General features: G+C 43.1%; 2 protein-coding genes across 7 annotated transcripts; one reads left to right on the top strand and one right to left on the bottom strand.

Annotated features, from left to right (window-relative positions):
- The first annotated feature begins 9231 nt into the window (after window positions 1-9231).
- On the top strand, window positions 9232-41297 carry LOC143835423 (ferric-chelate reductase 1-like). Of its 5 annotated transcripts, none has more exons than XM_077332994.1 (17): window positions 9232-9336; window positions 16185-16274; window positions 24014-24209; window positions 25458-25594; window positions 27452-27546; window positions 29047-29194; window positions 30530-30709; window positions 31253-31354; window positions 32106-32253; window positions 33341-33457; window positions 35376-35491; window positions 35692-35778; window positions 36817-36914; window positions 37531-37589; window positions 38158-38301; window positions 39361-39422; window positions 39796-41297. In XM_077332994.1, exons 1-17 carry the CDS (start codon window positions 9247-9249, stop codon window positions 39886-39888), a joined length of 1962 nt encoding a protein of 653 aa, XP_077189109.1. In that variant the 5' UTR covers window positions 9232-9246; the 3' UTR covers window positions 39889-41297. The 5 variants fall into 5 exon arrangements, with proteins under 5 accessions (XP_077189109.1, XP_077189110.1, XP_077189114.1 ...); XM_077332995.1 differs by lacking the exon at window positions 9232-9336 and adding an exon at window positions 20813-20968 and having other exon boundaries at window positions 16098-16274; XM_077332997.1 differs by lacking the exons at window positions 9232-9336; window positions 16185-16274 and adding exons at window positions 20825-20968; window positions 21918-22087.
- A 2183-nt stretch (window positions 41298-43480) lies between these two features.
- On the bottom strand, window positions 43481-104702 carry PALMD (palmdelphin). Of its 2 annotated transcripts, none has more exons than XM_077333001.1 (9): window positions 104576-104702; window positions 70215-70260; window positions 60944-61024; window positions 55295-55425; window positions 53226-53340; window positions 51552-51585; window positions 51356-51469; window positions 47934-49010; window positions 43481-44459 (listed from the first exon to the last, which is right to left on the bottom strand). In XM_077333001.1, the coding sequence occupies exons 2-9, from the start codon at window positions 70257-70259 to the stop codon at window positions 44416-44418; spliced, it is 1641 nt and encodes a 546-aa protein (XP_077189116.1). In that variant the 5' UTR covers window position 70260; window positions 104576-104702; the 3' UTR covers window positions 43481-44415. The 2 variants fall into 2 exon arrangements, with proteins under 2 accessions (XP_077189116.1, XP_077189115.1); XM_077333000.1 differs by lacking the exon at window positions 104576-104702 and adding an exon at window positions 88073-88201.
- Window positions 104703-126669: the final 21967 nt, after the last annotated feature.

Genomic DNA, 126669 nt, shown 5'->3' with positions numbered 1-126669 from the left:
TGTTAGAAGGTGGGCTCCAAATCAGATACCTTCACATTAGAAAGACTAGTTGGAACAGCACCTAACAGATTTTTCTTTGTTACCCAGCAAGCCCTTTGATTGTATACATGAGTGCATTTCTCACAATAATGTGACCACTGAGGAAGACCCCTTGGGGTCAAAACACGTTTGGTCCTTTCTATGTTGGTCTATTCTGTGTGCAGTTAGAAATGTGATGTTTTAAAATTATGATGACTATGTTTTAATATGTTGAGTGCGCTTTATGTAATAAATATTTTTAAAAAATTTTTAAATTATTTTTGCAACCCAGCCTTTGGGTTCCTGGTTAGGTAGAGTTTTGGATTCCCTTTTGGGTTTTGCTCGATATTTGCTCCTTACCAATAACCCCCTGTCTGGGAATTTTAGTTGGGGGCATTAGTAATGTTTATGATTTTAGTTACATCATACATAATTCTGTATGTTGCTTTAATGTCATTACTCACCCTGAGCAACATGGAAGGGCAGAATAAGAATTTAAATTTTATGTTGTTGTTATTATTGTTGTTGTTGTTATAAAATCACTTGCAGGAGTCCTGATTTGTTAGTTGGAGCTGGTAAGTTGCACCATAACCTTCTAGGAGAAATAAGGAAAAAATGGCAATCTCCACTTGACATTTTAAAAGCAAGTAGCTGTTCAAATGCCTCTAGTACCAAACAGAACACATGCATCTCTTAAAAGGGAAAGACCTGTCAAGAAAACATGGTAATGAAATAAAACAAAACTTCTCAGAGCGGATTGCGGGGTAGGCTTCTCTGATCCATATTTGGAAACTCCTGGAGATTTGGAGATGAAACCCCCAGAGAACAGGGACTTTGGTGGGGTCTAATGCCATAGAATCCGTCTTCCAAAGCAGCCATTTTGTCCATGGGAACTGATCTCTGTAGCCTGGAGATGAGCTGTAATTCTGAGGAATCCTCAGGTCTTACCTGGAGGCTGGCATCCCTGCTTATGCCTTAATAAATCTGTTACCTTTTAAGGTGCCACAAGATGCTTTTATTTTGTTTCCCTATACCATGCTAATGTACATACTCTTCAGGAGTCTGTGCTCATTCCATTAGAGGAACATTAAGATTTGTTTGTCTAATCCTGAAGTCTTATCAGGCAGCATTTAAAAGCAAGGCCATGGTGAGAGACCCATTTTGAGCAATTGGGCAGCACATTTGTATCATGGATCTTCTGACTGGGATATGATAGCAGCCTAAAGCTTTTGCTGCAATAATTTTTTTGTTGTTGTCTTTGAGAAGCCACAGTACGCAGAGTAATGTATGCCTGTGCTCTCTTTCTCATTAGGAAGAATGTAATCCGAAACACTGCAACACTGCAACCCACTCATGTTCTGTTTGAGTTTTGCATCTCAGGCCTCCCAGTACTGCGGCCCCCACTACCCCATAACCAAGCCCATTGCTTGCAAGTGTCCAATCCTTGAAATAGTATTAACTATCCTCTGTAGAAAAGGTCAGTCCAGCAGTAGTCAAAGGTCAATCTATTTTCAATCCTTGGAACTGTTAAAAAAATCCTCCCTCTCAAATTTCATTCAATGTGGTGAAGCGTTTCTGTCTTTGCATGGCCAGCATGCTAAGGAATACAGAAGAACCATTGGAACTAGAAGATGAAAGATGAAGGCTTATCTTTATCGTCATCCAATGCATCCTTTCCTTATGCAGTTGACTAAAACACACAAAATATAGACTTTGTGTATTGAAAATGTACTGTCAGGTTTGAGGAACATAGTTGATAGAGGGCAAAGGGTTTGGAAGCTCGTGGTTATGTGTCAGGCTTAAGGGCAGGTTTTGTTCCTGTTGAGCTCGTGTAGCATCACAGTGACAGAGAACAAGCTCTGATCTGAGAGGTCCCTGTGCCATGACAATCTGCTACAAATTAAGTCATTTTGCCTTGGACAAACAAGCATCCATGGCAACCAAGGCAGCATTCTACCACTTACGCCAAGCCTGGCAATTGGTTCCCTATTTGTCTTGTTCAGGCCTTGCCACTGTGATTCATAAGACGGTCACCTCCAGATTAGATTGTTGTAATGTGCTCTACCCTTGAAGACTCTTTGGAAATGGCAATTGGTCCAGAGTGCAGCAGTTAGATTTCTGACCAGATTTTCTTTGTTGGTTCAATTTAACTCCAATCTTGCAGCAGCTGCACTGTCATCCAATTAGTTTCCGGTGACAATTTAAGGTGTTGTTTTTGACCAACAAAGCCCTAAACAGTCTGGGATCCACCTTTTGTTGTCTGTTATGCCAATAAAGCTTTTCTGAATCAGTCTGGGACCCTCATAATTTTGAGACTGTCTCCCCTGATATGACTCCCCTTGCTCCCATTGGTCTTCAGCCTGGGGCCTACTGAAAATGCCTGGTTCATTAGTCATCCACTAGGGCAGGTTTTCTTAATGGCCATAATGAACCTGGAGGGGGTGGGAAGGGGAGGGGCCCTGGGTCGGCATATACACAGCTATGCCTTCCAGTCATATTCTACACAGAAAACCTCTGTGGTTTCTTGAAACCTGAATTATGTTTCAGGGATTTCTAATGCTAAAAAAGTTGAGAAAGTCTGCACTAGGGCCTTCTCAGTGGCTGCCCTGACCTTTGGAACTGGCTCCCGGAGAAGATTTTTGCAGGATTTGATAGGGCAAGCAAGGCTGCCTTGTTTTGTACAGCATTTATTTACTAACCTGAAGGCAGGGGGATAGAGAATTAAAATTTCTCACCAGACCACAGAGTTCAGTTTACCTGGAGGAAATGGCCTGGAGTGGATTGTATGTTATCACTGACCTCCTACCACCTCAATTCCACTCACCCCAGGCTCCAACCCCAAATCTCCAGGAATTTCCAAGCCTGGAATTGATACCCATACAAGTAATTCCCCTACGAAAAAGATCTAAGAAAAACTGTTCTCCAGACTCTTTTCTCTAAATTTATGATACTTAAACATCATAAATGTAGAGAAAAGAGTCTGGAGAACAGTGGTAATTGTGGGAGATCTCCAGGCTTCAATATGGGGGGCATGTACTGAGATTTGTAAAACTCTTATAAAATTCTGTATGGGTTGAAGAAAGTGAATCAAGATAACTTTTTCTCCTTTTATATAATTGTAGAACTCTTGAGCACAAAATGAAGTGGATGGAAAGAAGATTCAGGGCAGACAATCATTCGCTCAAACAGAAAATTAAGTTGTAGAATTCACTGCCACAGGGTGAAATGATGGCCACCTGCCTAAAACAAAAAAACCCCCCAAAAAACAAACAAACAAGTGCTTTCAGAATATCCAAAAATAATAGCTTGTAGCTTTAAGGAACATATTGCTTCAGCAGCTGTTGCTAGGCAACCACAGTATTATAAGATGTGCTACAGTAGAGGCCCTGATAAACCACTAAGAGATGCTGGCCTCGCCACTGGAAACTGAGGGAAGATCTGCTCTCCAAAGAGCTCCCCCCCCAATCTAGACTGGTCGGGGGTGACCTGCAATATAAAATGCTTTATTGTGTATATTATACATGATTTAATATTATATTTAATTGATGTTTATCCCATGTTGTTCTCCACCCTGCATGCTCAGGAAGGGTGGGTTATAAAAATAAAGGTTTAGTAATTTAAGTATGTGAAGAAAAAGGCCCGGGGAGGGGGCAGGATAATTCCCAGGCCTACTTTGGTTTTTGAGAGAGGACTCATCAAGGCTAGGCCAGGCTAGGGTTACCAGCTCCAGACTATGTGAAATGCCTGATTTTGTGGTGGAGGTTGAGGAGAGCAGGGTTTGGGGAGGCCTTCTGCTCCTGCTCATTGCCACCTGGAGGGACCTGGCAACCTTACCTCAATCCCAGTGCAGAAAAGCAACAGCAAGGGAAATACTCTGGCCTTGGTGCTGTACTTGTAGGCTTTCTGAGGGTATCTGGCTACTGCACTAAACAGATGCTTGCCTTGATAGCCAATCTAATAGAGATGCTGTTAAAGCCTTCAGCTGAGTATATCTCTGGTAGAGTTGCCAGCCTACAGTGATCTCCCAGAATTACAACGATGCTCCAGACTACAAAGATCAGTTCCCCTGGACAAAATGGCAGCTATGGAGGGAGGACTCTATGGCATTATACTGTGCAGAGTTCCCTGACCTCTACAGGCTCCACCCCCCAAATCTCCAGGTTGGCAGGCCTGCGTCTGATAATAGAGGAAACATTTCACGTAGCTGATATAGTTGGGCCAAACTGCAAAATGTGTTAGGCCTCTGGTTGCTAACTGCCCATAGGAAAAATCTTGTCCCTTTAACAGAGACTTAAAGGTAAAGGTAAAGGTATCCCCTGTGCAAGCACCGAGTCATGTCTGACCCTTGGGGTGACGCCCTCTAGCGTTTTCATGGCAGACTCAATACGGGGTGGTTTGCCAGTGCCTTCCCCAGTCATTACCGTTTACCCCCCAGCAAGCTGGGTACTCATTTTACCGACCTCGGAAGGATGGAAGGCTGAGTCAACCTTGAGCCGGCTGCTGGGATTGAACTCCCAACCTCATGGGCAAAGCTTTCAGGCGGCTGCCTTACCACTCTGCGCCACAAGAGGCTCTAACAGAGACTTACCAGAATGTTATTTACCATAACATTGAAAACTGAAAATTGTCAGCTGCCTATTTTCACACATGGGACAGGCCATTTCCCTTCAGGCCTGTTGGCATCCCGAGTTGGCAGGGAAATTCCTGGAGATTTTGTGAGAGGAGTCTAGGTATGGTGGGGTTTGGGAAGGAGAGGGACTTCACGTCTACCTTCCCAAGCAGCCACCTGGAGAGCGGTTGAAATCCCAGGAGATCTTCAGCCAACATCTGGAGGCTGGCAACTCTGCTTGTTGGGCTTGGTTCTCACATATAGGAAAGAGAAGTGGGAATGAATAGTAGAGTACTGAGGTGGGGGAGTGCATGGCGTCACTTCAGATTGCATGGGCAGCATTCTAGTGTCGAATTCACCTTCATACAAAAAAAAAACCCCTCACGCAGCTAGAAATGTAATGTTGCAAGGAGAGAGATTTTGTTTATCAATTTTGTGAGTGGTGCTAGTTTACTGTTAACTGGGGAATTTTAAATAGGGAGCATTTCAAAATAGTTCTACCTTACATTTTAAATTCAGATGGATAGCTGTGTTTGAGTCCAGTGGTACTTTTAAGACCAGGAAAGCTTTATTCAATGAATGCACTTCTGTTTGCATGTATACTTTTTCAGATATAGTGAAACAAGATGTCCTCAGGTAAGTAACATATAATGGTTGAGGATGTCTTGATTCACTGTATCTGGAGAAGTGTGGCTGCATATGAAAGCTTATACCTGGAGTATCACAGTCTAAAGCCTGCCTTACGTGCTCTATATGGTTTTATTACCCAGCACGAGTTGACCAGGCTTAATCCTTTACAGTTAAAATTCCTTTGCTGTTCTGCATTGCAGAACTGTTGCAAGGACATATGAGGGAAAGAGATCATATAACCACTCCAGGCTCCTTGGAAGGAGGGTAGAATATAAAAGTGATCAATAAATCATTCTTCTCTGATGCACTTTTTGCTTTACTGGTAAGGCGCAAAAGTAGTTTATCATTTTGGCTTGTGGCGCCATCTTGTGGTTCCCTGTGAAAACAACAAAAGGAATCATGGCTTGTAAAGGCAAATTCTTGGGGGTGTGCAGGTGCGGTGGAGAACTAGTTCTTCCTAGCCCTTGGTTCTGGAGGCAGTGCTTTTAACCTTCCTGTGCCTGTTGCTTGTAAGTTGAAATTATCCCAGGTGATTTTTTATCCAGCTTTGCCACAGGAAAGAAGCATGGGGTGGCTGGTCTAGAGGTACTTTTCTAGGGGAGAATCAGTGGACCAGAGAATGACTCAGCATCCTCCTCTTCCTATCTGTAATTCTCTCTTACCCATGGCCTCCACATTTGTTCCAATTAAGAAAATGAGAATTTCAGAAGTTGCATGGACTAAGATAAGGTGTAATTCTGCTTGTTAAGGGAGAACTAGCGGATTGTACCCATATTACATCGCTGAACGGTCAGTGGCTCATAAAGGTCAGAGTAGGGTTTGCACCCATTATCTCCTCCCTATGCATGTGTAACCCACATGTGGAAGTTATTATGTACATGAAAAATATTCACATGGCAGACTCTGTCAATACTACTGAGGATCATGTGCAGACTGTACATGCAATGGTTCTTTTGTGAGGTCTGCTGAATGTAATGTTATACAGTGTTGGCATGAAAGGGGTGTCACCCAAAACAGGAGATGTGTTTCATCATCATCATCATCATCATCATCATCATCATCATCATCATCATCATCATCATCATCATCATCATCATCATCATCATTATTATTATTATCATTATTCCCTGCCACTCCCAAGGCCAGCTTGTGGCAGGTTACAAACACCCAATAAAAATACCATTAACCCCCCCCCCCATTAAAATGGATACAAAACCACACAGAACAGACAACGTGGCAAAATACCACCCCCCACCCATCCCTACCTCTGGAGGGGAAGGAAGGAGGGTCAAGGTAACCCAGGTTGCTGCTTAACACCTGTTTTCCCCTTACCACTCCACAATCCTGTAAAATAACGTTTTTGTTTATTATTTCCATATGTTGAGGTATCTGGTTCTGCAAACAAGAAATGCAATGGTTTGAGATTCAGACATGGTTTTCTTTCTTGGTGGGATTTCACCCCAATTGTGTTTGCGCAAGGAATGCAGGCTAGATTATACATTTCCCATTGAAACCAAACAGAATTTACTTATATCATTTTATACCCCACCTTTCTTCCAAATGGGGGTCCAAAGCAGTTTACATCATTCTCCATTTTATCTTCACAACAGCCCTGTGAGACAGATCAGGTTGGGAGTATGTAGCTGTCCCAATATCACTCAGCAAGTTGCCCCTGGCAGAGTGAGAGAATTCAATCCAGGCTCTCCCAGAGCTCTAACACTGTAACCCCTACACCACACTGGCGCTCCAGAGTGAATCAAATCAAGCAGCTTTAATGATTAATTTAACAAATCTGAACCTACAGAATTGACCATTTCAGTCTTCAGCATTGGAACTATTTACCACAAAGCTCACTATCACTGGAATACTTACCAGTGCATAAGTAAAGGCTGAAGTCCAAAGAGATCTAGGACTATCTCCAGCAGGGCTTTGGACTTCTGAAAAATCAACCCTTCTCCTAAGGGGAGTTTCAAAAGCTGCTTGTGGTCTCATTTAGGGAAGAGGTGGAGTTTGCTGCAATCCTACCGCAACTCTTAAAGTCACTCTTTGGCCTGAAGAATGCAGGCACACAAGGCTTAAATGTTCTCTGAATTACATGGCACAGTAATCCCAAACTATTTACCCTGAAGTAAATATAATTATTTTAGTTGAAGTGGATTTTTCTCCATCTCCCAAAATACTCGGCCTTGAGGGCATCCAATGAAACTGATGAGCAGGATATACTATTTTACACAGAGAGTGATTAAAATGTGGAATTTGATGGAGGGTGACCTCCACATTCAGAGGTAGTAAGCCAGCTTGGTGTAGTGGTTAGGAGTGCGGACTTCTAATCCGGCAGGCCAGTTTTGATTCCCCACTGCCCCACATGCAGCCAGCTGGGTGACCTTGGGCTCGCCACAGCCCTGATAAAGCTGTTCTGACCAAGCAGTGATATCAGGGCTCTCTCAGCCTCACCCACCCCACAGGGTGTCTGTTGTGGGGAGAGGAAAGGGAAGGCGACTGTAAGCTGCCTTGACCCGTTATGCATGGCGGCAGCTACGGCAAAAGCCCTACTGTTCCCTGTGTATGCACCGGGGTGGAGCTCTGCCAGCTGTGCTGATCCAACGGCCCTGTGCATGCAATGTGGGGCTGGAAGTGCCCGGAGAGTTTCTAAGTTGTGGCAGTGGCTGCTTGGGGGGGGGGCATGGAGGGACACTGTAGGTCGGGGGAGGAGCAAAAGCCCAGCTCCTCCAATTATGCACAGGGCTAGCCCGACCTACCCCTTGCCTGCACCCTTGGGAGTCCCAGGACTCCAGACGAACCCACGTTTCATTAACATGGGTCTTCCAAGGGCTTGGGTTGCGCTGGGCCCTGGATGGTGGTGATGTCGGGCATAATCGGGGATTTTCTCTGAAGCCGTGTCACTGCCATTTCGGGCATTCCGTTATGCCCTGTTATTAGCCGTCCAAAGGAATTGGTTGGCCGTTGTATAAGACAGGAAGCTAGGCTAGATGATTGAGCAGAACTCTTCATATGTTCTTAAGTAAATGTGTTTAGTAGACATAACGTACCACGCTAAGTAGAATTGCACCCTTCTAAATCCGCTGAAGTCAATGGGCTCAGAAGGGTGTAACTCTGTTTAGTCTGGGACTTATAGTCTTCTTAATACAAGTAGGATTATATGTCCTAGGTTTTTCTTCCCCCCTGTGTGCATCTCTTCTCTTTTTTATAAACTTGCACATGTGGTGAGCTGAGAAGCAGATCTCTTTATGGATTTTTAAAAATGAACACTTTTCAGTAGCAGAAATTGGTGGATTTTCAACCCTCCTTATCTGGGGGTCACCCAGTTTAGCTGAAAAGAGGAAATCTATGTGTTCCACATGCAGTTCTGTTCCCATCCACTCTACATAAAATAGGTCAATTATGATTTTACAAAATGCACAGTGTTTTTTAAGCAATGACTGCTCTGTGACAGAATTTATTAGCCTCAGGAAAACATACAATACTGCTTTGTGTTGTAACAGGGGAAGATGCTATTCAAAACTTCCTTTCTCATTGAGAATTTCCAGTTATGGTTCCTCATTGAGCTGAACCACCCTACAATGTCCAAAATTTGCAGTCGATTTAGCAATAGCATTATTTACTACAAAACAGCAGTTATTAGAACGGTTACAGTTTATTCGCCTGCCTGCCTGCCTGCCTGCTCAGCGCCTGCATATGAGCAGATCTTTATTTAAATGAAGGATTGCAAATGGTCAACCTTTGCTATTAGGATAAAAATTCAATAGTGCACGGCTTGAAAAAATATCAATTGGAAATCTTGTATGTGTGAGATCTATAACACGCATGGCTAGATGCTATTTAAAAAAAAAGCTGGAAACAAGTACATTGTTGCAATAGATTTTTTCTAGTGCTGTCTAGCAGTTCTGTTTTTAAATTTTTTAAAAGTAACCAACACTTCTGGTGCAGGGGAGAAAACCGTGGCTGCAGAGGTCTGACGCAAGGAAAGTATGGGGAAAACGACTGTGTTGGCTCCATTGCAGCAACAAGAGCTACACAGTGAATTGTCTCCATGGGAAAGCAGGCCAGATCTCTTACAGGTACGTGCTCATATTCTTTGGTACATTGCACCAGTCCAAGGATTCTTATTATCACATGTGTTTACTCATACCATAAAACACGGGGAAATGAGTTCAATGGGATCTATGATTGCACTCTAAGGCAGAGTCTGCACTTACTTTCTTTATTCCATTGTCAATCCTGTTGAATTCAGATCACTTTGAACTCGGGTCTTCCTCTCTCCCCCCCCTCCCCTCTTCTGCATGTGGTTAGGGAGGCTCAGAAGGTGGTGGTGGGGAAGCAAAGCCTCTTTCTTTCTTTTCTTGAAGGGGGAGGGGAAGAGGAGCCAGGCAGGGAGCCTCTTTCTTTTCTTGGAGGGGGGGGGGAGAGGATCGAAAAAGGCAGAGGAGGGAGGAAAAATCCAGGACCGACAGAAGTTGAGAGAAATTAGGAGCTTCTCCTTTAAGGCAAGCATGTCACATGACCAGGTGTAGCCTATCAGAGGTTCTCTACCACGGAGCTTTCTTTCCCAAATGAATATTGAGGATTAACAGCAGTCTGAGATATCGCACAATAAAGATAGGGTCACTCCGGATCAATCCTTGCTGCAGAAGGAAAATTTAAATCGCCCCAAATCCAAATGTAAATTGCATTCTGTGTAGATGGCAGGGACTGAATCGATCTGGGGTTGGAATAAAAGCTCCATGCAGTTTACACCTAAGTCTCTGTTTGCATGACTAGAAAAATATAATTCTTTGTACAGTAGCTTTACTGTCATGTTTTTAAATGTAATTTTAAAAACAGGTTTCTGTAAATTGTTTATTCTAGTATTAAAAATGTGTGCTTACTTATCCTTCCCCCCTAATAAAGGCTACTGTCCAAGTTTTTTTTTAAAAAACTACTACTTAGCATGTATTTTCAGAGATCCTAGCACTTCACAATAATTCTTACAACGGCCTTGAAACTATTATCTCAATTACTGTTATCCCCATGTTGCAGACTGGGGTGGACTGGGAGTCTGCAGTTTGCCTATGGATTACCTTTGTCAAATTTTAACAAAGAGAAGGTCCAATATAGTGGCTGAACAGTAAAAGTCTGAATCCCAGTGTCTCCTTTCTTTATTGTGTGTTCACATAACAGAAGCCAAATGCCAGAACAAGGTTCCGGATATTCAACGTTAGTATCTTCTTCAGTGGCATCCCTTAAATAGTGAAATTAACATTGTGAAAATACATATACATTTCGGAAACCTAAATCCTTTATGAGCTACCCCCCCCATTTAATGCATCTCAAAATTTGTCATGTAAATAGGTTTCCATGAACAGAATATACCATCTCAACAAATCCTTTCAAAGAAGTAACAACAATTAATCATCCTTCATAATCTTCACAGTGCAACTCAATAAAATAAGAATACGTCAGTTACCTCATAGTATCAATTTGGCTGCTGGCTCATAATCTATCTGGAGTCCCGTGGTAAAGATGTTTCCGTCAATATAGGATCCCAACTATTACATCCATGCATCCACAATAAAATGCATTTCACTCAGCAAAACTGGTGCACTACAGCTGTGTGTAATTAAACACTTAAAGGGCCAACTGGTAATATATATATAAAAATGGAGATATTATAAAGTTACAGAAAACAGGATAAATCCCAAGAAGAATTAAGGCAATTTAGTGAAACTGTATCCAGAGAATAAATGAAGTAAAATTCCCTCTGTGATTGACATCAGCCCTTTGATGCGGTCCTGCTGAAATTTGTTTAAAGCTGAAGAAGTGACAGTCATCAAGCTAATGTCCAGTTTTATTCCGATGATTCATTAATGGAGCCTCAGAAATTTGATTTTTGATCCTTGATGTGTTCTCCATAATTGAACCTTCAGGGGTCGTAGATATCTGACATATAAAAGTCAACATGGGCATTTGATGGCGTATATAGTATTTTTAAATGCACAATAAATGATATAACATCAGTTTTGAAAACATTAGTGTGAACTTAACTTGAAATCCCCAACAAAAGTTTGCAAACTGCACCGTTTCTGCATTGAAAATTGCCTCGCAGAAGATCTGTTAAAGAAGTATCATCAACCCTTGTCAGTTTCGGTGTGACAAGTTCCCGATATTATGATTATGGTGCTACACCAAAATTAAATTTTAGGCACTGTTTGCAACATTAGTCATTGTATGCATTTTACTGTTTATTGTTGGATTGTTCTCCAGTTATTCAATTTACTCCAGTGCATTCTCTAATTTTGCAACACAATTTTACTTCATTGTTTTATGAGTTATATAGTTGCTATTATACTGTTGTTAAATGTGGAATCTTCCTTGGGTCTCAGCAAGAAAGACAGACTAGAAAAGATGTAAATAAATAAGAGCACATTACTGTAGCCTTTACTTTGCACCAACTGTTCTCACATTGACTGCAGATATACCTTTGCATCTCCAACCAGCAATAATATAAGAAATGTATGGATTTACACAATGCTGTGTTATGTAGATGTTATTTGCTAGATAGGATCTCAGTCTTGATGGAAGTAAACTGAATTCCCTATTGCAAACCTGAAGCAGTTTGTAGGGTGGCTAAAAGTCCTGGGGAAAAATCTCCTGCTCTTGCAATAGTCCTAGTGCATGCAAATAGAGAGCTGAAGTTTCATGGCAGAAAGGTATATAACTGGTAAATAACATCCTATTAAGTCATCTCTGGGCCATTGGTAACCCTAAGTACTTGGTGTTACATTACAGATATCTAATCTAATACCTACATAAAGAAACAGGTTATTACAAAGAATAATTACTGTTCTTTGTGCTGCTTGAGTATTGAGCTTCTGGTTTATTTAATCCCTAGAAAATAAGCCCGCTGTAGTGCCAATACAGCGGGCCCTAGCGAGGCTGGGGAGTTGGGGTTGCGGGTGTGTGGAGCACTGGGCTCCCCGGTCTGCGGCCTTCCTGGAGATGCGCGGTGGGCGGCACCAGCTCCCACGCGGGCGCGGGAGGTTCGGCCTGTATGCGGCCGGGGTGGCTGGTGGCGGCGGGAGGCAGCGCTGGGAGGCAGCGGCGTGAGCGCGGGCCAGCTGCGAGCTGTGAGGTTGGTGTGGGCGGCTGAACGCGGGGGGCGGTTGGAGGCGTCGGCGGCTCGGCGGGCGTAGCTGCGGGGCCCTCCTGGTCATGCGGGCAAGCAGCAAGGAGTGTGGCCGGGGATGGAGTGAGTGGCGGGGAATGAGGGCGGCTGAAGCGACGTGGTCAAACTGAGATGGCTGGCGCGATGCTCCCTCCAAATGGCCAGGGTCCCCGGGGTGGAAAAGGAACAGGGACGCCGAGTCTTTGACGTGGCGCCCCTGCTCCTTGCTGAAGATGGCGGAGTGGCAGGGCCGGAGGACTTACCCCGCTGGCTGCGAGCGCGATCTGCGAGGTGAGTCTGTGGCTGGCCTGGCAAGGCCGGGCCAAGCCGCCAATGGGGAGCCGTGCTTTGCGCGGCTCCCCATTGGCGGCTTGGCCCTGGATGGTCCCTCCGAGTTTTTATCCCGGACAGGGCCCACCCTAACTCCTCCCCGACAGGGCTTACTCTTTTATTTAGTTTAAAGATAATAAACAGGATTGGAAGGAAATCCAATGGTATCCACTCTGCTTTATTAAATAGGCACACTCCAAAGTTTCTGCTGGGCATTTGTGATCCAGCAGCAATGAAGTCATTTTCCAGTGATGGCTGGCTCAACATCATGCCCAAACAGCACCCAAACCCAGAAATGTTTTGAGCTTAGCCTTAATATTTTGATCAGTACAACGTTGCTGCATTCAAGGCAGTAAGAATAAAATGACCGACCAAAGGTTGCCTTTGAGCAGACTGTCACCTGCTTCCTTTAGACTTGCCAGCCTCCAGGTAGTGGCTGGAGATCTGCTATTACAACTTATCTCTAAGTGACAATTTTCAGTTCACCAGGAGAAAATGACTGCTTTGGAAGGTGGACTCCACAGCATATTATCCTATTGAAGACCTCCCCTCCCCAAACCCTGCCCTCTCCAGGGTCCAGCCCCAAAATCTCCAGATTATGCCCAACCCAGAGCACGCTACCCTATTTGAACCCACTGCTGTCAGAAACGCTGTAATCCTTGCACTTTAAACAAATGCAGGGAGAATTGTACACAATTTAAAGGTTTTAAAAATGGCTTAAAAAAACCTGTGCAGCGTAACAAACAGCCAAGGAGAGCAGAACATTACGGTACATTTGTCAATTAAGTGGCCACCAGAATGCTATTTAAAGGCAGTGGCTGAAGGTCTTTGTCACTTTAATAGAGGGTTAACAGGCTGTAATTTGCTAGGTGATGTTATTTATCTCTACCTTGTGATAAGCTTCAGCTGGCTGTTTCCACACATCAAGCCTCTATTAAAGACACAGGAGATTTTTCTTCAGGACTGTTGGCCATCTTTGTTAGATCAGCAGCCGATGTGGGACATCTTGCATGATGGAGTCTTATGGAGCAGTCCCACCCAGAAGCAAGACCCATCTTATTCAGTGTGGCTTACCACCAAATAAGAGCTCTTAAAATTGCGAAATTAATATGTAATACGCTGGCGATTCTTTTCCTGTCATTACCACCCCTCCAACACACATTGGTGGTGGTATAAATCATAGAATAGAATCATAGAATCATAGAGTTGGAAGGGGCCATACAGGCCATCTAGTCCAACCCCCTGCTCAACGCAGGATTAGCCCTAAGCATCCTAAAGCATCCAAGAAAAGTGTGTATCCAACCTTTGCTTGAAGACTTCCAGTGAGGGGGCACTCACCACCTCCTTAGGCAGCCTATTCCACTGCTGAACTACTCTGACTGTGAAATTTTTTTTCCTGATATCTAGCCTGTATCCACATGAATAATTTGTTTAGCACCTTTATGGTCCCAGCAAGCTGGCTGTCAGCGTGGTGCAGTTTAGGCAGGATCCTGAAGGCTAACCAAGTTATTGCAGCATAAGCTTTCCCAATAATTCTCTTATTCACCCCCCCCCCTTTTGCTGTATGATCAACATGGCTGCTCTTCAGGAAGTATGCTGTTCTGGCAGCACAATACAATTTCAGTTGTAGAGCTGCAATGGGACATAAAGCATAAACTGCTCCAGCTCCTTCCTACAGTAGCATTGCACTCTCATAGTATTGTGATGTTCCACCCTACCACAAAGCTTGTGGTCATGGTGTCTCACCTATCTCATAGCACTGCTGTGACGAAAAATAGAGAAAGGAGGCCCATGTATGAAGCCCTGAGCTTCTTGAAAAGTGGGATACAAAAGGCACTAAACATATTTTAACAATGACCTCTGCAATAGTATAGAATCATAGAATCACAGAGTTGGAAGGGGCCATACAGGCCATCTAGTCCAACCCCCTGCTCAACGCAGGATTAGCCCTAAGCATCCTAAAGCAATGCTATATCATGGACCAGTGCTAGCATGCCATCAATCATCTGGCTATCCAGCTCACATCACTTAAGCATGTGGCAAACAGTATACCTATCTGTCCACTAGATCTCACTAGACAAGTCATGGGGCTAGTTTGCATACCATCTTACACTGATAAGAAATATTAAGATACTACTATTCCTAGGCCTTTGTGGATAAGCTTATACCGGGTGGGCGAAAAGTGTCACATTCAGCTTAAAGTGAAGAATCCAGTTGAGCAAGCTGGTGGCCTTAACCCCTGCTTTGTAACCTTTTAACTACATGTAGTGAAGAGCAGTGTGACAAGGTGAGTTTGAAGAAGGGGTTATATAAACATTGGCCATATCATTAAATAGTTTGGATTTTCTTCCTTATATATGGAATTGGATCTTAATTTGAATGTGTATCTCCTCTCCTGTTGGATATATAAATTGGCCCGATGGATGTGCACCTCATGCATCTGATGAAGTGACGTCTGACTTTAGAAAGGTCTCAGCTGGAATGAATCTTGTTAGACTTGGTGCCACCCAGCTCATGTTTTATTCTGCTGCCCTAGGGTAAGAGGACTACCCATGTGGAAAGAGTTTTCTTGAAGAATTTTTTTTGGGTGTGTGTGTGTGTGATGGGGGAAGGGAGACTGAGTATGACATAAACCAGATGGCCTAAGCAAACTTACGTAAGAGTATCCAATTGCTTTTAGAGTGGCTTTGTGGAGGTTTGTGAAGGATTATCACTTTACAGCCCATGAGTAAACAGCTGAACAGATTCTATGAGGCCGGCCATCCAACTGTTTTTGGTAAAAATGTATCATATCTAGAAGTTAGCAAGCACCGCTGCTTGACTGTGTTCATCTTGACTCAGGAACCAATCCCATTGAGTTCAATGGTTTTGCCAATTGAGGAGACAGACCCAACATTCATCCGTGCAGCCAGATTGTAGGCATGCTTACTCGGAAACAAGTGTCAGTGCATTCATCAGGACATGGCATCCGTGCAGGGTTGTAACAGCATTACAGGCCCCTTGGGCAGAGCGGTGCACCTGCACAGCCATAAACATAAATTATTGCTAAAATCAAGCTTATATTTATCAGTACCTTTGACAAAACCAGTGTTTCAGCATGAAAAACACGTTGTATAGCAAAGATGAATCAACACAGCTTGTCCGTTCACATATCACAACCTATACTCCTCCAGCCCAGCGTGCCCTTGCTGCCTTGAGACAGCCTGTGGTCTGAGCCGATGCAGCTCTACTCAGAAGAAAAGCCCCACCAAGTTCAGAAGGCTTAATTCCTGGTCTAAAAGGGAGCTAGCTACCTTTACCGTGTTGCTGGGGAGCAAGCCCCATTCATTGTAGCTGGCATGTTACAGGAGCCAGCCGGCTTTCACGAGCAGTGTCATTCCCTTCACCCTGTTTCCAGGAACAGAGTAACTTTTTCCTGCTTGCTTTCTGGTTCAGCCAGCTCAGCTCCGCCCAGATCTGAGACACGATAGGACCTGTCAGCGAGAAGGAAGTCTTCGCAGAGCCTCGTGTGCATTCAGCTGTGAGGTAAGGGTGCTTCACTGAGCGTTTTCGTTGCTTGACAGAGAGGAGTGCTTTGCAGTCAGGGTGGTGTGGGAGCGGTTATGCCAAGTTAGGTAAAGATCGGTGTCTTTGAAACCAGGTACGCAGGTGGGCTGGGCATATTTTGTATGGCAGCAATTTCCTCTGAAGGCTGTGATGCTTAAGAATAAAGAAGGGAAAAGGGTTTAATGGGGGAAACAAACCACTGCTGGTTTTTCTGCCTCCTAAAACCTGCTAACCTGGTTCTTGAGCTTCCCCTTGTCTTCTCTAGTCTCTTTCCTACTAACTTGTGATGTGGAGAAGGGGATTACACCATCCTAGATTTAGGAGGCATCTCAGGGAGATCGTCCAAGTTGATCATTGTCCTAAGACAGGATAGCCTATGGTTTCTTAAACTATGTCTTGTTTGGAACATTGCTAGTAGAAATGTTCTGAACTTGTTTCAGGGTTTTTTAAAAATAGACTTTGCCATTAGTATTACAGAGATCCAAAATGGTGAGAGGGCGCAACCTCTCCTTTATCTTTGGGGAGGGCTGAGAGTGGAGGATATGGGGGTATTTCCCTTGGTCTCAGACCCTCCCCCCCCAATGTGTGTGGCTTCAATAAACCCGGATGTTGGATTCCACAAAGGTTTGTGGGCTACATTTTGTGCTTTTGCTTAGTTTATCCAGGATATTGGCTGGGTCGGGGTCTTGCTGTAGCTCTGTGTAAGCCAGAAGAGCCAGTTGGCTGTAGTGGTGGCCTGTAACCTAGGCCCATTCTGCACATGTTGGATAATGCACTTTCAATGCACTTTAGAAGTAGATTATCCTGTTCTGCACAGAAAAATCCAGCTGCAAAAGGACTTTGAAAGTGCCTTATCCAATGTGTGCATAATAGGCCCTAGAGAACCTGGTTTGCTTCCCCAGTCCTCCTCCACATGCAGCCAGCTGGATGATCTTGGGCTGGTCACAGTTCTCTCAGCTTCACCTACCTCACAGGGTGTCTGTTATGGGGAGGGAAAGGGAAGGCGATTGTAAGCCGCTTTGAGACTCCTTCGGGTAGTGAAAAGTGGGGTATACAAAACAGCTTTTCTTCTTCAGACTGTACCTCTCCAACACGGAGTTATAATGAACAACTGTGTGGTTTAGGGAAATTTTTTACCTATCATTGTCCTTGAGCAATGACCATTCTGAACATTTTTGCAAGAGTGATTTGAAACGACTCAGTTGCATCAGTTTGTGAAGCATCTCCAGGGATATTTTGAGTTCCTAAGGCTGAAAGTCACTTGCTGCGCAGATAACACTTCGGCTGTTCTGTGTGTTCTGTAATCAGCCCTGCCACACTTTTGCTAATCTTAACGACCATATTTTTCAGTAATGTTGATTCCAAACGTGATGGCAAAAAGTTTTTTTTTCTTAGACAATCTCTCCAAAGTTTGAATCCATTTTTTATTCTGAGTTAGGATGCTGTACAGGGGATGGAATAATGGGCTCAAGTCTTCAGGTGACAAACATATGACAAAAGAGTCTTCTGCTTCTCTTTTACTGTCCCAGTTCCTATTATTACTTCATTTTTCCTTGGCAGCTCTTCTGCTTCTGTCAAGGTTGCTTTCTTGTGTATGTTTTCTGATGCAGTTTATCTCCGGGGGGGGGGGGAGGACGAGAGCATGTGCTGGAGCCATAACTTGTTCTTGAGCTTCCCCTTGTCTTCTCTAGTCTCTTTCCTACTAACTTGTGATGTGGAGAAGGGGATTACACCATCCTAGATTTAGGAGGCATCTCAGGGAGATCGTCCAAGTTGATCATTGTCCTAAGACAGGATAGCCTATAGGAAAAGTTCATCTGAAAATGTGGTCATGCATCTGCTTTGCATGCGGAAGATCCTGGGTTTGATCACCACTACCTCCAGATGATCTAGTAGTGCTGGAGAACTGTTTCTGGTCTGCATATACAATATTGCCCTTAACAGGCAGTTTGATTTGGAAGCTTCATATGTACTTCAGAAAGATTCCTGACAGTGTGATTTCAGATTCAGAACACTGCTTAAGTGTTCTCACAGTTAGGGAAATCCGTTGTTTCATGTTGTTAGAAAGCTAGTCTTCTGTTGGAGCATAGTGGACTGATCCTGTAAGGTGGTCCTTAAAAATCCATCTAACCCAGTGCACCGTTTCCACTAGAATTTGGTTACAAGTCTTGGGCACTGGGCTATAGAAGTAGCTCCCCCCCCCCTTTTTTTTTTGTCTGTAGTAATTGGTGGATTTTTTTTTCCTGAGCAGGGTACTGGTAGTGGCTGGTAATTTGTCAGATTTGTTGTTTTCAAAAAGAATTGCTTTGTCATTTGTGTCAATTTTTATAAAGTACCTATTGATATGTTTATCCTGAACCAGTACTATACAAATGTATTTTATATATATATAAACCTTTATTGGCATAACAATAAGAGGCAAGTACAGCCAAGCAGGGTAAAATTATAATATAGTAAAATAAACTAATATTATAGACTAAAATACAGTAAAATCAACTGATTAAAACATCTTAATTCTAGCTCGATAAACAGCCATTAAAAATTCAGCTACACACAATGTGGTCTCTGCAGAAAGATCATTAAGCAGAAACTGGAGTGAAGCTTCATCATTTACTAGACCTCTGGGACAAAGTAGAGGATCCAGAAGTTTTCTGCGAAGACTCACATGAAGTTCACAATCTAAAATAATATGTGAGGTTGAATCGGGACAAATGTATTTAAGGTCACACCCCATAGTCATGGTGTTGTTGGACTACTGTCAGCAGGCACCTCCATGGTGCTGGGCCCTCCCTTGAAGCCCCTCCCCATGCCCTCCTCAGGCTCCTCCCCCTTGGCTTCCCAGGCCCCTCCCCTGAAGAATCTGATTCACTGGAGTGATCATGACAATTGCATGGGTTACCAAGAACCTCACCTGAAATGTAGGAAGCTTCTTAACCAGAAGAAAATAGAAAAATTAATCATGACACAGTGGTCACTGAAACAACCTGTTTCTTAGGTTAGATTGTAAAACAGGAATAACCTACTCTGACAACTACAGTGAAACTTCCCTGATTGTGCATAGTGTTGTTCTGGTCACATATTTCAGATGCTTTCCCCAAAAGTTCCTTAAAAAGAATGTGTGCTTCACTTCTCCTCCCTTTAAGGACAGAAATGTAAGCATTCACAACTTCAGCAGCTCTCCCTAAATGAATATCTTTGTCTTGCTGTACTGCATTACCTGACTTAAATATGGACAACACATCTTTCTTTAGGAGTGCCAAAAATGCCAAGCACATGTGCCCAAAGCATCCTTTCTATCCAGGGAAACTGAACTCTTTAATATACAGATGAGCTGTAATTGCAGGGGATCCCCAGGTCCCACCTGGAGGCTGGCATCCCTAATTCTGAACCAGGAAGTAGAAAAGCTTCCAGAGGAATATGCAGCACAGGTTGGTCTATAAGCTTAAAAAAAAAATAGAGAGGTGTTGTGGGGCACAGTTATTTTCCTCTCCTCTCTATGCACCTTTACCTAAAGGCAGAAGAGATGGGAGGAATTGCATCATATGGATCCCAGAGAGATAACTGATTTCGAATTACCATTCTTTGGGTATGATCCATGATTAATGATTGACTAGTAAATACTTTAAAACTATTTAATACAAGTCCCCCTATCAAAAAAGAAAAGGAGGGAAAGCACAATTTAGCCGCATTTCTTTCTTCAGGACGGAAAAGCTCCCCCCAATGACTTACTCATGAGAAAACCTTACTGGGCTTCTGGCTGCAAGACATTAGTCTCTCCGTCCAGTTAACTTGCTCAGCCTTTCTAGGAAGCAGCTCAGCCTGCTTAACCCTTTCAGGGCTGCAGGCAAAAGAGAAAACCTTCAGTTCCTGTCCACGTTAGTACCATTAATTACTGACGTGAATAGCTTTATTTCTCCAATGCTTTTGTGAACTACAGCTGATTACCTGTTTTAGCAGAGCATTATCATATGGCATCATATGGCTTAATTTGGATATTATGGCACAGTTTACTAATTTGCCCCAATTTGCTTTTGCCTTATATCTTCACATCTTATATGATGGTTGTTCATTTAGTCTGAGGAAGCATGCACTTAAAAGCTCCCAACTTGAATATATCTTTGTTGGTCTTAAAGGTACTACTGGACTTTATTTTTGTTGTGCTTCTTCAGACCAACACAGCTACCCACATGAATTTATCTGAAGGAGTTTGACACCAGATGACTCACCATTTATCTGAGCTCTACCAGCCAAATCCAGTTTAATCTTCTAGATGTAGCAATAACCTAAGGCAAATAACAGCATTATTATTCCTTAACAAATTGCCTTTGGCTATTTTTCTAGCACTTAAGTAGACGATGTTCTGTATGATCACTTCACTCTTGTTTTCTGTGCCAGAACAAAATGGTTAATTATAAAGGCTTTCTTTCTCTCATGTTTTTGACATTTGTGCAACAATAATCTTACTGCTTTTTAATACCAGATTCTCTTCTCCCCCTCCCCTTTCCTATTCTACAAAGAAATTGAAGTACATGAGTAATTCAATAGAGCAATGCATGTGAAACTGCGTGACAAGTTGATTCGATGCACATTCATGGGAAAGTCCGTCATGCTAAGCTCAACACCAGTTACTTCCTAGGATGCGCATCTCAGATTGCAGCCTTCAAGGTCCTTATGTAGGTGATGCCTGAGTTCCTTTCATAGTCTATAGCAGTCTTTCACAACTGGGAAACTTTTGAAACATTTTTTCAGGCCTTAAGAAACCCCAGAAGAGGTGTGATTGTGCAGAATATGGTTGGGAAGCAAAGCTTTGTACATACCCACCCGGGGACCTTTCCCACCTCCTGTAAACTCATCATTGGCCATCGTGGGAGTGGGGGAGGCAGGTCTATGAACATATATGGTTATATCACCTGAATGTTCAACAATATATATTTTTAAAGATCTAAAAAATGAATTAACTCCCACCCATTTGGGAAACCCTTCCAGGGCTGTCAAGAATTTATAGTTTCATTGCCCTCTTGTCAGTACTCCTTGTCCCAAATAAATGGCACAGAGATTTCAAGATCCTTTCTCCATGTGGTCTAGCAAGTGCTCCTGGTTTGTGGTTGGTGTTTAACAGTGAGTACAGCTTAGTTTAGTGTTGCTGTTAAGCACTGGTACTGATGATTACAGGTCTATTGGTATGGAAAAGATCCTGCTGGTAGCATGGGAGGCAACCTTTAGCAGCGGACTGTGAACTCAGCAGAAAGAGCCTGATCTAATACATTATTTTTTTAAAGCCTGGCAGATAAAGTCTGTTTTTTTCCTGCTCTCCACTTTAAAAACATTGATCTCCTGCCTTGGCTAGGCTAGTCACAGGCCAGAGGCACAGCTAGCCCCATATTTGTACAGAGCATCTAGGACAGCACTTGTAGAAATTTCCCAGGTAGATGTAGGAAGGAGCCTTTTCCTTAAAAACACTACCTGTGATTTTGATGCAAGAATGTTTGTGGCATTACAGCTCCCTTGCCGCTTTTGTTGGGGCGTTAGGTAGTTATGCGTAAGTAACATACTGGTGTGACAATTAAACTTTCTTATCTTTAAGGACCAAAGAACAAGACAATTAAACTTTCTTATCTTCAGGTACCAAAGAACATGCAAGTGAACTGTTGGCAGAGTTTAAATATGCAAAAAGGGGGCACAGCAACAAGCTGCTTAAAGAATAGTTTGCTTATGAGGAGAAACAAACTTTGTCTCTGCACACTACAGATCCAACAAGAAATACTGTGTTCAATCTCATGTTATCACAGCAGGTAACAGATGGTAAAAGGAATGTGTTAAGGCAAATTCTTGCAACTATCAAGACAGTTTAATTACTAAAATGATAGCGATTTTAAGGTTGCTTTCACATATCTTTATACAGCAACATAAAAGACTAAGAGGTATGTGGGTGGAGAGTGGGTGGGGCCTCTCACCAGGACAGACAGCAGATCTAGCCAGTCGGGTGAGGGCCCAATTGGAAGGCGCAAAGCGCCTTCCAATTGGGCCCTCACCAGCACTAGCCAGAGCTCTGGCCAGAAGCCGAACCGACCGCCGTAAGTACGCAGTCAGTCCGGCCACTCGCCTTGCCGCCGGGGAGGGGGCCCAGGATGGCTTCCCCAGGGCCCACCGAGCAGATCCACCGCCAGGTGTGTTTGCCGGCCACGGCAGGGGGTGGCCCTTCAAAGCCTGTTCTTAGGAATGGGCTTTGATTTCTAATACTAAATAATGCACTTCTAACACCCTTTGGTGATTGTTTTCCCATTTCACATAGTACAATGTTTTGAGAATTGCTTTGGTTTGACCAAGTGCTTGTAATTTCCCTTGTGTTTTAATATAGTAAGATCAAGTTTGTCTTTCTACTTCCAAGTCACTATTTTTCTGGTTCTGTAGTGAATCTTCAAACCCTTCTTCAAATCAATTGTTAACAATCTGTTTAAATAGCTTGTTTTCTGGGAAGTCAGTCACTTTTCCCCCCTTAATTTTTTATGACAAATGAGCATGTTATGCACCTCTCTTGCAGTAATGACTCCTAAGCTGAGTTACTCAAAACAAAGGAGTCATTCTGTGTTCATATGGACTCTTTCACAGAAATGTAAATATGGGACTGAGAGCTTGACATTTGGATCTGTATTGAAACAATGTTTAAATAGGACATGGATGCGCTTTCTGGATGTTTCTACACCAGCGTGATTTTCTTTGGTGTTCTGCTTGCTTGTGTGATAATGTGTGAAACCATTCTTTGAACAAAGAGTCTAGAGAGCCATCTTAGTGTAGTGGTTAGGAGTGCAGACTTCTAATCTGGCGAGCTGGGTTTGATTCCCTGCTTCTCCACATGCGGCCAGCTGGGTGACCTTGGGCTTGCCACAGCACTGATAAAACTGTTCTGACCAAGCAGTGATATCAGGGCTCTCTCAGCCTCACCTACCTCATAGGATGTCTGTTGTGGGGAGAGGAAAGGGAAGGCGACTGTAAGCCACTTTGAGACTCCTTTGGGGAGAGAAATGCGGCATATAAGAACCAACTCCTCTTCTTCTTCTAGGTGGCTGAGGGCATTCTGTTTCATACCCAATGTGCACTGAAGCCTCCTCTGCTTCAGAGGGGGTCTCTCATGACTCACAGGATTCTCTACCCATGTACCCTCTTACTCTTTTAAATGATCCCTTCTCCTCCTCCCATCCAAAAGGCAGGCTGATGTATGTGAGGATTCTCTGCTCTCTCGCTCTTTGTTTTAAAAAAAAAAACCTTTATGAACATGCCTAAGCTGCATAGGAATCACAATACCTTTTAAAAGCCTAAACCCAGGAAGACTGGGATTAAAAAAAACAACAACTGTTAATGGTCTGTGCACAAACAGGAGATGGAATCCTGTGGAAACAAGAAGCAAAACTGTACTGTTTGGGTAGCTGAAACGAGAGAAAAATCAACCAAGGGGAAGCGATACATGTTTTTGATTTTTGTTTGTGTGTGGTGGGAAGGAAACTCTTATTTCTACGTATTTAGACTTTTGTTTTGATTATGAGCTAATTCTGATTTAAAATGTAGCTTTTGAAGGCTGCCAGAAGGATTCTTTTAGTCTTGTTCTCTTATGGCAAGTTTGGTGCAATATGCCTGGGGAATAGGATGTTGCTTGGTATCATGAGATAACTATGTATGAAAAGTGCTTTAACTCTGTTGATGCTCACCTTTTGTTTCAATAGATGGAACCTTGTGGAATGGGCCTTATCATTTGGGTGCTTGCCTGCCTTTCTGGCCTGTCAGCTGGTTACCCCAATGGCAAAGTACAACAGGTCTGTGGCAGTATGATCCCCCTCCATGGATATTCTCCACAACCATTTCCAAAGCACATCATTGAAGTGAACGTGACACAATTTAGACCGGGGGATCATGTGAAAGGTACTCTCTTGCTTTTGCTACCACTGAGGAGTAATGTTGCTTCTACTTCACTGTTGCTGATTGCTCATGGTTGGGGGGCGAATCGGTTTGGAAGTCTAGAACAACTCTTGGTTTGTGGATTAATGTTTTTCGTAGAGGTCAGCATGAAATGGTACAATGCTTCTTTCAAGAAAAGTTTTCTGAAATGAGGTGTTGGCTGCCTTTCAATGTAAGAGTGATCACACAAGTCCTTTTTACTAGGGGGAATTGAGTCTGCTAAATTTCTGTGTGCCAGTCTGCTGTTAATGTCATAGGAGCACAGACAGCGTGTTCTTTTGAAGTAATCCTATGGGCAGGCAGATCTGCAAGTCACTTATTGGTTGCTCTTGCCACTTGATCAATGTTCTCCCCCGTCTTTAAATTATACCTGTCAGGTTTGGTTTCAAAGGAGTGGAAGTACGAACCGGCTCTAAGCATTATTACCAGCGGAATGCTATCGTAATTACTGAAAGCAGAGGAAAGGAATAGAATCTAGTGTATTATAGGTCAAGGAAGGACCATTTCAACCTTCCAGGACATTCAATAAGTAGTCTTAGAGGGGATAGAACTTCAGTTTCAAAGGGAACCTTCAGGGAGAAACAGCTGTGCTGGATTTTATACATAAAAATGTGGAGTAGATCCAGGCTGGAGAAAGCTTTCGAGTATTGCTCAGGATAAGGGGTATGAACCACTCAAATACAACCAGACTTAATTTCACAAGTCCCTACTGAGTCCATCTTGCTACAAAAAGTAAATGTTCTCCTTTACAGGCTTTGGTTTGCTATTCAAGTTCATCCGCCTTTGCTAACTCATTAGCAGATGAGAGGGGGTGTGGACTACTGTGCTTTGCAATGTTATGTACCTTGTCCTGGGAAATGAAGCTTCTGATCTCTTTGAAATAATTTGGATATTCCTACGACAAAGTTGGCTCTGGCTTATGGAAGCTTATCTCAACACCACTAATCTTTGAGGTGTCATAAGACTCTTTGGTTTGGCTGCAGAAGACTGGCGCAGATATGTCATTGAATTGCAATTCATATTCTGGTGTCATATTCTGGTGCATTTCCTGAGCTGTCTTCTTCATCAGTGATTTATTTAAAATACCCCCTTGTGGCGTCCCAGTCTGTTGAGGCCTATATGTAAATTAAAAGGTGTCCCTATAACTTGCAGTTTGTTGCCATTATCATTGAAGATATTAATCTCCTCCCCACCCTTTTTTCTGTGTTCTAGTGAGCTTAACAGGGCCTGCATTTGAAGGTTTCTTTCTACAAGCCCGTAATGCCAAGAATTTGAGGGGCCCTGCTATTGGCTCTTTTGTGTTAGCTGACAAAATGAAATCTCAGCTCCTCACCTGTGGACATGTGAAGGTAAAGATTCCTATAATTTCCCACATAGCTTTAGGTGCTGTGTTTATCTGTGGAATAATGTACAAGAAGATGACTAGAGAGCCAGCTTGGTGTAGTGGTTAGGAGTGCGGACTTCTAATCTGGAAAGCTAGATTTTATTTCCTGCTCCTTCTCCACATGCAGCCAGCTGGGTGACCTTGTGCTCGCCACAGCACTGATAAAGCTGTTGTGACGGAGCAGTAATATGAGGGCTCTCTCAGCCTCACCCACCTCACAGGGAGAACTTGCTCTTCCTCTTCTTCTTCTTCCACCACCACCACCATGCTGACTTTCCCCTCCTGTGTGCTCTTCTTGATAAGGGGGATGGGAAGAGTGGTTCAGATGACTGTAAAGATCTGTGTTTCCTGTTTGGATTAAGTTAAATAAAATTTGGGTTGAGGATAAACTAGAAATCAATGCTGATGTGACAGTACCAGTATCTACATTTATTCTTTATAGGCAGTGTTGATGCATTACGTCCCTACCTGCTGTACAGCTATATGGAACTTAAATGAACAAATGCCATTATTATGGCTAACGCTGTAGTCAATATTGGATGTACCTGACATTTCCTTCAGAACAAGGATGCTGGGAGCACCTGTAGGCCTCCAGGCAAAGGCTCTTTACACCAATGGAGGCCAACCAAGACTTCATATGAAAACCAGCTGTCTAGTTCCATGAGCCCTTTTGATAGTCAAGCCCCCACCCCATCTTTGTTTCTGCTACAGCTGTACTATGGAGTAAGGCTTACAAGACTTCAGTGTGCAGTGTGCCCAAAAACATAAAGATACAACAAGGGAAGTAGAATCATCCTATACTGAGACTAGCAATCATGTATAAACCAATGTTCCCTTCCTGGTATACTGGTGTCTGCTCTACCACCTAGTCTTTAGAGAAATGTAGAGATGCATGCACAGTCTATCTCTTTATGTTTAGGCGGGGTAAGTTACTGGCACAAGGTCACCCAGTGTGTGTCACGGCCCAGGTGGGATTTGAACACTGCTCTTTCTGGTCTGAAGGCCTTGTGAAATATCCTCTGGGAGTTCTGTCTTCTTTGTTTGGTTGCCAGCAATTTCAAAACTAATGATTTTTAGAACTCCAATTAGTTTAGCATCACAATGTTCAGGGAAGGTTTCTTTTAATATCATTTCTCCTGTACTGTTTTCCTAGAAGGCCATGATAATACATTTTCGTTTGTAAACCTGCCACCTGAAACATACTTACTTGAGGTAAAAAGGTAAAGGTATTCCCTGTGCAAGCACCGAGTCATGTCTGACCCTTGGGGTGACGCCCTCTAGCGTTTTCATGGCAGACTCAATACGGGGTGGTTTGCCAGTGCCTTCCCCAGTCATGACCGTTTACCCCCCAGCAAGCTGGGTACTCATTTTACCAACCTCGGAAGGATGGAAGGCTGAGTCAACCTTGAGCCGGCTGCTGGGATTGAACTCCCAACCTCATGGGCAAAGCTTTCAGGCGGCTGCCTTACCACTCTGCGCCACAAGAGGCTCATTTACTTGAGGCACACTTCGGTAAAAGCAATAGCCTTCCAAAGGTGGCCGAATGAATGGGGATCTGGGAAAACCAGGTTCAGATTTTGCTCAACTATGATGATTTTTTGATAATATTGGGCAAGCCACTGTCTTTCTGAATCGACATAACACTGGAGGTAATAAGTATTAGGGTAAATCATGGGAACATTTTTGGTGTGTGGTGATGTTAGTAAGCAAATTAGTAAATACACCAAGTACTCTGTGGCTTTTCGTAGACCTTTCTGGGCATGAACTAAAAGACAGGTTCAATTCTGGTGTAGATTACTGAATTGGGACTTCTATGTTGCAGAATTCGGCTGTCAGTCATACAAGTAAATCTAAGAAAACCCACATAGATGCCTACTGGATTGCTCCTAGAGATGCCCCAGAAACAGTACAGTTTCTGTAAGTATGTTCAGCCATCTGAATGACTAATTGGATTCTCTAGAGTTTGTTATTAGTGAGACCTCCAATAGCAAGAGACTTGATTCCCTCCCCCGAACCACAAACTTCCTTCTGTTCTGAATTCAGAGTTTCTTAGCCCCAAGGTCTGATCACTCTTTTCAAGTAAAATAATGGATTTAAAGTATTCAAAAAGGACTGTTGTACTTAAAACTTGTGCTTGACTTCTATAATATCTGTATTTCTCAGTTCTCTCAATTTTCATTATTATTGCTTCAGTTCTTGTTCTATTCCTGTTCTTCTGTGGACATTCAAAATGGGTGGCATGTACCCCCCGCGCTTTATTTCTGCTGTTGGTTTCTGTGTGAGGAGACCAATTAAAGTGCTTAATGCTGTTGACTTGGCCAACTGGATGAACAATGAACATGCCAAACTGAGTGTTGTGTGAGGTGTTACTCTTCATACAAAGGGCATGTTTCAGCCAGAAGTCTCAATCTAATAAATTCTGGATGTTTGAATATGCTTTCCCATCACTGAGGTAAGAAATATCAAAATACGAAGAGTTGGCTTTTACCCTGCTTGAGAAGGAGTCTCAAAGCAGCTTACAATCACCTTCCCTTTCCTTTCCCAACAGGTACCCAGTGAGGTAGGTGGGGCTAAGAGAGCCCTGATATTACTGCTTTGTGAGAACAGCGCTATCAAGGCTGTGATGAGCCCAAGGTCACCCAGCTGGCTGCATGTGGAGGAGCGAGGAATCAAACCTGGCTTGCCAGTGGTTGAGAGCCACCACTCTTAACCACCACACCTAGCTGGCTAAACTCCTTGAATCTTCCATAATTGCATGTGAAAGCCTCCATTCTTTCTAAGTACAGGTCAGGAAGATTATTGCATCTAAATCAGTGGTTCTCAACCTTCCTAATGCCTCAACCCTTTAATACATTTCTTCATGTTGTCGTGACCCCCAATCATAAAATTATGCAGAGACATTGATAAATGGCATGAAGATCCATTGTTCATGATTGTATATAAATTGGTTATAAATTGGCGGGCGCCTTCAGGAAGAGCAGCAACAGTGGCAGCACCCCCCCCAAGCTGCTTGCCCTTCTGCGACCCCTGTGAAACAGTCGTTCGACCCCCAAAGGGGTCCCGACCTCCAGGTTGAGAACCACTGATCTAAATAAAACATGCATGTACATTTCCTCACTCGAAAGCTCAGGCCTTGAATAAATCTTTGTTGGTCTTAAGGTGCTCCTGGACTCTGATTTTATTGTGCTACTTCACACCAACATGGCTACCCTCTTGAATTATATACACTTTTTATAAAATGCTATTGAAACATTTTGAAATTTATGATGTTTGCTGCTTTGGCAACCCAATTTGAGTAGAAAGGCAGCACAGAACTGTTTTAAATAAATAACTTTTGTTCCAGGCTGTGGAGAGTATAAGTACAGTTAGACTAGAGCTTGGGTTAAAATACTAAATATACATTATTCTTGTTTTCAGTGTCACAGTTGTAGAAAAATATAAAACTTTCTGGGTAAAAATTCCTGGTCCTGTAATTTCCCAGCTTAATATACCAGTCTGGATGACAACCACATTTACTTATGAGTCTATTCCAACATCTCAACCAGTTTCCCAGTTAACTACACCAGTAAGTAAAAGTGACAGCCTACTTTTCTTGATTCCAGTGTGGAATTTGTTGTTTTCTCCCATACAGTAAGCCTGCAGAGAAAATGGAGACCCAGTCATATAACTCCAGATAGTATTGGCAAATGATCCATGTAGGTCAGGGGTAGTATATCTGTGGCCCTCCAGAATCTGTAGTGCATTGTAGTCCATGGACATCTGGAGGGCTGCAGTTTGACTACCCCTGATGTAGGTGGATTGAACATGATTTCAAGTCTTTGTGACCCATCTGGTTATGGTGGCAGGCTAAAAGCCAGTTTCTTCCACCAAATGTACATGTTTCTTTCCCTTTCCATTTTATCCTTATAATAACTATCTGAAGTAGGTTAAATGGGAAAAGAGTGCTCATGCAAGGTCATTTTGTGCTTTACGGCAGAATGGAGATTTGAACCCAGGGCCCCCCATATTCCAGCATGCTAACCACTAAAATGGTTACACTGACTTGCCTATCACAAGTTCCCAGAGCTAGAGCTCGGCCCAGATTTTTAAAAAGGTTTTCTGCTATCAGTCATGTATAGGGGGAAGGGAATCATGTAATGAAGATATTCTAGGATTGTAGATTACAGTTTGGGATCTGGGTGACATGACTCATAACTGACTGCTGGATTGGCATTCCAGTCAAAATATAACATTAGCTGTATGGCTATATGTTCTTTTCCCAGTATTTTGGATTCTTTTGGCTAGCAGCTATAGGCATTCTTGACCCTTGTTTGCTTTTGTCCAGAGAGCAATCCCAGTGCAGTTTCTAGCTTCTAGGTGATGCAATTGCCTTCAACATAGGGAGGAAGGATCTCCCCTCCCACATGGTTATTAGTTTTGACCTTGGTATGTTTTGACCTTCTGCAAAAATGAACATCTAATTCGGTCCTCTACCCCTTCTTTAAATCCATAAAGGCCTCCTCTTTAATCATTTAAAGCTTTATTGGGTTTGTGTTATTTTGTAGACTAGTTTGGGATGGTTCAGAGAGCCCTTAATTATACTCTTGTTAACATACCATTTTGAACAATTAGAATAAGTGTCTGACTAGGACAGGATTGGGATTGCAGCATGCACCCAAAATTATAGACCTGTAATGTTATGATGTCAAGAATCTGGTTGTGGATTTGAAGCTTGCAGCTTAATAACCACCAGGAAAATGAACTGTAATTGCTAGGTAGTAGTTCAGAGCTATGGGAAATGTATTTCCATTAACCCCCTTGACTGCACAAGCTGGCGCTCGGAAAAAGCAGTAAGTAAAAGTGATCTCTCAAACAGTGACCTCTTTGGCAACACGTTTAACACAGCTTCCTGTCTTCCTAGTTCAATGCTTCAGATTGTGGCAATACCAAGTTCTGTGTGAGAAACCCTTCAGGCTGTGATCCTAAGGCCAAAGATTGTTTCTTCCTGTCCTTCAAGCAAGACCATAGTATGATGCTGGTTGAAATAAGTGGTCCAAGTGAAGGCTATATTGCATTTGCATTATCTCATGACCAATGGATGGTTAGTAACTTCTTTTTCTGTTGAGGCTTTTATGACTGTTTCATAGCCTTCAAGCCCTGAGACTAGTGAATAAGATTAGTCTCAAGATGCTATGCAGGTAAAGGAACTGGTACACAGCTAGGGTAACACTTCTTGAGTGCTCCCAAGCAATTTATGATTATAGCCACATCATAAATTTATACTAACTTGATGTATGTATGGCAACTCAGGAAGACCACTTATGCACTGGAGGTTTCATGCTGGGCTGCAGGGTGGAGTTTTAGTCATGGCAGGTAGCCCTACCTCTTCCTGCACCCACATGGGGGAGCATTTGGCCCAGTGCACCTCATCCATCCCCCAATTTGTGCTCCTGCATGAGAGCTGGGGCAGTGAAGTTCCCAGTGCATAAACGGTCGAAGTACCGCACAAGAACTGCATTGTGTGTTTATGGTAAATCCATGCGAAAGCTAGGTAAGTTTGCCTTAGTTATGCTGGTCCCTAAAGTAAAGAGAAGACAGAATGTCCTGCAAATGCAGTTTAGCAATCTTGTAACTTTATTTACAGGGTGATGGTGATGATGCGTATCTCTGCATTAGTGATGACCATCATGTTAGCATAAGTACAGCCACTCTGACTGGGCGCCGTTATCCAGCATTTGACTCTCAGGTATTATTATTCCACTTGGTTAATTTTGTTTTAGAAAGTGTATATACCACCTCTCCAGAGACCTGCTTGAGGTTTCTAGACCATGAGGAGTTCCATCCTCTTTTGCTAACCCCTTTCCTAGTGCTCTAAGAAGAACCAGGACTAAAAATGTCACCAAGGGTCTTGATTCTCTCTCCATGGCTTTCTTCCTTTCAGTTGTTTTTGTAGGGCAAAATCTTTGTTGTCACATTTTGTGACATGGCATCTTTACATCATGAGTCTGTCTCATGGGGAAGAATTCTACTTGTGCTCCAATCTTTTGAGAGATCTTAAAAGCCTCTTCTGCATTTAGTCTGTTTCTTTTGTAGCAATTAATATCATCTCAGATATGCCACAGGTTCTCCTTAAAAGACAGCTTAGCAAGCCATACTTGGCTTTGGGATAATCACTTTTTTTCTGGCATCTTGGTTTCCTCCAGATATGATGTTTGGGGAGTGTGCGGGTTTTAGAGGCATTGTTATGACTTTTGTCTAGGCTTGTTTTTGTGCATATGAAGCATACAGAGTCAGACCACAGGTCTACTAAAGTCAGTACAGTTGACTCTTGAGTAGCAGAAGCTCTCCAGATTCTCAAGTGGATGTCTTTCACATCATCTACTGCCTTCTTGTAACTGGAGATGTCAGGGATCTTCAGCATGCAAAAACTCCAACACTGATCCATAGCTTTTTAAACTTGAGAAGTCATATGAAGCTAAATTTTCACTATTTCTCAGAATGTCCTTGAAGAAATGTCATGGAGGCTGGCTGATGGTCTTATTCAGTGTTCTTTCCGAAGGAAAATCCATCTTTCTGCTTTGCAAGGAAAGTTTAATTTGGATGCAGACTACTACATATTTCTGGCAGATGGTGAAGTTGGTGAAGGTACGTTTGGGATTGAGTGAGCGTCTAGCCAAATACTTTATAAAGCATCACTGCACACTGTGGAGTCTCAAGATCTATCTTAAGACATTTAATAATTGAAATATAACATGCAAATCTAGATGCCTGTGAAGGTTACACGTGGCAGGTGACTGTGGACATTGTCTCAAAAAAATGGATTGCAAGGCTAGGGAAACTTTAGTTGTTATTTAGCAAAGGAATGTGTATATTGACCTGGGACTAGCAGGTAATGATTGAAACTCAGAGTTTGCTTGCTATTTGGGTAGGGAAAAAACAATCCCGGCCTCCTTTATAGATCCACATTATTTATGGACTGCAGCTCAGGACATCCATCATTTAGAGAAAATAATATGGGATGGTTTTCTCCTCTCCTCCATCTTCCTCATAGTCAAGGAATACAACCTAAAATGGTCTCTGTGGCCTTCATATGAACAGGGATTATACAAACACGATTCTGTTTCCTTTCTATGACATGCAAAATTACAGATTTGGATGGGTCTGAAGCTGCAGAACAAGGATTTCAGTCCAGAGGCATATTTAAGACGAACAATAGTGTGTGTGTGTGTGTGTGTGTGTGTGTGTGTTTATAATCTTTGGACTTAAAGGTGCCAATGGACTCAAACTTTGATGTGAAATTACAGGTTATTTTAGGAGCCAGTTTTCCTAAGCAGCCTCCCTGCCCCCTCTTGTAGACCCATAGAAGTCAGACTTGTACCCTTTTCTATTGACGTCTTTGTTTCTGAGTGTAGGACACAAGTGAGTGTTGCATGAGCTGCAATAAAAGGGAATGCTTTATATTTTCTATTTTTACAGGAGACTATTAAAACTCGTGGGGGGTTTTTTTGGCATCAACAAAATATGTTTCTGTAGATGTGTATTGTTTAAAAAACATTGCTACTTTTATATAAAGTTAGTGGTCCTAGCTTTTTCTTTGACTTAGGTATTGCCGTAGAGATGCTGGTGGGCAAACACAGAAAAGACATAGTTCCTGTGCCACAGGCACATGGTTCAGGTGAAATAATGCAGTTGCCAATGCTTATACAATCAGCATTGTGTATTTTTTAAACAGATGGTACCATCTATAAACACTACAGACAGCCTCTGATCACCAACAGGAGATACAACGTAACAGGCCCACCAAATGATATTGGGGGATCTCGCTCTCCATTCCTCATCAAGGCACATGGTAAGAAAACAACTCAAATTTTGCATCTGGTAGGTTGGATTTGGTTTCTGATGACTAGTGCCTTACAACCTATCTGGTGATACCATCTGTAATGGTGATACCATCTGGTGATCACCATCTGGTGATACCATTTTACCGCTCTTGGAGCGGTAAAAATAAAAGAGTAAGGGGGAGGAGGGAGGAGAAAGGGGCGGGGCAAGTCTGGGATAAAAACTCGATGGGGCCAATCAGGAGGCAAAGTGTCTCCCGATTGGCCCCTTAGCTGTCAGTCCGGGGCCAAGGGGCCAATTGGGAGCTGCGCAGTGCACGACTCCCGATTGGCCCCTTGGTCCTGGGGGGGCAGGGGGCAGGGGGGAAGCTTTGGCACAGCCTTGGCCCGCTCCGAAGCCGGGGAGTCGGGGGGGGGAGGCCGACGGGGGGAAGGCTTCGGCGCGCGAGCCTGCTCCTTGGGCCACGCTGAAGCCTCCCCTTACCCCCGCCCCCACCCCCCCGAGTCCCCAGCTTCGGTGCAGCCCAAAGAGCAAGTCTGCTGCATCTCTGATGTGGCGGGCCTGCTCCTTGGGCCACGCTGAAGCCGGGGATGGAGAGGCAGAGAGAGAGAAAGAGACAGAAAGGACAGAGAGAGGAAGGAAGGAAGGAGAGAAGGGGAGATAAAGGGATGGGAGAAAGACAGGAAGAAACACAGAAAGTAAAAAAAGTTAGAGGACAAAGGACGACAGAGAGGAGATACATGGATGGATGGATGGATGGATGGATGGATGGAAATATGAAAGAAACACACACAGAGAGACAAGGAGCTGGAGAGATAGAAGCAGAGAGAGAGAAAAAGAGATAGAAATGAGAGAAAGAAAAAGGAAGGGAGGGTGGAAGGGAGATAAAGGAATGGAGGAAGGGAGGAAAAGGAAGGGAGGAAGGGAGATAAAGGAATGGAGGAAATAAAGGAAGGAGGACAGAAAGTAAGACAGTTAGAAGAGAAAGGGATGCATGGGAGAGAGAGAGAGAGAGGAGATCCATTGATGGATGGATGGATGGATGGCTAGAAGGATAGAAGGAAATATGAAAGAAACACAGAGAAAGAGACAGAGAGATGGTGAGATAGAGGCAGCGAGAGAGAAACAGACAGAAAGGAGAGAGAGAAAGAAAGGAAAAAAGCAAGGAAGGAAGAAAGGGAGAGAGGGAGATAAAGGGATGAAATAAATACAGGGAGAAGGACAGAAAGTAAGACAGTTATACGAGAAAGTCATGGATGGGAGAGAACAAGGAGATACAGGCATAGGTGGATGGCTGGGTAGAAGGATCGGAGGAAGGCAGAAAGAAAGACAGAGAGAGAGGAAGAGAGAGAGATAGAGGCAGAGACAGAGAGAAAGAGACAGAAAGGAGATAGAGAAAGACAGGAAGGAAGGAAGGAAGACACACCAGAACCCAAGACACTCTCTTACCCACCCTTTCTAGCACCCCATTGTATTTACATGTACAATGGGCTCTAAATCTAGTATTCCATAATTGGCAAATGGCCACGGAGAACTCATGACATTTTCTTGTTTTGTACATCCATTGTGTGCTCGGTTTTTTCAGGTGACAGGTTTTAATTCCTGAACTGCTAGACAAACTGAAGTGTGGTTGAGGAAAGCTTCCAGCAATCCTCCCTGCTCTCCTTCAAGTACACCAGGAGTCTCTGTCCTGATCTTGTTCTGCTTGCCTTCCTTTTTAGTGGAGAAAGGGAGGCAAGCATGCATCTACCCAAATGTGCTTGTTAGGCTCCCAATTACCTAGACTAGTGAAAGGTTCATCAAGTTGAATGTTCTCTCCCCTACTTCTTTTTTAAAAACAGGCTTTCTACTGAAATATTTATTTTTACTGCAGTAGGTCCAAACCTGTACCATTCAAGCAATTGGATGTATCTTGTTTTCTCTTTCAGGTACCCTGATGTTTGTTGCATGGATGACCACAGTTAACATTGGTGTCATTGTTGCTCGATTCTTCAAGCCAGTTTGGTCTCATTCATTGTGGTTTGGAGAAGAGATCTGGTTTCAGGTAGGGGAGAAAAAACAAAATATAGCCTTAACAAGCGCTGCATTCTAGTGGAAGCCCCCTCCCCCAACTTTATACATCTTTAAAACTGGAACATAAACCCATCCTCTTTAATGAAACATTTTGCCATCTGCTGGTCATACTAGGAGTTTGGCAGAAGGTGCAAAATGACTATAAAACTCATTAAAATATATCTTTAATAGGTTCATCGTATGCTAATGATGACAACCGTATTACTTACAAGTATATCTTTTGTTCTCCCTTTTGTATACCGTGGAGGCTGGAGTCAGGTAAGCAACTTTTGTGAAGTTTGATCTGTGTTTGGGCTGAAACAGGATTGTTGGATGTAAGAAGTTTTATTAATAGTCCAATGCACTGGCATTGGTTCTTCCATTCTTCCTTCCTTTCATCAGCATATTGTATGGCATTTTGAATGGCATTTTGATTTTGGATGCATGATTCCCAAGTTGAGAACTGTGTTCCATCTTGAAGGTCTCTGGGTGCCTGGCCTGTATGTGGGGGTGTGCCACTTACTCTGTTGCAGCTGTGAATGTGGTTTGCTCACCCCAGGCCAATATGATAAGTCAAACAAATTGTTCAGCTGTGTTAATGCTTACATAGCAGCATGTCTTGGAATGAGGGTGATGTTTTTCAAACCTGTACAAGTCAGCTGAAACTTCCTCAGTTGTAAATGTCAGTCTGTTGTTAATAGGCTCAGAATAGCTTCATTGGGTCTAATGTCCACGTAAGGGAGTGTTGCAGTCCAAAGCTAAGTGCTCACTAGTGAATAGTGTCATTGTTGGGAGCTACCTAACTCTGTAGCATGGAAATACATCATAGCTGTTCAGCCAACCCCAGTTGAGCAATAAAAACGCGATCAGGGCTAGACAGGCTCTTGCTCTGTTCAAGGAAGTGAGAATGTTCTGCCTGATAAGGAATTGCTCTTGTTTCCTGAGCAGTTGGTCCTACCAATTCTCAAATACCACTGGGAAGCAGAAATGTGTTCTACCAAGTAGACCAATAAGCTCAAACTGGGTGGGTCTGAAAGGAGTTTTCACTGGCTGAGACAGTACAGTCAGGAAATGGCCTGCATTCGGTGACCTGACCTCCATGTTGCCTAATTTTTTTTACTTAATTACTCCAAAGACAGTTGTAGTGAGCAGGTAACCTAAAGCTGGCTTTTGAGGCACTATCCTTGGGCATTTCTGGTAAGCAATTGAAGTTAGAATACATCAAAACAGCTCTTACTTTGGCCATCTGTGATAGTTGGGATGAAAATTGGTGGTACTGTTAAAAGATTCTGATAATGAAAATGGTATTTTGCACAGCAAGCCAGCTTCCATCCCTACCTTGGTTGTACAGTGATGGCTTTGGCACTCATCCAGCCCCTTATGGCAGCATTCAGACCACCTCCCCAGGCACCAAGGTATGTAGCTTTTGTGTAATAACATGCCCAAATTGTGTTTCTTAACCAGCCTGTGAAGATGTTAACCGGCTTCTTTAGAGAATTTAAAGAATAGCAATCCCACAAGAGTGGGGAAAGGGTATGCTCTCCCCTACTTAGGGGCTTAATAGATGGCTACCAATAGATTTGCTGGAATATTTTCTTACATACATATGTGAGGTCTGTCATAGTGACTAAGAATGTCATTGAAAATGGGAACAGCCAGAATGCCATGCAAGCAGTATGGATTCATGCCTTGGCTTAATCCTGCCCTCATTTTGGCTAAAGTGAAACCCTCAGTTGAAGCCTGGAAATCTCCCAAAATTATAATTAATCTCCAGATTACAGCGATCAGTTCCCTTGTAGAAAATAGCTGCTTTGGAGGGTGGCCTATATATGACACTACATTCTGCTCTTCACAGAGGCTCTACTCTGAAATATTCAGGACTTTCCCAACCCAGAGTTGGCAACCTCAAATGACCTATCCTAATAGATACTTTGGAATATTATGGTTCCCCCAATCCCTTGTTTAAAAAAAAGTCACTATCTAAAATTATACACTGACATATTTCTCTCCCCCTCCCCCTTGTGAAAACAGAAGACAATTTTTTAATTGGCTACACTGGAGCACTGGTACAACGGCTAGAATATTAGCTGGTGAGTAATACTTTCTAGCCATATCCAAATGGCTGAGTTTGTAGTAGTTGACTACTGCCAAAGGCAGTGTTATGAATCTGGAACACAGCAAATGGAAAAGTGATATGCTTAAATAACCTGGAGTTCACACACTTCACTACGGATTTTCTCTCTTGAAATTACACATGTAGAGGGTATAATTTTTCAAATATAATTTAAGTAGGGATGTCTTCTGTGGCTGCCATCCATGATTTTCCCACACAATTGCTGCTCATTGTGTCTGTGATTCAATGGCTATGTTCATTATGGCTTTGTAAGTGTGAGCATTGCTGAATACTTGGGTTGGATGTGGATCATGTCCCTTCTATAGAATTGAGCATGGCTTCCCTTTATACTTTGGCCTTTGGTTCCATTACTCTTTTCCTCAGTAGAAGGAATTAAATACCATGGTGCTGTATCCAACAGCTGAATATCATGGTGCAAGAGCCCAAATGGTATATTGGCTGTGCATCTGTTTATCTGAAAAGAAGATAAAGTGTATACATTTTACCTTTAATGGACTTAAAACTCTGGCCTTGTTCTTAAACAGTGGTAACAATGTTCCTGGGGATGGATTTGCCAGCTCTCAACCTTCCAAATCCCTGGGACATCTATGCCATGATTGGATTTGTGGCTTGGCATGTTGGCCTTGATGTTCTTCTGGAGATACATGGCTACTGTCTCATTCGCAAAGGTACAAACAAAACATAGACTTGGTTTTAGGGAATCAGGGTTTTGAGGGGGATTTTTAAAATGTGAACCGCCTTCTTGGAGGAAGGCAGCCTAGAAATCTACATAATGATAATGATAATGGGTGTGCTTTGACTAATTCTCTGTCAGTGTTTCTGGCTCCATTCATATCTTAAGAGTGTCTTCTTTCCAGTGCATCTCCAAACTTTGTATGTTAAGGATCTGTATAAGCAGGAAAACTGCTGCTGAGACTTAGGAAAGGGTATGGCTTTCAAGACCTTGCAAGAGCTCTGCAGCCAAATCCCTGCCAATATGGCACTCCCCTCTTTCTGCTAATCCACTATTAATGACCAGCATTGGTAAGGAGTGTCTCTGTGACGAGTGAGGAGAGCTGGTGCAAAATGATCCTGATGATTATCAGTTCTGGAGATTGGCTGGCTCTGAGCTGCAGCTCATTCTCTGGGCTAGGTGTTAGACTGCCCGGGTTCATTGGGTGATTGTTTGCATCGTATATAAGAGTGATGGCTGTTGGTTGGTGCCAAGGCAGTGAGTCACTGAGGAGTTATTGTTTTGACCGCCATTGATTTCTATATTTGGGGGTTTTGATGTATGTAATTTTTGATGTTTTATGCTGTTTTATTGGATGTAAACTTCCATGAGCCAGCTTGCTGGGAGTGGTGGTATATAATAATAATAATAATAGTAATAATAGTAATAATAGTAATAGTAATAATAATAGTAATAGTAGTAGTAGTAGTAGTAATAATAATAATAATAATAATTTAGCCAATTATACACCTCATGAATAGTAAATGTTGGGCTGAAAACCAGAACAGACAGCACAGGTGGCAGATATTAGATGTAAAACTCATTTCCATCCATCTTGTATCTGATCCTTAAATACATGCAAGCAGATGTATTAAAACTCATGAATTTAAAGACCCCTTAATAATGTTGGATTGTGACCAGTGGTTCTTTTTTAAAAAAACGTGGAAGTGATACACAGCAGTGATGGTGTATGTCCTTTTGAGTACAGTTCTAATGGTATTTTATTATGTTGCAGTTGAAGTATTAGAAGATGACAGGGTTCAAATTTTGCAGTCTCTTACCTCAGCAGAGGCACAGGTAAGTTTAGTGCGTGAATAAAATTATGTTCAGAAAGAGTGCATGGGATGTACATCCAACAGCAGCATTTCAGTGTGTGTGTGTGAGTGTGTGTATGTGAGAGAGAATTGCCATCTTCTATTTTAAAATGTAGAATGTAAATATATAAGGCATGTGGGTAGCCTGGGACTCTACCCCTTGAAGTACTAGTTGTCCAAGAGTAAAGAGATCTACTTATATTCAAGCATGTTGTTCTCTCCTTCCTGCCTTTTGAAGTGGCACAATCACAACAGGGCTGTTAGCCATTATTTTTTTCTGAGTATTCTGTATCTTCTTGGACCACCTTTCCCCCATAAGCAGGTACATTCAAACCTTTCCTCTTGTTTCTTTCTAGGGCCATACATTTAAACAGATGGTTTTAATCATCTACATTTGTGGCAATATAGCATTTCTCATCACCTTCCTGACACGGATTGGACAAGTATGACAACAAGGCTGATTAGAGTTTGTGGAATTGTTATCCAGTGGAGGACCGCATCACTGAACTTGCTCAGCAAAAAGACTGCACATGAAATGTTCATGTTTTTCTTCAGGATTTAAAAAAATCTCTTATGTGCATATTGTCCTCTTTTCCACACATTGGTCTAAGGGCAAAGCTAGAATTCCTCTACAAATGTGTGGTTTTTCTAGCCCAGATTGTGTTCTGCCTGAATCTCCATGTTGTTTCAACAATCTGTGTTCCCATCGTATGGCCTCATCTGATGACAAAAGGCTCCAGAAAGAAGTTCTTCCCTTATTTCAGGACCATTTACTCTGTGAACTAGACTACCTGCAGTCCACCGCTTGGTCATGCGGAAGTCCACATGCTGTTCATAGTTCCTCTTCCCTTGCAGCCCTCTCTGTGGTACTATAGAAGGACATGGGCTGAATTCTTACTTTGCTCTGTACTGTAGGAGATGAGTTATGGTCTACACATTTCAATCTCCTCCCCCAGTTGGGTGCAGGCACCTATTCTGTTGTGAAGCTGGACTTAAAAAATAAAAGCTTTCATAAGAAGTCCTTTTTCACTGCAGCTCTAAGGGAGAAGAGACAGGTGTTCAAAAGTGACACATGCTATAAATACGCCTTTGATTGCAGAAATCATTACACTTGGAATAAATGGCTATGCGCTTTACAGGAGTGGGAGAGACATAGAATTCTTGCAAGTGTCCAATTAGAAGTCTATTTTATTTTTGCAATTGGAGACCTAATGTTTTGCGCAGAAGCAATTGTGTTGTTCAGATTTCTTAATAATTTGTAGACTGAAAGGACCAAATGATGAAGGACTAAGAATTCTAAGAGTAATGGAAACTGAACATGCATTCATTGTTGAAATGTCTACCTTAACTGTGATGTTTACTTTGGTCTACACCATAAATGTTTTCTCAAAAGATTACTGGTGTTATCATAAAAATTGCTTCTGTAGAACTCTGTATTGACTTACAGTCTGCACCATATCTAGATTATGGATTTCTTTATCTTCTCATCTGAAGAAAAAAACAATATTGTATTTATGTGAACCCCAATCCCTCTAAATTTGCTTGGCTTATTTACTTTCAGTGTTCAGACAATTTTTATAGCCCAAGTACTCAACCATTATTAATACTGGTTTTCTGGTTGTGTTGGATTCCGGTGCTTCAGATCTTTTTAAAAATCATGTCATAGTGTAAGTTGTTTTAAAATTATGTCATAGTGTAAAATATTTGTATACATCATGGACTTTCTGATTAATACAGGAATAGATTGGCTTGGAAAACATGATCGGCCAATAATGTATGGCAGTCTAATGGATTATTGAATTTAGCCATCTCAGTAGGTGGCTGGAAGAACAAATAAACATTGGGAGATCTGTTACTACTATTGGTAGGTAGTCTTGAATCAAGACAAAGTTGATTTTGGCAAAGATGATAACATCTTAAATATTATTGGTATGATACAATGAGGATTCAAGTTGCTATGACTTAATATATATACATAAAACTACAGGAGGAGATTACCCAAAGTTAACCGTTGTCACTGTCTCCTATTCTCAGATCTTGGAGTAACAGTAATATCAGTGAAGATTAATGAAACTAAGTAGATCTGATGGTGAAAGCTAGGAGAGGAGGAGTAGGCTTGGTCCTAGAGGGGATCTCTTCCCTTCCCTACAGTTTAACCATCTCAGGGTGCCACTAGGTCCAGGTCTGGTTCTAGATAATTCGGTGGCAGCCATGAAGCAGGATGGACTAGCCCTCTATTATTTTCCTGGTGGGAATCTTATTTTCCTGGTGGGAATCAGTGAGCCTCTGCCTTTGGAAACAAGCCCCTGGGCCTTCTGCAAGGCTCTCACCCATTATGTTCAGACAAGGTAGCCAGGCAAGAAAGCAACACTTCAGTGGGTCACCTTGACCAAAATACATACCTTCTGAGTGTTGCAAGGATGCCTTTTAGGAGCTATTGAAGGTAATAGCCTTCAGTATGGAGGCCAGATCTCCCAGTGTGAGGGTAGCAGATAGAAACCCATAGATCTAGTGCTATGGTACAGAAGTAGGCACCAGCAGGGGGCGGGGATCATGGCTCATTGGCAGAGTATCTGATTTGCATATAGAAGGTCGCTGGTGCATCTTCAGCTGGAAGTATTAAGTATTTGGTCTCTCCTTGAGAACTGCTGCCAGTTGGAATAAAGCATATAGACTTTAATGACCCAGTGGCCTGGGTCTACCCTTGGTAGACCTGTGACGCTGCAGAAATGCAAGAGCTGCATCTTGAATCTTATCCTGTATATGCTGTGGAGGATTTGGTTCACCAGTTCATACCATTCACAGAAAGGAGTGGTAACACTGTCCTTGCTTTGAATCTGGCTGCAAGTAGATGCTGCATATTTTTCTTTCTCCCGGCATCCTGTTGTCAATGATTCACTTCCAGAGAAGGGTGTAATGAGTATTTTCAGATAAACCTCTTGGGTGTGCAGCTGAGCTCAGGGAATGTCATTTCTACTGTTGAGTCACTGTGTGGTGCTCTTGCTCACACTTAACACTTAAGGCAGACAATTGCCAACTCCATGCACAACAGCCTGTCCTTACAAAACCCAGCGAACAGAAACTGGGACTTTTGCATGCTAAAATGCTTAGACAAATTTAACTCCCCCCTCCCCCCCCGGTTACATTGCATTTTGTATACCTACTTCCTTCGTGAACATACAAGTAGGCCAACAGTTTAGCAACATTTTCTTGTAAGTTTATCCCCCCCCCCCCCACGAAGCTCTCTCCTTCCTTGATAATCTGTCCCACACTGGACTGCCCCTTTACAAAATATACTTGGCAGGGGGTTATGTCCACCAGAGGCCTCCATCTTCATCTGTCCTCTAAAATGTTACTGTGAGAACTGCAACAGTGGCTATGGTTGTGACCTCCAGGTTCGGAGATGCCTGGATATTTGGTGACGGAACCTGTGCAGAGAGCCCAGCAGGGATGTGATGGCACACAGAGTCCACCCTCCAATGTTGGTCAGTCATAATTCTGGAGAACTCCAGGCCTTACTTGGATGTAGGTGACCCTATCAGCTGAGCTTTAAAATTCCCAGTCAGCAGAACTCTGGCTGCAGTGGGCTTGTGTGATATTTGGAAATGATGATGTATCTAGCTTCTAAATAGACATCTAAGACTTAAGAGGAGCTGGGTTTTTTTTGTATTCTGCTTTTTACTCAAAGCAGCTTACAATAGTCTACCCTTCCTCTCCTCACAACAGATACCCTGTGAGGTAGGTGAGGCTGAGAGAGCTCTGAGAAAACCATGACTGGTCCAAGGTCACCCAGCTGACTGCATGTGGAGGGAGTGGGGAATCCAACTCAGTTCTCCAGATCAGAGGCCACTGCTCTTAACACTACACTAAATTGGCTCGTAATTGCCTGATTCCAGAAAATCCCAGCACACGGCCTCTTCTGTAGCCTAATATCTTCCCATCTCTTTTCAATATTTAGTAATGGCTGTGAAGGAGAAAGGTGGTGGTAGGGACACAGGTGTAATTTCATGCGCAGCATATCTATGAACGGGTGATGGCTGGAAAATTTTAAAAGGATGGTGTTTTAATAATGCCATATACAAAGGGGGTGCTTGGCATAGAGCAAGTCCCAGATCCAGTCCTTAGCATCTCAGTTAAAAGAGACAGAGAGAAGGTGAAGTGAAAGGCCCCTACAGCCAGCCTGAGTAAGCAGTACTGATCTTGATGGACCAATGGTCTTATTCAGTGGATAGCAGCTTCATCTCTCCAATGTGTAACTATAGCTCAGCTGAAGGTAATACAGGCTTCACCTGCTTCTAGGAGAATGCTTCTACACCCATTAGAAAAAGACTCTAGGGCATGACATCAATTTGAAAGGAAAGGGAAGTGGTGACTATGTTGGTGCCAGAATCAACTTTCGCCCATGGTGAATTGGTTGTTTACCCTGCTGTACTTGACCAGAGTCCCTGATTCCAGAGTAAGTAACTGGCTTTGGGAGACTTATCACCTCTTGGGCACTGCCACAGATTGGCCTGTTAAGAACATGCAAGTCTTGTTTGCATAGCCTTGGTGTGTTGTGGTTGGTTTTTGAGCAGGGTTCCGTGCTGTCCCTGGCACACCTGTACTTTCATTTAATAACATTCCGCTGTATGGCTGTAGTCCCGTTGAAGACAATGGCCCTTACAAACTGACTTGTCACAGAAGAACACTGAGAGACTTAATTTTTTAAAAGAAAGCTACTAGGATTTCTTAGTGACTAGAAAACTATAAAATATTTAAAGGTTATGTTTCTATGGGTGGACAAAGCCAAGTTACCCAAGGGCAAATGCTGCTGTTTCTCACTGGTGGTCCATTGTCCCTAAAGTGCTGCTACTCCTATGTATATATGGTTGTACAAGCAAAAGCTTTGAGGTCCAAGGAGGGTCGGAAATTCTTCTTGGCTTCTCCTCTGTTCTGTCGATCACATCCAGACATTTAGTGAGAAGCCGCAGTGGAGGTTAAATTACTTTCTTCCCAAGTTTTGCCATTCTCATTCTTAGTGCTGCAGAAAGAAGCAGTAAACAGAGCCATGAATATCCCAAATATAGTTACTCTTCTGTTTCTAAGTCTAATGTTGAAGAGAGAAAAATAAAACTTACCTCTCATGACTGGGACCCAGAGATAAAACATTCTTGTAGTAGCATTAAAAAATGCAAAAAATGATTAGAATTGTTGAAATTGTATCACTCAGAAAACATACAGGTATTGCCTGTATTTTGAATGTTTTTTGTGGCATGGGGATAAAAAAACTGATGCACAGCCCTATTGGTGGAAGTAAGCCCTTTAGATCTCAATGGGGCTTACTCTCAAGTAAGTGTGCATAGGATTGCAGCCAGAATATTAAAGTCCTCACCCTACATTAGATGGCTTCTTATGCTGAAAATGTACAAATGGAGCACTGAGTATACTGCTGAACTGTGTTGTAAATATACGCCTATACTGAGTCTGGCCTGTTCTGCTCCTACACCATGTCACTGGACTGGAAGAACCTCTGGTCCCCTTGATTCCCGCCCACTCCACCCCACTCCACCCTACCCCACTCCACTCTTCAGACTTTCTTCTCTCTAGTGCAACGTTATAAGTAGTATCCAGGAAGGCTTCATACACTTGTTATGTGCTCCATCTTATGGACTCCGATGATTTAAAATGATGAGCTTTTGCAAGGGGTCATTGAAAACAGATCTCACCTCCTTACAAACAGTACTGTGTTAGTGCCGTTACCTTGACTCTGTCAAGTCTTCCTGACTCTATTTCCTTTTTAGAGCTAGCATGATTATTATGGGACTGTTTGGGAAAATTACTCATTTCCTAGCATTCTCTGATTCTTAAGCAGTAAAGCACAGTTAACAATGCATGGGAAAGGCTGTGTGCGTGTGGGTGGTGGTGGAGGATAGGTTACATATTTTCAGCCCAGAATAGTGCCATATGTTAAGGATCAACTCTGACTGGAAATGCCACCCTTTATTCTTGAAGGCCACTTTCTGATTTCTGATTAGCTGTGACTATTTGCAGTTAACAAAGGGAATGCGCCCTATGTTTTCTCAAGCACACTTTCCTTTAGAGTTGCTTTCAGAGTTTCAGAGTTAAACTTTCTCATTATAAAGAGTTGGTAAGGGTGCGCCAAGGCAAAAATTAAATCTCATTCACTGCACTTTATCCTGCCCTTACTCCAATGACCTCAAGGCGGCATGCTTCATCCTCTCTTCTGTTGTCCTGTAGTAGTGAGTGTTGGGCTAGAATTTGGGAGAGCCAGGTTCAAATCCCTCCTCTGCCAAATCCCTCCTTGTTCTTAACTAGTTATTGGAGTAACAACACTTCATGAGTTTCTCCAGGTTGGGTGGATAAAAGCTTTGTCATATTTTTGGAATACTGTGTGAAAAGGGAGACAAGTAGCTCACCTGCAAATGTTGTACACAGATTGCAATATGGTGATGGTGGTGGTGGGACTGCAAAGCTCACTACAGAAATAGCGAGACGATCTGATCTGTACCTACAGCTCAGTAGTGGTAGATCATCAGCTTGGAGGCGCTGTCCTGGACAGCTCAGGCAAGCCCAATCCTATCAGCTCTGGGAAGCTAAGCAGAGCTGACCATGGCTGGTCTTTGGACGGGAGGCCCCTAAGGATTTGGGTGGTAGCTCCTCCAAGGAACATGAGGGGTCATAACGTGGAGGTAAGAAATGGCAAACCATCTCCGGATGTCCCTTGCCTGGCCACACTACATACACCATATGATAAATAATCAATTTGGAGTCCATGCATCATATCGTAAAATGTCTCCAGACTTTAATCAAGACTTTTGTACAGGCACTTGGCATACAGGAAGTGCTCATCCTAGCATAGTCGTCTTTCTTTTTCTGAAACACTAAGTCCCTCCACCTCAAGGAAGTGCTTGCCTGTTTTGCTCTCCTATTTGTTTTTGGAAGCAGAGATCCCAGCTGCCTTCTGTGCACCTGATTTTTTTATACCCTGCTTTTCTCTTCCCTAAGGAGTTTCAGAGTGGCTTACAATTGCCTTTCCTTCCTCGCCTCACAATGGTCAGCTTGTGAGGTAGGTGGAGATAAGAGAGTTCTGGGAGAACTGTGATTGGCCCAAAGTCACACAAGAGGCTTCATGTGGAGTAGTGGAGAATCAAACCAAGTACTCCAGTTTAGTCAGCCACTCCTAAACACTACACTATACTGACTTTCTCTACCGCTCATCTTAACTTTTGCACACATTGAATAAATCACTTCTAATCTACTTTAGCAAACATTTGCAAGTGGATTTTGTGCTTTCACACAGAAAAATCCAGTTGCAATGCATATTGAAAGTGGATTGAGACTATTATTCAGAGAGTGTGAAAGCAAAGGTGATTCAGGTTTTGGTGCTCCATTTCAGTTGAGATGTCATCAATGAACTGGAGTTAGGCTAGAATAGGCATTAACTTTTTGTGGGATGCCTTGGGGCTGAGGTCTTACTCTGGCTTGCAGTGATGTCACAGGATGTGGGCATTTTAAGAAACTAAGAATTGCTTCTTTCTCCGTATCTGGGATTCTTAATCAGTTAAGTCTAGTTAAGAATCCTAATCACTAGGAAAAAGCGATTTATTTGTTGACAGATGTGATGAGAATTAGCTAAAGGCATCATTCTTGACATGTTGTGTGAGTTGAGGGAGGAGGGAGTGACCAAGTCCAGCAGTTAACCATCAATTGTGGTTAGTTCCTATTGGTTTACTGAACCAAGAGATTGTTCCATATTAAGCCATTTGTAATGAAGGTATCTTTCTTCGGAATGTTCTCAAAAGAACTTAAAAGGTATGATATTTGCTATAAGAAGCAGAATGTAAAAATCATGCAAAACAGATCAGAAAATGAAAGACATTTTAATTCAAGAAAATGCATGGAAAGCCTGAGATTAGTAGATAGACAAAAGAATTTGATTTCAGTCATGGTCATATAAAATTTCAAAACACTCAAAGCAGGCTAAAAAATATCAAGCTTGCTTACAGACATTTCAGTTGACACGGACACAACATGAAGTCAAGATCGAGGCACAGCAAACTCATTCAGTCTTTCAAGATTAAGGTGCAAGGTACGTTACAGAATACAAAGTCAGAAGAACAATGAGAGGCACAAACTCCAAAAAAAGGAGGTACGTATAAGAGGCAGTAAAGCTATTATTTACCTCCAAAATGCAACTGGAGTCAATTTTTCTCTTGCCAAAGAAACAAAAACAATATTTTAATCAGTGGCTAAGAGCTAGATTGAGAATTGTGTTCTTACACACTTGAAAACTCTATGGATACTAGTGCATCATTAGAGGTTAAATAAAAGCTTTATTACATAAAAAGCAAGGAAAAAGTTGACTAGAAATTACATATTAGTCTGACAGAAAGAAAGCAACAGAATTGTTAATAGGAAAGAAGAAAGTGTGATATAAGTAATTAAGTCTTTTACATGACAGTACAGCAGCGACGCGACTTTGCTGGTTTTTTACCTGTTAAGGAAGGATCTTCGGTTCCATCTCCTGGTAGCTGGCCATCCAGTTGAGCACTGTTGTTAGAACCGCTCAGACTTTCTTCTTGTTCCTTGAGTGATATGGAATTTTTGTGAGGCAATTTGTTCACATTGTCACCAACAATTTTACTGGCATTCCTCGGTGGAATGGTATCTGTTTGGTTGAGTGGTTGATACACTTGGCTGGAAGGGCCCACTGGGTGGTACAAAGGTTTCTCAGGTTTACAGTTGTCTTCTTCACCATCATCGTCTATGACCACAAATTCTGCATGAATAAGCCCGTCATATCCACAGACAGTTTTATTCAGTTCTTCATCCTCCACATGCTGGTAACCCATGAAAATCATTGTAACAGGCTCACTATCATCCACATAACATGGCATTGCGTGGACCACTGTGTAACTAGAATCTTCATTACTTTGTGTTTCAGGGAAAGACCTTTCATTAATGTTTGTGGAGTTTCTTAATGGTACATCCTGTAGACTCTCTTTTGTTTTCTGAACAGGTTCAAAAGCATCTTGTATAACTTCTCTTTGGACATTAGTCACCACCTTGTTTGGGGGGCTAATTTGTATAAGTCTTTCTGTTTGTTGAGAGACTGGAGAATGAGAGTTCTCTTGGCTGCTCTTTGAAAGGCCGTTGTCTTCCAATTTTTGCCCTTTGGGTTTATTATAGAAGGGCTCATAGTCAAGTCTATGAGTCTTATTTTGACTCATATCTTCAACATTTAGTCCCTGGGTTAACTTCTCCTGTTGGGGACTTGTTGGTCTGCAAAACTGATTTGCATACACAGGTTCATGATATTCGGTGGGAGACTTTGATTGTTGTTCAGTGGCTTGCCTTAAGAGGTCCTCCACTTCAACAGGTGCAAGATCACCCACTTCATTGTTTGTTATGCCTCCGTTGGCACACACGGCATAGACTGACTTCCTGCCATCATCATACACTTTCACTCCTGTACCTTTGAATTCTTCTGATGGAAGAGGAATAGTAGACAGAACTGTGCTTTCCCCTGTCTTCATGTCTTTTTCGACTTTAATTTCCATTGCAAAGAGCTCTGTTGGAAGAAAGAGTCTCTTAAAATGGGTAACAAAAGAGCTAAAGTTATGCATTAGTCTTAAGAACTAGTTAGACGTGCCAGCATGTAACTCTACCTGCAGGCAGAACATAGGTTACCAGTGGTAGACCATAACATTAGTTACATCAAGGAGCAAACTGAGATCAGCAACACCTGAGAGGGCTGCTACTGGCTCTGGAATGCTCAGCTGAGATCCAGTTGGCAGCATTGAAGGAAGAGGTGAGAGGCAAGCCTACACACAGTGCTGCTGGTTGTGTCCAACCTGAGAAGCCCTTTGATGCTGCTGGGTAGCTTCTTGTCCTCCAAGAATTAGAATCATAGAATCATAGAGTTAGAAGGGACCACAAGAGCCAAACCCCTACATAATCCCTTCTGTCCACCCACTTACAATCTGCCTAAGTTCTTAGGCAGTTCTGTGAACTGCCTAAGTTCACAGAATTAGTATTTCTGTTGGATGGCTATCTAGTCTCTGCTTAAAAACTTCCAAAGGAGAGCCTACCACCTCCTGAGGAAGCCTGTTCCAGTGAGGAACTGCTATAACTGTCAGGAACTTCTTTTAGATGTTTAGCTGAAAATTCTTTTGAATTAATTTCAACCCATTGGTTCTGGACTGACCCTCTGGGGCAACAGAAAACAACTCTGCTCCATCCTCTATCTCAGGGGTAGTCAACCTGTGGTCCTCCAGATATTCATGGACTACAATTCCCATGAGCCCCTGCCAGCATTTCCTCATACATCTTGATCTCCAAATCGATGCTAAGCAGAACTACAGGATCTTAGTGATGTTTTCTCCTGCTTCCAGTGGCCCTCCAGCGGATTAGTTCACCAGGAACTTTCTTTGTAAGTTAAGTGCCCAGTCCACCCCTCTCCATATGACTTGGGCACAATCTGCATTCTAGCAGTCTCATTGTAGGAAGTTTTTATTTCCCTTAGGATCCTACATTTGATACAGTGTTCCATCCATCTTTTATGTTGTAAAGCACATTGGGACTCATGAGCCATTAGAGACCTTTAGCTGAGTAAGAATCAGAGAGGAAACAAGGGAGCTGTTCCAGTCCACAGGTCTGTCACCCCCTTGCTCCCCCAGCTGCCTTTCCCCTAGCCCAGAGAGGGATGGCCTAGAGCATGCTGCTCTGCTGGGACAGTCCCTTGCCAATCCGACAGCAGCTGTCTCTCTTGCTTTTTAAAGCCAGGTGCTGGACAAATATATGTATGCTGGCGGATTGGCAAGGGACTGTTTTACTCAGCTTTAAAAGGCCGGGAGAGTCTGTTCAAATATTAGGAAAGTATTGAATGTTGAAAAAGTGTGTTTTGTGTTTGGGGTGGGTGTGGGGGAAGAAACACCATTTTACATAAACATCCTTGCCTCTCATTGCCTGAGTTCATCTTTACCTGGCACAGGCAGGTTGCAATGTGACCGTTTACCAGGCTGAGGTAAGGAGTGCCGGTTAGAATTAGGAGCCCATGATAAATGGGCCACTCCAGAGAATGGAATAACATTGAGGCCAGGGAACCTGATTCATCATGATATAACAAAGGTGACAAATGGCATTAACTGGATCTCAGATTCTTCGAAATTCTTGCAAAGTCTAAGGAAAGCAGGAATGGTTAAAGAAATGCCATTCAGATTGTAGCTTGGCTGTCTCTGGAATTTCTTTGTGGAGTTAAAGTTTCTACATTCAGCTATTTTAAAGTGTTTGTTTATTTCAGTCCTTCCATATCTTTCTTTCTCCATTTTAACCTGACTTGCAAAGACAACAGAATCTAAGTAGACTCAAATCTTGGATGCAAAAAGGGGTGTCTATCATCAGATGACTATTCTACTTATATAGAGTTGGTGAGAGGTGCTTGGGGGTGTAGTTCATGGAATGAATGTACTGGGCAATTCTTTGGATACTAGAGAGTTCCAGCTTGCTGTAGGGGTTAAGAGCACATGCAGCCAGCTGGGTGACCTTGGGCTAGTCACAGTCCTGTCAGAGCGGTTCTCACAGAGCATGCTCTCACAGCCCCACCTACCTCACAGGGTGTCTGGTGTGGGGAGAGGAAGGATGTGTGATGAAAGGAGCTTTGACACTTGAAAGCTTATCTCCTGGAAATCTTGTTTGACTTGCAGGCGCTACTGGCCTTGAGTCCTGCTGATCCAGCTATTGATTTTCTATGCAAATGTGGCCACCTAGGTGGATCAGGGCAGCAGGCGTAGAGGGAAAAGTACTCCTGGGTAGACTGGCTGCAAACTCTTGACTCAGTGGCCACACCTCGGACCTCCCTTATTTATAGTACTTTACAAGTCTATACATCTTTTAAATGCCATTGTAGAACTATACCTTTTCGCCTTTCTTCATCATCCTCTTTTCTTAGATGTCCTGCTCTTTTAAGTGCAGAAGGTCTAAATGATTTTGGGAGGTCGGGTATGTTGGCATAAATATAGTCAGCTGATTCTGTGAAAAGAGATAGCTATTAATCCACACCTTTGTCCTCCAGAGATGGGCATAAATTTAAATTTTTAAATGTCAAACATACCTTCTCTAGCCTCTACTTTTTCCACCTTCACGGACTAGTAAGAAACAGAAAAGAGGAGTTGGTTATAGTTTTAAGAAACTGCTATCATTCCGATGTTGGATACCAAATAATTGATAACATGAAGCTCAATTCTTCAACTTGAAAAGAAATCCCATTGTAGTTGTGGCGTTTACTTCCAAGTAAGTGTGATAAGTTTTAAAGTGCTTGGGACGAACTATATTAAAGCAAGTGCCGTATCTAAGGTATGGAATGCTTCGTGTAGTAGTTAGGAATGCAGGCTTTTAAACTGGCAATCGGGTTTGATTCCCCACTTCTCCTGCACATACAGCCAGCTGGATGACCTTGGGCTCTCCACGGCACTGAGAAAACTGCTCTGACCAAGTAGTAATATCAGGGCTCTCTCAGCCTCACCCACCTCACAGGGTGTCTGTTGTGGGGAGAGGAAAGGGAAGGCGAATGTAAGCCTCTTTGAGACTCCTTCGGGTAGAGAAAAGCGACATATAAGATCCTCCTCCTCTCCAAATAGCCAATGATAAGTCTGGGGTGGGTGGGAAGGGAAGGGGTGGGGCTATACTTCCCAACCATATTCTGCATCACATCATTTCTGGGGTTTTTCAAAGCCTGAACAATGTTTCAGGGGTTTCCCAATTGTAAGAACGATGAGAAAGCTGTATTAAGGGTTGCTACTGTGGCTGCATCTGCTTTGCATGCTGAAGGCCTCAGGTTTGATCCCTGGATCTCCAGTTGAAAAATGCTCAGGTGATACCTGGAAGATCTCCATCTGTGCCCCTGGAAATCCACTGCTTGTCAGAGTAGACAATATGGACCTTGACAGAATAGTGGTGACAAGGTATAAGGCTACTTCAGGAATTCATATATGGTGTTCTACAAGATTTTCAATTCTAGAGTATGAAGACAATGCCTTGTATCCTAAGGAAGGTTCCAGCTGTTAGGAACTGAAGGGTGAGGGAAATTATATGACAATCCCTCATCCCACCTGCACGCTTATGCTGTTTATAATGGTCTGCCTAATCCCCCAATTTTGGGATTTCAGGAACTCAGGCAGGGAAGTCCTGTTCTGTGAGTTTTGCACAGCTTGTTGTTTGTTGGATATGAATCAGAGTTCTTTAGAGGACTCTTTGTCTGTGGTTTTCCCTGCCCTGTCATATCTCCCGTCTGCTTGGAGTTGTCAGTGCAGTGCACTGTCCTCCGCTACCGCAATTGCACAATGTTCCTACAGGTTTGTTTGACTTTCAGTGTGTATATTTGTTCAGGCTTTCACTGAAGGGGGAATAAAAAAACAGTGAATATTTTTCTTGGTTAAGGTAGGCAGGACACAAAATATATATTTTAATACTTTGCCTATGTACACAGATGATGGCTAATGCTGATCACCATATTTTATGCTAAAATAATATTACAATTCACAGCACCAAAGTGCAAAGTATAAATATCACTAGGAGTTATAATATCCTTGATTTCGAGATAGTAGTTATATGGGTCTGAGCAGCTTGCCTATATTGAGGCTTAATCACCTTTAATTTCCACTGCATGTGCCAAGTTGGGGTCTTATCCCAATTCCTAGCCTAATCCCCACCTTCTCTTCAAGGGATCATTTTTACAAAGTGACATAAATGACACGTGAATAGCAGGGTTTGAAAATTAGACGCTGACCTTTATGATATCTTCTGCTGTCCTTTCAACTGATTTAAGCTTCTTTAGGATGGCCTTTTCCTTAGCTGAGATCATCAGTTCTTCTTTCTCAAGGTCCTCTATTTCTTTCTCAAGTCTGCAAATGCACGATATTCAAAGGAAGAAGGTTTATCAATCCTGCCAGAAACAAGCAGAATGCAGAAGAGGTGCCACATTCATCCTCCAGAATGCAAAGGCTGATCTGATTCAAACCCCAGTTATCTTTGACCACCAACTATTTGCGGGCAGCAGAAAACTGTAGCAGCAGGAAAATAAAACACGTCCCATGTCCTTTTTAAGTGTTCGAAGGGATGCTGGGCTGTCTTTCACGAGTTTACAATGTCACCCCCAATTCCTTTGCATATTTCCTGTTCCATTTCATCCTCAGATCAACCCTCGGGTTTGACAGTGCAGCTAAATGGCCCAAGGTCACCCATTCAGCTTCACAGCTGCTTAAAGGTTTGAACCAGTTTGCTCACTCTGAGCCGGGGGATTCTAATTATGTTTTCACAGTGTCTTCTGTCACTATATAAAAGCTAAAAAGAAAATGTATTACTTCCAGCAATGTGTTCTCTTTGAATTCCATCCTTTTTTCTAACTTGGGCATGTCTTTGGATGCCAAAATTATTTTTACAATAGATCATTTAAAATAGTTGTTCTTTGACAACAACAACAAAATGATTCACCGGCATCTCTTGTGGCAAAGGTGCCTACTGTTGAATTTGTACTCATTCATTTTCAAAATGCATGAAAACAAAGTCTTTCTGGAAGCGGCCATGATTTGTTGGAGGCCTGTAAGTGAAAGATCAAAAAAGGAATAAAATTGCAGAGAAGTAAAACTAAGTGGCCTACCTGCATTTCAGGTAATCCTACCAGGTGATATTTGGACTACATGTAATAGATTAAGTGGCAGAAGGAAGCAGCATGATATAGTGGAGAACCTGTGCTTGCACAACTAATGAGCATTTTCCACTAGCTGTATCAAGCATCAGAGTGACCGCACATTAACCTCACATCCCTTACACACATGCATCTGTTGTAATGTGGGAGGTAGCCCACATTTTTAAAAAACACCATTGCTTGCCTCTTATAGTGTTGGGTGCTTATGGAGTTTAGTACTCTTTTCTTAAGAGTCTGGAAACTGGCATTCAAAGTGGATGTAGAGTAAGGGGTTTTAAGCAGGTGTTGCCATGTGCTCCTGGATACTTTGATGCCAGTTCCTACCTCCAGATCCCTCCTACTCACAGGATGTGGGAAGCCAGTGTCTACAGTTGCAGAGAGAGACCGCTGTGGATTATGAAACTTCAGACGCAGGAAATGGTCTTAAGGCTCATGGAACTTGCTGTTTAAAATGATGGTTGAGGAGGACATAAAATAGGTATTTTGAATTCAGCACTCACCACTTTCTGTAGAACAAAGCAAATCTTTTTTTTTTTTAAAGAATTTCAGAACTGGGATCCTAAGCAGAGTTGCTTTTGTGTAATGGGAATTTCCCATCATGCCCATCCCACGGAAGCTCAATATGCTCTCTGAAATGCACCTTTGAACCCTTGGGAACAATGTGCAAGGTGATCAGCAGAAATGCCTTTTGTGTGTGTTGAAGGAAGCTTAGAATCCAACCCTCAAAGATTTACGTATTCTGCTAACATAAAATCTGGAGATATCTCTAATGCACTGCAACACTTCAGGAAATGTTGATTCCTTGAAGTTATGACTGTCACCTGAATGTCAGGGTTCGCTTTTTTTTTAAAGTCAATATCTGACCATTCCAAGTGTTGACATTTGAAATGTCAAAGGCTTCACTTTCTACCATTTGGATTTAGAAAGCATGATGAAATCCCAGCCAGCTCGAGGGCATTCAGAACTTGATCTTAATAATACTGTTTTTTTCAGAAAAGCAAGCAAACCTACAACTCATCTGTAATTATTCAAGCAGGAGAATACCAATAGCTAGCTTAGAAGCATTAATCTCTCTGTTCAGGATAGAAAATTTGATCTGCACACAAGGGCTTTAAGGATAGTGGGGGTAAAACCATGAATCTGAGCAGTACCTGAGGATATTTTGTTCCAGCTCATTCATCCGTTCTTGATCCTCTTGGTTCTGGTTTTGCATTTCTTCCCGTTCTTTTGCAGTGAGAGTGTTTAATCCATCCCAAAGCCATTTCTCACGCAGGGCTTTCTTCTATGTATAAACATTTCAAGAATTTCCCATTAGGAATTTGATTTATTTGCTAGACATTTGGCATAAATCCCTATGTGAGACCTGTACTGACTATACCCAAGTGGTATACCCAACCTGCTGGCTCTGCACCCCTGTGCAGATTGATTGTGCTTTCTGCAAGTCTAAAGGAGCAGTGTCAGCACTAAATCATCCTGAGCGATAGCATTTTTGCACTAATGGCATATGAAGAAATTTTAGGCAGCCTTTGTTTTTTTTCCTTCCCTTTCTACTAGCATAAACACCTGGTACAAACATGCAGCTGCCAGCCTTCAGGTAGTGGCTGGGGATCTCCTGGGACTTCCACTGATCTCCAGGTGACAAGCCATCTTCACCTGGGGAAAAGGGCCTCCCCAAACACCATCCTCCTCAGGCTCCAGGATGTGCATAGCCTTCTTCTTCTCTAGGGATTTAAGAAATATTGGGCACACTTGATAAAAAGCTTGGCAAGGTGGCTCACCAAGCAGAAAGCAGAGAAAGAAGAGCTGTTTTGAACCCTGCTTTCTGCAACCTGAAGGAATCTCAAAGCAACCTACCCTTCCTTTCCCCAGAACAGACACCCTATGAGGTAGGTGGAGCTGAGAGAGTTCTGAGAAAACAGCTCTAACAGGACTGTGACTAGTCCAAGGTCACCCAACTGGCTGCATGTGTGTGTGTGGGGGGGAGGAATCAGATGCAGTTCTCCAGGTTAGAGGCCGCTTCTCTTAACCAAACTGGCCCTCAAGCCCCGAAGTGTCACCACTGCTGTGTGCAATTAATGCTACACCAATGCTGGCAGGCAGATTCTCCCACTCGATGAGGCAGTTTAGTGATTTTGGGCAAAAAGCCAAGTATGTCCTTGCACACTTCTGTTCCTCTCACCAAACTCAGGGATTTCAACCTAGTTCATAGGGTTATTGTGAGGATTCAGAGGATTAAGGGAGAATGTTAGCTGCTTTGGGTCCTCATTAGCAGAAGTCTGACGTACGAAATAAATAAATAAATATTCACACTATTAAGAAGCATATGCCAAAAGCAACCTCTCCTCCCTCCCTCATTGCCTCTGCAATCAGGGGAAAGGCTGCTGCTGCTGGTGCTGCTGCTGGCTAAGAGAGAGAGGATGGTAGGCAAAGGGAGGAATAGTAAAATCTAGTTCTCAGGGCAAAAATGCCCTCTGGAGTGATTTTTGGGAGTGTCACCACAATTCGGTTGATGGTTATAGTGCACAATGGGAATTTAAATTCCTCAGAAGGCCCTCTCCCCGCATCTGCTTGGCCTGTCTCCACCACACTCTTTTTTACACCTGCCTTGACAGAGAGTGAGAGGCAGCCTGCTTTTCCCAAGACAGGAGCTTGGAAAAGACAGGTTGCCAACCTCCAGGTGGCATCTGGGGAGTCCCCCACTAGTATACCTGATCTCCAGATGACATGATTCATTGGCAGCTCAGGAAGGTCGACTCTATGGCATTATATCTTTCTGACCTCCCTCCCCACCCCAAATCCCTCCTAGTTCCAGCTCCACTCCCCAAATCTCCAGGTATTATCCAATGCAGAGCTGGAAACCCTAGACAGTCAGCTTGGAGGGGGGGCATTGGGGGATAGGCAAAGCAGCTTTCCAAATGATGAGGAAAAATGGGGGGGGGGAGAGAAACACAATGCAAGTGAGCAAAATTAACTTCCCACCTTGCAGCACAAGGGAGAGCCAGAAAGCTAGTTCTTCTCGACACATGCACAATGAAATTGTACCAGCTCCTCTTAGACAGTCAATACATTACTAGATATACTAAATATATAGTCGACACATTACTATTTTTTAGAATATTTAATCTAGGTTCCTTTCTTTCATATCTTGTGGCTTGCTTGAGGAAAGGGACCTTCATTCTCTCATCCTCCCAGGTGGGGAATGATGAAAATATTAGAACCAGCTACAGTCTACTTCCCCCTCACAGCCAAGCTGCTTCATTTTCTCACTTGCTTTCTGTTGTAATCCTGTATTCCTTTGGAACTGTCTGCTTCATGGAATTCCTGGTGATAAAGTACTAGACAATTATGTGTTCATTTTTCATTGATTTATTGCCATATAGAAAGCACAAATCCTGGCCTGTCCAGTTCAAAACTGGACCCCTGGCAACTCTATCCTCTCTGTACCTGCAAATCTTTTTTCCCTTACCAAGTATTATAGCTGTTCTTCTTGCAATGAATAAACTAGGCGCTAAAACCCTTGTATATCTGTTTGAGAAATGGCTATTCAAGCATTTTTCTGTCTCCAGGGTGTGACTGTTACTTTATCCATAAGTAGTCTCTGGCCAAAGCCTTTTGTGGATAATTCATTGGAATACATGCCCTGGCAAAAAGATCAGTTGTTTTTTCTTGGTAGAACATCTTCCACAATGGGTAGGATGTGAGAAGGTTCCCACACTTGCAGCTTCAACCCAAAACTTCTGGTCTTGCTGTAATATATTAGTCATATTTTACACAAACATTTCTAGAGGTTCTGCTACTCCTGCACTTTTGTTTTTCATGTGTTAAAAAGGTACCACTAAGTCATGGGGAAGCAGAAGGAAATGCACACCAAAGTGGAAGGAAACAACAACCTGTCCAGCTTATAACAAAAGCCCACAGAAGAATTTGAGACAAACTGCTTTGGTTACCAATTTAATTCCGGACCTTAAGAATGCTAAACAGTTGAGGAATAAGGTGTTTGAAGGACCACGATAGAACCTTTGGGGTTTTTGAAATCAGTATGTGGTATCACACTCCACATACTTGAACTAGCCGACATTATGTGCAATCCACATGAAATGTGGAAATGAGCAAATTTTTCTGTATAAGGAGATCCCAGGATTTCATTTTTTTTAAAAATAGCAGATCCATTCTGTTTGTTGAGTGGATAGTTTTGGGTAGGGAAAATGTTCTGTCAAATGACATCTCAATCCAAATTGGGGCCTCGTATGTAAAATCTGGGAGCCCTAGCTTCAGATGCCACTCACACTTGCTATGAGATGTTCCAGTGCTGCCTTAATAACTTGTGATATATTGCACACAAGGAGTGCTACCAACATCTAATATGATGTGATAAGACTTTCAGAATAGTTTGACCAGTGGAATGCAACATTTGTCTCTTGTGGCTCACCCTGTACCACATTTCCGGTACTGAGGCATGATTATCTGTCATCAAGTCCCAATTGCATGCTTGGGATGCACACAGGCCTGTGAACTAGCCAGAAGAAAAAAATTCCCACAATATTTTTGTGGTAGCAAGGCATTCCATAATCGGAAGTAAATCTTGTTTGAGAATTGACATTTATGCATGCTAATAGAAAATAGAAGGAACATCTAAAGAGTAAAAGATATAGGATATAAAACAATTTCTTGTGTTGATCTGTCAATAACAATCTCCTCAGAGTAAGGAATAATAATTTAACCTATATAAATAAACAAGTTGTAAGTATGTTAAAAATAGGTAGTAACAGACCACAAGCTAAATCCAAAGGTACATAAAAGGTAGTAAAAGCCTTCCTACACCCTATCTAAGCAGGTAAGCTAGCAAATGCAGAGTGGATAGGTTGGGTCTTCTTGACAGGAACAATAGAATAGGAACACCAGCTGGCATTTAAGTTCTCTTCACTAAGGAACAGGTTAACATTAACGATGTTGTGAGATACTGAATTACTGGAAATTCAATGTGAAGAGGACCTCCTTGTGCCAAGTTCTTCTGGACTTTTAGTGTGTCATCTGGGAATACAGGCAATCAAAGGTTTCCTGTTTTAACAGCCTTTATAATAATGTAATAAATCTCTGCCCCTTTGTCCCCCCCCCCCCAACTTACTCCTGAGATGGGCAGGAGAGGTTGTATTTGAAAGCTGAGAGGAAAAGGAAGTTGAACTGTGTTCTTCACACCTAAACAATTTCCCTGCCTTCATACCACTTAAGCTAGGAACCCAAAGGCTGAGCTGCAAAAACAATGTTTTAAAATTGCAAATATTGATTACATAAAGTACACTAATTCAAAAATGTAAAAACATCTATAAATCACATTGTCATAATTTAAAAACATTACAATTCTAACTACACATGGAATAGACCAACATGGAATGGACCAAATGCGTTTTGACCCTTCAGTGGCCAAATACACTCATGCATAAAATCAAAGGGCTTGCAGGGAGACAAAGAAAAATCTGTTTGGTGCTGCTCCAATTAGTCTTCTTTCTATTATAAAAATATCTGATTTCGAGTCCACCATTTCTAATATGTACTTCCAGAGGCCTCCACTCTCTGCTTTTGCCCAGCTTTCAATCACCAGTGCATTCCCACATGTGTCAGAGACAGCTTTGTCATAGTTGTACTACTGCCCATCCTAAGTACTGCCTGTAGTTTATATTGACTTATTTGTTTTCTTGCCCTGGGTGCCTTTGACCAGGGTTGGGCATGAACTGGCTCACAAACTAAAGTTTGTGATGAATATTGGCAGTTCACAGTTTGCAAAGTGAAGTTTGTGACAGGTCAACCAGCACAAACTTTCCATAAACTGTCAAGTTATTCATGGACATTTGTGCTAGTTCATGAATGAATGTATTTCAAGACAGACTGTCAAAATATTTATCCAACTTCAAAGCAATGGAGTGGTGGAAGGCATGTAAAGGAACATCCAAGGGAAGACCCCTACAACTGCGATGTCTCTAGCTTGTGCAAGATTTGTTTTATGCACTCCTCAAACTCCTGACCTTATGTCTGTCAAAATGACCACCTGTTACAGACAGGGACAGGTTCAGGAGGTTAATTTTGACAGGCACAGGTTCAGGAATGCATAGAATGAACTCTATGTAAACTAGAGACATCACGCTTACAGGGGATTTCTGGCTGGTTCTCCTCTACCTACTCTCCAAGTTTAGTGAGAATTGGATTTACCAGTTTTGAGTTACACCCTGCCCAAAAGATGTTCCCAAGAAAGTACTTTCTAGGGAAATGTCTGCCTATGTCATTGTTGAGATGTGCAGCATCAACATGAATGGCCCTTTTCTCCATTGCCCCTCTACTTGCTTCCAAGGCCAGGAGGTTGTTCTACTTGGAGCAGCATGCAGAAGATAGCCCAGTTGCCTCCCAATCCACATGCTGGTCATCCTCCTCTTTTTGCAGCTGTCCCTGTCCCTTAGTTGGCTTAATTGGCTAACTGCCTCTCCATGTGCCTGCTCTCACCAGCCCCTCTCACAGGCACCATTTGAAAAAAATGGTGAGGCTGGTTGGCTCTGTCCTCCCCCTGTAATGGCTTCTCTAATCCTTTCTGAGCTGTAGTCAGAGGAGGCAGGAGGGGACAAAAGCACCACACCTCCTCTTTCTCTGCCTTCCTTTGCATCCCCCCCCCACACCTTCTTGGCCCAACCCCCTAGCCATGTCCTTTCTATTTCTTAACAACTTAGACTACACACCCATCTCACCAAGTGCACCTGCTTGACTGCTCAGCCTAATTTCTGATGAATGTGCTTTGACATATGGAGTATGTTTACCTTCAGATGCTGGTGTTTTAGCTTTTCTTCTTCTATTTTAAGACGTTTCTGAGTGATTTCTTCTTGCAGTTTCCTCTTGTCCTGAAAAGAAGTAAAAAAAAAAACAAAAAAAATTATCTAAGAGCACTTTTTGAAATTTCACTCATTGCAATACATGCACTGATAAGGAAACACACCATTGAAAATTTTGGCCAGCCTTTGGAAGAGAGCTAATGACTGAAAACTTGACATCTTTCATTAAGTGACTCTGATACTTTACAGCTCTTACTTTGGAGCTTTTATTGGCTTCTATACATATTTTATAGGTGTTAAGAAGAGGTGTGTGAACAAACCAGGCCTTTGAAGAAGGCCCTATAAGGGCCAGAATGCATTGGTCTGTTGGTTCACATAGTGCATAGCATACTGGTTTGCAACAGCCTATGGGCTGGACATATGTTTTTAATTCCTATAGTAATTTTTAAAATAAATTGTGCATAATAAAAGTTATATAATTTTAACAACAATACAGGCATTCAACCGTTATAGGTCCTAACTGTTACCAATTGGGTTTTTTTGGTTCCATCCCTGGAGAGAGAGGCTAAAAATGTCCTAAACAATTAAATAAAAATTCACTTCAGTCGACAGAGGACCATCATGCTCTTGGGCAATACTGCTTCGACCAGGCTTTCTCAACCAGGGTTTTGTGAATGGGTGGGAGTTAATTTTACACACACACACACAAACTCGTTAAAATTTTATTGGGTGATATGACCACATATGTCCATGTCGACTCACCTCCCCCCACTCCTCCAAAATGGCCAATGATGAGCCTGGAGGGGGTGGGAAGGGGAGGGGCCCTGAGTGAGAATATACACAGCTATGCTTCCCAACCACATTCTGCATGATTGTGCTACTTCTGGGGTTTCTTGAAGCCTGAAGAATGTTTCAGAGGTTTTTCAATGGTAAAAAAAGTTGAGAAAGGCTGGCTTGGACCAAAGCATTCCATACAGGAACAAATATCTGTCAGGACTGTTTTTGAGGTTGTGGCCCTGAAGGAATGAGGTGCATACAAGGCCCAAAGGAAGAACTGAAGAGGGAAAGGAAGAAAAGAGGAAGGAGGAAGAAGTGACTCTGACCAGGAACTGCAGAGTTGCTTGGAAATAACTTGTGAAATATTTGGCTACAGGACTCTAGTTTCCTATAAAAGTTTAAACATAATGCTCTGTTGCCAAAATCACTTTATTTATTCTCCTTTAAGAAACAGCATAGCTTTTGGTAGGCATTTCCCCCTAAAGGGACGGTGGTATCTGTTTCTCTTTCCCATCTCTGCTCCCGGCAAATTAGTTGTCCATCTCTCTGGCTATAAGTAGTAGGTATAAATTTGCCTCTGGTACAGTGTGGGTAGTGTGGGGGAGGTCAAAATTTCAGCCTCTGCTTGTGGTCAGTGAGTCAGACGACTCAGGGAGCAGGCACAAAGGACAGAAATAAACAAGGTTAGGTTATCACGTGCCTTGACCGTGAGCCTACAACCGAAACATTTCATGGGCCAGACGAGGGGACAAAAGTGTGTGAAAATAATAGCCACAGTATTTCAAAAAGGCATGAATCACACACTGCAGCAGACCTCTTGCCTCCCGGTGGAGATGGAGATACATTTGTCTCGGAAACTTATGCTCATGGAAAAGGCAACCTGCTTTCCAGTTTCCCGGCATGGCTGTATTAAAGGAAAGCCGTGCCATAGAGAAACTGCCAAACTTTTAAAAATAGACAAGTTAGTCTGTACTTGTTGAGAGGCTAACTAAAACTGAGCCATTTGTTGCTCTCTCTTTCTCTCCCTCTCCAAGTTCACATCCCTGTGACTCAGAACATAATTAAGCCCTTCGCTGGATGAAAAGGCATTGGGCATTAAAAGCTTTCTGAATAGCAATGAGTGTGAGAGAAACCTGCTTGCTTTCCCCTGCTTTCAGCTGCTGCAAAAAGCCACATACCTGTCCTGGAGTAGGAAGAAATGATGCAAAGTGGGAGAAACTGTATAGGCATATTTAAACTTGAGACAGAGAACAGAATTAGAGCAAACGTATTATCAGTGAAATGCCACTAACAGTTAGAGTTACCAGCTAGGGAATTTCCTGGGGATTTGGGAATGGAGCCTGGGAAAGGCCTTGCAGTTCACTCTTCAAAGCACCCCTTTTCTCCAGGGGAATTGACCTCTGTAGTCTGGAGATGAGCTGTGATCCCCAGGTCCCACCTGGAGGCTGCTACCCCTCCTGACGGAACAGAAGAGCTACAGGAGTGGGTTTTTTTGAATGGTTCTGTCTACTGGGCTTGGTGTAAAGAGGCCTTGGGGAAACCGGAGCCCATGATGCAAATGAATAAATGGAAATGTTTCTTGATGACTGTCGTTCTCCCCTCAAGGGGCCTTAAGTGTTAGGTGGTGACAAAGTCCATGTGCTCATCAGGGCTGGAAGTCGAGAGATGCAGAGCAGCAATGCTATGTGGGCTGAAGCACTTTGACATGTGGAATCCTTCTCTCTGGTGATGTGATCCTGTAGGAGTGTGAGTTTCCTTGCACCTGTGCTCTGCTTGGACACTTGTAAAGAAAGCGGATAGTACAAAATCATCAGACTTCTTTATGGTCCTGTTCCTGAAACCAGAATAGGTGCTAACCCCAGAACATCTTATGCCTCGGAGAAGTGGGAGTGCATTACAGAATTTTCCCACTGTCCCTTTTCTTCTTCAGCCCACTAAGCATCTCAAAATGCTGTTTCTGGTGGATGAGAGACTCCCATGAACACTTTGAGGAACATGGTGGGATCTACAATGGTGGCATCACATGAGACCCCCTCCATGGACAGAGATATATACCCACAGGAAATGGGGTTTGCTCCAACCCTGTATCATTTGCCATGGCATCCGCAAGCAAGTGTAATTTGATGGAGAAAAGGAGAATTCTAGCACATGGCTCACACTACTGTTTCTAGGTCTCCTAGGGTTTGGAAGTGCCTGTTAAACCAATATGAATTTGTGATATACATTTATCTCTGAAACAAATCTAAGGGCTCTGCATACAAGGATGTTCTTGGCTATAGGGAAACCGAGGCAGCTGCCTCAGATCCAGTGTTGCTGGAGGTCTCCTGACTGCTCTGGCACTGCTGCTTGCCGGCCTTGCTTCCATTTCTGGAGACATGGTGGCAATGATTGCTTCAGGGCATATTTATCACTATTTATTGTATAGTGTGTATAGTGCAGCCAGGAGAGCCGAGGTTTGTCTGGCAGCCAGGCAAAGGATGTTCGCGGTGGTTTTGTTCGGGGTGGTTTGGTCATTTTCCTGGCTCCGTATCATGACCCCTAGTGTTCCTTGAAGGAAACTTCTCAGATCTGTTGAGATTTGGCTATATCTTGCTATCTTCCCTCCTGAACATGCAAATACTATTTATCATTTTCTTCACAAAATCAACACTGATTATTTTACTTCATTTGCAAGCACCAGCCAACCATCCCAAGGAAAGGCAGCAGGGTATCATTGGATGCCATCACATTTAGGAAGCTAAGCGGGGTCAGTACTTGGAAGGGAGATTGACAAGGAAGACCCTATAGAGGAAGGGAATGGCCAATGCCCTCTGCATCTCACGTGCCTTGGAAGCCCCTTCCTGGGGTCACCATAAGTTGGCTGAGACTTGGCAGCATCTTACACACACACACACACACACACACACACACACACACACACACACACACACACTTTCTTCCAAATGGGCGGTGGGAATCTTACACAAGAAATGGAAGCATCCAGATGACATCATATTACATCTTGGCATGACTCATAAAGCTCCTGTTTTTTTAAATCTGTTTAATTTAGAGCTCATATAAACCAAATGTTCTTCATTTTAATTGGGAAACTGGAGTGGCTGCAGGTAGAGTATCCATTGGGATGCTCCAGCTGTAGGCACTATGGAGAGGATGGGACCCATAGTATGGCTATGCAATATCAAGAAAAGTTAGCAGAGTGCTTAATTAAGCTAGTGCACACAGCATGGCATTGCTGGCTAGATCAAAAACAACTAGAAAGCACAGAGTCTTGGTGTGCTATTAAACTAATATAACTATTTATTAGAGAACTCCATTCTAGCCCGGGAATGTAAGAAGACAGTCCCTAATCTAATCTAGGTAGTTGGATGGGCAAAGATGCAGGAGGCATCTCTCCACCTGCTATGCTACAGGCAGGCAAGAAGAAGACAAGAAAGAGGCAGGAAATAGGAAATTGTCCCTAAGAGACTCAAAGGGTCAGGGTCAGAGAGATCAGAAAAGTGAGAGATCAGTATTGCTATCTATCTCACTGACTCTATGGTAAGGAATCTTCTCCCCCTACAGGCGGAGGCAGCTTCCAACAGGATTAAGCTACACTTTCAATCCCCCCCCCTCGTCTGTGGCTTTGGCGAGGTCTTTCCCCTCCCTTCCATAGCTTTGCTTTGCTGCAGCATTACAGTACAGCTTAGTAAAATGGGTGTGGGTGTCTGGAGGGACCACTGCTATAACCTTCACATCTGCACCTTTGTGCAGACAGAGGAAAGAGAAGAGGTGTGTGGGTGTGTGTGTGTGTGTGTGGGGGGGTGACGATGGTGGCAGCAGGCAACAGGTTTAGACCAGGCAAAGGCTTCTGCAGTGGCCATGTTCCTGCCCATTCCTATCCCATCTGCTGCTACCGCCCCAGGGATGAATCTTCACGGACCAATCTAGACTCATTTGATGAGATTTTAAAAGGGAGTGATCCCCCATGTTCCCAAAGGCATTTCAGTTTCCTTCATATGATCAATAGCCTCACTTATGAAATGAGAAGGAGGAAGTTAATGTCAAGTCAGCTGGAGGCAATTTCAATTATAGAGGATTCAGCAAGTGGACACAGTTCGGGTTTTATTATTCTTTTTAAAATTTTTTGAAGAATTGTTGTTTTAGACCGGGCTCCTTAGAGCACCCTGGCATTTCTGGCATGCATCCCACACATCAAATTTTAAGATAGAAGGGGCAACCACAATCATGTGTCAGCCTGCAGAATGTCTCCCTGTCATAGGTGTACTCTTTCCAGTATCTCTTGTGTCCCCTAACCAAACAGCTGACATCTTTGTGAGCAGGATGTTAGCTGGTGCTGTTCTTCAGAGAGTTCTATTTTTAAAGGCTGTTTGCAAGGTATCCCACAGTCATAGTTTGTAGCGGTTCACTTAATCCTGATTTGAGGAACATCCTGCTGCCCATTTCTGCCCTTTTTCCTGGTGTCACTGGATAAATGGCCTTGAAACTGTCATCAGTTTCGGTCATCAAATGAGTCTGCATTTAAAACAGGGCTGAACCAAACGTTTGACAGTGAGCACTTTATTGGAAAAGGGGGCTTTTCTCTCCCATGCAGCATTTCCTCCTTTCACTCCTATTTGCCTACGTTTGCAGTCCTGATAGATAGTTGCCATGAACCCCTTTTGCAAATTACTCCTCCTGCTGCTGCTATTTATGAAGGAATCTGAGCCAATGGGCTTTAAACTTTATATGCTGATGTCACTGAGGACAAAGGAACTTAATGCAAAGTAGGGGGTTCCCTTTGCATTACTTTTATATGTTCTCAGTAATAGAAGGACATGGCAAAAGCATGTTAATTACGTGGCACAGGCAGCTGCAACATAAGAGAAGGATTTCGGAAACAAATGTCACCAATGCCACAGCTGATCAGGGATGCTTTATTTTAGACCAGGCATTCTCAACCAAGCTTTTGTGAAGCCCTGGGGCTCCTTGAATAGGTGGGGGTTAATTTATATATATATAAATCTATCTTAAATTTGTTAAACATTTATTGGGTGATATGACCATATATGGCCATGTTGACCTGCCTCCCCCAGTGGCCAATGATGGGCCTGGAGGGGGTGGGAAGAGGAGGGGCCGCAGGTGGGCATGTACACAGCTATGCTTCCCAACTATATTCTGAATGATTGCAAGACTTCTGAGGTTTCTCGAAACCTGCAGAATTTGCTAGGGTTTTCTCAATGGTAAAAAGGTTGAGAAAGGCTGTTTTAGACTGACAAAAACCTTAGAGGAAGGAGTTACTTGTGTGACTCCCCCAAAAGTATAGAGATTGAAACAATTTTTCTTTGGGGGGCAGGAACTGATGCTGGGCAGTATGACAGCCTAAATGTGAGCATATACACAAGCATGTTCTCCACCTTTTAAGAGCACCCTTCTCCCTTGAATGATTTCAGGAAATGTCAGACCCAATTAGAATGGTGAAATTTAAATTTTGTGAAATGTAAATCACTGGTACATGGTGGAGGCTCATACTGGAATACATTAAATAACAAAGGACCTACCGTCATGATCTGTGTGATGGAGTTTTTTTTTTAAAGGGCTTGAAGATACTAGAGCTAGTGTGACATTCCTTTAAGGCAGTTCATTTAAGTAAGTGCTATTTTGCTGAAACTCATACTAGTACTTTATGGCTATTGGAGCTAAGTTTGGATGTCATTTCAACCAGTGTCACAAAATCTAAATTTTGCAGCATTAGTTAATGTGGTCCCCTAAAGTAGCAATCCCCAACCTGTGGGCCGCGGAACACATGTGGTCCTTCGACTAATTGGAGGTGGGCCCTGAAGGACGCCTTCTCCCCCCCTGGCCCTTTACTTCATCCCCCCCCCAGCCCTTTACAACACACTTCAGGTGTCATTGTCTCCCATCACTCCCAGATGGGACTATCTCGTTGCAGAGAAACAAACTCAGGGTTCCCATTGATTTGTCATTGTCATGAGTTAAAATTTCCATGAAAATGAAATGTTCCTTATGTTCATTGTTGTGGCATGTCTGTATCTTATTTTGAAGGGATGTTTAAACATTACCATAGCGATCAGAGAGCGTTAGGGCAGTGGTTTAGAGGAGTAAACTACCCCCTCCCCACCGGGCCTCAGTAAAATTGTCAAGCGTTGAGTGGTCCCCGGTGATAAAAAGGTTGGGGACCACTGCTTTATAGGACACTTTCAACTATTTGTGTTGTTCCAAAGCCAAACAGAAAATCAGCACATTTATTTCAATGGAGGGGAAATACAGTTTCAATTAAACTGTTTTGTGTATTCTAGACCTACTGTCGTTTCTGGACCAAGAAAGCCCCACACACAGCACAGTACAGCAAAGGCGTTGAGTGGTCCCCGGTGTTGAGTGGTCACCAGTGATAAAAAGGTTAGGGACCACTGCCCTAAAGGATCAGGCTACTTACCTGCAACCCAACATGAAACCAACGTGCTAAGGGTGAATGAAACAACTTTAAACCACTGTAATAACTGGCAAACCCAGGGAATGCGGCATTGACCCACAGGAAACTTGGGAGCGAAAACAATGATAGCAGTGACAAAATCAGCCCTCTTTCATCTCAGACAACTGTGCTTTTAATAAAATCTAAATAGTAGTTTTGTGAATTAATGGCTCCAAAACACCCCATGAGCCTCTCAAAGAACAGCATTTAATAATAAATGTTGGTAATAAAGAGCCTGTCAAAATCAACAGGTGACTTTTCACCCCCAGTACCACACAACCCAAGACACATGAACAATTTCTCTCCAATTTCCCTTCAAGGGCTACTTTTTATAACTTGTCCGCAGTTGTCCTGTTGCTACTGGTCCAAAGCATGTGTTATGAAGAAAAACTATCCCCTAAGGAAAACAAATTCTTTTCCTTGCTGTGTTCACAATAGCCCTTTGCTACTCGGGAAGGCACTGGCAAACCACCCCGTATTGAGTCTGCCAAGAAAACGCTAGAGGGCATCACCCCAAGGGTCAGACATGACCCAGACAGGGGATACCTTTACCTTTACCTTTACCTTTACCCAGGAGTCAGTGTTTGTGGGAGTATGGCAACCTTGTAAATAAGTCTACAAAAGTGAGTAGTGTCCCTGACCAGACCTGTGTGAAGCATTTGTGACATGACAGCAGCTGGAAAGGGAACACTTTTTAAAGTTTAAGCTTCCTGTTCTGAGTCTTGGTGGTGATCTGTATTTCCCAGCCTTGCTATAGAATCAGCATTTGTTACCATGTCCATTCAGCACTTGCAAAAAAAGGATAAATTAAGGGATGGGCCCTGGTGACAAGAGGGTTACCAGCTTGGGGTTGGAAATACCTGGGGATTTTGGAGGGGGGGGGGTTGGAGTCTGAGGAAGAAGAGGTTTGGAGAGCAGAGTGACTTCAATGGGCCATAATGCTATACTGTCCAAACTTCCACAGTGCCAGATGGTCCACCTTCCAAAGAGGCAATTTTCTCCAGGTGAACGGATGTCTGTTGCCTGGAGATGAGATATTCAATCAGCCCATGGAGACTGGCAAGCTGATGTGACAGGCAGGAATCTTACATTTGCAGGGTTCTTGGTTTCTGTTCTTTGGCTGCATGTGCCTGAAATGTAACTGAGATTCCTAAGAAAAAACATTCATCAGAAAGGTGTTTTTCTTTGAAGAGGGTTGTGTCTAGCCCAGTGAGTTCTCTTGGTTAATGACTGTTACTACATCATGATATCAACAGGTCTGTTGGATAATGAAAAAGGGCAAGATCTTCTCTCAAAGGTATTGGGGTTCTGGCTTGAGGAAAGCTAAACCTTGCAGTGAGTTGACAGCACTCCTGCCCGTGGGTTACCTCAGGCCAGTAGAGAGCTGGAAGCTTTTTGTTGCTACACAGACTTCCCTTCCCCCTGATGCGTGTGCTCCTCCTGCTGAGGAAAAGTACAGCCATTTCCTCTAAATGCTTGGCATTCATTATGTTCTTTATGAGGAAAATGCCACCACGTGAGCTGTTTGAATGCCACCTATTACTCTGTTTTGTGGCGTTCATGTGAACTGTCGACACACAAATCCAAGTTACCCATTCAGCTCTCTGATGATTTCCTGCCTTCTTTCTTTTCAAAGCTGTAGAAGTGCTCCGTTTCAGCAGTCCCTTGGCTTTTTGACCTGGTGTCCTTCATATGTTTGCAGACATATTATTTAGCTACTTAGCCACAGCTTTGTGGATTAGCCACAGCATTGTGGATGTCCAATATAATGTCAATATAATGAGTGCATTATTCACTACCTGGGACTGCCAAATTAGAATCATGCTTGCTTGGGAAAGCCACTTCAAGCACAGAATTATACTGTACCTGCCCCCCTTCCCAAGTGTGCAGCTGACAAAGCCAAGGAAAATAAGCTTTCTTTAAATAACAATAAAGGATAGGCATCTGTTCTGATATGGCTGCCTCTAGGTAGCTTTAAAAAAAAACCCAAACAAAAACATAATAAGCACTTACTGTTATGGCTTGAAATCTTTCCTTCAGCAGTTCCGCTTCTTCCATTCTAGAAATAAAAACAGCAACACACAGAGGTTGTGAAAGCTGTAAAACGACCCCACATAGGCAAGCAAGGTGCCCTATGAGGAGGAGGAGGAGGGCTACAGAACAGGCGCTTCCGAAGAGTTGCAATCTAATTCCACAGAGGAGTGAAGAGGAAAACGAATTCCTGACTTCTTGAGAGCGTCTCTGAACAGATGAGCAGACAGACACATGTAATGAGGGTGTGCTGGAAGAGGCAGACGGCCAGAATACTGGCACGAGTTGACTGACAAGTTTGAACGGCAGGGAGCACAAGCCTTTTTCCTTCTCCAGCTGCCAACTTCTTGCTGTAATATGCACATTTGGCATACCGTAGATTAACCTTTAAGCGCCCAAATCATATTTTCCCTCTTTCCAAGAGAATGTTGATTGTTTCCTGAATGCAGTAGCACTTTCTTTAAAAAGATATATAAACAATCGAAACACAAAACATTGTTAACCCTTGTTGTCCATGAATAACAGCAATAATTTAGCATTTAGCCCATTTCAGAGTGGCTCAAGGACATTAGTAATCCTCAAAGCAAACCTTAAGGTAGAGCTATATAAATACACTCATTTTTGAGGGGAGATTTGAACTGGCTCACAGCTGTAGTTACTATGTTATTCCACGTATAATTTTAAAACTTAAAAAAATATTTTACAACAGAGAGAGAATTTTATACTTATTTATAGGTTATTTATTGAAACATCTTTAATCCTTTGTTTTGGTGTCCAAGATTAGCCAAATGGCTTACAGAGCATCATTACTTTCAAATTTAACCCAGCGTGATGCAATAGACTCCCAAACTAGAATCTCTTGAGACCCAAGTTCAAATCATCGCTGGCCCAAAGTTCACTCAGTGGTTTGGCACCAGTTGTTTTGTTTTTGCTAGGATGGCCAACCACAGCCTGAGAGATTGGGGGTGGTGTCTGGGGAGAGCAGAGGCTGAGGAGGGCGTGGAGCTCAGTGAAGATGTCACTTCCAGGTCAATGGCTCTTGACAGCTTCTACCCAGAAACCCTTGTGGGTCTCTAAGGTGCCACTTGACTTGAATCTAGGTGTCATTAACTCATAGAATCTTCATAAATAGGAAGCAACTTGACGGCACTTACAAAAACACACAACAATAAAAAATTCACTCTCAAGAGCTATAAAAGGATGCACACCCACTGCAATTTCCTCTCTCTCTCAATATATGCAGAACATCACAACCATGAATTTTCTGACTGAAACCAAATTGAGTGGACTGTATCTAATAAATAGATGTGCAGTGATGGCCACCAGGCCCAGCTACATGGTGAGGAACCCACAAGGGATTATGGGGGGCATCTCACTTTCCCCTGTATACCCCTCCTTGCACAATTTCCTCTTTCCTACTTCCTGGCAGCCTCCAATTCCTTATTTGTCAATCAAAAATATTTTAATTCAGAATTGTTAATGATGAAATTCTTAAGGGTTTTTTTTCTATTGAAAGATAAGATTTGTTTTTACTCTGAAAGCAAGAGTGTCCTATTCTCAATAAGTTTATGTCAAAGTTGGAAGTGATTTCACATTGCTAACAGATTGAGCAAGTTTTTCATCTATCTGGTTAAAAGGGCAAGCTCTAAAATACATACAAAACTAAAAAAACAGGTAGAACTGCCAAAAATAATATACACTTTGGCAACAATGACTGATTTTCTTCTGAAAAAGTTGAATCTGAGGGCCTTTACGCACCGGGATCTTTGTTGCAAATTGGTCACTGAACGAAAAATCGCCATTTAAAATAGTGGAATTCGTCGTTATGCATACCTGCCTTTGTAGTGGAATCCAGTTGCGTTTTGTAGCGTTTCCCACAGCTTCCGGTCTCGGCAGAAAAGGAAGCGCTATTCCCAAGCTCGTCCCGCCCCTGGCCGTCAAGCAGCCAATGGGCAGCCGTTAGCATGCTCCCAAACAGCCCCTTTCCCTTTAAGAAAGGTTTTTTTAAAAAAAAAACAGACCCATAGCAACGAATCTAGGTAGATTCGTTGCAACGGAGAGACCCATCCAGCTGCCTAATGTGAGCTGTCGTTTGATCGTATGATCGTTGCCACGCTGCCTCGAGTGATAAAAAAAAAATCCCCCCCCCTCTCACGGGCCCGATTTTCGGCTGAATTAATGTGTAAAAAATAAAGGGACTTTATTTCAGCAAACGGGCTTTTATGTGGTTTGTGCTTAGTGACTAAAGGTAAAGGACTGAAGCCAGGGAAGCCTCTAAACAGAAAGAGGCTCGCTGGTGCGTTTATCCCCGCTCGCTCGGAGAAAAAAAAATGGCGATCGCTTCGCCGGAAGTTTGGAGGACAGGCTCAGGAGGAGGGACTTTGAAGAAACCGCAACAATGGTAACGCACAGGTCTTTATCGCTAGTGTTACAGATTGTTTGCAAGAGTGTAGCGCTTTCCGGAGGGTGAATCCACTTTTTGGGATTCCCCTGAAAGCGCTACAACGAAGCGCTTTTTGCTGATCGGTTTCAGGAGTGTTGCAGATTGTCTACGACGTCGTGCGTTAAGGCAAATCAATAGCGTTTCCAATTAGCAACCATTGTGCGATTTTGAAGCCGTGCAAAAAGCCCCTGAGTATCATTAAAAACCTGGAATTGTTTCTCATCATGTAAATAGTCTGCAAGTGTATAATGTATATATACATGACAGTCAGTCAAGATCTTATTTTTGTTTGGCAAAATTTGTAGAGATGCTAGAGGCAATTTCATTTTGTTAAATGGCTCTGTAATATTCATATCCTACCTTTCTCTCTGGAGCTCAAAGCAATGTCCCTAAGAGTTTAGTTTGGTCTTCCTTCAAGGCAGGTGGGAGGGAAACAGAGGAAAATGAAGTGCCCCCCACAAGCCCTTGTGGGTTCCTCACCATGCAGCTGGGCCATCACTATTGAACCCTAGTAAGGTTGCTAAAATATGTACATGTTTACAGACAACAGCACCAAAGAATATATGTTTTTAGCATATATATTACAGGCAGAGGTTAACCAACACTGATATGTCTTTTGCCTGTGCTGCAGCTGTTTAATGGCACAGAATCTCTGTCTATCAGAACTGGCACCCTAAATAAGGTTGCCAGCTGGCCAGTAAAAAAAAAAACCTACCCTTTTGTTGGGGGTTGACTATACAGAGATGGGCAGATGAAGCTTTCCATTTTAACTGGTAAAGAGTTGATTACCCTAAGAAAGCAAGTTATAGCTAACACTATTTATCAGCCTTTAAAAAATGGAACCATTTGGTCACCACATTTGTTTTAAAGAATGCTGTTTCTTAACCATCTATTACCTAAGTTAGAGTCCTGCTGCAAAGTCATCCACAAAGAATTTCCCAATAATTGGCTACACTTGTCTTCTCTGTAAGACGATACCCAGGCTTTTGCCCTATCCATCCCTGGCCATCCTGAACAGCTGGTGTTTAATCTGCTAAATAACTTTTTAAGTATTTGAGGACTCCTGCTTTATCCTCCCCCAGGCTTCTCTGGCTGAGCCTAAACTAAATTTCAAAATACCTTCAGAGGCAGAGACCTTAAAACAACAACAACAGATCAAAGAACTCTGAGCCTCCCCCCAAGGATATGGTTAGATTTTGCCTCACTGAGGAGCTAGTGACTGGATTATCTATTTCAGGGGTAGTCAAACTGCGGCCCTCCAGATGTCCATGGACTACAATTCCCAGGAGCCCCTGCCAGCGAATGCCAGCGAATGCTGGCAGGGGCTCCTGGGAATTGTAGTCCATGGACATCTGGAGGGCCGCAGTTTGACTACCCCTGATCTATTTGGATGGGTACTTCCAATAGTTTAGAAATTTTCGGTTTTGACTCTACAATTGATTATATAGCCAATAAATTGCACAGCATTCTAGATCACATTAGATCACCTGCTTATACCAAACAGAAGCAGATTGGTCCAAAGAATTACTCCAGGATGAAAAGCCTCAAGTTTCATTCCAGATGGCGAAATTCTGCACCTACATGATTCAAGCTTGCCAGAATGGTAAAACATACAACCACTATCACCACATCCTTTAAGCTAATTTGATTGAACACTTTCAATTTTTATATTGTCTACAATTTTTATCTGCATTCTGGTCCATGACCGTATAAATAAACTTGTACTTGATCAACTGCTTGATCTTGGAGAACAGTAAATGTCCAAGTAAACAGTAAATCTCTGGCCAATAATGCTGATGGCTTTTCTTGCCTATTCTGTTATTTCTATAACACCTTGCTTTTGGCTTTTGGCCAGCTATCATTCCATGGAGACTAGCAGAAAGGATGACTATATCTGACTTGACCCTGTTGCATCAGTTGCCAAACAAAAATGCTAGTGGTTGTACTTGGCTGTGGATTTCAGGGCTGTTCTCAGCATAAAACAAAGTGTGACAGCTCATTCAAAGGCTCTCCTAAGCAGAGTTGCACCCTTCTACTCACATTGACTTCAACAGACTCAGAAAGGGGTGACTTTGCCAAGGATTCCATTGTCAGAGATACAAATCATTACTCTGTGCTAGTCAATGACGAGTAAACATGTATTGATGAACCTGCTCATAGACTATTAGGAACCTAACCAGTGGAAGGACTAAAACACTGTATGGTAAAATATTTTAGAGACAGAATGGAGTTAATGGGAGCAAGCAGTCTGCTGATTTTTGTTGTCTGGGCCATGGCCAAGAAAGGAAGATAAGAGCAAACAGTATATACAGTATAGTCCATTTATTCTGACTGAATTAATTTAGACTAAATGCCACAGGCATAGTATAGATCCAATCCTCATTCATCTAACTGGGCTTTCAAAACTCCATTGACTGTTGCGATTGTGAAAGTTTACAGTCGTACTGAGTTAGCTTTGGTACTGTGAAATTCTTTTGAGGAAATACAGATTTCCCATGACATTTCCTGTAAAATTGCTGGTTTGGTCCCCTGCAAGATCTGAGATGTACAATATATAGTCCATAGACTGATGTTGTGCGGTTTGGCCCTGTGTAGGATTAGAAAGTAGATGACCAGACTCTGGATTTAATGGTCTTATTGAGGTCCCCTTTAGATAGTTGTGTGTGCTTTGTAGATGCCCATGCTGAGTTTGTGTGTTGGGGTCCTGGACTTTTGTTCTGACAGCATTGCTGGTGGGATCCAATATATTATGTCTGTTGGCACTTCCATTTTTTCTAACAGAAAAGGAAATGCAGGTCAGGGCCTGATGTACTGAACCAGAGAATATCATTCTTGTAAATATGGTGCCTGTTCATAATTAAGAATGCAGGTGTATGATTACCATATCTACTTGCCTAGAGTCCATTCAAGGGTTCATTTTAAACATGAAACTCCTGTAGAAGTCTAATCCACTCTTGGGAGGACCCCCCCCCCCCTTTAGTCAATCTGTCTAGGACCAGTCACTATCATCTGGATTGCTGGGGGTGACAGATTGTATTTAATTACCAAATTGGTGTTTGGGTAAGGAAGTTCTTGGACCTAGTAAGTTCAAGGGAGCACCAATGGGAAAGACAAAAGTCATAATGAATAATCATTATATGAAGCTATATAATATAAAATCATTTGATGGCGGCTTGACTATGTCAGAATGTGATCATGGAGTGGTGTTTCCATACTATGGTAAGTTGTTCCATACTATTCCAGCAGCCTGTACATCCTGGCTGTGCATGAGTGAAACTGTGCATGTTCAAGCAGTGACTGCTGTAAGATCACATCTTTTAAAACTATATGAGCTGAGCAGGACTTGCTCCCAGATAAGAGTGATACTGTGTGATCAGTGTTGCAGGAATCACTTTAATATTTTCCTCCTTCAATTTGTTGCTGGGTGGAGTTCTTCCTTTACCCTGATAGGTTATTTTTTCCATTTCTGTTAAGCCTACTCTGAACTGGATTTACATGGTAAAAAGAGAAATGGGCCAGCTGTCATTTCGTCTGGCCTTAAGCCTGCTGTGTCTATGATGGTGCTGGAAGCAAGATATCACCTACTGATAGCACAGAAACTTCAGCAGACATGCTCTCTGCAAGATTCCTGGAAAGGGTTTGCGAGATTTTCCTATTAAAATACTTTCCTTTAGGTAGTTTAATTAAGCCTTGTTTTTTTTTTTTTTAAAGAATCTATTCAGCCTACAGTCCCTATGGCAAATTGTGAGCAAACATTTCTCTTGACCCAACGGTCATTGACTTATGAATAAATTGTTCGTAGTTATTTGATCCAGCATGTGGATGGAATTCTTTTTTGGTTCCTCCCACGTATAACACATTCGTTTCCATTCTGCAATGGATTGCATTGTAGGAGTCTGCTTTCACAGGGGAGTAGCAGACCAAATATCGAAACAACCAAAATAGGAAGTTGGTCTGATTTTGCAAGACTCGATAATCTTGGGTTTGTTTTGGGGGAAAATTGTAAGTGGGTTTGTTGCAGTAACAGTAGCAGCTGGAAATGAATATGGATCATCTTGATTTGGGAATTCTGCTCCTGAAGCCAATTTTAAATAGCTGCACAGAATAAACTTGGTACGTGAGAACGGCACCAGCTGTACATTTTCTGAGTGCTTTCCAACATTCTTATACTTGGGACAAAATTTTTCTGAATTACAGTGGAAAACACCCACCACCCTTATATTTGACTTTCAGAGTATTCTAGGCATTTCTCCAGACAGGAAGGAGGCATGTCCAGAAGAGTGATTCAAGCTGAGACTCACTGTATAGACCCTTATGAGGACAGATCCCTCTTGTGCATCTCTGCACTGATAATTAATTATATACCCACTAAAGAGTCACAGCAAAATTGCCTGTCCACTGAGGAAGCTTATTAGCAAGACCAGAGCGGTAACCTGTACAGAGACACACAAACAGCAGGAACCCACCACTGGTGTCTGGTAAGTCTGTTATATCTCTTTGCATTGAGAGCAGTTGAATGATCCAGTCACATGAATTGGAGATATACACCTAGGTAGAACTAACTGAAAAGAGGTGAGGCAATACTGCAGAAATGCAGCAGGGAGTGTGCAGAATTACATCATGTCAGCGAGAGGGCTGTGAGCCATCCTGGTGAAGCAAGAGGAACAAATGATTCATGTACACACCCGCACCATCTAATGACCCTCTCATTGAAGTTGTCCCAACTGCACCACACCTGCACTGAAGTCAGGGTCTGTTCAGATGTTGGCATCACAATTGACCCCAACTGCAGGGCAGGCATATGTGGTTCACAGTACTGATTTGTTTATGATAAATGCCCATTAAAAGTAAATCTGAAACTACCCCAGCTTGCCTTACAAGTCACTTCATAGATGCAGAGCTCTACTACAGTTATTTTTTCCAGCCATGTGTTCTTTGATAATATGCAAATTATTTAAATTTCATTAATTCATGAATTGATTAATGAATTAAAGGGCACATAATTGATGAACTAAAATAATCAGGCTTTGAACAATGCAAACTAATATCTGACTTGCATACCAAAACATGTCTTTCTGGAAGATAGAAGTATTTGTTATTCTCACAGCAGGAACTTTTACAAAGAAGAAACCTTTTTCTGTAGAGCAGGAATCCAGTCCCCTCCGTTAAGGGAATAGCAGTGAGATTAACCTTCAGTGGCTGGTTTGCCACTGTTATGAACCGGCAATGCTCCCTTGGTGAGGAAACTCTGAGCTCTGTTGCCTGAGGGCCAGAATACACCTAAGCTCTTAACAATGGCAGCATGTGTGGTGCATGCATTTCATCAAAGGAACATTTGTCATGACTCATCATGTTTTGTCTCTTACAATTGAAGACATTACTCCACTTTTCTATTTAATGCTTGCCTATACTTGAATGTCGAAAAGACAATGCAATACCTTCATGGAGCCATCAAACAAGTCATGCTTTCACTGACATGGCTGTATTATTGGCTATGGACACTTTTATGTCTCACATGCCAATCAAAGCCTAACCTGAAACGAAACATTTGGAGCTGTGCCCTTTTTATCTCCTGTCACTTAGTTGATGTGTGAGGGATGTGAGTTCAGGCAACTTTGTATAGGAGTAGGGATATACACGATCCCCTCTGGGAAGTGTAGTAAGTTTTATCAATACTGGTTTTGCTTTCCTCAACAGCTCCCAGATGTTTTGCCTAAGCAAGAACCTTCCATTCACTAAAAATGTGGCCTTGTTAAATAGGTAACTCCAGCTATGAGGGCATTACATTGCCAAGTGGGCAGCATAATATTATGTGAATAACATCTGTGGGAACAGATCTACACCAGAAGACAGACATTTGATGGAGGATAGCTACTCAGTGACTGTTGTGACACAAACCTTGGGTTAGCAGAAGACTAATTCAGACCCTGATGAACATTCAGGCTAATAGCTAATAAGAAATGTGAGCTGTTCTGTGGTTATGTAATAACTGTTGTTGCATGCCCCCCATTTCCCTGAGTGATGATACATTCCAGGAGCAAGTGATTACTTGAGCTGGTTCCCGCTGGAGGAGATAAATCACAGATGTCATATGATATTTTTGTAATACTTGTTTTATTTACAAATTTCCTGGTGGAACACAGGGGGGAGCAAAGAAGAAGAAGATTGTTTTTTTTTTATACACTACCTTTTTACTACCCAAAGGAGTCTCAAAGTGGCCTACTATCACCTTCCCTTCCTCTCTCCACAACAGACATCCTGGAAGGTAGGTGAGGTAACCACAATGATATTGCCTGTGAGGTAGGTGAGGGTAAGAGGGTTCTGTGAGGTAGGTGAGGGTAGCTGAATCTGGAAGAATGGAGAATCAAACCAAGCTCTCCAGATTTTAGGCCACTGCTACTACACCAAGCTGCCTCTCAGAGACAATATTACAGGGTAACAGATCTGCTACCATATGTCAGACTGTCAGAAAAAGATCCTTCCCTTCCAAAATGATTCTGCCCACATAAAGCAGTGGCTCTCACTTCTGTCTGCCAACTTCAGTATCCAAAACTTTTCTTTTTCACCTGTCCCCTCCTTTTTTCCATGCAAAATGCTAACCTCTTCTGAAGAGCACTTGAGCAAAACCTTTTCATGACATTCAAAATGCATCAAGGAGATATCTACAGTGGGTCAATCATTAATCGTACAATCCTAAAAGTGTTTTCTTGGGAGTAAGCCTCATTGAATATGCAAGAGGAGGATTCTAAGTAGACTTGCTTAAGATTGGTCTCTAAAATCCTATTTTTTAATAATTTTATTATTTATTATTATATGAAGCGTTTACAGAAAAGTAAAGAGAAAAAAAAAAGCGACCAGCTGATATGGTTTGCCATCCTCTTTTAACATACATATTCAGTTCCCATCACATATTAATCCTAATCTAGAAGTTTTTACCATTTTTCTTAGCAAAATGATTGTTAATACATATGAGAGTATGATCTATTATAAGAATATATTCTATTATTATCTTAAGTGATATACGGTCAGTCCCTTCATAAATTGGCCCTGACCTAAGAGTTACTGCTGCTGTCTTGTTAATACATATGAAGTATAGTTTGTCATCTTCTTTTAGCATACATATTGGCATACATATTCAGTTCCCATCACATATTGATCCTGATCTAGAAGTTATTACCATCTTTCTTGGCAGAATAATTGTTGATACATATAAGAGTATAATCTATTATAAGAATATATTCTATTATTGTCAGTTCCCTTCATATATTGGTCCTGTCCTAAGAGTTACTGCCGCTGTCTTCCCCACAGGAAACCAGGAGGATGCTCCACTGATCAACACATCCTTCAGGTGGTCGCAGAAAATGAAATTGTGTTTTTTTCCATAGTAGAGTATTTCTGATTGTCCTTCTGTCAGGGCCAAAGAAGTCTCTTGCTTGATTCTTGCTTGCAGTCGCCTTTAAGTAGGCTCTGTATACTTTATCAATCTGGATCTCTTCCTCTGGTCGCACAGAGATATCTCCTGATAGCTTTTTGCGTGCTGTCACCTTTGAATAGACTCTTTTTATTTTGCTGATCCAAATAACTTCCTGCTCTAAATAGACTTCCAGGTTTTCGGTGCTTTCCTTCCTTAAATCTGTTTTCCCAAGTTCTTCCAAGGTGCTTTGGATTTTTACGTCCCTAGCTCTCTCCCTCTCCTGTTGATTAGCTTCCAGACATTGAATTCTCGGTTGAAGTATTGTTGGCTGAGCTGTGCCCTCATCAACTGCTCTCTCCAGATCGTCGGCTCCATCCAAAAGCTCCCCCTTAGTCCCTCGGATTTCCTTTTCCACCTTATTGACTGCTTTCAGTATCTTTGAGTTCCCTTCGCATAACAAATGGAAAAGCTGTGCCTTAGTTAATTTTTCCATAGTTCTAGGCAGTCACAAAGTATAAACAGAAAGTCTCGTGAGGTCTCGCGGGAGCATGAGCGATCCCAAATTATCAGTTTGTCGATCTCCGTATCAAGTCAGCTTCCCCCACTGAACTCTCTCCAGCAAAGCTTTAAAGTCTCTTTTTTCTTAAGCTCTCTCTTTGTTTGGTTAGTGGGTATAATTAGCTGGGAGCCTCTCACTCGACGAAAGAAGGAATTCACTTGTAAATTGGTTGAGGAGGGGGGGGGAAGACCTTGTGGGGAAAGAAAAGGGAAAGAAAAGGAAAAGCCAGAAAGCTTTCAATCCTTACTGTTGTAGACTTCAGCTCCTGTCAGTCTAGTAAAAGATGATCAGGGAAGAATGTAGGGTCAGCTGGTCGTTTCAGGCTTAGAAAGTTATTTACGACAAGGGCGCCATCATGACCTTAAGCACATGCCGCGGTTGATCCGGAGAGCTTCGTCTCCTCCCTCTCCACGGATCTGTAGGACCCTCAGGATGCCGTTCCCGGTTCCTGGGGCGACCGGCAAGCAGATTTGCGTATCTGCTCAGGTCAGCCAGGTGCGGTTGCTCCTGACCCTCAGCATGGCTTAAGAGCCGGACAGAAGCCCAGATGTTACGGCGCCATCTTCAGTCGTTCCCTGGTCCCTCTAAAACCCTATTGACATTATGGTGAATACACGTACATCCTGCTTGCGTGCATCTGTTTGTAAGCGTTAATGCACATTCACTTTACTGATAAAATTGTGGACCAGTCCCTGGATAAACTTGGGGTTGTTTCATCTGTTCAGTTGTACATGCATCAACTGTAACATGAGAATTATTCAACATACAAAGAACAATCAAATGTGCACTGTACAAGGACTGTATGTGTGTTCACTACAACTTGTGGACAGGTCCAAGAACCATCCCTTCCTTGCTTACTAGAGACATTTTTAATATGGAACTGGCCAAGGTCACTCAGCAAGCTTCCATGATAGAGTAGGAATTCAAGCCTGGATCTTCTATTCGGAAACTTTAATCACTGCACCTCATAGACTCTCACGGGATGGTTGCTTTTGAACAGTAACAAGACAGCTGAAGCTGGGTGAGACTTGCATATTGTATGGCAGTAAGTTGGTTAGTGGTTTCTGCTAGATCTGGCCCCAACGAATCCCCCCTCAAAGGCTGAAATAAGCCTGGAAAGAGCCCTGCCCTCCTCCTGCCAGGACAGAAAACCATGTATATTGCTCAAAAGGAACCAATTTTGTCTTTAATGGAAAGTCCATGAATGAAGTCAACCTGTGATTAATATTTATTTTCCAAAATTCTACCCTTATTATTGACCTCTCTTAGCTTGAGTGCATTCTCATGATTTTTGGAAAATAAATATTTTGCACGGGGGCTCCTAGAGAGCTGTATCTAGAGATATTTTAGACTAGTAAGAATCTCTTCTTTGAATTCTTTGTACCAATTTATAATCCCTATTACAACATTGTATTAGTGCATTTTGATATCAGACCACTGAGGAAGACCCGAAGACCAATGTGCTTGGTCCTTTGCATTAGGTCATTTTATCCATGTGTCAGTATGTATTGGATCTGTGCAATAAAGTATGATCAATATTGATTTTTGAAAATCTTGAAGGTTTATGTGAAGAGTAATAAATATTTGTATTTTAATATTTAGCACTTAGTATATTCTGCTGCTCAACCTCTAAGGTTCCTGGTTTGTTATCTTCTAGAAACATGCTTTCTGAAACCTTAGTCTAAACAATTCTTGTTTCTATCTAAATATATCTTTTAACTTGACCATTTGCTAGGGCTGAGATTGAAAGTAGCAGTTTAAAAAGTGAACATTTTGTTTGTCTTTCTCCTTGTACAAGAAGTTCCACACCCTGTACCTCCTTTCCGTAGCTGTGTTCCTCTAGCTGGTTTCCGTAGCTGTGTTCCTCTAGCTGGTCTACTCTTCCTATTGCTATTCATAACCACTCTGTTAAATCTTTTAAGGTTACAAACGAATTGTTTAGCAGTGCTCTGGTTTGCTTTATAAACAATGACATAATTTCAAAAGTAGCTGTCTTATGCTGCAGGCTCATTTCTTCATTTTAAATCTAAGAAATCTTTATATAGGGCAGATAACTGTTTCTTCTTCATGATATATGATTTGTTTACTCAATATAATTTTGAAGCATAGCTGGTCAGAACTGACTGAGCATAATGCTCTTTGGGAAGCATTGAGAGCACTTGAATGAGAGCAATTGAGAGCAATTGAACGCCAGGACCAAACCATGGGTGACCTTAAAGGTAAGAACCAAAACCTTAAACCTAACCTGGAATTCAACTGGGAGCCAGTACAGCTGACAGAGCATAGGTCATATATGAGCCCTCCTTTATTATTATTACGGTACTAGTTGTTGTTAGGTGTGAAGTCATGTCTGACCCATCGTGACCCCATGGACAATAATCCTCCAGGTCTTCCTGTCCTCTACCATTCCCCGGAGTCCATTTAAGTTTGCTTACGGTTCTAGACCAGTAATCAAATTACAAAGTACATAAAACATCTGGCATTTACAAAGTACATACAAGAATCATTGATAATTAAAACAGTATAAAATTTGAAAACATTCCAGCTATAAGAATCAGCATTCTATTTTTATAACTCACAAGCATTGTCTCAAGTTGCTCTGAATCCACCCAGCTCTTTCTTGTCTTGATTGCTCTCCAAGCAAATCTGGCCATAACAGAAGTTATTTCTGTGTTTTTGTCTGACAACATGTCTTTGATCGCCTCTGAGTTGGGCTTATTCTGTAGGGAGGATATAAGTTCTCTCCTGAATTGATCATATAGCCTACATTGGAGTAATACATGTTCAGATGTCTCAGTGCTCCCATCCTGGCAGATGCATAAACGATCACAGATGGGTATTTTTTTGAATAAGCCTTCCCTATATGGACCCTCCAAGATGGACCTGTGTGGCTCCTGACTGCTGTGTTCTGGACCAGTTGCAGTTTCTAGAGCAGGGATAAGGGTAGGCCCGCATACAGAGAGTTACAGAAATCTAATCTAGAAGTGGCTGTTGCATGGATCACTGTAGCTAGGCGCCCCGGTGCCAAGTAGGGCAGTTGTAGCTTGGCTTGGTGGAGACTGAAAAATGCCAGCTGTGCAACTTTTGTGATCTGCACCACAGTAGAAAGGATCATGCCCAAATTCCTGACTGAGTGTGCAATAGACAGTTGTACCCTATCCAGGCAGGGCAACCATGCTTCCTCGCTTGATCCCTTCCTACCCAGTCACAAGATGTTTATCTTTGAAGGATTGACTTTCAAACTCTGCTTGAGCCATCCTGTCACAGCTCCCAGGCATCTGGCAAAGAATTCTGGGGGTGAATCCAGGCAATCATCCATCAGGAGGTAGAGCTGGGTGTCATCTGCATATTGATAATGCCTAAGCCTGGGCAAAAGGGTACATGAAGATGTTAAATAAAATTGGAGAAAGGACCACTTCCTGCGGCACTCCAAATGGGAGTTGGCAGCAATGCAATTGTCTCTCTCCAAAAGCTACCCTCTTTCTGCGAACCCGGAGAAAGGAGATCAGGAATTGGAGGACTGTCCCTTGTATTCCCACATCAGTGAGGCAATGAGCTTAAAGCTCATGGTTGTCTATGTTGAATGCTGTTGTAAAGTCAAGCAACATGAGCAGTACCACCCCACCCCAGTCCGGCTGGCACCAGATGTCATCTGTCAAGGTGACCAATAGTGTTTCCACCCAATGGCCAGGCCAGAAGCCTGACTGGAATGGACCTAGGACTGAAGCTTCATCTAAGTATGCTGATAATTGATCCACAGCAGCCCTTTCCACCACCTTCCCCAGAAACATGAGATACGAGACAGGATGGTAGTTGGTGGTTTCCCGTGGATCCAATGATGGTTTCTTCAGTGGTGGGTAGACCACTGCCCACCTGGGAATTCTCCTGCTGAGAGGGAGAGGTTTATTATTTCCCAGGGCGCAGCTCCTATCCTCTCATCATTTATTTTAAGTCATGAAGGGCAGGGGTCTAATGGGGATGGCCGCGCCACTTCACTTCAGTCCACTTCAGTCAGTGTGAGCTGTCAGAAACCATCAAATACTTCCTCCAAACTCAGAGGCTACTGGCTGGGCATTTTAGAAAAGTTTGCCATGAGGCTGAGGGAAGCTATTTGCTGATCAGCTCTTATTAAGCCCATCAGCCAAGTCAGCATAGGAACAAGACAAGACCAGCCAGGACACAGCCAGTGCCAAAATGCAGCCTTCTCTCAAGGTCTATGGTGTCCCTCTTTCTGCAGTTTCACCCACTGATCCTGCACAGGTCTTGCAAAGGGGCAACTTTATTAGCATGTGGAAGCTATATATACACACACACATTCATTGTCTTTCCCTTAATTTCTCAAACTCTTTCCCTCACTTTTCTCTTCACTTGTTTTGCTGTCTTCCTTTCATCACCTGCTTCTCATTTCTAACACTCCCCCCCCAAAAAAAAATTTCAGTCTTGGTCACAATTCCTTCTCATCCATCCTGGTTGGTCACTTTGAATGCATTTAAACCCTAGTTACTACTATGAACAGGGGGCTATTAATAGTAGTAATAAAAATATTCTCACCCTTCATGTTTAGCATTCATGATAATAAATGTTAATCTGGTAACAACTGATGCTAGGACTTATTCGTTTAGTCACCCCCCCTCAAAAAAAACAACAAACAAAAACAAAAAACAAACAAACAGGTAACAGGAACTTATTTATTTATTTTATTTATATCTCACTGGCTCCCTCTCAATGGTGTTGTCTTCCATTTGATTCTTATTTCAGTTTCTGGAGCCAGAGGAGAGACAAGAAAATAGCAGAACTTGGGGCCGTTCCGCATTCGTCCAAAATAGCACAATGGTTACTAATTGAAATCACTACAGTTTTGCCGTTATGCACAACGTCGTTGACAATCTGCCACACACCTGAAACCGATCCGCAAAAAGTGCTTCATTGTAGCGCTTTCAGGGAAATCCCAAAAAGTGGATTCACCCTCCGGAAAGCGCTACACTCCTGCAACCAATCTGCAACACTAGCGGGAAAGTTCTGTGCGTTATCATTGTTGCGGTTTCTGCAAAGTCCCTCCCCCTGGCTCTCTCCTCTGATCTTCCGGCGAAGCGATCGTCATTTTTTTTCTCCGAGTGAGCGGAGATCAACGCACCGGCAAGCCTTCGTTTACCTAGCGAAGCTTCCCCGGCTGCAGTCCCTCTGTTTAAAGTCACTAAGCACAAGCAACACAGAAGCCCGTTTGCTGGTTTATTTTCCCTTTATTTTTCACACTGTTTTCGGCCGAAAATCGCGCCCGTGAGGGGGGGGATTTTTTTTCACTCGGGGGGAGCATGGCAACGATGAAACGGCAGCTCAAACACCACCTGCTAGCTGGATGGGTCTCTCCGTTGCAACGAATTAACGCAGATTCGTTGCAACGGGTGTTGTTTTTTTTTTAAACCTTCCTTAAAGGGAAAGGGGCTGTTTGGGAGCATGATAACGGCCACCCATTGGCTGCTTGACGGCCAGGGGCGGGACGAGCTCGGCAATAGCGCTTCCTGGCTAGCGATTTTTGCCGAGACCGGAACCCTGTGGGATACGATAGAAACGCAACTGGATTCCACTACAAAGGCAGGTATGCATAACGACGAATTCCACTATTTAAAATTGCAATTTTTCGTTCAGCAAACAATTTGCTACATGGATCCCGGTGCGGAATGGCCCAGGGTTTTTCTCTGAGTTACTTAGTGTTGCTGGGGTCAAGTAAGGCCTGTGCGGTAGCAATAGAAATACTAAAAGAAGTGGATCATGGTTAACACCAAGCATGTATCTGGACTTTTCGTCTTCATTTCCCTTTTCTTATAGTCAATGGTTCCTGCTTATTGTAAGTTGTTCTCCTTCAGCAGAGCTAAGTGGTCAGTGGTAGGGGAATCCCATGTGAGCAGAGGTTATGTCCCTGTGGAGCTCAGGTTATTGAATATATTGCACATTTTCTGGGAATTTCTGCACATTAGCTAAAATAGCATCATGCCCGCGTAATGGCAAAGCGTGAAATAATATTACGTCTCCCAGGCCCTCCTCACCTTTTTTCTTGTCTCGCTTTTGTCTGCTGAGTTTTACCCTCCTCATCTGCTGCTGGAATAGGTGCAAGAGAACAGCGCAACTTATACGTGTCATGCTTATGTCTGTCAATCAATCCAGGCATCTTATGAAGCCAGATTGTGGCTTTCTTCCTGTGGTAGCCCTGTTATATCCCTGAACTTCAAAATATAAAAACACAGAGCTATCCAGTTTTGTGCATATATCTTTCCTTTGTTTAATTTCTCTCTGTTTTCTCTGGCTATCATACCATTGCTCCCTTGCGTTCGTAAAGGCAAATAGGAAATGTCGGGTGCCAGTGCATTTTATTTGAAAAACAAAATTGTTATGTCTGTATAGTTTTTTTTTTTTTAAATGTCTTTGTCTTCCAGTGCCAAATGACCTTAATCTCAGCCTTCTGGATAATGGCCTACATTTCTGCATGGAAGAACAAAACCTCTGCATATTTGCCTTGATTTCCAGAGCCCGTGGCATCCTTTAATTGCCATGACCAGAAGAAGTAGGCCATTCTGACAAAACATATACCATTTGTTTGTGTAAATAACACCTCTCACCCTGACCCTTGAATGGCATGCTGTCATTTCTCAACTGCCTGTTAGATTTATTTCCAAGTTTGCTTGTGCAAGGGTTTTGAGAGGAGATAGAGCAGCTCCTAGCTCTCCCCAGAGTCTTAAATGTCAATTTCTGGGTTTAATGAGATATTTCCCCCTGTCTTACTTTGAGGAAACAGCTGTCTAGTGCCTGACATTCACAGGGTGTGTGTGGTGATAAAGGGCTGGCTGCTCCTTGGCAAAATGTAATTAAGACTAGCTTTTCTCATGTAGCCACAGCAGAACTATGCTCTCCCCTTGGATGTCATTACCTTTCTGATAGCTTGAGAAAATAATATTAGCAGAGGATTATTAGTTGAGGGGAAAACCTACAGTTTTTTTTATAAAGAATTACCAAGGGCAGTCAAACCCTTTGTTTATTTTTGGGGCCTGGGCTTTGTGATAGAATTCCGTGCTTACAAAAAAGTTGTTTTGCTATTTTGTGTCAAGCATATAGAACAGCTCCTGACTTCTGAAGTTAAGCATACTAAAGCTAAGCATGCAAAGAGCTATGCATTCCAAAATGAAATATATATCTTCCCATCAGTCTCCAATTTGACATATTTATTTCCTCACTATCTCCCCCCCCTCCCCAAATTAAGCTCAAATAAACTGGTAACCATATCAAGTAAGCTTGTTGTTCCACTTTGGTCCCTGAATCTGTTAAATGCCATCACTATGCTGCATGCTAATTTTTGGCTATGGCTATATGCATGGACGGGTAATTTCCATTTCATTCTATCTGAAGAAGTGTGCATGCAGATGAAAACTTACATCATGAGTAAAATTTCTTAAAGATGCCACTGGACTCAGACTTTGTTCTGCTGCTTCAGACCTACCCAGCAACCAGACTGGATGAGATAAATTTTGTATCTATCAGGCTCGTCTTCAGTATTGATGCTTTCTGATGCCCAAGCAGTTGGCATTCCCAATGAGCAGACCTGGATGCTGTGGTGCCTAAGCAAGAAGAAGCAGGGGGATGGAAATGACCGTGTTGCTATAATCTTGGGAAATGAAACATCTGAATTCACTTATGATATAAACCTCCCTGAGCTCCTTGGAAGGGTAGTATAAAAATGCAAAAACAAACATATACATTTCAAAAATAGTCCACTTTACTTAGTGCCCATAATGAGGTAGCAAGTGAAGCCATCTCATAGCTAGGCTGCCTCTTGCTCAACACAGGAGATTTGGCAGAGATAATAATACTGACAGATGGGAACTGTCTGGTGATGGGAAAAGCATTGGCTTGGGGGGGGGGAATCAGCATTAGAAGGCCATGCAGTGACAGGAAAATAACATCATCAGAATACATAATGGAGGCCTCCTTTGAAAGTCCTTTCTATGGCTGCCTCTGTGGTTGATCACACTCTGGGCTGGGTATAAATAAAAATGTCTGCAGATGTGGTTTGTCTTCATTCAGAAAAATAACACACAAAGAGATGCCCTTGGACTGGCAAGCCTTTGAAAATTCAAATATGGCAAGAACTGGGGACTACACATGGGTGGAGATAGTGACTTTGGAAGTGTGATACTTTTGTGCTAGTGTTTTTTAGTTGTAGATGGTATTTTTTGTATTACAGTATTGTTGTTTGCCTTTAACAGATGGGCAGTTGGGTCCCAATGGGGACAAGTTGGCTTACACCATTTTCCTCTCCTCCATTTTATTCTCACAACAACCCTATGAGGTAGGTTAGGCTGAAGGTATGTGATAGGCCCAAGGTCATCTAACAAACATCCGTGGCAGAGTGGGGATTTGAACCTGGGTCTATGAGATCCTAGTGCAGGACTCTAACCATTATACCATGGCTGGCTAGTGTATCATGAAGATTCTGGACCCCTGTCCCTCATGGCTCATGAGAGTGGGTGATAAAAGGATCAGGAAACATCTCTGGGAAACTGTAAATCTCTCTCTTTCCTCAGGGACATTCTGGGAGAGTTTAAAGGAGATCAAGTGAAGAGACCATCACTTGATGTGTGGAACCCCGCCAACTACCATCCAGTCTCACAACCAGCATTTCTCGGAATGGTGGTTGAGCGGGTGTCTGTGAATCAATGATAAGCATTCCTAGGGGGTCTATTCCAGTCTGGCATCTGGTCTGGCCATGGGGTGGAAATGGCTCTGGTCACTCTTATGGATGACCTCCAGAGGCAGATCAAGGAGGGTTGGCAATGCTTATGGTGCTAGATCTCACACCAGCATTCAACATAGCTGATCATGAGCATTTGACTTGCTGCTGTCATGCCCGCACCCTCAGATTCATCACCAGGGGGCGCTCCAGAGGCAGAGGATCTCCCAGAGGCACCAGTGGACCCAACTGCCACAGATCAGGAGCTGCCTGATCCACCAGAGATAAGCAGCCTGGAACCAGTCAGGCTGAGACTCTGTCCTACTATGTCAAGCCTCTGAACAAGGCAATGACCTGCCCAGAAGACTCAACAGAGGAGAAGCACTGGAGGCCACAGGCCAAGACCCCAGCAAACCCCAAGCAGAGGAGGCAATCTATCCTGACACCTGTCAGATGATCAGTGCACCTGTCAGGGTAGATGGAGCCCAGGTGCACCTGCTTCCTCCAATGAAGATTGACTCTAGCTGCAGGCCCTCTGGCTGAGGGCTACTCTACACCAGTTTCTGGCTATATGACAAGGATCTTGGAGCAAGGTCCTTTGTGGGGACAATGCATGTGTAACCATGCCCTGAGCAGTCTCCATGGGAATGGGTGGAATATAAATGAAGTTATAAATATACTAGCTGCAAAGCCTGTTAATAAGAACGGGCTTTGAAAGCCCCCCCCAGGCCCCCGTGGGCCGCCGGCATCATGGCCGCCTCCCTGGGGCCTGCCAAGCGCTCTCGCCGCTTCTGTGAGGCAGCGAGAGCGCTTGCCAGGCCCTAGGGAATGGAACTTCCCCCCTCCCCACTGTTGCCACGGCCGCTTCCCTGGAGCCCGCCAAGTGCTTAAGCCACATCGTAGAGGTGGCATGGGCTCTTTGCAGGTCACAGGGAAAGGAATCTTCCCTCCCTGAGAGTGGGCAAGGAGGGAGGATGGGAGGTGGAGAGGGAGGGCCAATCATGAGGCCAGACAGCACCACATCCTGATTGGCCCTATTCAATCTCGGACAGGGAGGACAGTCTCCACCCCCAGGCCTGTTTCACAAATATATAAGAGGAACAATGGATAAGGATAAATACATAGGAAATGAAGGTGTAAAGGAAAGAATAGATTTGAGATCTGGGATAGCTCTGGTACCATCTAATGAAGAGGGTTAGCAGTAATAGATGGGTCCCAGGGGGATACGTTCACTTGGGGTATAGTGAAGAAAATACAGGAGATGGGGTGTGGTGGGTAATGAACAATGAAGATGAACTAGAAATCCAAGGGTTGCACTTCTGTGGGGAGGGGGGGGGAAGTACACTCAGTAGTAGTTGCTGAACTGACTCTACTGGCAGCCCACTTAGTTGAGCTTCTTACTCTGCCAAATACAATGAGTCCAAAGACAGGCAGTAAGGAGGAGTGAAAATTGGAATCAGGTGCAACAAAGGCAAGGAACTAACCGGCTGTGGCTGCTGTTAAGCCATTGCCTGAAGCAGCAATGAGGGAATGGAAAAGATGATTGACTGTGAACATACCACTGCCAATTCAGATAGAGACAGAGGAAGCGCTTCTAAAAGCAGAACTCACCAAGGCAGAATTGCAGGAGCAGAGCTGCCAAGATTTCCCTGTTGTTAAGTCTCGGGCAAAGGGGAAAGGAGGGTAGATCCTCCAGAGAATACAGAAGCTAGGCTGTGCAGAACTCATGTATAGTTTGAGAAATGATTAGAAGCAATATTATTATTCTAAAACCTGCATGATCCCAAAGCTATCTCCACTTTTACTGCAGGAGGATATTGTTTGTGTCATAATGAAGACTCTGACACCTTGCATTTGGCAAAACTTGGCCACAGCTTTATTCATAATTGAGTGTGGCGCAGCATGGGCCCATATGTGGCTTTCCAACTGCAAAGGCAGATAGCAGCCCACTGCCCTGGTTCTCCTGGTGAGCTATCCCACAGGAGGTGACTACTGGAGAAAACCTGCTGGGCATCAGACTCTGTTGGGGTCTCCAGTCACCCAGAAATGTGAGCCACATCATGGCCCTCTCATGCCTTGGTGGAGTGCCTCCTGGCCCACATCGTCATAGCGCCTTACAGGAGCTCCCAAACTCTGGAGAGGCCAGCACAAAAGCTTGGCCATCACCACAAACAATCCTCCCCATGCCTAAACTTGTCAGCTGTGATAATGACATGCAACCATTAAATAACATTACATTACTTAACAAACAGAAGCAAAAAATCCCTATCCTAACCAAAGGAGGGAGAGTGGATTGCCTCAACAGCCGTGCTGAGAGGGAGAAGAGACAGAACTCCACTGGGCGCTCCCTTATAAAGGTGAGCACCCAGCCTGGCCCTTCTTTCATGTGCTAACATGCGCCAGCTGCCTGCACTCTGGGGATGCTGCTGCCAGGCTTCCCAGCCTATATGCCGTGTCCATCTCCTAATGCACATCCCCCACAGGAACAAGAGCCCCCCAAGTAAGTCTGAGTTGCTCTTGCTCAAATGAATTTTATCAAGAGTGCTTCACTTGCTCCAAATCTTTGCTTTCCTTGGAAAAATTAGCATGTAACCCCCCCCCCCAGAATGTGGTTTCATGATGGTGAATGGAAGATCAGGGGTTATAGGCCAATGCCCAACCCCAAGGTTCCTTTCCCATGGCCATACACATCTCTTGGCTCTGCAGGTGGAGAATATGGTCCTTCAAAGAGAAGGCCAGAGTTGGCCACTGGGCTTGTTACTTAATCTTAGGATAGGTCCTAGCACGTAAAGGTCAACTGAAAGAATATTAGTCAGACCTAAAGAAACAATGAACATGCATGTACACACATATACATCCACATGCAGTTTGCCTGTGAATCTCCACATTTTGAAGTGCTGTAATACATGGGGGGAAAAAAACTAGTTTTGCATTTAAGGAAATACTGTGAAGCAGTCCTGGTTCAGCCTTTGTTTGTAGATTGTGGCATAGAAACATACAGCTGTAAGGGACATCATGACACAAACACTCTGTCCTTGAGCAGCTGGAATAGAGAGCTGTGATTTCTAAGACTCAGCATGGGTTTTGCAAGAACAAACCATGTCAGTCCAACCTTATCTCTTTTTAGGAGGAAGTGACTACCTTGCTGGATCAGGGAAATGCTTTGGACATAGTTTATCTGGATTTCAGTAAAGCGTTTGATAAGGTTCCACATGATATTCTTGTTGACAAGTTGGTAAAATGCGGTATGGATCCTAATTCTGTCAGGTGGATTGATAACTGGTTGACAGATCATACCCAGAGGGTACTTATTAAAGGTTCAGCATCCTCTTGGAGAAGAGTGAGGAGTACCCCAGGGATCTGTCCTGGGGCCTGTGTTGTTCAACATATTTATAAATGATTTGGATGAGGGTTTAGAGGGGATACTTATTAAATCTGCAGATGATACTAAATTGGGAGGGATAGCAAACACAACCAAAGACAGAATCAGAATACAGGATGATCCTGATAGGCTTGAGAAGTGGGCTAAACTGAATAAAATGAAGTTCAATAGGGACAAATGTAAAGTTCTGCATTTAGGTAGGAAAAACGAAATACACCATTATAGGATGGGGGAGACTTGCCTTGGCAGTAGCATGTGCAAAAAGGATCTAGGAGTCTTAGTAGACCACACATTGACCATGAGTCAACAGTGTGACTCGGTGGCTAAAAAGGCAAATGGGATTTTGGCCTGTATCAAACGGATCATGGGAAGTGATGGTACCGCTTTACTCTACTCTGGTTCACTTGGAGTACTGTGTTCAGTTTTAGGCACCACAGTTGAAGAGGGATGTAGACAAACTGGAGCATGTCCAGAGGAGGGCAACAAAGATGGTGAGGGTTTTGGAGACCAAGATGTATAAAGAAAGGTTGGGGGAGCTTGATCTGTTTAGCCTGGAGAGGAGACAACTGAGAGGGGATTTAACAAGCATCTTCAAGTATTTAAAAGGCTGTCATATAGAGGATGGAGCAGAGTTGTTCTCTTGTGCCCCGGAGAAACGGAACAGAACCAATGGGATGAAATTAATTCAAAAGAAATTCTGTCTAAACATCAGGAAGATGTTCCTGACAGTTAGAGCAGGTTCTCAGTGGAACAGGCTCCCTTGGGAGGTGGTGGGTTCTCCATCTTTGGACATTTTTAAACAAAGGCTAGATAGCCATCTGACGGAGACGATGATTTTGTGAAGGCTTAAGGGGGTGGCAGGTTACAATGGACGAGCCATAGGGTTGTGAGTGTCCTGCATAGTGCAGGGGGTTGGACTAGATGACCTATGCGGTATCTTCCAACTCTATGATTCTATGATTCTATGGGTCATCTAGTCAAACTCCTGCACAATGCAGGAAATTCACAGTCACCTCCCCACTCTCCTAGTGATCCCTGCTGTATCCCCTGAGGTAGGCAAAAAACCTTCAGGATCCCTGGCCAATCTGGCTTGGAAGAAAATGTCTCCCTGATCCCAAAGTGGGCCAGCCTTTCTCAACCTTTTTGCCATTGGGAAACCTCCAAAACATGCTTCAGACTTTGAGAAACCCCAGAAGTGGCGCGATTGTGAAGAATATGATTGGGAGGCATGGGGGACCCTTCCCTTCCTACCCCCTCCAGGCTCATCATTGGCCATTTTTTTGGGGGGGGCAGGTCATATCACCCAGTAAATGTTTAACAAATCTAAAAAAAACATTAAAAATTAATTAATACTCATCCATTCAGGAATCCCTTCCAGGGCTGTCTCCAGCCAGCACTGAAGGAGCACAAGGCTGCAGAGGGGTTTATTTCCTGCCGTTCTACAGCCAAAGCTTGTGTGTGTGTGGGAAAATGGAGTACAAGGTTGCTTGTTTTTTTTTCTTTTCCTGAATGAGCAGGGGGGGGGATGAGGGGTGGGGAGGCAATCTGAAAGGCAAATCTCGGCACATAGAAGTGTGCTCTTGGAGCACAGTCACTTTATAAATGAATGCAAAAATAAGTCTTGTGAGAGAATGCAACTGGGAACCAGGCAGTCTTTGAACTGACATCCTGATCAATCAGCAACAGACTGCTTTGTTACATCACCGTTGGGGGTACAGGGGAGGAAGTTAATCCAACAAAACACAGACATCTACACTTAATACTGAGGCTTTCGGGGCATTTCCCTCAATGTAGCAATTTATATCCGCTCCTGGATATCATGGAGAAAAGGTGGTATCACCGCCGATCAATCATAGATGTTGCACAGGGAAAATTTAAAACACTAAATATCAGAATGGAAATAGAATAACATATAGATGATTTTTTAAAATTCAGGTTCACCGGGGATAAAAAGCCCAGTGCAGATTCAGCCCGGGTCTTCATTGTGGAGAAAGGCAGAATATAAATAAAGTAAATCTATCTCAGTCTTTGTCTATCTGTGCACATATATGCTTATGGATGGCTACTGCATCAAACTAGGCTTCATCTTCTAAATCAGCAGTTCTATTTTATAATAGGATTCCAGAGAAAAACCTTTCCATGATAGCTTCTCTCGATAAAAAGCTGGGATGTAACTGCATAGGTAGATGTAATCACAAAGAGGTTTTAGGATCTCTGATACTGGGAATTTTTTTAAAAAAAATTATGATGTCTTGTTCTTTAGCATGACTCAGGCGAATGAATGCCTATGAGTCTGATTTGCTGTGTTCATGTGACATTCAATTCTTGTCTGAGGAAGCGTGCCTGCGCACAAAAGCTCACGCCTTGAATAAACCTTTGTTGGTCTTCAAGGTGCCACTGGACTCAAATTTTGTTGTTCTTTTCACTGTAATTCAGAACAAACTTGAAGCCAGGCCAGCTTTTGGCTAAGCAATCAATGTATTGTTGCTTTTATAAAGAGGCACAGAGAAAGGCTATTTTGGACACATGTGATTTTATCAACAATTCATTATTGTATTTAAAGGATGTCTGAAACCACACCAGTCTTTACTGTTTTCTCTGGGGTGATAAAGCAAGTTAGTTTTGCTTTAGTTCTGGGAAGGAACTGAATAGCTATGGCCATAATGATCCAGGCAGTCTGATGTTAAAAACAAAAACAAAAAACTCTCTTGATCTTAGGGGCATGAGTGTATCATTGCATTAGTATAAAAAAACTATTGAACTGACATTTTCAGATCACTGGAAAAGTGGCTTGATAGCCAGTAGTTATTCAGGGATGTTTTAATGAGGCTTTCAAAAATGCAGGAACCTTGCTTATTGTAGAATAGCGATCCCCAACCTGTGGGCCATGGACCACATGTGGTCCTTCGACTAATTGGAGGTGGGCCCCGAAGGACACCTTCTCCCCCCCCCCCGGCCCTTTACTTCATCCCCCCCCCAGCCCTTTACAACACACTTCATTGTTGTGGCATGTCTGTATCTTATTTTGAAGGGATGTTTAAACATTACCATAGCGATCAGAGAGCACTAGGACAGTGGTTGAGAGTAGAGGAGTAAACTACCCCCCCTCCACCGGGCCTCAGTAAAAGGCTTTGAGTGGTCCCCGGTGAGTGGTCCCCAGCGTTGACTGGTCCCCGGTGATAAAAAGGTTGGGGACCACTGTTGTAGAAAGTTGGTAACCCCTTTGTCTTACTTGCCTTCTGCTTTCCATTCCTGATGCTGTTCAATACAAGTTTGGATTGTCTGTTTATACGAGGACAGGCAGATAGAAATTAATATCCATTCCCTATTTATCTCTAGGTTCAGGTGTCTTCAGCATGGGTCTCATCCTGGGAGTGGGCAGAGGTGGTATGTCATCTCATTGTTCTTTTGCTACAGGGAAAGGTAGGTTCCTCCATGTTCACTGTCTCTATGATCATTACAGATATGTGGTAAACCATGCAGCCTACATGACCAAAAGGAAAGTTGTAGAACAAAACTTGCATGGAGGAATAACACTTGGGGGTGGAGGTCCTTTCCACTTTCATAAGCCCCCACGTGGACTCACATTTCTCAGTGTCACCCCACCCACCGAACTGTAGACTGAGTTTAATACACTTGCTTAGCAGATAAGATGACCAGCAGTGCTGGCCACGCCATCCCTCACTTCCGATCGGTCAAGACAACTCATATACTCTAGCTTGAACTGTCTGATTGGATTTTGCCACTTGCCTGAGCAGAACACTCTGATAAAGAATACTGTTTGCATCCACAGATCACTAGAACGTGACAAGGGTCATAGTTCTTTTAGCCTTTGCTAATGGCTGTTCTGTTTCTAAGAAGAATGGTTAGCTTTCCATTTTTATATCTGCTGGTCTTAAGTTACTTTCCAGTATGATCTCATTAGCTGAGCATGTTTTTCAATCAAACATGAGCTCAGGCAGCTTATATATTGGGCAAGCTGTACATGAAAGTCAAATTCTTGGAATGCCATTGGTGCACTCTGCAAATCTTGATTGGCAAACACAGAACTCGCTACCAAGGAACCACTGCACCTGATATCCAGTTGACATGAAAACTCTCATTTTCTGAGATGGACAGTAACATACTCCCAGCTTTTTTCATGTCTTTCTGCCTTACGTAACAACTGCTTCTATATATTCTGACTCACTGTTTCCTTGGCCCTCGTTGCCCTGTTCACAGCCTGATGGAAAGCTTTCTACTGAAAGACAGCTCTTGTGCTACTGTCTATTATATGGGAAACACACATAATTACATTTTTTTCATAGAAAATAAAACAAAAGGTCAGCATACAGCAGGCTCTTGAAATTAGAACACAGCAATTCTTTGAAACTGCTAACAGAGGATGTACTGGGTATTTGGGTGCGAATAAGCAAACCAAGTGTGTTTCTGGGAAATAATTATATCCTCCTTTTGCTTCCATGTACAGAATTTGCTTGTAGGCCTGATGCCCAAAGGGGCTCTCTCATATTAGAGCTCCAATCCAAGGTACAGGTCAGCATTTTGCCCCTATACCCATGAGCACATTATTGCATTTATTACTTCTGATGAGTAACTATAGCCCTTTGGTGAAATAAACTGGTTTACTCTCGCTGAAGCCTTTGGAGCTCTGCTCATTTAAATCCCTGGCGGATTCAAACTGTAATTATCACATGGTTGCATGCTTGCATCTAAAAGGATCCATAAAGTGGAGATTAAAGTAGTGCGGTGAAGCACCTGCTCCAAAATAACACAAAGCTAAATTCTGAATGGGATAGGCAGTGGCAGCTTTAAATATCAAAGAGCACCCGAGAAGATCCTAGGAGGACTTGGGCTTTGGTGGAGGTGCATAGCGCATGAAAGTGCTAAACAGAGTTACCCTTTTCTAAGACCAGGACTTAGAAGGAAGTAACTGTGTTTAGGATGGAACGGTTATTGTGAAATTTAACACTGGCCCCTGAAGAGAGATTAAATAACATTGTTTTGTTAAGTATGGCAGGACCCCTGCCTCTCTGGCTGGCACCCTGTCCTTTCCACAACTAGTAGTGCTGCTCAATAGTCTAGACTTGTGCCAAAGCCAGACCCTGTAAATACCTGGCCAGACACTGCTGGGCCAGAATCCATCTTGGAAGCCCCTCTCTTCAGCTTGTCCTTCACTACAGGTTGGGAATCACAGGTATCACCTGACTCGAATATTGCTCTCCTCCTTCTCCCCCACCCCATTGTATTACTGATTCAGAGACCTGGCTATTTGTCCAAGGGCTCCTAGGCATACCACTTTGTCTTACACCAATGACTCATACTTGGCCCTTCTGTCGGGGGAAATCTCTTCCCTAACCTCAGCAGTTAGACCAGTTGAGACATGTGCCTATTATGCACTGTCGCTGAAACGGCCACATGGAGAATGCGGAGGAGGAAGAAGCAAAGCAAACCGCTTACGCACAGGACGGAACGCAACGGTGGCAAAACCCAGAGTATCCGATTATGCACGTGGCTACTCCGGAGCCGCTTCTGGCTGTGCCCTGGTTGCAGGAAGCTACACTTTCTTCCGCATCTCGCTAACGCAGCTTTTTCAGCGGCATACATTGACTCTGCGCCCAGTTGCCACCTGCAGCGTGCATAATTGGTGATTTTAGCCGCCCCCATTCCACCCCGAATGCGGACCTTCCACTCCGTGCATAATGGGCCTTGATGGCTCCTTTTCTTAGATCCATTAACTACTTTGTCTAAGCCTGTTAACACCTATCTCTGGACCCGGCCAGGGCATTGCCCAGCATCCTGCTCCATAGAAAATTGTGCTTTCTGATTCGAGACCCATTGGAAGCTCCCTTCACGCTGGATCGTGTTACAACTCTCTGCCTTTCTACTCTTCAAGACCAGTCATTATACTGAAAGCTCTTTTCCCACTCTATTTTTTCCTAAACGACTGCTTGCTAGCGTGATATATATATATATACAGATATTTCCCTATTATTTTCTCTTCAATAAAGATTGTTATTTTTACATACCTGTTGTCTGCCTTGAATTCTTAAGGGTGTAATCATCTCATAAACATTGGCTAATGATCCATTTCGCTATGTTACCACCTCTCCCTAAGCTCATTCCCCACTGCTGAATATGCACATGTTGCAGGACACGCGTTTCTGGTAACAGTTTGGAGCTCTCCTGTGACTATTGGGCCATGCATGTTTTAAGAATGTATGGCAGCATTCTAAGGGCCTTTTCGCACGGGGATCTTTGTTGCAAATTGTTTGCGGAATGAAAAATCGCCATTTAAAATAGTGGAATTCGTCGTTATGCATACCTGCCTTTGTAGTGGAATCAGTTGCGTTTTTTAGCGTTTCCCACAGGCTTCCGGTCTCGGCAGAAATCGCTAGAAAGGAAGCGCTATTGCCAAGCTCGTCCCGCCCCTGGCCGTCAAGCAGCCAATGGGCAGCCATTAGCATGCTCCCAAACAGCCCCCTTCCCTTTAAGAAAGGTTTTTTTTTTTTTAAAAAATGACCCATAGCAACGAATCTAGGTAGATTCGTTGCAACGGAGAGACCCATCCAGCTGCCTAATGTGAGCTGTCGTTTGATTGTATGATCGTTTGCACGCTGCCTCGAGTGATAAAAAAAAAATCCCCCCCCTCTCACGGGCCCGATTTTCGGCTGAATTTATTTGTAAAAAATAAAGGGACTTTATTTCAGCAAACAGGCTTTTCAGTGGTTTGTGCTTGGTGACTAAAGGTGAAGGACTGAAGCCAGGGAAGCCTCTAAACAGAAAGAGGCTCGCCGGTGCGTTTATCCCCGCTCGCTCGGAGAAAAAAAAATGGCGATCGCTTCGCCGGAAGTTTGGAGGAGAGAGCCAGGGGGAGGGACTTTGAAGAACCAGCAACAATGGTAACGCACAGGTCTTTAGCGCTACTGTTGCAGATTGGTTGCAGGAGTGTATCGCTATCCGGAGGGTGAATCCACTTTTCTGGATTCCCCTGAAAGCGCCACAACGAAGCGCTTTTTGCGGGTCGGTTTCAGGATTGTTGCAGATTGTCTACGACGTCGTGGGTTATGGCAAATTAGTAGCGTTTCCAATTAGCAACCATTGTGCTATTTTGAAGCCGTGCGAAATGGCCCTAAGTATTTGTAAGCCATCCTTTTTCTACTTCTAGCACACCAAGAAAGCACTTATTAAGTCTTGTTTTATAAAGTTTGTCAACATTTCATTCATTTATTTACTTGTATTCTGCCTTTCTTGCTGAGATTCAAGGCAGATCATATGTGAGTAGGAACAAAGAGAATTTTCCTTTATCAGCTTTTAAAAACATTTTGCACTTCAGTAGCTTTTCTGTTTGCATTCCACAGTGTGATGTTTTCAATTCTTTTTGTTACTTTGTGAAACTATTTGAAATAGTGCATCATGAAATTGCTTGCTTTGTTCAAGCGTCCCTGTCAAAACTCAGCAATGCTTTACAGGCATATTCACAAAATACGTGCTGTAAATACAAATGACTGTGCCTTTATCACATTCCCTCTCCTCACCAGTTCTCTCTTTTCCAAGCCACAACTTTTCTTTTATAAAAATCGGGGGTGGTTTAAGAATCTGTAGGACCATTTTAAGGATGCATGGGGTCCTACCAGAGTACAATTGCGGCAGGAGCAGAGGGGGCCCCCCACAGTGCAATGGCATGTCCCTCCAAGAATCCTTAAAGAGGGAACGGGGGGGGGGGGGAGAGGCTACTGTCCTGATCCATGGGGGGGAAAGGGGCCGTGTGGTGCCCCTGGACTCTTGCTCCTTTCCACTAATAAAAATTGCAATCTGTACTGTCAGGTTTCTTTTTTTTCTTCATTTGCTAGACCTGGGCCCATTCTGAATACATTTGATAATGCACTTTCAATGTGCTTCTGCAGCTGGATTTTCCTATGCGGAACAGGATAATCTACTTCTAAAGTGCAATGAAAGTGCATTATCCAACATGTGCAGAATGGGCCCTGGAAAGGGGGAATGAAATAATGTGTTGATTTCAGACAAGGTAAAATTCACTCAGTGATAGTGATGATAATGAAACAGTTTAAAAAACAAAGGAGGAGGGGTTAATGTGAAGAAAATCAGACTGCAAAGTACAAGGGGGAGAGGGAGACGTGCTGAACTGGAACATATGGAACCATAAATGTATTTTTAAATACTTCACTATCTACATCCAGTTGTTAAATAATGGAATACAATTCAAATGTTGTAATTCCTAATCAGGGTCTTTTGGAAAGAAAATAAAATCACAGACAGGTACAGAGAAATCAAATCTAAAAAAAATTAACAATCCCCCCCTCAAATAATTTCCTTTTAATTCCTGTTTCTCCTTATCTCAAGGCATCTTTTCCCCATGGCCCTTTCCTTTCTTTTAACATGCATGTGTGCGATCAGGTCTCAAAGTAAACAACAGAGCTGGATGATCTCATGTTAAATTGTGCTGGTCAGAAGAATCCCCCTTTCCTCTGTCTCTGATGAAGTATGCATGCAGGCAGAACCTTATATCTTGAATAAAACTTCATTGGTATTTTTTATCTCTCTCTCTCGCTGCCTCTTTCCCTCCCCTTCTCTTCTTCCTCCCACCTCCCTTTCCGTCTCAGTTAGGAGGGGGGGGGGGAGGATGTAACAGCCAATGGAGGGAAGGAGCCTTGGTTTTGCACCTCTCCTCAGCTGACTGAGGGAGACCAGTGAAAGGAAGCTGCAATGTGGTGGCAGCAGCAGCCCTGAGGAAGGAAGCAGGAGGCAGCCAGTTGCTTGTGTGGGCTGGATATGGGCCCTTGATGAGCCAGTTCCAGTCTGAGAGCCATATGTTTGACACCCACGATCTATTTTCATTTAATTAATTATCTCATTTATATGCCACCTTTCCCTGAAGATATACCATAGAGTTTGCTATCCCAAAGCAACACTTTCTCCAGGTTAACTGATGTCTGGAGATTAGTTGTAATTCCAAGAGAACTCCGGGCCACCCTTAAAGGCTGGGAATCCAGTTTGTTTCTGTGGCTTCAGTAGGAAACCTAAGAAAACAACATAATCCCAAGAAATCTGGTGAATTCTGATGAGTAATCTGAAGTGGCTGCTGATCTGCTGTTTATATGGTGACGAATGCCATGGGACTTCTCAGATGCAAATACATTCAAAACACTGCATTCCAAATAATGAAACCGCCAATGATTAAGAATATTAAATGGCTGAGAGGGAAGAGGCACTGTAAGCAGAGTGAGTTCAATTGAGGAACATGGAATTCACAAGAACTGCAGGACTACTAGTTTGAAACTAATTAATGGGGATACCTAAAAACATGTGATTGAAACTGAGTTGGATGTGTGCCAGTGATCCTTCAGAGTATCTAATATCTGGACACATTTGAAATGCTGTAGTACATCTTTTCAAGGATTTTATTGCAGATCAAAGATCATCTGTTTTACAGCAATCAAAGGCACGAGATCTGCCTGCTCTTTATGTGACTTAGAGAGCATTCCTACGCAAGCCTGCTCAGCAACCTGCTCAAATCTATTCATTGAGTTTTAGATTAATATTCAAAGTGTAAATAAGTCAGCGCTCATAAGGAGTTTAGTAGCAATGCTACATCAATTGTGAAGTCACAATCACCAACATTGGAGTCCATCTTGTACCCACTAGAGGAAGCATAAATGGTACAAATTTAATCACTGTGGTAACACATGTACAAAACCATGAAAATTATTGATCTCCTTTAAAAAATATCAAGGATCCAGTGTACATGAATTTGTACGTTCACACATGAGAATGGGGCTTCTCGTCCCTCTTACAATGGCGGGGCAACCTAGTAGACTATTGATCAATCATGACAAATGGGGCTTTGTGGCAGGGAGACATAGTGGTGGCTTTAATTCTAAAGTGGAAAACTGGCCATTGGTTAAGGAAAGTAACACAGGGTGATGGTCACCATGCAGAAGGAGAAAGAGAGAGAACTATCCCCTAAGGAGGGATGAAGTCTTGCATACAGTAGAAGAGTGCAAGTGACAACAGGAAGAGCCCCAAGGAGTCTCAGTTTTAGAATGTAAGATTATTTCTAATAGTGAAGGATATGTCACATTGAGTACTGGAGACATGGTTAACTCTATGTAAACCATGTTATCTGTATTCTCTTAACGAACTTTAGGATATGCTCTAAGGGAAGCAGTGAAAAGCAACCCTGTAAAGCATTTGTACTGGAAATCATTTTACTTTCACCAAAAACTCCACAGTAAAGCAAGTGTAGATGCTTAGTACTGTATACTAGCAATACATCAACATTCTTTTATAATGTTAATCATATTGAAATAAGTTTTTAAAAACAAAACTTCACAGACAATACAGATCTATTTACATTCAGTAAAAGAAAACACATACACAATTAAAATGCACATACAGGATGGAAGGAATACCTAATTAAAAACAAAACAGAAAGACTTCCTTGTGGGCAGAAGACAATGACAGGTGGGGCCAGATGGGTCTCCCTGGAGAAGAATCCCATAATTTTGGTCCCATGATTAAGATGACCCTTTCTCAAATTTCTACCAATGAGATGATGAGGGCATCAAAAAAACAAAAACAAAAAAGGTGCCTGGAGGTGAACAACAGTGGTCGTGTGAGTAGATATGGAAGTAGGAAATCCATTAGATTTCTTGGTCCTGAGCAAAATTGGTCAATGTTGGAATCTTGAATTGAGTCCAGAAGCTAATTGGAAACCAGTATAAGTGGGACCAGACTGGGATGATGTGGTCTCTACAACCCACTCCAGGCAGTATTCTGAAACAATTGTACTGCTATATTTCAGCTGTATGGCACAGCTGCTGAATCAGCCAAGGCCACTAGTTGTTCTAGTTCTCTGCCATGCTCTGGGCATGAACTGGGCCAAAAATACTCCATTCCCGGACTTGAATAATTTCCTAAATCAGCTTCTGAATTCTCCCTTTAAGATTTTGACTCCTCAGTAGTTTTCACTGATGATTTTGTGCCCTGCAAAACTTAGTTTGGTTTTGCTTCTTAAATCCCTGCTGTGGTCTGCCCATTCAAACTTTGGTGTCCTGTCATCGGTGGCCTGTGATATAGCAAAATTACAGACCATTATCTGTTGCCTAGTACCTAGAGATCACTGCAGAAGGATCTTCATTTCTTTTTTTCTACATTAATCTGGAATTGCTACTGTCTCCTGATTTCATTCTAGCACCAGTTCAACACATATGCATACCACAGATGAAACAGATGCCCACAAGCAATTAAACACTCAGCTGTCACTGGGACTATATAGAGGGGATGGGGAAATCCCATTTTTTTCTCCAAGTTCTAGTTATTTTTTAAAGAAAATGATTTAGACCAGAATGGGGCACAGGCAGTACTAAAATCTCCCCCTTGGAATGCCGAGCAAGTTGTTATGTGTTGGCAGATTATGCGGGCAGGAGGAAAGCCTTTCCAGCCAGGTTACTGACCACCAGACCAGAACATCACTTACTTAGGGTTGACAACTGTCAATTGGGGGTGGAGCCAAGGCAGGGCAGGGTTTGAGGTGAGGAGGGAACTCAGCAGGGTACAACGGCATAGAGTCTGGTCTATAAAGCAGTCATTTTCACCAGGGAGGCCAGGAGATGAGCTGTAATTCAAGGAGCTCTACAGGCCCCACCTGCAACCTTAAGCTCACCCCTAGCATAGAAGTAAAAACAGCAGAGCCACACAATGGATTGCAGCATCCAGGGGGTAAAAATACTGAACACAATCAATACATTCATCTCATTTTCCCCAAGTGGCACAAAATATCTCAGAAACACTTGATCTCTTTCTTACCTTTATGCTTTTGAAGACTATTCAGGAAAAATCTCCACAGGAGCCTTGTTCCATTGCAGTAACTATCAGTGACACGTGGCAGCAGGTCACAGGGTAAGCAAGGGAGGTCCCAGATAAAAATGGCCATCTAACTACTATTGACCTTTATTAAGTGTCTCATCCAGGAAGGAGGTACCTGCTAGCACAGCATATTCCAACCAATCTGTTGTTGATTGCAATTTGACAGCTGCACACCCTGATCTCTACTCCTGTGTGGTCGTTGATATTTTACAGCTTGGTAAATATTTAACTTGGCAAAGGTATATTTGGATAGGTTACCACACCCCCACAAACATGTGAATATACATTCATATCACATGGGGACTTAGCTTGTGTGTTTGTGCAGGGTACAGAAAACTGGGATCTTACCTAGAGAGGGGTCTGTGAGTGGTGAGTTTTCAGACAGAAAAAGATGACAAAGACCTGATTTCAAAGGAATACAGAGTTTATTCTGGGAGTTGATACAATAGTGTGTGTATGGGGAAATAACCCTAAGCAAATACTAGCAGTACTAAATCAAAACACAGGGACATTCCTTATCCTAATTAATATGGCAACAACCAAACATTCAGCCGAGCTATTCTATACTGAAGCGGGAGTTATTCTTTGACCCAGAGGTATGTTTATTGTTTGGAAAATAAAGGGGGGGGGGAGAGAGATCAAGGCAGGAGGCAAAGATTACCTGTTCAATTCCACAAAGAAATCAGGTGGAAGAAGGAGGAATTTAGTGTTTGTGTTGGAAGTCTGTTGCAATTCCTTTGGTATCCAGCATCCAACTTCAATCTGGCTCTAAAACCAGGCCAATTATACGGTTTCTGGCTCACAATGTAAAATGGGTTATTTTCAAGAAACAAGGGATTATGACAGAACATTAAGGAATAATATAAATGTAATAAAATAATATACATGTAACAAAATAAAACAAATACAAAAGGAAATGTGGTGTGTGCAGTACTTACAGTCAGGCTGGGAGGAAGGGTGCAGATGAAAGTGAGGGGCTGGCAAAAGGCACAATTATAGCTTGTCAAAATCTTTGCTGTTTTGGTGAAGAGCATGACAACCAGAGCAAAAAGGGGAAACTGTTGCTGCCTCTGGAAACAATATGGAAACTCTTGATGGGTAAAACATCCTGGTGCTTCCCTCCAATTGAGAAAAACGACTTGTGGCATTTGAACCACATTAGCCTAGTGACTTTTCACCCAGATATATCTGCCCACTACCCGACCCATTTATATGCAGTTAATATGATCTCCAATAGATTTGAAGAGTGTGTTGTTTTCTGATGCTTCTCAATACAGAGCAAATTTTACACTTAGATAATTAGGTCTAATCAAAGAGTTTATAATTAATCCAATCAGAGTGTAGTTATACAGAACTCTCCCAAGTTTCATCCAGTGAGGTGATGTCTCCCTCTTGTGGAGTTTCTATGATAAAACAGTATATTCTTTTAACATTATGATCATTTGTGTAGGTAGTAAAATACAATGAAAGTAAGGATATCAGGTTCAGTCCTCAGGATCGCCAGTTAAAAGTATGAGGGAGCAGGTGATGAGGACCGTTTGAGGTCTCTCTACCTGAGACGGCTCTTTTTGGTTAAGCGTAGTGGTGTAGTGGTTAGGAGTGCGGACTTCTAATCTGGTGAGCCAGATTTGATTCCCTGCTCCCCCACATGCAGTTAGCTGGGTCATCATAAGGCAGTTTCATAGATCAGATACTCGCTAGCCAGGTACTGTGACCTTCTTGAGAAGAACATAAAATAAGGAAATTCAGAGAAGAACATAAAATAAGGAAATTAACATTTTGAACTAGGCTATGTTGCAGCTTCTCTACTGCTGCCAAAGATAGTCCTGGCACTTAAGAATTCATGGGGAAATGATTTGGGGTCTTTCCAGATGAACAAAAAAGAGATGTTGTTCATGCTATGCTAATGCCAGCCTTGTTCCCTGGCAATTGTACGTTCACTTTCCCCTGTGCATCAGCAAAAAAAACCAAACCCATAAAAAAGCCTTTATCATTATTTGGTACATGGAAATGAGCCATAGCTGAATTCCTCCCTGTGGGGGGTTGCAGGGACAAAAAGAATGCAACATTTCTTCCCAATGGCCAGCAGGGTTCTCAGACAACAACTGTTGAGGAAGTGGGTGACATGACACACTGTATGGTGTGTGGGGTAGAAAATTGTTCCTTCTTATCCCCAAGTCTCTTGTTTGGTGGCACCAGGAGCTCTGCATCAGATAGCACTGACACCACCTCTGGCTTTTCCCCAGTCACTCCCCTTTCCTCCTCTGCTCTTGAGCACTGGTCAGAGGTATGTTGTCACAGGGGCTGGTGTGTAGTGCTGCTCACAGTTTCTGCCTTACAGGAAGGAATCAAAGCAAAATTACTTTAAAAACAACTTCACTTCTACAACACTCAACACTAGAGCAAGTGAAGTTACAGCAACATAGGAAAGGTGACTAAGCTCCTTCAGATTGGTCAGTTTTCTGAATTGTCCACCCCATCTGCCTCTCATGTGTCTCACAGTGTGATGCCCATATGAGGGGCTCTTTGGAGGGATACTACAAGGATTTCCCAAGGATAAGAAAGCCACTTCACCCACAAGAAAGAACCAGGGGAGAATTTGTGGTGGGAAGTTGCCAGATGTCTTTCCCGGCACACAGAACTACTGCATTTACCCATCTACTTGTCCATCCTGCAAAGCAGTAGTGTCCCAGCCTTCATCCACCGTTCTATTATCAGGTATAATTTGGTCACTTCTATCCTGACCTGTGCCTGTGTCCCCTAAGGCGGGGGTCGTCAACCCCTGGTCCGCAAGCTGGTATTGGGCCGCCGTCGGCCAGACCTGCCTCTCCTACTCCGCAGTGAGAAGCTCGCCAAAACGGCTGCTCCGCTTACGACCCGGCTAGCTTCTCACTGCAAGAGGGGGCGAAGAGGCAGGCGCGGCTGCCAGCATGCAGGCGGATGCTAACGTTAATGAGCGGAGCTCCCTGCTAGCGCAAACATGCATGCGCGCAACTGCACATGCGCGTTTGCACGCAGCTGCTGCGCATGCACGGCGCCCGGGCCACTGGCTCTCCCCCACCCCCAGAGGCAGTCCTCAACCGTAAAAATGTTGGGGGACTGCTTCCCTAAGGGACTGAAGCTTAGCAGCAGCTCCCATACCTGATTCCTGATATCTCCAGCCAAAAGCATCTCAGAGAACCATTACTGTGAAAGATTCATCCATATCTGAGATCCATATCTGAGAACACCTAGCTTTTTTTGGGGGGGGGAGTCCATTTTACTATCTTTTTGATAGCTCACAATGCCTCTTCTTAGTACAGGATGGAGATGAGAAATCATAAGGGGAGGCATGAAGATTGGGAATGTCCCCCCAGGTATTCTCTTTGGAGCTGGAACAGACCAATGTCTACTGCCTTGGGATCCTCCTAGGAATGCCAGCCTCCAGGTGGGTTTTCAGCTCATCTCCAAATGACAGAGGTCAGTCCCTTCAGAGACAATGGATACAAAGGGTGGACTCTATGGGATTTTGCCCCACTGAAATCCTGGTTCTTACAAGGTTCTGTCCCAAATGTCCAGGAGGTTTCCAGGCTGGATCTGGCAACCCCATCCCCTCAATTCCCTGCCAGAGGCCAGAGGGACCTCGCATCCCTAGTTCCCATTTTAATCCTGGTAGAACTGCCCTTGGCTTTCTAAACTACCTGAAGCCTCAGGATGTTCTACCCCCTCCAGTGCCTGGGAGTGAGTCCACTGAGGACATCGTCCCGTTTTGTGTGACTAGGCTAGTTTTGCTGCCTTCAAGCGCCCCTTTTACTAGCAGAGATAACTACCATCATATGCGTTTAGTCCACTGGTTCCTGGATAATAGAGAATAACCATCTTTTTGCTATTCATTTTATTACACATTTGTCTGACTGTGTGGTGGTTTAAATTTGGGCAGAGAACAGAAGAGAAGTTGTTGCTGCCTAGAAAACGAGAAGAAGCAGCATGTTTCCAGGTTGGTATGACTTGATCCAGAACTATTTGTACTTGTATTCAAGGGTGTTAACGTGGCAATGGTGTGATTCTGCAGAAATCACTTTTTCATAGATCTTTAGCGAGATGCATAGAAAAACTGCCTGTGGACTCTATTAATAGAATGAGTCCTGGTTAAATGAGAACAGGAAGCAGATTGTTGACAGGGATGGCTGCATGGGAGCTACCATGGAAACGCAGGGGTCAGACTCAGGACTGCATCAACAACCGAAGGAAGCTCTGAGCTACATTTGGAGAGCACAAAAGTACAAAAGTACAAAAGTTGAATTTGTTAAGCTGCACATGTCGGTAAACAAAGTTGCTAATTTCTAGATTTTGATTAGTAAAAAGGATTGTTTTCATTGTTTGTTTCCCTGATTATTCACAAGTATTTGATTAAGTTTTTATTTCACCTATTAATAAAACTTTAATACAGTTAATTGAAAAAATAGATATGGTAGGACAGACTCACCAATCTTTTGAAGCATGTGAGCACCTCTGGAATTTTAATATGGGGTAATGGTCACAATCACAAAATGACTGCTGCAAGAGGTAGGACTAACCATAAAGATGAATCTTTGTAAACCGCTGCAAGACTTTTGAGAGTGATGGTAAATAAATATAAAGATAAATAAATAAAAATAAATAAAAAACTGTTGCAGAAGATGTGTGTGTGTGTGTGTGGGGGGGGGGGGGGTGAACTACAAAATATCAGTTATGCCAGTAAAGGCTTCTGTATCTGTATCTACAAAATATCAGGGAATGAGGTTATGCATAAATCTTCAACATTTCAGGCAGAAGTTCTGCCTAACAAGATAATCACCTTATTTTAAATGATCATATTGTTTTAACATATTTTCTTGTATGCAAACAGATTATTATGCTGTGGTGAATCTGCAAAGCCAATCAGGTCTCCAGTGGCCAATCAGAAGCCCTGCTGGGCAAAAGCCCCACTTGGCCCCACCCATTTTCTAAAAACACTGGGTGTACACCAGGAAAAGTGTTGGTGGGCATTCACCACACTGGGGACTACAGCTGCAGGAAATACAAGGTAAGATCAGTTTTAAAACAAAACAAACTAGTACTCATTCATATGAGTAGCCGTGTTGGTCTGAAGTAGGACAACAAAATCAGAGTCCAGTGGTACCTTTAAGACCAACAAAGATTTGTTCAAGGCATGAGCTTTCGAGTGCAAGCCCTCTTCCTCAGACTATGAACTAGTCTGCAATCAGGGCAGTGGGAATATATAAACAAAAGTTAGTAATCATTACATTAGTAAACTGTGTCACAACATCCAGATACAGCCATATGATAATTCTTTGCTAAACCAGCCAATCAGACCCCTCAAATTCAGTTGTAGTTCACAAATACATATGAGAAATAAAACTGTCAATGCCAGTGATCAACAGCAGTAAATGGTGGGGTGGAAGCTGTTGATCACTGGCATTGACAGGGTGGGGAGTCTATTAGAAATATGAACTGTGACCTGGGCTGATTCTACTCTTACTTTGTTTTTTTCCATTGTGGATCCTGCTGAATTCCAATCAATTTGAATTCAGGTCTTCCTCTATTTCCCCTCCCCTATTTAAACAGAAAGTGTTCTGCACTCAATTGGGAAAGCTCAGAGTGAGGGGGGGGGGGAGCCAAGCACAGCAGGAGTCTCTTTTTTTTTCTTGAACGAGGAGGGGGGGAGAGGACTGGAGACAGCAGAGGCATAAGCTGCCTACACATTTATTCATGTTGGTCTTTTAAATATTGAGGCTTGTATCCACTCCAGGATATTGCAGAGGAAAGGTAGGATCACCACAAATCAATCATTCTTGTTGTAAAGGGAAAATTTAAAGCACCCCAAATCAAAATGAAATCGAATTCAGTGTAGAATGCAGGGATTTTGTCGATCTGGGAGTGGGTAAAAAGCCCCGTGCAGACTACACCCAGGTCAACATCTACAAGAAACTGATTGATTGACTGATTAGTTGGCTCTTCCTTGATTTCCATGCCAGATTCTGTCTTTAGTCTGTAGAGTGCATAATCCATCTAAACAGATTCAGCCATATCTTGCAGGTTTTCTCCATGCTGCCTTTCTGGGATTGCAGAGATGGGGAAGTATTAATCAAACATTTGTCAGTTCAAAATAAATGACTTAAAGGTAGTGATAGAGTGATATTGAAGGAAATGATTACAACCTTCTAATTGATCTTAACAGTTATTGGAAATTGGCTTGAATGAAATGGTTTATACAGTGCCTTCCAGATATGTTATGAAATTATATTGTGACTAAGATTCTAGGTCGCTGTGACTTCATATTCTTGATGGAACAATGTCTGATACAAGCAAGTGTTGGGAGTAGAGGATCGTTTAGAGAATATGCTCTGTTTCTATGAAGTACTATGTGTTGACCCCGCAGTGACCGCATGCCATGTCACAGGCTTCAGGGCTGGCCTGCCCTATGAGGTAGACATGAGGTAGGTGTATAAAACCCTGTGAACCCCTCAGTTTGTTGCACAGGAGCCTTAGATACTTAATCCCCCTTTTTCTTTTCACTGCAGCTAAAATAAAAACTCCTAAAAAGGTTTTCCAGCCTGGTGTGTCATTGAGTAACATTCACACTAGGCAAATGGACTCTGATTGGCTGAAGGGCCATCAGTGTTTAATTTGGCAGGTCATAACGGCCCCCTTCTTTCTTTCTGTCGAAGCAACCATCTGATTCTTCTGTTATCTGGCTAGGCTGATTTTTAGCTCATAGAAAGCTTTGTGGGATATCTCCCATCCAAGCTTTAAAATTGGCCTGGTCATTTCGCAAAAGAATCAGATGACTGATTTTTAACCCATGAAGGTCTTAGACATACCCATTAAAAAAAAAAAAACCCTGCACAGTGATGTATAAATAAGTGAAGGATTTGCATGAAATGTCCCCAAATGGAGTAATGAAAAGAGAAAATATTAATAAGAGAAGTGATAAAAAGAGAAAATGTTACAAAAGATATGGGTAATTCACACCAGCATCTCAAGAAAACAACAGGCACCACAGTCTCTGCATGGGCGGGAAGAAGCTGTGTCTGCAACAGCTGGGTATACTTTCAGAGTTCTTATTGCTGCTAGTCACCTAGCTGAGCAGGAAAACCAGCTGCAAATGTAAAAACAGCATGTGATTGCTGGTGGATGATCAGGTGCATAAAAAGACTGCAAAACATTCCAGCCACTTGCATGTTTCTTCCCTTCTGGGGCATGCAGCTTGCTAGGACTGTAGCTGTGGCAAAATTATCACAACCAGGATTTAATCCCCCCCCCCATAAAAACATGTTTTTGTCTTTTGTGTGTCGCAACGTATCCTACCAGGAGACCTTTAATATTTTTAAGCACATCTCTTGGGAAAAGGATTCCTCTTCTGCAGTCTGCTTTGTATTTAATATACTCATGCTGAGTCATTTGGGGTATGCTTGGCTTCCCCTCACCGTAGGAGGGTTTTATAGCCATGTAGGCTGAGTAGCCCTTGGAGAACAAAGGTAGGTCAAGTGTGTAGAGCAGGGGTAGTCAAACTGCGGCCCTCCAGATGTCCATGGACTACAATTTGCCCCTCCCCATTTTTTAGTTTACAGATAATTGATTCTCCCCTCAGGTTTACAGAAAAATCTCTACCTTCCCACCATTGTGGGAATCCCTTGATTCGCATGCTGGAGCTAGAATGGTGCAGCAGTTAAAGTGTCAGGTTGGGATCTGGGAGATCCAGGCAGCATCAAAGCATGATGGGTGACTCTCATTGTCTCAGCCTAACCTGCCTCACAGGGTTTTTGTGAGGAGCAAATGGAAGAGGAGGAATGCTGTTGTGAAGTCCCACTGATGGGGGATGAGGGGGTGGGGTTGGCCAATTCAGGTTGGGAAACTCCTGGAGATTTGTCAAAGGAGCCTGGGGAGGACAGGAACCTCAGTGGTGTACAATGTCCTTCAAAGCATCCATTTTGTCCAGGGAAACTGATATCTGTCATCTGGAGATGAGATGTAATTCTGGGGGATCCCCAGGTCCTACCTGGAGGCTGCCATCCCTATAATATGCAATAGAGTCAGTGGAATTCTGAGGGCATAGACTAGACTATACCACTTTATGATGGAGGGCTTCACATTTTAATGCTCATTTATGTAAAAACTGTGTTCAGATAAATAATAATAATAATAATAATAATAATAATAATAATAATAATAATAATAATAATAATAATAATAATAATAATACGCCATAGAAAAAAGTTGTAGCCTAACCCTTTGCATACAGAGGTAGTTTAAAACAACTTATAAGATTTGTTAACATTAGGAAGGGAACTTTGAAAAATGAAAGCCCTCACCTGACCTTTGAATTGGAAGTGTCCACCTCATTATTGCCACCTCATTGGAGGTAGTGACAGATTTTATTTTCCTGGGCTCCAAGATCACTGCAGATGGGGATTGCAGCAAAGAAATTAAAAGATGCTTGCTCCTGGGGAGGACAGCTATAGCAAATCTAGACAGCATCCTAAAAAGCAGAGACATCACCCTGCCAACAAAAGTGCGTCTAGTCAAGGCTATGGTATTCCCAGTTGCAATGTATGGCTGTGAAAATTGGACCATAAGGAAGGCTGAGCATTGAAGAATTGAGGCTTTTGAACTCTGGTGCTGGAGAAGACTCTTGCGAGTCCCTTGGACTGCAAGGCAAACAAACCGGCCAGTTCTAGAGGAGATCAGCCCTGACTGCTCCTTAGAAGGCCAGATCCAGATTCTGGTTCTCACTGTTGCTTCTTGACCTGAATATAGTTTCTTCGCAACTAACAACAACAATCAGAGGATGAAGACTTTATTTCTTCATTTGGTGTTTCTTTATTGACCCTTCTCCTTTAAAGAAATTGGGGGGGGTGTGGTGAGTTACAATGACCTTATAGGGTTTTTATGGCAAGAGACAGAGAGGTGCTTTGCCATTGTCTACCACTGTGCAGCAAGCCTGGGTTTCCTTGGTGGTCTCCCATCCAAATACTATCCAAGGCTGACGCTGGTATAAAAACATGAACATCTTTTTAAAGTTCTATTGCCACCTTGATGGCTATAATTAGAGAGAAATGCTGGATACAAAAGTCTTAAATCAGTAAAAATCAGCAAGCGTTCACAGTATTGGTTCAGCATTGTATGAGAAAGAACTCTGAGGGTTGCCTCCTGATGTGCAAAAGTTACTACAATACAAGATCAAAGCCCATTCCCATGTAGAAGCAGCCCCCTTTCTTTGTTGTTGGAATGCACTGATTTTCATATAAATGACAGGACATGTGTAGGAACTTCCTTTGTAGTGGCTCTCAGCGTTTCTTTTCCTACTGCTGAACTCATTATGTTTTTTATTATGAATTTTACAAGGATAAAAGAGCATGTTTAGTGTCAGTATTGTGCTTTGAGTATATATTACAGAGTGTACATAATCCACAGAAGAACCTGTTATTGTGAGACCACTTAAGAATTCCTTCACTTTAAGTGGTTTTATGTTGGTAGGACAGGTAAGGCTAAAGAATGTATTTCATTAAAAAGTAAACATGTGAGGACTCATGGGGAGAAATCTAATTTACTTCCCTCTTCCCCTCTTGCTTTCCTCTTTGCCTCCCCCTAGCAATGTCTGTAGCTCATCTCTTCCTTCTCCAAGTTCTCTCCCATTTTCTTAGCTCCCATCTGTCTATCTTTTTCTATCTCCATTCTCCATCTTCAGATATCACTTTTTACTTTTTTGGTTTGTATCCTCTCCTGCTTTAGCTTCCCTTATACCTATTTTTAAACCCTTTTCTCTCCCTCTTCCCCATGCCGGCACAAAACTGAGACTTGGCATCCTTGTTGATATTGGTTGGGTCTAGCAACCTGGCATATAGTCTCACAATATTTCAGTGGCATTTTTTCTTATGGACTATATGATTTTAGGGATTTTAAGTATTTTTTTCTTTTTTACTTTTTAAATAGGTAATATTTTCCTGCAAAACTGGGACTTCTACCAAGTTTGTAGAAATACACTTGTTTATTGGTACATGACCCCATAGTTTTAAAATATATATATATAAACTCCCAGGCCATTGATCAGGATGCTGTTCTCATTGGCTGCAGAGGAAAGGACATGCAGTAATGGGTTTAAACTACAAGTACAACGATATAGGCTAGATATCAGGAAAAAAATTTTCAGTCAGAGTAGTTCAGCAGTGGAATAGGCTGCCTAAAGAGGTGGTGAGCTCCCCCTCACTGGCAGTCTTCAAGCAAAGGTTGGACTACACTTTTCTTGGATGCTTTAGGATGCTTTGGGCTGATCCTGTGTTGAGTAGGGGGTTGGACTAGATGGCCTGTATGGCCCCTTCCAACTTTATGATTATGTGATTCTATGATTCCATAGATGTGGGAAAAGATTTGCAGGGGCCGCTTCACTTTCCCTTGCGTCTCCTTCTCCATACTACTATTATTTACTGGCTTCACTTATACCCCATCTTTCTCCCCAGTAGAGGCTCAAAGCAGCTTATGTTATTCTCCTCCATTTTATCCTCCTAACTACTCTGCGAGATAGGTTAGGCTCAGAGACACTGACTAGCCCAAGGTCACCCAGCAAGCTTCTAAGACAAGTGGGAAATTAAACCTGGGTCTCCCAAATTACATGAACACATGGAGTTTCCTTAAACTGAATCAGACCCTTGGTCCATCAATTTCATCTATTCAGACTGGCTGTAGCTCTCCACAGTCTCAAGCAGAAGTCCTTTTTTTAAACTGGAGATGTAGGGGATTGAACCTGGGGCCTTCTGCATGCCAAGCAGATGCTCTGCCTCTGAGTCCCCCTCTAGCCACTATACCACACTGGCCTTTCCCTCGTTCCCTCCACATGGCAGCCTCTCTCTCAGAAAAGTCTGGGAAAGTTCAGAAAGTCATGCACTAGCAAGTTGGATTTGTATGTTGACTACTGCCAGGCCTGGCCAAGTAATGCAAACTGTGTGAAGGCTGCTGCTGAGCTCAGATAGCTCAAGTTTTCTGGTAGGCACCACTTCACCTCAGTACTTTGCATCACTTGCATGGAAGCAAGTTGCCAAATAGCTGATTGTGGGCTGGACCAAGAAGCCAAAATAGCCCAGATACAGTCCTGCTCAGACCTCATTCCCTGTCTGTTTTGTGACAGAGACCAAGATATGAAGGTTGGCAATGTTGTTACGATTGTTTGGCAACCTGTCCAAAGGCCACTGAGATCTGTAGAATAGTTTCATACCACTCACCTGAGGCTGTTTCTAGGCTTACTCCCACTGGAGATCATGAGAAGCCTTTGAAATCCTGTACAAATCTCTCCAGTGAAATCATTTTGATATCACAGGTTTTTTGGAAATGCACATTCATGCAAAAGGCCAGATGGTGGCAGCACAGAACGCACTAACCAGCTTGGGAATGTCCATGACATAGTGGTAAAAATAGATTTTAAATATATAGGACAAGCAGGCATTAAGACATCTATATAATCATGTACTCCTTATCCACTGAGCTTAAAATACTGACATTTTCTCCTTGAAGGAGAGAAAGGCAAGGAGAGCTTTTCTCCTGCATGCTTTCCTGATAGAATACAATGGCTAAGACAATGAGCAGTGGAAAGTCCTGGTTTCAACTGTAAATGCTGTTGATTATGTATTACGGCACTGGGTCCAAATGACAAGGGAATCTTACTCCAGTTTATGATAAAGTGTCTCTTTGCTCGCCCCTGTTCATTGTTGCCATCTCCAGTCTAGGGTAGGGGCGGAAGGAACTAAGATGGTGAGGGGACAGGATTTTAAATTGTATTTTAATGTTGGATTTTCATTATTGTATGTATATTTTACTATGTATGTGATTTTAGAGCTGTAAACTGCCCCAAGCCCATGAGGATTGGGCTGGAGTAGAATTTAAATAATAATAATTTTAAAAAATAAAATGAAATAATAGCCAAGCTATTTTTTTTCTGTCGCCTTTCTCCTTTTAAAAGTGTGTCACTATTGCAGCTTACCATATCACCAACATCCAAGATTTGGTTTATGAATATACTTTACATATAGTCTGCTGTGTCCTTACATGAATGGCCATGGCTGGCTGGCTGGTGGTACTTTACACACACACACACACACACACACACACACACACACACACACACACACACACAAACACAGAGTCCACCATTCTCTCTGAGATTCAAAGTGGATTATATTTTTATGACGTCAGTACTTTAAAGGCATCTGATTTAATTTGCACCTCAATCATTAATTTCCTAAGTGGAGGAAGATATGCCTCTCTTTCTCATTCATCCCTTCTTCAACTTCAGATGCAATATAAATATTAAATATTATTTAAAATATTTATATCCTATCTCTCTGCACTGTATAAACAAGGAGGCATCCAAGAAAAAGTAATAATGCATGATAAAACCCACAAATAGTTCTGAAGGCCTGTAAGAGTCTAATTGTAAAAACAGCATTAAAAATGAATGTTCCAAAGGTGCTGTAGCAAGAATGATAGAACTAAAATCCCTGGGCTGGTTTCTGATATATCCTTATGAAATTGAAAGGCTTTTCACCCCACAGGAGGGAGCTGCAATTGTTGTGGATTTCATGCTCAAACTGCAGCTCCTTGTCTTGTACCCAAAGAGTTTTTGGTTGGCACCAGAGGATGCAAAAGATGGGAGGAGGTGATACAAAGTGCCACCAAGTTGCAGCCAGTTCCTCATGGGATTTTCAAAGTAAAAGGCAAACAGAGGTGGATTGCTGTTGTCTGCTTCTGCATATCAACCCCTAGGCCCATTCCACACCAGGATCAATGTGGCAAATTGATTACGGAAAGAAAAAACGCAATTTAAAATAGTGGAATTCAACATAATGCATACCTGCCTTTGTAGTGAAATCCAGTTGCGTTTCAGTCGTTTCCCACAGGTTTCCGATCTCGGCAAAAATCGCTAGAAAGGAAGTGATTTTTGCCGTGCTTTGTCCTGCCCCTGGCCGTCAATCAAACGAGCAGCCAATGGGCAGTTGTTACCATGCTCCGGAAAAAACCCTTTGCCTTTAAGAACATGTTTTTTTTTTTAAAAGAAAAACACACGTTGCTTCCTCCTAACGTAGAGACCCATCTAGCTGGCAGCTGGCCTGTGAGCTGCCAATTCATCGTTGCCATGCTTCTCCGAGTGAAAAAAAGACCCCCCCACCCCCGTGCACGGGTGTGATTTTCGGCCAAAAATAAAGGGAACTTGCAAACGGGGCTGTGTTGTGCTTGGTGACTTGAGACGAGCTTTAAAGCAGCTCTGTGGAGGGACTGCAGCCAGAGAAGCCTCGCTGGGTGAATGAAGGCTCGCCAGTTCGTTGCTCTCCGCTCGCTCGGAGAAAAAAAAATGGCGATCGCTTCGCCGGAAGTTCAGAGGAGAGAGCCAGGGGGAGGGACTTGGCTGAAACTGCAACAATGGTAACGCACAGAACCTTTTTGCTAATGTTGCAGATTGGTTGCAAGAGTGTAGCGCTTTCCAGAGGGTGAATCCACTTTTGGGGATTTCGCTGGAAGCGCTACAACGAAGCGCTTCTAGTGGGACTGTTTCAGGAGTGTGGCAGATTGTATACGACGTCGTGCATAACAGCATATTAGTAGCGATTACAATTTGCCACACTCCTGCTACATTAAACCTGTGCGGAATGGACCCTAGACTTCCTTGGTGGTGTCCCATCCAAGTTCTAGCCATGGCTTCAAGATCAGGCTATTTGGGCAATCCAGGCTAAATTAAGAAAAGGAAAAGAAAAAAAGGATGGAAGGAAGTAGAGGGGAGTTGTTCCTTAAGGGATTCTAAAACCATATAGCATTTTAATGAATGAACAAATGAATGGAAGAAAGAAGACAAATAATAAATAAAATAGAAATAGTTTATTATGGTAAAATGACCTTCCACAGCTGACAGTCCTTGAGTATAATCCCAAAGAAAATTAAGATGCCTGGCACTTTTCCTTGGGAGTAATTCAATTTCAGTGAGATTTGCTTCTAAGTAAGCAGAAGTAGGAGTGCCCTCCAATAATACATGGGTATAAAATGCTTAAATTAAATTATTGCAATGTAATTTCAGCTGTTAAGTGTACACTTCAAACAAAGACAACACAAGGTCTCAAGTAATTGTATTTGAAGTGCAAAGATCAGTTTATAAGAACATGAAAACAACAAGCATGTACCAGATGCCTGGTAGCTGCACGCACAAAGGGTTTGTAGTTTTCAGGCCCAGCAAAACAGAAAGCAGGCCCTAAAACTAAAATAGCATTGTTTTACAGAATTGCCCCACAAACCACATCAGCATATCTATATTGTTCCCATGTCTACATTATCCCCATATTCACATCTCTGCTCTACACCTAGTAGACTCCTTAGGCTGGCAGTTTGCATAAATGCTGGAGATGTAGCTGGTGGAGAGAAAGCACACATGTCATGGCTGGGTTTAATTATTGTGCCACATTTTTAGATGTTGAAGGTCAATAACAGAATGGGAGAAATGGCTTGTAAAAATGGAGATAATTTTATATTCTAATAGTGAAGTAGGCCAAATCTTTGCATACTTAAATCATGTGACTGGAGCTGTGAACAAGCTAGACAGATATTTCTACAGTCTGAAAAGAGGCCCAAGTTTACAGGGGGAAAAAGACATCTAAAAAAAAATTGCAGTGGGGCGTTTAAATAACCCCCAATGATGAAAGGAATGTCTGTAGCTATAAGCAACAGATCCCCTCAGTGGCTGTTGCTCGCCAACCAGAATATTTCAGGCTGAGTTTCTGAAGAGAAAAAAGTAGAGGAAGAGCGCAGGATCCTTTTCAGGCCTATTTTGTCCTTTGAGGGAGGACTCCTTGGGGCTGGGCCATAGAGTTGATGCTAGAGCCCATTGTATTTTTTTTATTCAACGGGCTTTCCTGCTAGTAGATAAATAGATAAAAGGTATACTAGTGAATGGCTGAGAAGGAGAGAATGTGGCAGAGAGAGGATATGGGGACTGCCTAGAGAAGGGAAAGAGGAGATACTGTAGGAAGGAAGAAACATGGGAAAACGAAGTGCCACCCATCATGCTACACAGGGGAGAGCTGAAGACAGGGATAGATAAATGTAGGTTGGCTGTGGAAGATGAAGGAGATAGGATTGCCAACTCCAGGTTAGGAAACTTCTGGAAATTTGGGGGTGGGGCCTGATGATGGTGAGGTTTGCAGAAGAGAAGGGCATAACACCATAAATTCCATACTCCAAAGCAGCCATTTCCTTCAGAGGAGCTTGGGTTGCCACCCTCCAGATGGGGGCTGGAGATCACATGGTATCGCAACTGATTTCAACATGACAGTGTTCATATTTTTAAAATGTAATTTCCTGTGAATAGGTATCCAGGCACTAGGGAAACGTTTTAGCACAATTTTTTTGGGGGGGGGAATATAGTTAACGAATTTTCAAACACAATTAAGTATTCTGACTTTGTTGTGGATGTTTGCTTAGCTCTTTTATTGGTTGTTGGTTGACTGATGGCTTTATTAAAGTTGGCATATCTTGGCGTTATGAAAAAGTAAAGAAAGAAGAGAGATCTTCATATTTGAATTACAGTTTACTAAAGGGAATTCTCACTGGAGACTGATTTAGCAGAAAATAAAACTGGCTTTGTCAGAGGCGAGCTCTTTGTTAGAAAGTCTTTTTACATGCTCTCTGGGACCTGGTTCAAAAATGTGACAGAAGAAATGTGCTGCATACTTAGTCATCCTCCACAGGGGAGGGTTTGTTAATGGTCACTTCTTTCACAGTGCTTGGCCACCAAGGGGCTGACACAACGCTAAGCTATTGCTACACTCCAAACAGCTTTCTGATCTGAAATATGTAGGCATCCATCCAGCTGGATGTGATAATAGTGGCAATAACTCTGAAGAAGATATCCTTGAAAGACTCAAAATGTATATTAAAATTGTTGTGAGGCAGTTAGTCAGCACGAAACTTGGTTACTGGAGAACCCAGCATGATTCCTGCTCTGTGCATCACAGAATGGCACTGTGGATGCAGCAGTCTGCAGAGAAATGGTCAGATGCAGCAGTCAGATGCAGTCAGATGCAGCAGTCTGCAGAGAAATGGGACTAAATCTGCTGAATGAGGAAATCAGGTGAAATCAGGAAATCAGCATGCCATTCTTTCCCACATCACATCATGGACCTCATTCCCGTTGACCCTTCTGTACCAGCCTACTGGTCTGAGTGGTTTGGTCACACACTGCTATAGAAACATCTGGACTGAGAAAACCTGCTGTGCTAGAACATGTGTCAAAAACATTCCTTTCAGAGAAAACTTTATTCTTAACAATATCAGTGTCAGTGGTGTAGAACCCCTAATGCAAAGTAAGGTTTCCCAACCATGATACCATGGGTACCATATAGCGGGTTACAAGTTAAAACCCCCAAATCCAATAAAACCCCAGAATACAATTAAAATACAACTAGTAGTTAATTAACAGCACCAACAATAGTGGTATAACATCTCCCCCTGAGTTCCCACCCTCCAACAAGTCCTGATCAGCCAGCCTATAACCTGTGGGGGAGAGACAAAGGGCAACCCAGGATATTCTGGTCCCAGACTCGACCAAAGGCCTGGTGGAGGAGCTTCATCTTGCAGGCTCTGCAGAACTGTGATAGCTCTGACAGGCCCCTCAGCTTATCTAGGAGCTCATTTCACCTGGTGGGGGCCAGGAACATCTCCCAAGGGCCAGGGACCACCAGCCTATTCATAACTGTAGAGCGAAAGGCCCTGTGGAGGGCATAAGGAGATACATGGTCCCTCAGATATGCAGACCATGGATGGCCTTGAAGGTAAGAAACAGGACCTTGAATTTTATCTGGAACACCACCAGTAACCAATGCAGGTGCTTGAGCACTGGCTGAACATGGGCCCTCCAAGATGTTCTAGTGAAGATCTTAGCAGCGGCATTCTGCAGTTTTATAGTTGACCATTTGGTAAACAATAGGATGAAACTCCACTTCCCCCCTCCAAGCATTTTCTTTGGGAACAGAGAGGGCTTCCATTGCTGAGGAATGCTCTTAGTCACTGTGCCTAGGGCTGAGAGCTGAATTGTAAGACAGTCCTTTCCCCAGTGGGTTGTTGCTTACAATAAATCCAGCCCCCTCCTTTCCTATATAGACTTTATTTCTGTGAACTTGTTTATCTAAAACATTTCCTGATCCCTCAAGGCAGTGCAACGACATCAGTTAACACAGTTACTCCATAGCATGAAAGAACTGAACTCAATAAACAATATTTATGAATAAAATTCCTACCCAATTATATTAGCTGGTGGCAGTGAGCAACAGAAGGAAGATAAAAATATCTAAAGAGAAACGATCCCAAAACACGAGGCCTTCTAATAAATGGAGACAACAGCCCAAGCAGGGTCTTCTAGCCGTCAATTTCAGGTCAGCGAACTGAGCCTATGAGCCCTCCGAGGCTCTTTGGTGTTTCTGTTTTCAAAAGCCAGTGTGATATTTAATTAACTATGGTGTGTTTCTATTCAAGTCAGATAAAAATGTTTTTAATACACTTGGCACAGCATGATGTGGTTAGTGCTGCAGCATCTCTTCAAATACAGTTGCACAGGACAGAAGTTCTCAATGGATATTTTACAGTACTGTGAACAAAGACTGGCAGGCATATAGGAGTTTCCTGGGCAGAGTATGCACAAGCACATGAAGCTAATGTCCGGAGTAAGACCACGGGTCCATCTAGCTCAGGTTATTTGCTCAGTGGTTCTCCCTGTCCTCATCTACAAAAGAATCTTTGCCCAAAGCAGCAATCTTTTTACTAGAAACAGTACGTGGGATTGAACCAGGGACCTTCTGCGCTCACTCCATACGTCTGCCATCAAATGTCTGCTACATGAATATTAGAGGTTATTGAATATTTTCTCTCTTTGTTGCCCTTCTGAAAAGAAGGCTTACATGGCTGCCATGGAAGCACATTGTATTGTTCTTCTTTTTAAATGGCATTACAGCGTCTTGTGAGAAAGGAACCTGACTACTACTACTACTACTACTACTACTACTACTACTACTACTACTACTACTACTACTAAATCTTGAGGGAGGGCACTTTATACATAACATTATTTAAGTGTACACTATACAAAACAATATATGAACCAGTCCACTGGGAGAGCAGTTTAGAAATTAAATTATTATTATTAATAATTTGATTAATGTGTTTGCATGTATACAGCTACACAAGCGCCACAAGCTAAGTTTAGCTTGTATGACCTTATACTCTATCAAGAGATTCCTTAATAAGTTGAAGTTGGTCCTGCAATATAAAAACCGTCCCTTGAAAAAGCTGTAAGGCGAAATGCGTCGGGGCTAGTGTGAAATAAGAATAAAAAGCCCCCAAGACTTATCTAAGGGGGCCATTGCTGCTGCGGGGGAGGAACACCGACAGGGACCTGGCTGGTTGGAGAGATTGCCCAGCCCTGGCATTCTCTGAGCAGTATGTGTGTTGGCATGGCAACAGGGTGTGTGGCTGAACTGGGCGTCAGTTAAACGGATGGCCTGATATTCTTTGGCCTCTTTCCCCCCTTCAGGGCGCCCAAAGACGCATCGCTTGGTGGAAGGAGCCTTTTTCCTGGCCCAACCGCCTCGCGATGTCAGGGAAGCCCAGCAATTTTATTTCATTTTACTTTTTGAGGGAAAACGGATGCTAGACATGCTGCAGGGCATTGTTTATTTGTTTTTTAAACTAACAAACAACTAAGCCTCTCACAGGCCGTTTGGGCAGGAGCGTTCGCCCCTTCAGAAAAGGAAGGAGAGGGAGAGAGGAACAAGTGACCATGGCACCGAAAAAGGATGCCAGTGGGGGGAAGCCCCAACTGCCCATGAACTGTGCTGTGCTGGTGGCAGCTGCTGGTTCCAGGGCCTTGGGAGCAAGTGATGGGACAGGCACATTTTATGATGCAGCGGCAGCAGGTTCCTCTGCAATTCATGGGATGCTGGGGGCATTAAGATGTGTGGCAGTGGTATCCTCCACCTTGATAGAGGAAGGGGGGGTCTAGGTGGGAGAGGTGAGGCTTCTGCCCCCCATCCCCTTCTAACAATTATGCAGGGGGTGTTTTTACTCTGCAACATGCGGGCCCATCATTTGGGGGTGTGGTAGATCCTGGCTGCAGTTGTACAATTGGGGCAGGACTGGGGCAGGTTGCTGCGGGCCCATCTTGGTGGCAGGGATCATCTGGACCACCAGCCATGGGGAAGGGAACATCCATGGTTTTCCTCTGAGAGGATTTGCACAACCAAGCCCGTCAGAGGTGGTTTAGATTCACGTGTGTCTAACCACTGTGGAATTGGCAGTTTCTCATCTTGCTCACCTGTGGCTCCATGGGGTCCAGGATACCAACAACCCCCTTTGTGGCCAGGGGGCCATCAGGATTTGTCTGCTGGGCCTGTGGGCCAACACTGGGCTGACTATCAAGCTTGAGGTTATGCTGTAGGACTGCAGACATGGATGGGGAGCAGGACTTCTGCTGCTGCACATCTGCAAGATCACCCTGGTCATATGGCCAGGAGGCAATGCCTGGGTGAAGCTGGCAGCAATCTGGCCCTACGATGTCTGGGTGGTATGGACAGGGTTGGCCAGCTCCACATCAAGGTATGCAGACCATACACATGGGCATTGACCCTATAGCAATTGCTATAGCAGCACATCAGGGACAGGCCAGTGTAGGTGCGGTTAGTATTCCTAGCTCCTCCAGGAATGTTCAACAGGGAGGAACAGAGCAACAAGAGACAACTGGGCATAAGAGTATAATGTATGGAGGAAAGTACTCCAGGGCCTGGCAGGCTGCCAGTACCTCGGGTGAGTTCTCTGAAGGCCAACAGGATGGGACCTATTGGCGTCAGGATTCTTTGGTTCTGGGTATCTGATCTGGATGATGAATCAGCTGCATTCTTTGCATATTTATTATAAAGATAAGGCGGGGATGGGTTAGTCCACAAAATCCCCTTTGGGTTATGCATCTGGTGAAAACCCACCTGGTACTCACCTTACTAGGAAATCAAGAGGGCTCATGATGGGTATTATGTTGACATATTTAACAGGTTGTGACCAGACAAGATGTTCCAAAAATAGGGTTCAAAGGGGATTTAAAAACAAAAACAAAAACAACTTTACGGTGGGATATAACAATCACTCCTTCACTAACTGGTTAAGGGGGTAAACAGATTTTCTACGCTTTGTGGCTGATGCTCTCCCAGAAGGGAGTTGGCACTTGGAGAATCATTTAACAAATGTTTTGGAGGCCAAAGCACTTTTTGGGGATGCAGAGGCCATGGTGCATAATGATTAGGCTCGCAAGTGATCTTCAAACAACATCCAGACAAGGTGGGACTTAAAGTACCATGACACCTAGAACATGAAAGTGGGCCCATATGTCAGGAGGACAGAACAAGACAGATGTAAGCCCATGTACAGGAATGATGGGCGGGGCACCTGTTGGGAATTCAATATGAGCATGTGCCAATACTTTGAGCACTGCTGCGAGGCTTAAGGTGGAGCCCACTTGAAGAAGAGACGTGACAAGCCAGTGGTTACAAAAATGCCTTTTTGTGGGGCCCTCTTTTTGTGGGGCCCTCTTCCCAAAAAAAGGGGGGAAGGTTGGGATCCAACAGTGGAGCTACAACCAACTACAGTTTTTGCAAGGGCACATAGCTGGCAGAGACCTCATTGGGTCATGTAGTCCAACCCCATGCTGTACGCCATGGGCACTGTTCGCATAAGCAGAGTTGGCAGGGACCTCCAGGGTCATTTAGTCCAACCCCCTGCTTCTGTAGCAGTCTCGGTTTGTATGAGCAGTCAGTCAGTAACCTTTTATTTGCATAAAGGTTTGTATGAGCAAAGAGCTGCAGGTACCTTTCAAGGTCATCTAGTCCAACCCCATGCTTCTGACAGCAGTCTTGGTTTGTATGAGCGAGGAGTTGGCAAGTACCTCTCAGGGTAGTCTAGTCCAGCCCCCTGCTTCAGGCAACGGTCTTGGTTTGCAGGAGCACAGAGTTGGCGGGGAACTCTGGGGGTCATCCAGTCCAACCCCTTGCCTCATGCTGAGGCAGGCTGCTGTGCACCAGCTCGGAAGGTCTCCAGGGAAATCTGAGGGGGCTTGCAGCCATGGGGAACAATGGCATTTCGACAGCAGATGGTGAGCACTGTCCACTGGCCTGGCTGCTGGTCCCTGGCTCAGGTGGGTAGGAAGGCACCCACCCCATGGGTGGGGAATGGAGCACCCAGTGGCCCTCAGCTGGCCACTGGTGTCTGGTGGCCACTGGCCAGGGCTACACCGTTGTCTTCGCCAGGCAATACATGCCCATCAGACAGGCAGTGGGTGCCAGTATTGGGGGAACGGGGGTGCCATGTACTCTGGGTCTTGGGGCATCGTTGGATGCCACTGGTGGGCCTCAGCCAGTGGCATTGTGATGCATGATGGGCCCTACAAGGGCCAGTTTACAGGGGGCACCAACCCAAAGGCTACTCCAGGGGAGAATATCATTGCAAAAGGGGAGGTGGCTCCCTGGTGGCCGGGTCAACCTGCAGCAGTGGCCGGACATCACCTGTTGGCTTCAGGCAAGCCACGCCTTCTGCAAATGGTGTCAGAGTCATCACCTGGTCTTGTTTTGCAGGGCGGCCAATCCCAGGTTATTTGAAGTTAATGGGCCAGCCTGGCTTGGAGGGGTGTGTGTCTCATTACAGGTCCAGTATGGGAGTGCTGTTGGTGTGGATGGGCGAGCAATGCCAAGAGCTTCCCAGGGCTTGAGCTGGAATGTGCTTGGCACAGGAAGTGGCTGCTTAGGACCACACAAGGTATGCAAGGTGCTGCACCCTAGAAGCCGGTGGAGATCTTTGGCCAAGGAAATGAAGTCAAGGCACCCACATAGTAAGGTACAATGCTCTAAGGGAGCATTCATCTGGTTATATAGTCTCAGTTATGATAGACTGCAGGTCTGTCAACAACTGGTAGATCACTCTGATGCAGGTACCTCTTCATCCCATTCAGG

This window comes from Paroedura picta, chromosome 4 (genome assembly GCF_049243985.1).
Source record: "Paroedura picta isolate Pp20150507F chromosome 4, Ppicta_v3.0, whole genome shotgun sequence".
In the NCBI taxonomy this organism is placed as follows: Eukaryota; Metazoa; Chordata; class Lepidosauria; order Squamata; family Gekkonidae; genus Paroedura; species Paroedura picta.
The sequence above is the reverse complement of the archived record's forward strand: the minus strand, read 5'-3'. Positions and strand labels throughout refer to the sequence as shown.

Excerpts from the sequence above, each read along its gene's own strand:
- LOC143835423 (XM_077332994.1), top strand. The coding sequence starts at position 9,247 with ATGGGGAAAACGACTGTGTTGGCTCCATTGCAGCAACAAGAGCTACAC. Across the intron at positions 31,355-32,105 it reads ATCCAGCATTTGACTCTCAG|AATGTCCTTGAAGAAATGTC; the intron begins GTATTATTATTC and ends ACTATTTCTCAG. Across the intron at positions 39,423-39,795 it reads TTACCTCAGCAGAGGCACAG|GGCCATACATTTAAACAGAT; the intron begins GTAAGTTTAGTG and ends GTTTCTTTCTAG.
- PALMD (XM_077333000.1), bottom strand. Across the intron at positions 55,426-60,943 it reads TAAAACACCAGCATCTGAAG|AAGAAAGCCCTGCGTGAGAA; the intron begins GTAAACATACTC and ends GTTTATACATAG. Across the intron at positions 51,470-51,551 it reads AAAAGTAGAGGCTAGAGAAG|AATCAGCTGACTATATTTAT; the intron begins GTATGTTTGACA and ends CTCTTTTCACAG.